Source organism: Styela clava, chromosome 1 (assembly GCF_964204865.1).
Source record: "Styela clava chromosome 1, kaStyClav1.hap1.2, whole genome shotgun sequence".
Classification (NCBI taxonomy): Eukaryota; Metazoa; Chordata; class Ascidiacea; order Stolidobranchia; family Styelidae; genus Styela; species Styela clava.
The window spans coordinates 20,054,106-20,176,001 of record NC_135250.1 but is presented as its reverse complement, the minus strand read 5'-3'; the positions used below and the strand labels follow the sequence as shown (position 1 = coordinate 20,176,001).

Sequence of the window (121,896 nt, the reverse complement as noted above, 5' to 3'; positions counted from 1 at the left end):
AATGCCCCTATTCTAACACTTCATCACAATATGTATATGTAACTTTGCCAGTGGGCTGTTGCTGAACAAACTGTGCAAGTGCATAATATATAGTCAACGAATTCTGTCAATCAAACGAAATCGTGACATTCAGATAAACTGAATAACCCCTAGATTTTAAATGATCAAAATCGAACGATTACAAAAATAAATAAAATTTTAAACAAAGTAATCAGATATCGGCCTTGACCGATGATGCTATCGAGGATTCTGTATTACTATAGATAGAGTATAGACAAAGTGGTTTAATGTGGCATGCGCTGAAGTTACGAGATTTTAACAAAAGTGTTTTCATGTTTATCCAGTTTGATAGGAAAGTCGGCGCGGCGCTCTAATCATATGGATAGGGATGTAAGTTTAAGAACTTTGAATCGAAGCGAATCAATATCAATTCGAATTCATTCGAAGCAATTTGATAAAAAGCAGCTTGATTGATTTAAAAAATAATAATAATTAAGATAACACGAGGCGATTGCACGATGCATAGGTGTTGTCTCATAATCGACCAAAAGCGTTTATTTTCCCCACGTTTACAGCGTTTCCAAGTCGTAACACTTCGTAATATTTCCTATGGATCACAGCTTCATAGGAACCAATATTTCGTTTATTTTTTTTACTATTCAAAAAGTTAAGAAGTTTTACCAATATATAATTTTATAAACTTTTTTTAAATTACATATGTAATGTCATTATAATAACAACATTATTTCTCACTAAAAACATAGGTCTGCGATGCTTCCCTTGTCATCATTTGCTTTCTTTCACGGCCAATCGGTTCTATCGCATATTCCAATGGCGTTTATCATTTGGATGAATTTTGAAGATGAATATTAGAAGAAACGATCCGGTATTGTTTGCGAACATAAATTCATGTAATAAGTAATTTTACCTGAGTGTATCTCTATGTAACAAAATACATATTCTCTACTACATTATGTAGTTGAAGTATCAATTCAATGTGCTCTTCAACTAACTTAATTAACTCTTTCTTCAAGTTCGTTATTGTTATTTTATCACAATTTGCGCTATAGTTCTTCCAAATTTAAATAAAATTAACGATAATGTGAGGTTATACTAAATAGAATCAGATTCGGAAATAAAATATTCGAAACTTACATCCCTACATATGGATTACTACGACCTCCCGTCCGGTTTTCAATTCATTCTGGGTATGGGAATAGTTAACCAGTTACTTGTTTCAGATACATGTACTTGGTGGTGGAGGAAGCCGTTGCCGAACACTGGTTACGTGAACCCCCTTGCGACAGTGGCAAGGGAGTCCAGCAATCCTCTCGCACACAATTAACCAAAACCGGAGAACTCAGGCTTGGTAATCAGGTGCGCCCAGTGCCAACCGCCGAGCCTAGGGAATAAAAAAAAGAATGGGTCAAATAAGTGGATGGAAATAAATACAGGACGCGAAATATATTCTGATTCTGAAAAAAGGTTTGTGTATATTTTTAGATAAGCGTTTGTCGATTATCCGTAAGTAACAACAAACAATTTCTGTTACAATAATCGTAGTATGGGAATATCGTCGCCAAATGTAACATCTTTAAATATAAATTTAGATACCGGTAACCATCTGAAATGCAGTTTTACGACAATGGGCTACAGGTTCAAAATGATGTACCGATTGGAACGTTTCATGTTTCCAATATCACAAAATATTGAACATTCTTTATATACCGCAGCGTTGCGCCTCGGTGACTTTGGAAAATCAACGATCAGCTGTTTAGAATGAATTCCCAGTAAGTTTCCACTTTTTGCTTGAGAAATAGAGGCTGATATTTATTCTTAGTTTTCCTTCGAATAACATTTTTGGAAAGTAGATGCCTATTGGACTGCTGTAATTTGCTACATGATTTTTCCTGCTATTTGCATTGACAAAGAATACCTTGTCATCATTGCACTGATATAACATCAATGTTAAATTGGGCGAATTTGCTTTAAACCAGTGGTTCTCAACCGCCGGTCCGAGCCAATCTTGCTGCCGGTCCGCTATATATATATTCCAATATAAATATATTATAAGCAAATTGCAAAATACAAAGTATTGACGGCATGTCCATTAATTTTGTGATTTAACGCCAAATTTCAAGATTTTGGCTTTTTGAAACACGTAATAATCCTTCTCAGTCGTAAACTCTTGATCATGCGGAAGTTAAAATTGTTATGATAGCAACAAAAACTACAACTTTTGATTGGATTTAGCATTTGGTGTGACTCACTAAATCAACTGATGGCTCTAAATCAGCATGATTGCAAACTGTGCGAATCCACTATTGTGCTAAGAGTTTCAAATCTGTCAAATCATGAGGTTTTTGTACTTGTTAAAATTGTTGACTTTTTCTGGGTTTTTTTCACCTGAAGTTCGCACATTCCGTAATTTGACAGTGGACCTATTTAACGAGGTTTGATAGTAAAATGGAGGCAAACAAACAGCAAAGTATTATCCAGTTCAAACAGCTTTACTACGTCTTGCAGAAACTCCATTAGAACTGCGTTTAACACGTCTAATATCAAAAACACTGCATCAGATTTCTCATTAAATTGGATTGGCTTATTTTGCACCATCTAATTTTGTAGCAATTGCATTCTTTTGATTATGTTTTGTGTTCATGACATGTTTGGTTAATTTTGAAGGTCAACCGGTCCGCAAAATTTGTTTTGGAATTTTACCGGTCCGCGAACTGAAAAATGATGAAAACCACTGGTTAGTTAAACTATCAAATTGGAAAATACTTTAAAGGGCATCACCCGTGTTTATTACATGTTTGTTTAGTTGGGAAAAAGGAGCATTTATGGCGACATTTGCCCGGGTTTAGTCAATGCAATACAACCTACTGCTTTTTCTTGTGTCGTTATGAAAAGGCAATGATAATCAATTGGCTTATCTGATTAAATTTAATGTAGATTGACTGAATATTTTGCCTAGTTCAGAAATAAATCATTGAATCCTGGGACACCCGGTAAGTAAAAGAATTGAGTTACATGTCACTGTTGGGAAAGCGAGTTAAATAGATATTTTTATTACTTATCAGCAACTGGACATCCAAGACTTATTTACGATTAGAGAGCTACGCTCAAATATATGGGCACGTCACAAGGTGTTGCTCTTTTTTTATCCTGACACACAAAAAACGAACTTCTGGAAGTTCACAGAAATTTTTGAAATAAGTAAAAGTAATAGCCTTCTGGCGAAAAAATCAATCTTTAACCCCTGGAAATTTCAAAGCAATTGGTCCAGTATTCGAAGAGAAACCCTATTTTATGGTGACGAAGAAGAATGATACCAACAAGAACAACAACATAATATTATAACGATTGTTATGTACACTGACTTGTCCAAAAACATCATAAGAAAAGCAGAACATACATCCAGTTCCAATTTGGGGTATATCCAACTGTAGCTTATTGGTATTTATCATTGGCGGTGTAGGTAGAATACCAAGATAGTATAGTTTAGTATAAAATACTTTAGTAATATGCCAAAAAACTGCGACAATGGTCTTTGCCATAAGATTTGGCTCCAAATGAATTCATTGACTGCAAGCATGACAATAAAAACTGTCACAACGAAATTTCACCTACCTTTTCGGACACTTTATTGGACATAACGATCGTTTTGGTAGTTTTGAACACGTAAGTGGACATAACGATCCTTTTGTTGTTATGTTGTTTTTGTTTTTTGTAATGTTGTGAGGAAATCGCTTTTCTCTTTGTTCACTGGACCAATTGCTTTGAAATTTTCAGTGGTTAAAAATGGAATTTTTTTTTTAGGACGCTATCATTACTTCTATTATTTGCTATGACGTCTTTGAAATTATGTGGCGCTAAGTGTCCATATATTTGAGCCTAGCTCTCTTATTGTTGTTGTTGTTGTTGTTGTTCCTATGCTTGTTCTTTGACACGTTATTAAAAAGTGGCTTTTCTCTTCGATTACTGGACCAATTGCTTTGGAATTTTTTTTTCCCAGATGGCTATTACTTATATTTTTTTTTTGAATTTTCTGGGAATCATACGAGATTTAATAATATTTCATCAAAAATTTCGGTTTACCGTACCGTCAGATCACAGTCTACAAATATATTTCCACCAAGCGGAACGTAGGTGGTCGGACACAAAATGGCGTCCGATGCCCGCAGAACGTTCAGTGACTTCACAGCAAACTAAAACAAATCTCACAGAGCTAACAGAAATATTTGAAAAAAATAAAAATAATAGCCTTCTTGAGGAAAATTTCATCTTTCACCACTAAAAATTTCGAAGCAATTGGTCCAGTAATCAAAGAAAAAAGCGATTTTTTAGATTTTTCACTAGGTGTCCAAAAAGTGTCTAAGAACAACAAGAACAACACAACAACAAAACAATCGTTATGTCCACTAAACGTGTCTGATAAGAAATTTTTATAGCTATATATATCGACTCCGGAATATGTTTTATAGAAATTACATAACACGCTAGAAATTAGGCAGCTTTACTTTTGCGAAATTGAGGAATAATTTATCATGACCTGGATTGGGCAAGTAGTGGACATAGCGATCGTTTCAATATTATGTTGTTCCTGTTCTTATTGTTGTTCTTAGTGTCCTTGTTCTTTGACACATTTTAAAGAAATAGATTTTCTCTTCGAATACTGGACCAATTGCTTTGAAATTTTCAGTGGTTGAAGATAAAATTTTTCTCCAGAGGGCTATTACTTTTTTTCGCTATGACGTCATCAAAATTATTCCCACTGGGTGGCGCTACGTGTCCATATATAGAGCATAGGTCTCTTGTTCACTATTGTTGTTGTTGCGCCAGTAAGTGGTCGAGAGATGGCTCTTATGTTTTAGGTTTTTAAAATTTAAGAACGATTCCGTGGTACTGGTCTTCGTAAGATCATCGAAACAAAATTGATATCTTAATACTCTCTAAATATTGCTAGAATAGGTGCACAACCTAACAACCTGGGAATAGTATGTTGTAAGGACAAAAAAGGGTCGAACTTGAGTGTTTTGCTATAAAAATAAAAATTATTTTTTGCTAATGTTCTCTAATTGCATTGTGGTTTGAACGTTTTTATGTTATAATTGGCTACTTATGTTGCATAAATCTATAAAAATGGGCTAATGTTAGAAAGGAGCGATTATAGCAGAAAACTAAATTCGACATTACAGCAGGTTATCATATACAACGATAACATGCTTTGTAGTTCCTATTATACCCCTCACTTTTTCTTTCTATAGCACTAAAGAAGATCGTTTTGTCACGTAAAATCGATGACTGAAATTTGCAAATTAGACTGTCCACCCGCTACAGGCCAATAGCTCATTGATGAAAACATGTACAATAAATTGGCAACACAACTGGAGGCGATTTTGATATATATTCAAGACAATACAAAACACAAAAAGACACGAAAAAACCTGAATATATTAAATAGTTAATTTTCAAATATTTAGGTTCTAATACAGATAGACAAACGAAGACACAGGAGAATTAATCAGACAAAATAGCGTGCAAGCATGAACACAAAGGGAAGAGAACATTCAAAGAAAAAAGGAACAATAAAGTCGCTCTTCTTTTTGACTACTTTTCTCCAACATTAAAGGAGCGTGAGACTCCAGCTGTCTCCCTGGGATTCAAGAGAATCTATTTTAAAACCACCTGGAATGAGACAAAATCAAAAATTAACAAATGATTTTTAGTTAATGATTGCATCAATGGCGACTTTCTTGAAACCAATAGAATGTTGTATATTGGCCGAAGTCTTGACCACCATCATTTCTACGTTTCAAGAACTTTTATCTGACCAACTATTCCTTTATTCATATATTACCAGTGAAAAGGGCATAGTCGTCTCATTGGTTTTTCCTACTCATGAAGTGATATATAAAAGCCCAATTTCACTCAGGTCTCGCATCCCTGTATTAAAAACAAACTTTAATGAGATTTAGTTACTTACACCATCTATCTATCCCAAGGTTGTCAAAGCGTTTCATTGAACCCTGAAAGGCAATAAACAGTTATGAATGAATTATATCTCAAATTTGAAAAAAAATCAGGGAAAAATAAAAACTAAACTGTTTTCGATATTTTTATTGATTTTATTTCACCACAAACGGAATCTGTAAGATTTGGCCCCGGAATATAACGTAATGGTATGACTATATTACATAAATATTTCTTCTGAACTTTGTAGTTTTATGAGTGTTATAAAAATATATACATTGAGGCCAGTAAAGCATAACTGGCATGCTGTTTGCAACCCAAGTTGTGGAGTTTTAGTGTAGATGTTTTAGTTTGCCTCGGTAAATTATTGATAAACATTATCGGAATCCAGAAATGAAGTTTTGTTGCTTTCATTGTATTTTTTATTTTATTGGATCACACCATTTTTTTCTAGTGTTAGTATAACAGGTGACTGTAAATCGCTTGGTGTGGTAAGTGCGGTTGTTGTCTGGCAATTTGATATTCACACTTCTAAATTTTTTTATTTTACCTTAAAATAGAGTATGATGGAAAGCATGAGCGCCTACAGAAGCTCTTGCTCCTCCGATGCAGCCAGTTCCAAAAGTGCTTGATGTTGAAGCAGAAGCGCCTGCAGAAGCTTTGACTCCTCCGTTGCAGCCAGTTCCAAAAGTGCTTGATGTTGAAGCCGAAGCACTTGCACAAGCGGTCGCACGGACACCAACTATTGGACATAAATATTATGTGAACATGTGAAATTGTTTTATTTTATCACAAATAAAAGGATATAAATAATCGAAGATAGAATGTGATAATTCTCACCCAAGTTAAAATAATGTAGACATGAACTGTGCAAAGTTACACCATATTATGGAAAACATCTTAAATCAACGTGAACCCATGTATCCATAACAAATTAAACCTTATCTTTCAATCAAATAAAAATATACATTACCACACGTATCGATGGTTCTAACTGGTAAGCATGGCGCTTCAATTTTTGTTGGTATGCATGGTTGCTCGACGGTGATGCATGGATCTTGAACTATCTTTGGTTCGCATGGTTGCTCGACGGTGATGCATGGATCTTCAACTATCTTTTGTTCGCATGGTTTCTCGAAGGTGTTGATGCATGGATCTTCAACTATCTTTGGTACGCATGGTTGCTCGAAGGTGGTGATGCATGGATCTTCAACTATCTTTGGTTCGCATGGTTGATCGAAGGTGGTGATGCATGGATCTTCAACTATCTTTGGTACGCACGGTTGCTGGATGGTGGTGATGCATGGATCTTCAACTGTCTTTGGTACGCATGGTTGCTCGAAGGTGGTGATGCATGGATCTTCAACTATCTTTGGTTCGCATGGTTGCTTGAAGGTGGTGATGCATGGATCTTCAACTATTTTTGGTTCGCATGGTTGCTCGAAAGTGGTGATGCATGGATCTTCAACTATCTTTGGTACGCACGGTTGCTTGATGGTGACGCATGGGTTAATGACTCTTCTCGTGACACATGGTCTTCTTTGGATGCAGGGATAACTGAGTATAAATATTAAAAAAAAAAATTTACTTCGCCTGTTCTTAACATTCATTCTGTAATTAGTATTGAAATAAATCAAAAATTTAAACATAGCTAGAATGAAACAAAAATTTGTTTATTATTACTTTATTGGCTTACCTGAAGGAGCGCCTCACTGAAAATATAATAAAAATAGATTTGTTTAGTAAATTAGGAATGAGTAAAAATACTAAAATATATATTGAAAACGTTTACTAACCACATGGCGTTCTTGTAATAGTTCTACACGGTTGTGGAATGATCGTCCTGCAAGGCGATATGGTTCTTCTCACGCACGGTGTTATGGTTCTTCTCACACAAGGTGATGTTATGGTTCTTCTAATGCACGGTGGTGTTGCGGTTCTTCTTACGCACGGTGTGCGTGTGATTGTTCTAGTAAAGCACGGCGAGGAAACACGTCGGCGCATAAAGCTTCGTCTGAAACAAGGTCGTGTAAAGGTGCATGGAGATTTTACCTCTACGGACGGTTTCTTCACTTCAACACACGGATCGTCGATGACAATGTTAGGCTTCTGCAATTCAGCGCATGGACCAAACGAAGTTTTTGCGACGGCTGATGCGGATACCGAGGTACCTGTGTTGCCACATCCCACTATATGGAAAGAAATAAGTATTGTGGCGTTAAACAATAATCTATAATACAATAATTATAAAGCAAACTCACAAAAAGTTCCAAAATTTAGTGGCAAGGCGGTAGCCGTACTCAAAATAGCAAGAAGGATCAAACAACGCATGTTGACGTTATAATTTTAGTTTCGATCCTGCTGGAGAGAAAATGGTTTTATATCGTCAATGAAAGCTGTATGGGATCTCAAGCTCACGCAAACTTGTTATATAGAATTTCGTAAAACCACGTATTGACTGTCAAGAGATGTAAATATTTTTAAGTGTATCATCACATGCAATTTCAGGTGTAATGAGTGTTTAATGTGAACAGGAAAGGTGATCAAGTTCAAGTACTCGATCTAACGCATCTCACTGAGTAAACAAATTCGTGTGCCAACTTACTTCAAATATGATTTTAAAATCGAGTGAAAGTCAATCAGCGCCGTCTGTCTTACATAGCGCACTTCACATTGACGCGTGGCTATCTCGCGAAGTTGATATTTATGCTTGTATTGTTTACTCTTCTCTTTCAGTTGCTGTTCTAAAATACTGATTTTACGGTTCAAATGCCCCTATTCTAACACTTGATCACAATATGTATATGTAACTTTGCCAGTGGACTGTTGCTGAACAAACTGTGCAAGTGCATAATATATAGTCAGCGAATTCTGTCAATCAAACGAAATCGTGACATTCAGATAAACTGAATAACCCCTAGATTTTGAATGATCAAAATCGAACGATTACAGAAATAAATAAAATTTTCAAACAAAGTAATCAGATATCGGCCTCGACCGATGATGCTATCGAGGATTCTGTATTACTATAGATAGAGTATAGACAAATTGGTTTAATGTGGCATGCGCTGTAAGTTACGAGATTTTAATAAAAGTGTTTTCATGTTTATCCAGTTTGATAGGAAAGTCGGCGCGGCGCTCTAATCATATGGATAGGGATGTAAGTTTAAGAATTTTGAATCGAAGCGAATCAATATCAATTCGAATTCATTCGAAGCAATTTGATAAAAAGCAGCTTGATTGATTTAAAAAGATAATAATAATTAAGATAACACGAGGCGATTGCACGATGCATAGGTGTTGTCTCATAATCGACCAAAAGCGTTTATTTTCCCCACGTTTACAGCGTTTGCAATTCGTAACACTCCGTAATATTTCCTATGGATCACAGCTTCATAGGAACCAATATTTCGTTTATTTTTTTTACTATTCAAAAATTTAAGAAGTTTTACCAATATATAATTTTATAAACTTTTTTTAAATTACATATGTAATGTCATTATAATAACAACATTATTTCTCACTAAAAACATAGGTCTGCGATGCTTCCCTTGTTAGGCTTCCCGCTGCTTGTCAGCAGGGAACCTATTGTATTCCTGTGTTTTATTATTATTATTTATTAATATTTATTATTTATTATTATTTATTTTTATTATTTTTGTTTCAAATTGGTCCTACAAACTTGAAATTCACCTCAAATGTGCAGAAGTTCTCAGCTAGCAATAAAAGTTTTCACGCTCCAGTGAGCAAAACGCGTATTCAGTTTTTTTGCGATTTCTCAAAATTGATACATGGTATTGGGTTGAAATTTATAACAATGATTAATGGACATGTTCCGGATACAATATGTCAAGGATACGCAAGAGTGACCTCGGCGATACGCTCCAGTGAGCAATATAGGATTTTACATTTTCATCTTTTTCTCGAGAACGACACTACTTAGAGACTTGAAATTTACATCACATGCAGACAATAATTTCCCCATCATAATTTGCAAATTTTATGCATGACTGACCACGCTTTCACGCTCCAGTGAGCAAAATGCGTTTTCAGTTTTTTTGCGATTTCTCAAAATTGATACATGCTATTGGGTTGGAATTCATAACAATGATTAATGGACATGTTCCGGATACGATATGTCAAGGATACGCATGAGTGACCTTGGCGATACGCTCCAGTGAGCAATATAGGATTTTACATTTTCATCTTCTTCTCAAGAACGACACTACTTAGAGACATGAAATTTACATCACATGCAGATAATAAGTCCCCCATCATAAATTGCAAATTTTATGCATGACTGACCACGCTTTCAAGCTCCAGTGAGCAAAACGCGTCTTCAGTTTTTTTTACGCGGGAAGCCTGTTAAAGCTGCACGTAGCTCTAGTTATCATTTGCTTTCTTTCACGGCCAATCGGTTCCATCGCATATTCCAATGGCGTTTATCATTTGGATGAATTTTGAAGGTGAATTTTAGAAGAAACGATCCGGTATTGTTTGCGAACATAAATTCATGTAATAAGTAATTTTACCTGAGTGTAACTCTATGTAACAAAATATATATTCTCTACTACATTATGTAGTTGAAGTATCAATTCAATGTGCTCTTCAACTAACTTAATTAACTCTTTCTTCAAGTTCGTTATTGTCATTTTATCACAATTTGCGCTATAGTTCTTCCAAATTTAAATAAAATTAACGATAATGTGAGGTTATACTAAATAGAATCAGATTCGGAAATAAAATATTCGAAACTTACATCCCTACATATGGATTACTACGACCTCCCGTCCGGTTTTCAATTCATTCTGGGTATGCGAATAGTTAACCAGTTACTTGTTTCAGATACATGTACTTGGTGGTGGAGGTAGCCGTTGCCGAACACTGGTTACGTGAACCCCCTTGCGACAGTGGGAAGGGAGTCCAGCAATCCTCTCGCACACAATTAACCAAAACCGGAGAACTCAGGCTTGGTAATCAGGTGCGCCCAGTGCCAACCGCCGAGCCTAGGGAATAAAAAAAAGAATGCGTCAAATAAGTGGATGGAAATAAATACAGGACGCGAAATATATTCTGATTCTGAAAAAAGTTTTGTGTATATTTTTAGATAAGCGTTTGTCGATTATCCGTAAGTAACAACAAACAATTTCTGTTACAATAATCGTAGTATGGGAATATCGTCGCCAAATGTAACATCCTTAAATGTAAATTTAGATACCGGTAACCATCTGAAATGCAGTTTTACGACAATGGGCTACAGGTTCAAAATGATGTACCGATGGGAACGTTTCATGTTTCCAATATCACAAAATATTGAACATTCTTTATATACCGCAGCGTTGCGCCTCGGTGACTTTGGAAAATCAATGATCAGCTGTTTAGAATGAATTCCCAGTAAGTTTCCACTTTTTGCTTGAGAAATAGAGGCTGATATTTATTCTTAGTTTTCCTTCGAATAACATTTTTGGAAAGTGGATGCCTATTGGACTGCTGTAATTTGCTACATGATCTTTCCTGCTATTTGCATTGACAAAGAATACCTTGTCATCATTGCACTGATATAACATCAATGTAAAATTGGGCGAATTTGCTTTAAACCAGTGGTTCTCAACCGCCGGTCCGAGCCAATCTTGCTGCCGGTCCGCTATATATATATTCCAATATAAATATATTATAAGCAAATTGCAAAATACAAAGTATTGACGGCATGTCCATTAATTTTGTGATTTAACGCCAAATTTCACGATTTTGGCTTTTTGAAACACGTAATAATCCTTCTCAGTCGTAAACTCTTGATCATGCGGAAGTTGAAATTGTCATGATAGCAACAAAAACTACAACTTTTGATTGGATTTAGCATTTGGTGTGACTCACTAAATCAACTGATGGCTCTAAATCAGCATGATTGCAAACTGTGCAAATCCACTATTGTGCTAAGAGTTTCAAATCTGTCAAATCATGAGGTTTTTGTACTTGTTAAAATTGTTGACTTTTTCTGTTTTTTTTTTCACCTGAAGTTCGCACATTCCGTAATTTGACAGTGGACCTATTCAACGAGGTTTGATAGTAAAATGGAGGCAAACAAACAGCAAAGTATTATCCAGTTCAAACAGCTTTACTACGTCTTGCAGAAACTCCATTAGAACTGCGTTTAACACGTCTAATATCAAAAACACTGCATCAGATTTCTCATTAAATTGGATTGGCTTATTTTGCACCATCTAATTTTGTAGCAATTGCATTCTTTTGATTATGTTTTGTGTTCATGACATGTTTGGTTAATTTTGAAGGTCAACCGGTCCACAAAATTTGTTTTGGAATTTTACCGGTCCGCGAACTGAAAAATGATGAAAACCACTGGTTAGTTAAACTATCAAATTGGAAAATACTTTAAAGGGAATCACCCGTGTTTATTACATGTTTGTTTAGTTGTGGAAAAGGAGCATTTATGGCGACATTTGCCCGGGTTTAGTCAATGCAATACAACCTACTGCTTTTTCTTGTGTCGTTATGAAAAGGCAATGATAATCAATTGGCTTATCTGATTAAATTTAATGTAGATTGACTGAATATTTTGCCTAGTTCAGAAATAAATCATTGAATCCTGGGACACCCGGTAAGTAAAAGAATTGAGTTACATGTCACTGTTGGGAAAGCGAGTTAAATAGATATTTTTATTACTTATCAGCAACTGGACATCCAAGACTTATTTACGATTAGAGAGCTACGCTCAAATATATGGGCACGTCACAAGGTGTTGCTCTTTTTTTATCCTGACACACAAAAAACGAACCTCTGGAAGTTCACAGAAATTTTTGAAATAAGTAAAAGTAATAGCCTTCTGGCGAAAAAATCAATCTTTAACCCCTGGAAATTTCAAAGCAATTGGTCCAGTATTCGAAGAGAAACCCGATTTTATGGTGACGAAGAAGAATGATACCAACAAGAACAACAACATAATATTATAACGATTGTTATGTACACTGACTTGTCCAAAAACATCATAAAGCAGAACATACATCCAGTTCCAATTTGGGGTATATCCAACTGTAGCTTATTGGTATTTATCATTGGCGGTGTAGGTAGAATACCAAGATAGTATAGTTTAGTATAAAATACTTTAGTAATATGCCAAAAAACTGCGACAATGGTCTTTGCCATAAGATTTGGCTCCAAATGAATTCATTGACTGCAAGCATGACAATAAAAACTGTCACAACGAAATTTCACCTACCTTTTCGGACACTTTATTGGACATAACGATCGTTTTGGTATTTTTGAACACGTAAGTGGACATAACGATCCTTTCGTTGTTATGTTGTTTTTGTTTTTTGTAATGTTGTGAGGAAATCGCTTTTCTCTTTGTCTACTGGACCAATTGCTTTGAAATTTTCAGTGGTTAAAAATGGAATTTTTTTTTTAGGAGGCTATTATTACTTCTATTATTTGCTATGACGTCTTTGAAATTATGTGGCGCTAAGTGTCCATATATTTGAGCCTAGCTCTCTTATTGTTGTTGTTGTTGTTGTTGTTCCTATGCTTGTTCTTTGACACGTTATTAAAAAGTGGCTTTTCTCTTCGATTACTGGACCAATTGCTTTGGAATTTTTTTTTCCCAGATGGCTATTACTTATATTTTTTTTTTAAATTTCTGGGAATCATACGAGATTTAATAATAATTCATCAAAAATTTCGGTTTACCGTACCGTCAGATCACAGTCTACAAATATATTTCCACCAAGCGGAACGTAGGTGGTCGGACACAAAATGGCGTCCGATGCCCGCAGAACGTTCAGTGACTTCATAGCAAACTAAAACAAATCTCACAGAGCTAACAGAAATATTTGAAAAAAATAAAAATAATAGCCTTCTTGAGGAAAATTTCATCTTTCACCACTAAAAATTTCGAAGCAATTGGTCCAGTAATCAAAGAAAAAAGCGATTTTTTAGATTTTTCACTAGGTGTCCAAAAAGTGTCTAAGAACAACAAGAACAACATAACAACAAAACAATCGTTATGTCCACTAAACGTGTCTGATAAGAAATATTTATAGCTATATATATCGACTCCGGAATATGTTTTATAGAAATTACATAACACGCTAGAAATTAGGCAGCTTTACTTTTGCGAAATTGAGGAATAATTTATCATGACCTGGATTGGGCAAGTAGTGGACATAGCGATCGTTTCAATATTATGTTGTTGTTGTTCTTATTGTTGTTCTTAGTGTCCTTGTTCTTTGACACGTTTTAAAGAAATAGATTTTCTCTTCGAATACTGGACCAATTGCTTTGAAATTTTCAGTGGTTGAAGATAAAATTTTTCTCCAGAGGGCTATTACTTTTTTTCGCTATGACGTCATCAAAATTATTCCCACTGGGTGGCGCTACGTGTCCATATATAGAGCATAGGTCTCTTGTTCACTATTGTTGTTGTTGCGCCAGTAAGTGGTCGAGAGATGGCTCTTATGTTTTAAGTTTTTAAAATTTAAGAACGATTCCGTGGTACTGGTCTTCGTAAGATCATCGAAACAAAATTGATATCTTAATACTCTCTAAATATTGCTAGAATAGGTGCACAACCTAACAACCTGGGAATAGTATGTTGTAAGGACAAAAAAGGGTCGAACTTGAGTGTTTTGCTATAAAAATAAAAATTATTTTTTGCTTATGTTCTCTAATTGCATTGTGGTTTGAACGTTTTTATGTTATAATTGGCTACTTATGTTGCATAAATCTATAAAAATGGGCTAATGTTAGAAAGGAGCGATTATAGCAGAAAACTAAATTCGACATTACAGCAGGTTATCATATACAACGATGACATGCTTTGTAGTTCCTATTATACCCCTCACTTTTTCTTTCTATAGCACTAAAGAAGATCGTTTTGTAACGTAAAAGCGATGACTGAAATTTGCAAATTAGACTGTCCACCCGCTACAGGCCAATAGCTCATTGATGAAAACATGTACAATAAATTGGCAACACAACTGGAGGCGATTTTGATATATATTCAAGACAATACAAAACACAAAAAGACACGAAAAAACCTGAATATATTAAATAGTTAATTTTCAAATATTTAGGTTCTAATACAGATAGACAAACGAAGACACAGGAGAATTAATCAGACAAAATAGCGTGCAAGCATGAACACAAAGGGAAGAGAACATTCAAAGAAAAAAGGAACAATAAAGTCGCTCTCCTTTTTGACTACTTTTCTCCAACATTAAAGGAGCGTGAGACTCCAGCTGTCTCCCTGGGATTCAAGAGAATCTATTTTAAAACCACCTGGAATGAGACAAAATCAAAAATTAACAAATGATTTTTAGTTAATGATTGCATCAATGGCGACTTTCTTGAAACCAATAGAATGTTGTATATTGGCCGAAGTCATGACCACCATCATTTCTACGTTTCAAGAACTTTTATCTGACCAACTATTCCTTTATTCATATTTACCAGTGAAAAGGGCATAGTCGTCTCATTGGTTTTTCCTACTCATGGAGTGATATATAAAATCCCAATTTCACTCAGGTCTCGCATCCATGTATTAAAAACAAACTTCAATGAGATTTAGTTACTTACACCATCTATCTATCCCAAGGTTGACACAGCGTTTCATTGAACCCTGAAAGGCAATAAACAGTTATGAATGAATTATATCTCCAATTTGAAAAAAAATCAGGGAAAAATAAACTAATCTGTTTTCGATATTTTTATTTTATTTTTATGTCACCCTTAATGGAATCTGTAAGATTTGGCCCCGGAATATAACGTGATGGTATGACTATATTACATAAATAATTCTTCTGAACTTTGTAGTTTTATGAGTGTTATATAAATATATACATTGAGGCCAGTAAAGCATAGTGGTACCTGGCATGCTGTTTGCAAACCAAGTTGTGGAGTTTAAGTGTAGAAGAAAGATGTTTTAGTTTGCCTCGGTAAATTATTGATAAACATTATCGGAATCCAGAAATGAAGTTTTGTTGCTTTCATTGTATTTTTTATTTTATTGGACCACACCATTTTTTTCTAGTGTTAGTATAATAGGTTACTGTAAATCGCTTGGTGTGGTAAGTGCGGTTGTTGTCTGGCAATTTGGTATTCACACTTCTAAATTTTTTTATTTTACCTTAAAATAGAGTATGATGGAAAGCAGAAGCGCCTGCAGAAGCTCTTGCTCCTCCGATGCAGCCAGTTCCAAAAGTGCTTGATGTTGAAGCAGAAGCGCCTGCAGAAGCTTTCACTCCTCCGTTGCAGCCAGTTCCAAAAGTGCTTGATGTTGAAGCCGAAGCACTTGCACAAGCGGTCGCACGGACACCAACTATTGGACATAAATATTATGTGAACATGTGAAATTGTTTTATTTTATCACAAATAAAAGGATATAAATAATAGAAGATAGAATGTGATAATTCTCGCCCAAGTTAAAATAATGTATACATGAACTGTGCGAAGTTACACCGTATTATGGAAAACATCCTAAATCAACGTCAAACCATGTATCCATAATAAATTAAACCTTATCTTTCAATCAAATAAAAATATACATTACCGCACGGATCGATGGTTCTAACTGGTAAGCATGGCGCTTCAATTTTTGTTGGTACGCATGGTTGCTCGACGGTGATGCATGGATCTTGAACTATCTTTGGTTGGCATGGTTGCTCGAAGGTGGTTATGCATGGATCTTCAACTATCTTTGGTTCGCATGGTTGCTCGAAGGTGGTGATGCATGGATCTTCAATTATCTTTTGTTTGCATGGTTGCTTGAAGGTGGTGATGCATGGATCTTCAACTATCTTTGGTACGCATGGATCTTCAACTATCTTTGGTACGCATGGTTGCTCGAAGGTGGTGATGCATGGATCTTCAACTATCTTTGGTACGCATGGTTGCTCGAAGGTGGTGATGCATGGATCTTCAACTGTCTTTGGTACGCATGGTTGCTCGAAGGTGGTGATGCATGGATCTTCAACTATCTTTGGTACGCACGGTTGCTTGATGGTGACGCATGGGTTAATGACTCTTCTCGTGACACATGGTCTTCTTTGGATGCAGGGATAACTGAGTATAAATATCAATAATTTTTTTTTACTTCGCCTGTTCTTAACATTCATTCTGTAATTAGTATTGAAATAAATCAAAAATATAAACATAGCTAGAATGAAACAAAAATTTGTTTTATTATTACTTTATTGGCTTACCTGAAGGAGCGTCTCACTGAAAATATAATAAAAATAGATTTGTTTAGTAAATTAGGAATGAGTATAAATACTAAAATATATATTGAAAACGTTTACTAACCACATGGCGTTCTTGTAATAGTTCTACACGGTTGTGGAATGATCGTCCTGCAAGGCGATATGGTTCTTCTCACGCAAGGTGTTATGGTTCTTCTCACACAAGGTGATGTTATGGTTCTTCTAACGCACGGTGGTGTTACGGTTCTTCTTACGCACGGTGTGCGTGTGATTGTTCTAGTAAAGCACGGCGAGGAAACACGTCGGCGCATAAAGCTTCGTCTGAAACAAGGTCTTGTAAAGGTGCATGGAGATTTTACCTCTACAGACGGTTTCTTCACTTCAACACACGGATCGATGACAATGTCAGGCTTCTGCAATTCAGCGCATGGACCAAACGATGTTTTTGCGACAGCTGATGCGGATACTGAGGTACCTGTGTCGCCACATCCCACTATATTGAAAGAAATAAGTATTGTGGCGTTTAACAATTATCTGTTATACAATATTTATAAAGCAAACTTACAGAAAGTTCCAAAATTCAGTGGCAATGCCGTAGCTGTACTCAAAATAGCAAGGAGGATCAAACAACGCATGTTGACGTTACAATATTAGCTTCGATCCTGTTGGAGAGAAAATAGATTGATATCGTCAATGAAAGCTGTATGGGATCTCAAGCTCACGCAAACTTGTTATATAGAATTTCGGAAAACCACGTATTGACTGTCAAGAGATGTAAATATTTTTGAGTGTATCATCACATGCAATTTCAGGTGTAATAAGTGTTTAATGTGAACAGGAAAGTTCAAGTACTCGATCTAACGCATCTCACTGAGTAAACAAAATCGTGTGCCAACTTACTTCAAATATGATTTTAGAATCGAGTGAAAGTCAATCAGCGCCGTCTGTCTTACATAGCGTACTTCACATTGACGCGTGGCGATCTCGCGAAGTTGATATTTTTGCTTGTATTGTTTACTCTTCTCTTTCAGTTGCTTATTGATGTTCTAAAATACTGATTTTCCGGTTCAAATGCCCCTATTCTAACACTTGATCACAATATGTATATGTAACTTTGCCAGTGGACTGTTGCTGAACAAACTGTGCAAGTGCATAATATATAGTCAACGAATTCTGTCAATCAAACGAAACCGTGACATTCAGATAAACTGAATAACCCCTAGATTTTAAATGATCAAAATCGAACGATTACGAAAATAAATACAAATCAATCAGATATCGGCCTTGACCGATGATGCTATCGAGGATTCTGTATTACTATAGATAGAGTATAGACAAAGTGTTTTAATGTGGCATGCGCTGTAAGTTACGAGATTTTAGCAAAAGTGTTTTCATGTTTATCCAGTTTGATAGGAAAGTCGGCGAGGCGCTCTAATCATATGGATAGGGATGTAAGTTTAAGAATTTTGAATCGAAGCGAATCAATATCAATTCGAATTGATTCGAAGCAATTTGATAAAAAGCAGCTTGATTGATTTAAAAAGATAATAATAATTAAGATAACACGAGGCGATTGCACGATGCATAGGTGTTGTCTCATAATCGACCAAAAGCGTTTATTTTCCCCACGTTTACAGCGTTTCCAAGTCGTAACACTCCGTAATATTTCATATGGACAGTGGAAAGGGAGTCCAGCAATCCTCTCGCACACAATTAACCAAAACCGAAAAACTCACGCTTGGTAATCAGGTACGCCCAGTGCAATGCGCCAACCGCCGAGCCTACGGAATAAAAGAAAGCTGCGAAAACTTTGGAAAATCAATGATTAGCTGTCTAGAATGAATTCCCAGTAAGTTTCCACTTTTTTCTTGAGAAATAGAGGCTGATATTTATTCTTAGTTTTCCTTCGAATAGCATTTTTGGAAAGTGGATGCCTATTGGACTGCTGTAATTTGCTACATGATTTTTCCTGCTATTTGCATTGACAATGAATACCTTGTCATCATAGCACTGATATAACATCAATGTAAAATTGGGCGAATTTGCTTTAAACCACTGGTTCTCAACCGCCGGTTCGCGCCAACCTTGCTGCCGGTCCGCTAAATATATTCCAATATAAATATACTATAAGCAAATTGCAAAATACAAAGTATTGGCGGCATGTCCATTAATTTTGTGATTTAACGCCAAAATTCACGAATTTGGCTTTTTGAAACACGTAATAATCCTTCTCAGTCGTAAACTCTTGATCATGCGGAAGTTGAAATTGCCATGATAGCAACAAAAACTACAACGTTTGGTTGGATTTAGCATTTGGTGTGACTCACTAAATCAACTGATGGCTCTAAATCAGCATGATTGCAAACTGTGCAAATCCACTATTGTGCTAAGAGTTTCAAATCTGTCAAATCATGAGGTTTTTGTACTTGTTAAAATTGTTGACTTTTTCTGGCTTTTTCTCACATGACAACCCCAGACGGTACCTGAGTGAGAAGTTCGCACATTCCGTAATTTGACAGTGGAACTATAGTTTAGCGAGGTTTGATAGTAAAATGAAAACAAACAAACAGCAAAGTATTATCCAGTTCAAACAGCTCTACTACGTCTTGCAGAAACTCCATTAGAACTGAGTTTAATACGTATAATATCGAAAACACTGCAGCTGATTTCTCATTAAATTGGATTGACTATTTTGCACCATCTACTTTTGTAGCAATTGCATTCTCTTGATTATGTTTTGTGTTCATGACATGTTTGGTTAATTTTGAAGGTCCGCCGGTCCGCAAAATTTGTTTTGGAATTTTACCGGTCCGCGAACTGAAAAAGGATGAAAACCACTGGTTAGTTGAACTATCAAATTGGAAAATACTTAAAGGGAATCACCCGTATTTATTACATGATTGTTTAGTTGTGGAAAAGGAGCATTTATGGCGACATTTGCCTGGGTTTAATCAATGCAATACAACCTACTGCCTTTTCTTATGTCGCTATGAAAAGGCAATGATTATCAATTGGCCTATCTGATTAAATTTAATGTAGATTCACTGAATATTTTGCCTAGTTCAGAAATAAATCATTGAATCCTGAGACACCCGGTAAGTAAAAGAATTGAGTTACATGCCACTGTTGGGCAAGCGAGTTAAATAGATATTTTTATTACTTATCAGCGACTGGACGTCCAAGACTTATTTACGACAAGAGAGCTACGCTCAAATATATGGGCACGTCACAAGGTGTCGCTCTTTTTTTATCCTGACACACAAAAAACGAACCTCTGGAAGTTCACAGAAATTTTTGAATTAAGTAAAAGTAATAGCCTTTTGGTGGGAAAATCAATCTTTATCCCCTGAAAATTTTAAAGCAATTGGTCCAGTATTCGAAGAGAACCCCGATTTTATGATGACGAAGAAGAGTAATACCAACAAGAACAACAACATAATATTTAAACGATCGTTATGTACACTGACTATTCCAATAAATAGATAGGGCGTTTAGATGCTATCAATAATACAACAGAGCTGCTCAAGTATATATATACGTCACAAGTTGTCGCTATTTTTTATTCTGACACCTAAAAAACGAATCTCTTGAAGTCCACAGAAATTTTTGAAATAAGTAAAAGTAATAGCCTTCTGGCGAAAAAATCAATCTTTAACTCCTGATAATTTCAAAGCAATTGGTCCAGTATTCGAAGAGAATCCCGATTTTATGGTGACGAAGAAGAATGATACCAACAAGAACAACAACATAATATTATAACGATCGTTATGAACACTGACTTGTCCAAAAACATCATAAGAAAAGCAAAACATACATCCAATTCCAATTTGGGGTATATCCAACTGTAGCTTATTGATATTTATCATTGGCGGTGTAGGTAGAATACCAAGATAGTATAGTTTAGTATAAAATACTTCAGTAAAATGCTAAAAAACTGCACAATGGTCTTTGCCATATATGACTTAGCTCCAAATGAATTCATTGACTGCAAGCATGACAATAAAAACTGTCACAACGAAATTTCACTTATCTATGATGTTTCTGTGGTAAAGTTTTTGGACACTTTATTGGACATAACGATCGTTTTGGTATTTTTGAACACGTAAGTGTTCAAAAAGTGTAAGTCGAATTAGTTGGTATTTCAATTAAAGTTGAAACAGAATCGCGAAAGAAACTGGAGAATCCGTGTACCTGTAACAGTGCGGCTTTCGGCTCTTTGTCGATATGGAAGCCCAAATAGTCTCTCAAATGCGAGGCTTGCAGTCACAGTTATAGTTGATGTCTTTTAATATGGGGACTTTTTTAAAATAGATGAACTGTGTCGTACTGGGTATCGGTACTAGTAAGTCAGTTACCGGTACCAAAGCCATGTAGTTAACGCAGTTTCCTTGTTCAGCTTCGTGCAGGATACCTGTACCGGTACCTTATTACTTTCGGTGAAGTGATGATATTATATTTCGTTTTATTTAAGGTATGCATATATTTGAACATGGCTCTCTTGTTTTCTCTGAAATGATATTTGTTCTCAATGCGTTAGTCGTCTGCTCACATCTGTTCCACACTAGTAATCTATAAGTGGATCTCTGTGTGTCACCAGCGACATTAATTTAAACTTTCGTTGTAGAAGTCACATAACACGCGGGAAATAAAGGAGCTTGAAGAATAGGACATGAATCTCGATTCTTGGATTAGAGTTTAGAAAGATGATTTTTACTTTTACTATCCAATGTGTATGCGACATACTGATTGTGGAATCCAACTGTAAATTTCTGCAAAGGAATTTTTTTGTTTCGAGTTTTTGAAGTTTAGTAACGAAACCGTGGAACTGGTCTTTGTAAGCTCACTAAAACAAACTTCCATCTTCATTTCCACAAATATTGTTGTCTAGAATAGGTACACAGCCTAACAAGCTTGGACCAATGTGTTCGTTCCAAGGACAATAAAGGTAATTAGGAGTATTTAGGTGGCTGACATCGAACTTGATTTATTTGATATATAAATACAAAATGGCCTTCTCGTGAAATTTGTTGTTTGGTTGCAATGTGGTTTTTATGTTACTATCAGCTACGTATAATGTTTAAATCAAAATGGGCTAATGACAGAAAGGAACACCAACAGCAAAATCAACTCGACATCTCACCGGGTCATGTTATATAACGGTGACATGCTTCGTAGTTCTTATTATCTCCTTCACTGCGTTTTTCTTTCTAAAGCAGAAAAATACCATTTTGTCGCGAAAAATCGATGTCTATAATTTTCAAGTTAGATTGTCTACCCGTTACAGGTCTCTGGCTAGATCATTTGTAAAAACGTGTACAATAAATTGGCAACAAAACTGGAGGCAATTTTGATATTTATTCAACGAGACAAAACACAAAAAGATACGCACAAACCTAAATACATTGAAAAAGTTGGTTTTCAAATATTTAGGTTTTAATACAGGCAGAGAAACGAAGACGCAAGAGAACTAATCAGACAAATTGGTGTGCAAGCATGCACACAAAGAGAAGAGAACATTCAAAGGAAAAAAGGAACAATAAAGTCGCTCTCCTTTCTGACTACTTTTCTCCAACATTAAGGGAGTGTTTAACTCCAGCTGTCTCCCTGGGATTCAACAGAATCTATCCTAGAACCACCTAGAAACAGAAAAAATCAAAAATTAACAAAAGATTTTTAATTAACGAGTGCATAAAACGGCAACTTTCTTAAGACCAATATGATGTTGTATATTTGGCGTCTCCAGAATCATGACCACCATCATATTTGAACGTTTCAAGAAATTTTATCTGGCCAACTATTTCTATACTCATCTATTGTCAGAAAAGTTTTTTTTTTCCACTCATGGGGTGAAATTTAAAACTCGAATTCTACCTGGGTCTTGCATCAAAAACACTGAGATTTAGTTACTTACACCATCTATCTATCCCGAGGTTGACACAGCGTTTCATTGAACCCTGAAAGACAATAAATCGTTATGATTGAATTCTATCTAAAATTGAAAAAAATCGTGAAATAATAAAACAAATTTGTCGTTTGGTATTTTTAATGGTCTGATTTTACCATTACTGGAATTCATAAAATTTGTTTATATTGAGTGTTATATAAACATATATACATTGTGGTTAGTACAGACATAGTGGTGCTTGGCATACTGTTTTGTTTTATTCGTGACAATAAAATACCCTGCGAACCAAGTTGTGGAATTCAAGCCTATAGGAATGATGATTTTTTTTGTAAAGTTTGCTTTGGTAAATTATTGATAAACATTATTGGAATCGAGAAATGGAGTTTTGTAACCTTCATTGTCTTTTTATTTTATCGGATCTCGTATGATTACATCATTAATGTGATAATGTGAAATCTTTTTATAGTTTAAGTGTAACAGTTGGGGCGGTAACAGTTAGGTGCGGTTGTTGTATGACAATTTGATATTCAAGTTTTTTCTAAAAAAATTTATTCTACCTCAAACTATACATCATTTGAAGTAGAAGCGCTTGCAGAAGCGCTTACTCCTCCGATGCAGTCAGTTTCAAAGGTGCTTGATGTTGAGGCCGAAGCACTTGCACAAGCGGTCGCACTGAAACCAACTATTGAACAAAAATATTTTTGTGTAATTATTTTATTTTATCACAAATAAAAAGATAGAAATAACAAGAGAGCTACGCACAAATATATGGACACGTCAGACCAGAGCGAATCAGTCCTTACCGGTACCTTTGACGCTACCGGTACCCTCAAAAAAGTTCTGAATTTCCAGTAGCAAGAATTTTGCAGAATCAAAACGTACAGCCAGTCATGGCACTGACTAAAATCCGTGTTCCCATGAATAAAAAATAATACAGCAAAATTTTAGACGAAATATCAAATTTCATAGAATTCACGCAAAATTTTGAAATAAATAGAAGTAATAGCCTTCTAGCGAAAAAATTAATCTTCAACCACTGAAAATTTCAAAGCAATTGGTCCAGTATTCGAAGAGAAAAGCGACTTTTTAAAAACGTGTCAAAGAACAACAACAACAACATAATATTGAAACGATCGTTATGTCCACTACGTGTCCAATAAAAGATAGATTAGATAATTCCTGCCCAAGTTGAAATAATGTATACATGAACTGTGCAAAGTTACACCATATTGTTGAAGACATCATAAATCAACGTCAAACCATGCATTCATAACAAATTTAACCTTATCTTTTAATCAAATAAAAATATACTATACCGCACGGATCGATGGTTCTAACTGGTAAGCATGGCGCTTCAATTTTTGTTGGTACGCATGGTTGCTCGACGGTGATGCATGGATCTTCAACTATCTTTGGTACGCACGGTTGCTTGATGGTGACGCATGGGTTAATGACTCTTCTCGTGACACATGGTCTTCTTTGGATGCAGGGATAACTGAGTATAAATTTTATTATTTTTTTTTTACTTCGCCTGTTCTGAACATTCATTCCGCAATTAATATTGTAAGAAATCAAAAATATAAACATAGCTAGAATGAAACTAAAATTGTTTTGTTGTTACTTTATTGGCTTACCTGAAGGAGCGTCTCACTGAAAATATAATAAAAAGAGATTTGTTTAGTAAATTAGGAATGAGTATGAATACTAAAATATATATTGAAAACGTTTACTAACCACATGGCGTTCTTGTAATAGTTCTACACGGTTGTGGCATGATCGTCCTGCATGGCGATATGGTTCTTCTCACGCACGGTGGTGTTATGGTTCTTCTCACGCACGGCGGTGTGGTTCTTCTTACGCACGGTGTACGTGTGATTGTTCTGGTAATGCACGGCGAGGAAACACATCGGCACGGAGAGCTTCGTCTGAAACAAGGTCGTCTAAAGGTACATGGAGATTGAACCCCCACGTACGGTTTCTTCACTTCAACACATGGATCGTCAATGACAATATCAGGCTTCTGCAAATCAGCGCATGGACCAAACGAAGTTTTTGCGACAGCTGATGCGGATATCGAGGTACCTGTGTCGCCACATCCCACTAGATTGAAAGAAATAAGTATTTTGGCGTTAAACAATAATCTATATTACAATAATTATAAAGCAAACTTACAGAAAGTTCCAAAATTCAGTGGCAAGGCCGTGGCCGTACTCAAAATAGCAAGGAGGATCAAACAACGCATGTTGACGTTACAATTTTAGCTTCGATCCTGCTGGAGAGAAAATAGATTTATATCGTCAATGAAAGCTGTATGGGATCTCAAGCTCACGCAAACTTGCTATATAGAATTTCAAAAAACCACGTATTGACTGTCAAGTGATGTAAATATTTTCAAGTGGATCATCACATGCAATTTTAAGTATAATAAGTGTCTAATGTGAATAGGAAAAGTGATCAAGTTCAAGTACTCGATCTAACCCATCTCACTGAGTAAACAAAGTGGTGTGCCAAACTTACTTCAAATATGATTTTAGAATCGAGTAAGCGCCGTCTGTCTCACATAGCGCACTTCAAATTGACGCGTGGCGATCTCGCGAAGTTGATATTCCGGCTTGTAATGTTTACTCTTCTCTTTCAGTTGTTTATTGATGTTCTAAAATACTGATTTTACGGTTCAGATGCCCCTATTCTAACACTTGATAACAATATCTATGTAACTTTGCCAGTGGAATGTTGCTGAACAAACTGTGCAAGTGCATAATATACAGTCAACGAATTCTGTCAATCAAACGAAATCGTGACATTCAGATAAACTGAATAACCCGAGATTTTAAATAATTAAAATGGAACGATTAGGAAAATAAATAAAATTTAAAATCGGATTCAATCAAAAAAAATTGTTTGCCGGTTGCTTAATTTTCAAAATAATTTTTACCAGACCTCACATTTTGTTTCAAGCTTGAGAATTGTGTTGCTTCGCCATGCATGCATGTTGGTCGGTTCGTTTATTTGTACTCGAATTTTGAACTAAGTCATCAGATAGCGGTCGTGACCCACGATGCTATCGAGGATTCTATATTACTATAGATAGACAAAGTGGTTTAATGCGGCATGCGCTGTATGATATTAGATTTTAATAAAAGGATTTTCATGTTTATCACGTCGGATGAGAAAGTCGGCGAGGCGCCTCAATCATATGGATTACTACGACCTCCCGTCCGATTTTCAATTCATGTCGGGTATTGGAATAGTTAACCAGTTACTTGTTTCAGATACATGTACTTAGTGGCGAAGGAAGCCGTCAGCGGTTACGTAAACCAACCTTACGACGGTGGGGAAGGAGTCCAGCAATCCTCTCGCACACAATTAACTAAAACCGGAGAACCCACGCATGGTAGTCAGGTGCGAGAAGTTCGTAACGCCTATCACGATGCGCCAACCTCCGAGACTACGAAATAAAAGTAAACTGTATCAAAAAAGTAGATGGAATCTAATAGAAGACTCGAGATATATTCTGATTTCAAACAATTTTTTGTATTTCTAGTTGAGCATTTGTCGATTATCCGTAAGTAACAACAAACAATATGTTTTGCAATAACCGTAATATGGGAATATTGTCAACAAATGTAACATCCTTTATTGCAAGTATAGATACCGGTACCCATCTGAAATACAGTTTTGCGACAGCGTGTTCCTACAGGTCAGAAGTTATGTACCGACTGGAACGTTTCATGTTTCCAATGTCACAAAACATTGAGCAATATTTATACACCGCTGCGTTGCGCCTCGGTGACTTTGGAGAATTAGGTTTAACTTGGTGAACAATCCACACGGTAGAACAGGTACGGCAGTTGGATAAGACTGTTTTGTCGACAGTTACCATCTTATCGGATAATATAACCATGGCAGGCAAAGAAAAACAGCATCAAATTGCAAAAATCAACGATCAGCTGTTTGGAATGAATTTCCAGTAAGTTTCAGTGTTTTTTTCGCTCGCTATTTAGCTTGGGAAGGCCGATATTTATTCCCAATCTCCATTTGAATGGCATTTTCGGAAGAGGCATGGTTATTGGGCTGCTTTGTAATTCGTAGACATTATTTTACCAGCTATTTGCATTGCGACGCATGGATAACATCAGTCCCAAATTAGTTATATTTCAGTAACTGTTAAAATGGAAAATACTTAACGGAATTACCCGTGTACATTACATTATTGGTTAGTTGTGAAAAGGATATAATCTACTGTTTTTTCATATGTCGTTATGAAAAAGGCGATGATAATCAATTGGCCTGACTGATTAGGTTTAATGTAGATTCACTGAATATATTGCCTATTTCAGAAATAAATCATTGAACCCTGGGACACCCGGTGAGTATAAGAATTGAGTTGGGCTTCATGCCACTGTTGGGCGAGCAAGTTGAATACTTATTTTTAGTGTTTATTAGCGACTGGGCGTCCAAGACTTATTTACTATAAATAGATAGGGTGTTTCGATGCTAGCAATAATAAGAAATCATAAGGAATGTAAAACATACATCGAGTTCCAATTTATAGTATATATATCGAACTATAGCGTATATTATCAATATTTATCATTGCGGTGTAGGTAGAATGCAAAAGTCACAAACATAAAAGACAATATATATATCTAATACTTGAATAATGCAAACCGTGATTCTACTATAGCAATACAATATTTTTATCCCAAATGCTTAATTTTAAGCGCATTTTTTCCTGAAAATAAACTATTTGATGTAGCGCTAAATATGATCTTCTGGTTCATTATCCTCCGGAAGAGTCAAATATTTTTCAGAGAATTTATATTTTGGCCATGATTTTTGTTGAATACATATTTTGCTGTGAAGGCGGTTAATATAGATAAGCACCATGTATAAATAAAAATTAATGTAAACTATTTCCATTGTCACCTTTTAGCGCCTGTAAATTCTAAAGACGGAAGTGCGTGCAATGTGTCGAGTCAATTAAATCTGAATGACACAAATGATATTAAAGTTAAAAGATTGGCTCTCTTACGAGGTAATTTCTATGATTTTTGTCAAATAAAATCACTTCCAGCATCACACAAAACGTCTGACTGTGCATTGGGATTCCTATTCATTTTAGGAAAAATCTAAAACATTCTTCTTCGAATTGAACAGCACAAGCTTACACGCTCCTCAGTCAATTCAAATTTGCTGAAGCCGCAAAACCATTGGAAGAGATTGTCTCAATGAAGATAACAGCAGGCCTTGATACCAGCTTATTATTTGTGGAATGTTACCTGCAACTAGGAAGAGAAAACAAGGCGAATAAAGCCATAGAAGACGTCAGAAATATTTTATTAACTCCACCATGTCCTGATGTTAGTGATGTCTTATGTTTAGCTGACGAATTAACGGAAATATCCTGCTTTATTCGGGCGCTAGTACTCTTGCGCATAGCAGGAACAATGTTCATTACAAACTCACAGTCAGGTAATGACGCGCTGGATGGGGTTAACAAGTGCATCAATAAAACTCACAATATCGTTGGCGGGATGATTGCGGCGGGAGATCGCCTTTTAGCCATAGCTATAGACTATGGAATCGAGTATATGAATGAAATGCTAGAATCTTTACGTTCGCTGCAAAACGTATATTCCGAGAAAAAAGCGTTGCTTATTGCTTTTTGTGTCAATAAAATCGGATTTAACTACGGACTTGCGAAAGACAATGGAAAAAGCGTCCGTGTGCGAAAAGGGGGCGCTGAAGAGTTTGAGCGTCATTTTGGATCCAATGCTACCAAATACAGAGTGTATGGCATGCTTCTACATAACATTGGGATCGGCAATAATAACATGGGAAAGTTCGTGGAAGCTCAGACTCACTACCTGAAAGCAATTGACGCGAAGAAAATGGCGCTCGATTACGACACAGAGAAGGAAAAAACTGACGATGTCGAGCTGTCGGAAAAATCTCTTGCTGATACTTTGCAGAGGTTTTCATAACAAATTGACAAAAAGCAGAAACTGACATCAGAAGCATTTTGTCAGTAAAATATTTCAAGACTCACCCAACAATAATTGCGTCTCCGTTTTAGGAAATCGAATTTAACAACAATATAAATAGGTGTAAACTGCCTGTCTGACAGAAATATAGGACTAGTGAATTGCATAATATTAGCCAGGGGTCTCTAACTCAAAACATGTCGCGGGCCACTTTTTGAAATTAATTGAACACGCGGGCCGCAAACCGAGAAATTAGGTACAAAAATGGGTATCTGAATGTATTGTGTTGAAATTCCACTTGGATCTTACAGCAAACGAGACATAAAACATATTCATTTACTCGTGCTGGATATTTGGTTTCGATGTTTGGCCTTATTTTGCGTCGGTTCGCTAGTCTTAAGACAGCATGCAAATGCTCATCCGTTAGTCGTGTGCGGAGGGCTGACTTGCTAACTTTAATAGTTGAAAAAACTGCTCGCAAATATAAGAACTGCCATCGCAGGTATGCAACATGAATGTGCAATTAGCTTCGTAAACTTTTCTCCAGGCACAATGGACTGACCGAAACTCGTTTATTTCGTCACAATGAACATGCGAAATGAAATTATTGTATTTATATTCGAATTATAACAATAGAATAAAACATGAACGTGGTTAAGTGGAATAACAGGGGAGAATTTTTGTCTCCCTTTTTACAATTTGTCGGACCGGACTCTTGATGTTAAATGACACGATAAAACTTACTAATAGTTGACATCATACTATTTTAGTTTTTTGTGGAAAAATCCCAACCATGACGCGGGCCGCAAAAAAATGCCTGGCGAGCCGCATGCGGCCCGCGGGACGCGTGTTGGAGCCCCTGATATAAGCTATGCAGAGGCGTAGGCTTATCTAGGGTATGGCAGACATGACTCGTGCCATGGGCATCGTTAGGATTGGGGTACAAAAACGAAGATGAGTTTTAATACTGAAATGTTCCAATAAATAATTTCAAATTGAAATAATAGCAACTCGTATTTTTACTGAAATGATAACTTACAAGTTTCTTAATTCAACAACTGTTATTGCCAGTGGCGCATTTTTAAACTTTACCACGGGAGATACGTCACTAAAGCTATGGTACTTATTCAGTGGCGTAGCAAGACTCTCGTGGGCCCCCCGCAAAAATATTTCGTGGAAATGACCCTAAAAACTCTCGGACATAAGCTAAAACAATGCTTTTTTTTTATTTCGTCAAAAAGCATAACATATCGCTATAAAAGGGCAATGGTAACCTAAAATTTGCCGTTTATTTTAGTTACTTTAATTTTTTTCATACTTTCTTCTTTTTCTGCCTTTTTTCTGCGTTTCTGTGCGCCACTGAGAGGTTTTACTTTCGACATCATTCTGACAGCCTTCGTAATTTTGCCGGTGCGATCAAACCACAAGACGCCGAAAATCGACGACTTCTTGGCATTGTTACGTAACAAAACGATTTGCGCAGAACTAACATCAGCGTTATAAGATGTGCATTACTTGTTTTGCACTGCAGCTTTTGGTTTGCGGCTTAAATTTCTAAATTCTAACCGCTTCGGCCCATTTGCGCCGAGGGCCCTCCCGCGACTGCGGGGGTGGATGCTACGCCACTGTACTTATTGAAACATCAGACTATTTGCTGGTAGGCAGATATATAAAATTTTATGCGACATTGATCGTTTTGAACTATGCCCGAACATATATTTGTTTATGTAACTATCTTTTAATATATATATATAATGTACATATGACTCTTATTGCATAGGAAAGAAACGTTTGCTTGCGAGGTTCAATACTCATGTGCTGTGGGGGTGATCGTATCATTATCTGATAGAATTCATAAAAAAGGGCGCATCTTGATTATTTGACGACGACATTGAAAAGTTGTGCTTATGCTTAACGCTAAGAGTTCGTGAGTTGCAGCTCCCAACCCCGTATTTTCATACCCGAGTGAGGATTGCGCGAACCGATTCATTGCATGTTGATATAATCAGCGAAACCGTTCTTGTTCTCGGCATCAGTCGACCTCAAAAATGAGTAACATGCACCACGGCTGACTGACAACTAGCATTATATTTGGCATTTCGAAAGTTTTGTATTATATTTATGTAAAACGTGTTATGCTAATCGCAGCTAATGTATGTATATCATGTAGTGACAAAAAAACATAATCTGGAATGAGGGAACCGGTTGCTAATGAGTTCGAACGGTTTATAGAATTTTGAATATTTTCACTGGATATATCACCTAATCAAGTGCGATGTTTAATGTCGATCATTTTTATTTCAATAATTTCAACGACCCCTTGCCTGAATCATCAAAATTCCGAAAACAAAGAGTGAGCCGTAGCAATACTTTTGAAACATATACCCTTAAGACAAGTGGTATATATATATATACGACAAAGTAATTACAAGCAAAAGTGGAATAAAAGGATGAGACGGATGAAGTGGAAGAACAGAGTATGTACTGTAAAGACAGAGGTCCAGCTGCTCAACTCACGCATTGAAATGGATTGCTAACTGAATGTGCATCGGACCAGGCAAGCACAATGAAAACCGATGCTGACTAAGATTACATATCGCTATCTCTTTCAGGATAAACGCGAAATTCCATTCAAAGTCTGCCCTTGTGAAACAATTCACAGAAATGATACTCGTGAGAGCAGCTATATATGAAAATCCTAACCCCGGTAGTTGAATAGTGCAAAAAGCCACAGCAAATATAGTTGCCAGAAAGTCGTGGAAAAAAGACGGCACACAAATAAAAGTCCGAATTGTAACCAAACATCTGCCCCATTCTATGTCATGTCAAAACTAGAACAATTTACCGAAAAGAATAGGAATTCATGACATCGATCAAGCGGCGTTCGAATTTTTCCTCGAACTATCTACATCTGATGGATGATGCGTTCGAAAATTACACACCATACGGCAATCCCAAACAAAGTTCGAAACGAGCGAGAATTGGGCATAAGCGAATACTAGAGTTCGCTTAATGGCACATAGTTAATCCGACAGGAAATGTACCGTAATCGGTAGATAATTCATCACCAAAATAAAAATTCACGTTATAAATAAAGAGTGTTAAATAAACTAATAAATCACATTTCCCGGAGAGCAGAAAAGCCAGAACTGTTTATTGAGTAGAGAGTTAGGATAGGATATCATATCCTCGAGAGTTTGCCAAATTGTTGTTGGTTTTCGCTTTTTCCATATATTACCGGACCAAACGACTTCATATTTTCTGTATCTAAAGATGTAAGAAGTCGTCGGGAGTCATCCCTTTAATTTTTTCTCTCCGAAAATCCCGGCCCTGTTCCCATTCCCAACACCTTTATCTTATTACGACACATGTATGCAATACAATATAGTAATATAATTATGTCTGTTGATATATCACAGTTTTATTTTTATAGTTTGACTATATATTGTTGACTTCATAAAGTCATATACTCAATAAAGGGAACTTTAACACATGAAAACAGTGTTCAAAAAAAGCAAAAATGAAGAAACTGCAATTTGTAAGAAAATGATTGCATGGAAAGACTACAGAACGAAAAAGGTGAAAATGACTATGAAAGGCAATTTACAAGGTATAAAGCGTGAATGACATTAATAAACTCTTAAAACACCGTTAGCATACTGGTTATTTGCAACAAAAATGTTGCTTCAATGGGAATCTGTTTGTCGAAACAATCCACAGCTCATATATAAGAAATCACTATTTGTCTTGCAAACATGAGCTCTAATACAATTATCATTAAGTATGAATCGAGGCTAAATATATTAATACGCATATCAGACAATAAACTTTTTTTTGTTACCAAATTGTGTTATAATAGGGCAGATCTCTTTGCAATGACTCCATATAATGGCATTTACGTGACCTTTGACCTGGTGATTTGACTTCATCAACTTAAAGTTGGAATTGACTCAAATCATACTTAACAAAATTGAATTCTTAAAAAAGCGTTAACAAGTCAGTCAATAGGTATTTTATGAGAAAATTCATCTTAAGTCTTGAATAGTGTATCTCAAAAGTATTTGTGAATGAAAGTGTGAAATGTAGCGTTTCACTGAAGACAAGAAAAAAATGTTTGTACAAAAATGTTGAATTTTTCACAGAAATATTTTATTCTTTCTTTAATCCTCCTTTGCAACCTTTTCCTTGTGGTTTCATAACATCTTCGGGCCAATCATATCTCGAAGGTAGAAGAGATTCATAATCTGTACTGTACATTTGTGATCTGATGAAATCATATTTATCCACTGGTTCTGGTTGATGACCTGCCATACCGTGGGCATATACATACTCGGCAATCTGCCAAAATATCACGTTAATTGAGTTGAAACTTAGAATCGTTTATTAAACAATTTCGCTGCTTTCAGATTCCCCGAGATCTGGGGCTTTTAGTCTCAACATTAATTTTTCCATTCACCAATATGCATATTTCATTCAAGATTGAAATTTCTCCCCCAAATTTCAAGAATATTTCCACTTTTATGAATACCTATTTAATGGCTCACTAAGTAAAAAGTCTTTAAAATAAAATAAAAATGCCGAAGTATGGATGTAGATTCTAATATTGATTGTTCTGGATTCAATGCAACAAAGCACACATTTATTGTCAATTTGTTTTCAGTCTTTTCTAGAATTTTACTCTCAACTTTATTTATGCTTATGTAAATCATGTAGTTATGCGAAGCTCTAGCTTTCACATTTCAACTGTCAGCAGGTGAAATTGATTCCTAATCAAGAACCCTAAATAATTCTTGGTCACAGACAAGTCCCACGTTTCTATGTCTCATTTAAGGTTGAAAACATAAGACTCAAACCTTAATCTGCAGTACAAGATACACGGGGCTGGATGGCACTTTATTCTTATATTATTTTAAGTTTCATTCAGTAAACCTACCTTAACTGCAATATTGATGGAGACATCTTGAATTCTCTTCAGATTGGGGTAAACTCGACCTTGCGATACCTCTTCAGGTGTCATTTCATTCGCTAATGTCTGCAAGAATAAATTAGAAATCTTCTTATTGCATTGAGTAACATTTTTTGGGTTTTTATCGAAATGTTAAGGTTGAGTCTTGTCTGGCAAGATAACTGACAAGATCCAAAGTAACCCTAATTTCTGAAATATTTCAGCCACCAAGTATATCACTAGGAGATGATAACAATGTTATGCATACTAGACGATAAAATAATTGATAAAATTATACAAATATAAACTGACTACAGAATCAGGATAGTAAACAAAACCTTAAGATTGAAAACCATACATAATTTAAAATAAAAGGCATTGTCAAAAGAAGTGGTGCACATGCATTAATACACCAAAAATATAAATATGAATCACACACACAGACCGTCAAAGCGATGGAATAAAATTGAAAAATGTGAGAACTTAGTATAAGTTACTCAGTAAACAGAAGGAAAACAAGAAAAAGGAATAAAAAAAAAATTGATAAGACTATCAATTCCTACACAGCTTGGAAAAATATTCAGCAATTCCTACCTTTGCTGCAATCAAGAAAATCTGATCAGGTATATGCCTCACTCCACATGATATTACACCAAGAGCAACACCTGGAATAATAAATTACAATAAGTACTCATAGCAAGCTAGAATAAAGAAGTATACCTTTATCCCAAAACCAAAAACAAGCATGACTATAAAAAACGAGTTGCCAATACGCCAGAATCATTTCTCAATATTCAAAATCGTTACATTTTATTGCAATTTAAGTCCAGAATTACTTTTCATCTTTAAGAATGATTTTGACAGTTCAAGCTATATATTTAATTAAATTAAACGAGAAAGAAAGTTTTTCAGGCAATCAATTTGTCGAAAAACAGTATAAAAGCATAGGTTCAAGAGGGAACTACATTTACAACATCTGTGCACCATCAAATTCACCTTCAAAACATTTACATTTATGTATTACTTGTCTTAATGATGAAAAAATAAGGACAATTCAGAAACCCTGTCAATATTAGATTTTCATTAGACACCTGGAAAAATGTAGACATTATTTCCCTGTCCTGGTGTGAAGGTCCTTCCATCTTCAAGTGTGACTTGGTCAAATGGACTTCCACTTGCAAATATGCATTGTCCCTGAGTGGATGAAAGTATTGAATAATATTAATAGAAGCAATACCTTTTTAGGTAAGAACACACACTGTGGATCGAAGCGGTGATGATAGCTATTTATGGATAGCTATATTTTTCTAGTTCACATCAAACATGTAAAACATTTGACAGAATCTAGTACTGGGATATTTCAAATAAATCCGTGCCGCATGAAACATAATTCCAAAACTTATAGCAAGGCAGCAAAATCCAGAATAAAAGCTGAAATCAGAGGAAATCTCGAATTCCCTTTTATCAACATAAAAGAGTACTAAAGGAAAGAATATCTTCCCTATAATAGTTCATTGAAAGCTGTGAAAACCTGAATTCAGAAAAATGGTTAATACAATAAAAGGTTTTTAGGCATCAGGAAGTGGGCTTATCTTTTTTCATTTTCTTGTAATTTTGGTAAAAACTTTGCAAATGAGACTAGTCTTTGCCTGTGCAGGCTAACAATCTAGCTACAACAAAGATTTTTGCGATTGGCTCTACTATTTCAGAATAGAAAGCCAAAAAGTTTCGTTGGAGCTGTCAGCTGGAGCCAACTCAACATTACAGATGGATCTTGTGCCTGAACTGCCACAAATTATCTCCAGGTCCTATTATTATATCTTATTATATCATATGTCTAATTTTCTAATACTACATACAATTTTTTTAAAAAGACAATTTGCTTAACACAAGGTTAAACACACTCACTCACTTACAAATACAGAAGATTGATCTCTGAGCAAAGTAACAAGACTACTAAGTGTCAAGAGCTACTGAGACTATAAATCCTCACATTACAGAATTGCAAGTTGGTAAACACCAATTATTTGAAACTTGAAGAAGATCATGGCAATATGATTAGACAAACAGCTATGAGGTACTGAATTCCACATACCGGTAACTGGAAGTCAGTGCACTGACACTGAAAGGGTGAAAACTGTGTTCTGAAAATTTACAAAACAGTCCGCTATAATATCCGTAAATCTATTTTGATTCAAGCAGTACCTTAGTATGTGTGTATGCTTCCTCTGCAGTACATTCAGCTTTATCAGTCGGATTACTTAATGCAAAAATGATCGGACGTTCATTGATTTCAGCCATACTTTCTAAAACATCTTTGGTAAATAGACGACCTGCTCCAGCAACACCTTTGGAATATTGAACATAAATATTGAAGTAAGTTTAAAAGGGTTCCAACTTCCAACACACCATTTTAATTAAATAAATAACTCTAGCAAAAATACAGATATTGAATATAAATATAGAGATCTGATATAGCATAAAAATATGAATATATTGTTCCATGACACAATAACTAAACCTTACATGTAACCTTCTAAAATTGTAAAATTATTTTAAAATATTAGGGAATATTTTTTACCGGAAATACCCCATTATCATTGTGAAATGTTCATCTTACTTCAAAAGATTTAGCATAATGTTAAAAACTTTTTTATGAGCATTTCCACACTGCCACTCTGAACAAGGCTCTATACAAGCCAGGGCTAGGAAGCTAGTTCAAAATCACAGTGGCTCTGGGTCTAGCCCTGTAGTCACTGTATATCCTAACTGTGGCTTCAGCCCCGCGGCTTTATCTTTTATGTAGGAGCTGAGCTCCAGCTCTGACTTCATACCCATTGAGGTTTTTGATACCAGCATCTTACTGGTTCAGCAGTGCCTACCAAATTTTATTACACAATGAGTTTGATGTTGGGTCCACAGATATATCTGAATGATACAAATTAGTTACACAGAAAACTCACACCCAAAGGTTGAAGCCTTTTCAGAGACTCGCTAGTCAGGCTTAATATTTCGATTAAATGGAAATTAAGTTAGTTTACCTATTATTGCATCTGGCTTTATTGTTTTTACAGCTTCATTAAAATCCTCAATATAATTGTGATCGTGAGCGTAGTTCGATTGCTCTGGACTTTCTAGTGGCTGAGGCTGATTTTTCACAAGTAGACCATCTGATGTATAACAGAAAAAATAGTGGTCTAATGACACATCCCTGCACTAGTCTTTTCAATAGATAATGGATGTTTCACCAGAGAACAACGTCCTTCTTTACTTCCATAACATTCTCTAATAATCAAGATGTCAATGGTGATGCAACAATTGAAATTTTATCAGTTGCTTAGACAGTTTTTTCAGACAAACATATTTTTAGGTATGGTAATTTTAGGCATGGTAATTGGTGGTAACATTAGCTCATTTTCGTGTTTTCCTTGTTTAAATCTAGTAGAGAATAATCAAGGTAAGAGGATTTCTGGACTTCTTGCCAACACAAGATAGTTTTCTTACTAACTATTCTTTCCCGGATGAATATGAAATCCTATCTTAATGCAAAATATAGGACTAATTACAAATTTTGCCTGAAAAATTTTCATATGAATAGCTGCTCCAGATCCATTAATTGAGTAGAAATTATACCTTTGTTGAAAAGAAATATATTTTTGTAAGTCTCATTTTTAGGTTTTCCACTTTCCCACATGTGCCGTGTTACCAAGTTTGCAATCCCGAGAGCTGCCTGTGAGGAAGAATGCAATGGTTGTTAAAATCTGCAGAAAAATCATAACGCTGATTTTGCTTGAATTCACATTAACACATGACAATATTTTGACTCATTTGTATCAATCATAGAAGCAAAACTACATGATTCGATGTCCATGTATCAAGAGGCCAAAGCTGCTTAGGAACTTAAAATGATTCTAAAACAGTTAATAAATATAAATACAGAGATGTCTGAAAAGCACGATTCCCTTTAAAAAGATCTCAAATCAGGTATGACTGTTCACAAGCATCATCAACAATGGTGACCTAATGGCTTAAACTTTAGATTCAACGATGATGATATAGCAGGTTAGAATAGAGTTCAAGGCCTATATAAGGATATAATATAACAGGCTACAGCTGAAAGTGTTGTATAATGCTAGTTGTGGTCTCTGGTGGATATATATTGAGACTGAGAGTCATGAAAATTGAATCAAAGTCATATACAGCAAACCCACCAACCAAATTGTCTATAAATAGAATACTTCACCTCCCCTGCACCAGCAAATAGAAATTTCATATCAGTCAATTTCTTGTTTACAATTTTTTCTGCTGTCAATAAGCCTCCCACTGCTACAGATGCTGTACCTGATACCAAAAAAAAATAGTGGTATCAGCATAGGCTTATTATGTAATAATGCCCTTCACATATTTCAGAATCAACTTAACTAAACATATTTAAGGGTAATGACCCAATACATCACAATATTTTACTTGAGGACCTTTTCAAAACATGATTCAAAATGTTTGTTAAAGAAATACATTCTGATGAAAAATGACAGAAATGTACTTTTAGTGTGCTGTGCAGCATAACTCTTAAATCCCAAGGTATGACCATTGTTGAATTACCGATAAAGCATACCTTGTATATCGTCATTAAAAGTGCAAAACTGATTCCTGTATTTCCGTAAAAATCTAAAAGCATTGTGATTTCCGAAATCTTCAAACTGTATGAGAACTTGCCTTCCAAAAGTATCAGAAACAGCCTAAATAAATATAGAATGATATTACTTCTCTAGCAGATTAAAATAAACAAAATTAGAGTAAAACAAATATTAAGATTTTAAATTGTTTTTCTCAACATTAATCGACTTATCCACAGGAAAATCTGTTCAGAAATTGCAATGACCATGTATAATTGACAAGATGATTTTTTAAAAATTTTCAATCTTCACAATTCAGAATTTGTTCGCACTTAATATTTGCTCTAAATACGGCTGTTGGTAAACTGTTTGCTTGACCCAAAAATGTTTGAAAATAAATTTAATTTTCAACGTTTGAATACACATTTTCATACATCATAGCTGTTTTCTTGACTGTACTGACACAAACTGCTTCAATTAGCTTTGTGTCAATCAATATATACCACAGCACAATTTTACGGTAGATTTCTAGACTATAATTCTTTCTAGTCTCAGACAGTGGTGGTTGGTATTTCATTAGTTACCTGTAACTTTGCCCAAAGATCAATTTCTGAGTGAGTATGTAAGTCTTTGCTCAGATCAAATATCCTTAAAAAGTGTATAATGATACAACCCATATTTTCCATATGATATGATACACCATATGCAATACAAAGTGGCAGTCATTTTTAATAATATGTTTATTTAGGTATTAATTCTACTATACCTCCATGAATTCATCAATTAACTCATCGTATTCGATACCAGTTACTCTTCTATGTGTTAAACCAATGTAAAATGGATCAGAAAGCAATTTCTGGAAAAATGTCATATTATTTATTGAAGCACAAGTTTTACTAGGTTAAATTAGCATAGCTTGAAACCAGTCAGTGAAGGAATTTCTCTGAATTTAATGTCAAAGTTCACACCTCAAGATGCAAGATGCTAAATTACATATTAAAAAACAGTACCTAATTAGGGTTAATATACTTTATGAAAATCTTTTTCCAAATATCAACGGAAAGTTTTTAAAATTAATCTAAAGTAATTTCGCCAGATTTGTTGCAACATGTGGTCAATGACATAAAGTCTCTGCACTTGCTTGTCATTTAGATAAAGAAAACGAAATAGTTGACAAAATCCTCACTGAATTTCCCTGCGTACCTCATTGTCAGTTCCAACATCAATACACACAGGTAGGCACTGGTGTGGGTGAATTCCACCACAAGCTGTATATAAAGCCAATTTTCCACATGGAATTCCCATCCCATAGCTTCCTAAATCACCAAGTCCTAAAATTCTTTGTCCATCTGTGACAACAACCGCACGCACATCTTTCGCTGGCCAATTTTGCAATATATCTGCTATGTAACCTCTGTCATGGATCGTTATGAACATTCCCCTGTAAAAAACGTAGTTTTCGAATATTGATTAAACAGACCTCCTGAAGTATGCGCACCAAGATGGCGCACAACCTGAACCCAGGTTGTGTACCAGGTTAGGGTTCAGGTTGTGCGACATCTTGGTGCACATACTTCAAGAGTACCAATTAAACTCTTTACCCGAGCTGATTTTCCAAAATCTATTTCTATTTGCCATTAGTGCATATCAACTCGAAGACACAAAAGCTTCTTTTTAGTACATTTGCATAACGGAAATTTCTTTAGTGCAAAAATCAGTGTGGTTAATATTACACAATTACCATATTTCTCTGTGTATAATACTCCCTTTCGTGACTAGATTGTGTCCTTATAATGAGACGAATAACACTATGATAGTTAAAATATACAACAAACATGGGAGATAGAGTGATATACCGGTGGTTAAAAAAAAGGAGACAAAACGTCTGGATAGTTTTGGCGATAAAAACACCCGCGATGTAATAGAGGAATGGAAATCCCGCTATGCCTATCATGAGTGGAGATTGAATATTTCTCTCATGATCCACTCGCTAAAACTCATGTGCGTATTATGCGCAGGGGAATACGATATATCCAAATTACCAACAAATGAATAGAAAAGATAGATAATTTGAGGTATATTCTAGCATGCACAAAATGCGTTTATTGTAAAACTAGGTTTTCCTATACAAATGTGATGATATTCAAATATAAGCAATAAAAATATAAAACCTGGGCCTTCTGAAAATATTTCCATACTGCATACATGCTAGTCCAACAGTGGGAGTATAAACAATTGGCATCACAAGTTCAATATCATCTTGTAACATTCGGAAAAATAATTTCTCGTTTCGTTCTTGTAAATCAGTGAGGAAAGAATATCTATAAAAAAAGAAGTTAGAAAGATTAAACTTGAAATAAATGAAATATAGATTAGGACTATATTTATGGGTCATTTCTTGACCGTCTCCAGGGGTTCTAAATTAGGGTTTGCAAAGCCTCCAAATTTAGACATTGCAGAATGCAGATGAATTTTCACGCATTTCTACTTTTAATAAGGATCATTAATTTAAGCATGTATTTGTCTATTACCGCAACTCAAATTGCAAAAAAATGTGTGTGACCCCCAAAACAAAATCCAGTTCATTTGAAACATATTCTAAATAAAACAATGTGTCCTAGACCAGTGTTTTTCAACCTTTTTCGAGCCATGGCACACTTTTTTCATTGAGAAAATCCTGCGGCACACCACCAGCTGAAAATGTGGAAAAAAGACCTAATATTCACAATATACGGTAAGTGTTATATTGTTAATATAAGCTTTTTTAACATTGAAGAAAAATGTTGAATTGGACATCTTGAATGGTAGTCAAATAAAAACAAAGACAAAAAGGCAAATCACCACCTGCTGCTGCCACCTTCTGGTATAGAACAGTATTACATGGTTACTCTGCCGGGCGCTACACCGCATAGACATACAAATTGGAGAATTTTCCACGGCACCCCTGACAATATTTTACGGCACATCGGTGTGCCGCGGCACCCCGGTTGAAAAACACTGTCCTAGACTATTGAAACTGTGGGTACAATCATACACAAACATAAGGTCAAGTGTTAAATAAATTTTCTTCCTTTTCCTAGAAGTAATTAAGAAATTTATGGGTTGTTTGTCGCTTTTTGGGTCACCTATTTGGAATATTCCACCTGTTAGTAGATATATTACTATTTAATTTAGTGTCAGGTTGCAGGGGGTTTGAGTTGATTGTTTTAGGACTTGTGGATATTTAACAGAAGAAATGGGTTACGAATCCATGGTTTTACCAAAACTGATGTAATAAAAATTGAAAGCATATTTCTGATTTCAAATTAGGACAACTCCTTCAGTGATTAACAGTTATAGGAATACGTAGACCTTCTTAAGAATGAAATAAATATTCTTAGAAAAATAACTGCTGAATACCAGGGAAACATGCGATTAGACAGCGGAAGGTTTAAATATCTGGGGTTTTAGATTCTGTCTGCTTAGGCTCTTTTAGGAGTTCGAAGTTTCAGTTTATCCTGCAGGACGAGTCATAAAATAGTTGCAATGAAAAGAAAGAAAAACGAGAATATCGGTTGGAAACTGAAGACTTATCGATCGATAGTTAGGGGATCCCCCAAAACAGAAACTGCAGTTTCGATTCATCCGCTCTTGTAACTTGCGCACTGCGCATCGCACACACACACTCGGCGGGTTTCAAAATTCTCTCGCTTTACAAAAATCTAGATCACTATATCAATAATTGATTGATAACTCGCTAATTATACGACATAATTCGCCCAAAATCAATAGGCTTCTGGTCCGAGATAAGATGAATGCACATGCAAAATCTGGAGCAGATTCAATCTCGCTTTCGTGAGATATCGCGTGCATCTAACAGACACACAGACAGACAAATACCTATCAATATACTTACCGATCTTAAGATCGATAAGTAACAATATAGACTATATAAGTTTGCAAGTTACCTTTCAAGATCAGTTTGTATTTGACTGTAAGCTTTCTTTATCCTGGATAATTGCCTATCTTGATCTAACACAATAGGAGGCAACAGTCCATGCATTCCAAGTATTTGTCTCTCTTCTAAAGTAAATCCAAGACCCTGAAGTACCAAAACATTTGTATTAATGGGTTTTATTATTGATCGTTGGCCAAGTGGAAGAACTAAAGCCTGAAAGCTATATGTTTACACTTCAAATCAGCACAATGCAAATTTAGATAAATAAATACTGAAATATCTGGATAAATTTTGTTCTATGCTTTATGTTTCAGATGTACGGACTTGCTGACTTAAGGGTAGAGGAAGCCGTAACCGAACATCGTTTGCTTGAACGACCTTATGACAATGACAGAATGAGGAGTCCAGCAATCCTCTCACATATATCGCTCACAGGATTCGAACCTGCGAACCCACCCAGAGCAATAAAAGGTGCGATATCAAACGTATTTATTCCTAATGTTGTGACACTTACAGGCTAAGCATGATGCGTCATCCATCACACAACATTTCATGATAATATGAATCGACAGATATGGTATCCTAGCTCAGAAAGTACAAGAAAAATCTGCTGAGTGTTTGCAACGATATCAGACTGTACAAATTTTCATGAAAATGTATTCTTACTAGAGACAAAATATTGGAAACCCCTTGGCCTTACCTTGTTTGTATGTGGATCAAGCAATAACTGTTTTCCGCCAAGCTCTCTTGTGTGAACTCCCTGTGCATAAGAATTGCAACATTTCGATGAAGAAGAAATGCATCTTGCATTGTGATTTTGGTTGAAAGATTTCAACACCTGTCTCCATTTTTGCCCAGTGCTAAGCAAATATCTGGCTGACATCATCGGTGTTTATTACTAAAGGAATATAACGTTAGACTATAGTAACAACCAATGAAGCTGGTCCTAAGACGCAAATTTCAAATAAGGGCAATTCCAGAATATCTCGTCAGCTAAGTTAAACAAAATGAACAGATCTATGTTTAGACGGTGATGACTGATGCGTAACAGACACCGGCGATCAGCTGATTGTGATGACAGAACCCACAAGGTGGCAAAACCTATGGGTATACGGTAAACCATACGAAAATTAAACTATATATGTATTATATAGTTCACTATGGTATTTGTAACTAAACTCGTATCCACTTGCCGTCTAATACATCCTCTGCCAATCACCAGCTAAGGCTAAAATTCTGGGAACATTTACGCTAAAATGAGTTCACCAATATGGAAATACTGGTGACCGTACATTTGAACCCGTATATCCGTGGGTTCAATCTATATGAGAGTGCTAAAATCCACGGGTTCAAATATCCGTAAAGTCCGTTTCCGTAGGTGCAATCAAAGTGACTATATTATAGTCACTTTGGGTGCAATAATATACAGGTGAAATTGTCGGGGATTCAAATGTAATGGAACCAGGAAATACTTTTTTCCAAAAACCGAAATGCAAACGCCACTTCCGTGAAGCAAGCAATCCATTCTCGGGACAAATTTTTGAAATACAACGTCTAACCATATTGCACTATTACATATTTATCCGGGGAGAGGAAAGTTGATGAAACAGCAACCCTATGACAAATCCCTCTTTCATCTGTTAGGTACCAGTCCATGTCAGGTATGGGAATAGTTAACCAGTTATTCGTTTTAGATATCTAACTCTCTCATAACGGCCGAATTTTTACTGCTTCACTACAAACTATCGGTCGAAATCCAAAAGAAAGCTTGTTATGCCATACAACAGAATTTCTTGTCCAATACCACAAATAACGTTCAGCAATCCAGACCTAAATTGTACCATCTACATCTCAATCTAGCACACATAACATTTGCGAAATATCATGCTTGACAAGATTGGATTAGGACTGGTCAGTGGTCAGCATGTACAAGATACCACACATAAGAAAATTGATCATGATATTTAATGGACATTATATAAAAATAAAATACAAATGAAGAATCAAAAAAAATCCAGAATTGAAATGTGAAATAAACATAAATCTCTGACATCAAAACTCATTTCTGATTTCTCCTATGCAAAGCATGAAATATGCTGAATTACTATTATTTTTTTTTCAATAACCGGCCACTCGATTACTGTGTATTTGTATACAAGACAGAAGAATATAAATAGAAAAATGATGAAATCTAGTGCAAATTGTATACAAAAACATGAATTATATTAAAAATATACAAAATTAGCACAGAGTGGGTGAATTAATACAGTGTGAAACTAGACTATATAATGTACTATGATAAAATGAGGCACAGGTTAATATGAATATACAGTGAACTAAATGATATAAATAAGCACAAGCAAGCTATGGCAAAGCATAAATTGCTTCGATAGACATAAACAATTCATCACTCAAGCATAGCTGAGTATGTCTTGAAGATATTCATAATAAATTTACAACTATGGTCTAAATATATATATATGTGTGAATAAAACGATAATTGTGCAATTTATAATTTTCTTGGTGCTACACGCATTGCTCACAGCTACAGGTAACAAAAAGAGAACATATGGTATAGTGCAAATTTGAATGAAAATAGTACATGAAGGATGTAAGTAGTGACACATATAACAAAAATAATACAAAAAATGATATGGAATGAAACAGACTTGGGACAAAAATAATGGAAACAAGATACAAATTCGGTCTTAGTTGTATTTACAATTTATAATAAAATATATAACTTCGCACGAAGTCTTCCATTAAAAAAATTTGCAAGTAGTTTGGCCCTTTCATCATTGTTTATCAATGTACCATGCTTAGTAAAAGTTTCTAACATGACTTAGTAAATCTGACACACCATCATCTTTTACAATTTGTATGTTTGCAGTGAGTGAAAAGGCTATAGACTGTAAAAAAGCAGCTGATATCATAATCATGAACACATCTTCATTATCTTGATTTTCTGAATCCTTCGTAATCCATAATCTGGCTGTTAGATCGCAATAACTGTAAAAATAATGAAACATATTTCAACATACAAATCATACAAAAAATATTTCATTCTGTAACTTTTAGCTTTTTTGAGGAATGAATAAGACTATTGTAATAGCATAGTAAGACAAGCACAACTGGGAAAAAGCAATCAATATAGTTCAGACTAAGTTCCATCAAAAAAACCATACAGACACACATTACTAGGAAGCCAAGTTTTTTGAAGTTGGAGTCCACTTCTTTGAAAAACCAAGACGGTAGTCATTTGCGACTGGACTTGAGTTTTCAGACAAGAGCAAAGATTGTTCAACCAATTCCTTGTAAATCATATAAAGTCACAGTGCAATTTATTACCCAGGTTAAGTCCCCTCTAACAACAGTAATAAAGGGGACTCGTATCACTGGATTTAATAAAATCAATCTATTCTGAATATTTTATAATAACTTGAAGTAAAATTGAATCAAGTTCAGGATGGGGTAAATACGTCACATTAGCCACCTCTGGTCAATTTCACTCATTATGTCAATTTTCAGAATTCCAAACTTATTTCACTGTCAAGTACCGGTGAAAATAGCCCCGACTTAAGACCTAAGTTTTTTCAATGCTAATGGTGACTGAATACAAATCATACTCACATCATTTTCTGCTCGTAGTTGTTTCACTCTTCCTTGCAAATGCCTGAGTAATTTGACAGTGCCTTTATCTCCTGTTGCTCCGTTAGCTGGTGCAACTTTAACAGGTGTGCTTGATATTGGAGGTATAAGTGAAGATGATGCATCATACTCACTGTGCATTGATCCTAGGTGACCGTGACTCTGTAAAAAGTTTCAATTTTTGTAAAATATAAGCCCCTCAGGGAAAACATTATTTGAGTATACTGTATGTCAGGGATTTTCCCAAAAATCAATTTATAAAACTTCAAAATTGTCAGAGTCGTTTCGACATCATAACTCTCTTCTTATATCGTTGATATGATCAGTGAATAAAAACTTACAAATGAAGGTTATAAAAAAGGAAGCTTCAATAAAACACCTATTCAATCTTAATGGGGCAATGCTTCAAAATAAACAATAGATTTGGTCCAAATCAAATACCCAAAATCTCATGTGATTGCATTGTCCCATCAACTTCCCAAACCCCAATGGATTGCATACAAAACTTGGACTGGTAAAAAAACAAGTTGCTTATGCTTAAACTATTTGGTCAACTAATATGATAAACCCCAGCAATAGAAAAACACTCACAGCCAGTGTTCACTATTAGCGCACTTTTTTGCGAAAATTGCGAAGCACTTTCGCAACTTTTTTTAGGGACTGCGAAATAGCACTTTTTTCCGATTTTGAAGAAAAATAGCACTTTTTTCCGATTTTGAATGGAATAAAAATTCAAAGTTAACAAATATTTTCGAGTATTAAGTTGACAAATAAGTAACATACTGGTACTTTTGTAACTCAATTCTGCATATCATAACGATATTTACCGGAATTCTAACCTATGAGATGCAGACATAGGAGATAAAGCTTTTGCATTACCGGCAAAATTCTTGTTTATAATATGATTATTATACAAGCACACGGATTCCGCTTCTCCCGCAAAAAACGCTCCCGGGGCGTTTCTTTGAACGAGAGTGGTCATGTGACTATCAATGATATCGATGAATTCACAAATGACTATAAAAAGTGTTAGTAACGTGTTTTAGTCACTTTGGATGAATTGTGACCAAACTGCACGATTTTCAAATCAGACGAAACTTTTAGCAGCATGTCACAGATTTGCAAAATCAACAAATTCACAAAATACCATTAAGTGCCATTTTATTGTTATCACAATGTTGAAAGGACGTGCCATTTTCCGGAATTTTGCGATATTTACACAACTATTTCTCATTGATATGCGAGGAGGGGTGGGCAAAATTCAATATTTTTTTAAATCGAATATTTTTAAGGAGTACCGAATAAACGTGGTGGAAACATTAAAAAATCGGCAACAAAGCCTTTTTACTGGTTAATTCCGTTGTAATCGCTAATTGTTCTTGTCACCGATCGTTTTGGCGGCGATATCCAGGTTTTGGGTACTCTATATTCCCGCCCTCTCTTTTTTACGAATATGAATTCTTGTGGGTCGGCGGACATCGAAGTTTTATATTTCGGGTTTACCCGTTCACATCGGCAACAGCTGTTGACGACATTGAGGACTCAAATTAACATTTGCGCTGGCTTTAATATTACCTATCAAGATTTGTAAATTTACCGTCCCAATTTTATGCGAATGGTAATATCATTGTCCATACCGTGATGCAGATATTTATTAAGACGATAATTAACTTTCTCATGTATTTCTATGGTGATAAACTTCGCAAATCTGAAATTGTGCCAATCCTGAATGTTGATTTGAAATAGTGATTGAATAATTCGGCTATAAAAGCATTTCTGCGTCGTCATAAGACGAGATGACGTTAATGAACAGCACTTCTTTTACAGGATATTTTACGTATGCGACTTAATGCTAAAAAGATTGGGCTCGAGTGCTTTTTTTTCGAGTGCTCGAGTGCCTAATAGAGGTCAGGCGCTAATTGTAACTAATTCCCTCAAGTTTCAACGTGTTTTCAACAAAACAATACCCAGGCGATAATTATAGCTAAAATGTTACCGAGCAATTCACAATTTTATTTATGGAATTTGCAAATTCACCAGTTTCTTGACGATTTTGATATTGTCACGCCCTAATTATTAGTGCAAAAAATACCCCCCTTCTTCCGCGGCGGTTTGACGGGTTCTTTGTTTCATTCTTCAGAAAGTTCTGACACGGGGGATATAGAATATTGAATCCGGAGGGTTGAATCCCTGTCCACTTACTGGTGATTTTCCGTTTTGAAATGCGTGAAACATTCTCTATTTTAAAGTAAAAGACGTTTCGCGGGCTAGAGTTCTCCCCGAAAATGATGTGCTCCAGACGTTAGTTAGACGATAGATAAAACATTAAATTAATAATTTTCTTGACGCTCCGTTTTCGAAAATACAAAGTTATATCGCAAAAAAATGCGTTATGATACATTTGGAATGAAACATTATTTACGGTGAATTCAGATCACATTTTACTCTCCATGACACCCGGTATCCGAAAATACAGTTGTATCTCGAAAAATGTGTTTTGTTACATTTAAAATAAAACATTTTGCGATTAATTTAGATCATATTTTGCTTTTCACGACACCCGTTTCCGAAAATACAAGGTTATATCGCGAAAATGTGGTTTGTTACATTTAAAATAAAACATTTTTGCGATTAATTTAGATCATATTTTACTTTTCAGGACACCCGTTTACGAAAATACAAGGTTATATCGCAAAATGTGTTTTGTTACATTTAAAATAAAACATTTTTGCAATTAATTTAGATCAAATTTTACCTTTCACGGCAACCCGTTTCCGAAAATACAAAGTTATATCACAAAAAATGCGTTTTGTTACATTTATTTTGCATTCCCAATAAAATACATATTTTCCCTAATTAAGGTCCTCGATGAATCTGTTCCTGTCGTTCAAGCTCGACACACGTTTGGACGAGTGTGGGGTGGTTTTTTGATCGACGATAAATTAAAAAGTTGCCACACGTTAATTGTATAACGATAATAACTGAAAATTAAGATTTTATAATAGAAGTGAATTTGTCTCAAGATGGTACTTTACGATTCCTGCCCACAGAAAATAAACACGCTGACAGGCTTGGTTATAATTGATATTCGTTTAATTTATTTTACACTATTAATAAACGCGCCACACCAATTGCGACCATATAAATTGCAGTCGCATCGGTATGGACTGTATGTTTTTGGCGCTCTCAAATTAATAATAATTTTCAACAAAACAATACCCCGACGGTCATTAAAGCTGAATTCGTTACCGAATAATTCGCAATTTTATTTACGGAATTTGCAATTTCAAGATCTCACTTGACGATTTTGATGATGTCATGCCCTAATTATTACTGCTTAAATGCCTCAAAATACAACAAATGTAATCATTTTCGACGATAACAGGCGCAACAATTCGTAAACGAGCCGTTATAACGAAATTCGCGATTGATTTTACCTCTCTCTTGTTTACAATTTTAACATCCCGCCGGCCATGTATGGTCGAATAAAATGTTCACATATTCGAAACATGACTTGGCCAAGGATGGAAGGGATCACTAAAGAGCTAATAGAAAGTACATACGCGAGGGTATGATATTAATATTGAGAATATTTGTGAGCATATCACAGGACGGAAATATTTTGCACCCGGCTGTTTGTTGGCAGAACAACGATACGCTAAAGTTAATTGATCGAATACAGGGAAGTATTTATTTATCATCTCACTTGCGAACATCGAGGTTTTGGCGGAATTGTACGATCATGTTGTCTTTCTTAAATAATAACTTTTTCAATAAATGTTCATTTTACTTTTGCGTCTTCATTATATGTCTGGTTTTCATTTATTTTAAATTCGAAATTGTCCGAAATACTCCCAACAGGTGTATAGGTACAATAATAATAGTACTCACCAAAGTACCAGGGAAGTTTAATACACACGATGTGTAAAGGGCGTCGTAACTCCCGTTTATTAATTATAAATTTTTTTACATTCTGCTCAAAAAACAACGGCAGTCATCTCACGTAACTCTCGCGACCAAATCTTTTTTGTTTTGTATGGCATCGTCTTGGCGACGAATTTATTGCCGACTGAATTTTAATTGTGTTTTAGGTTAGTTATTTCCTGTTTGTTGGTTTCTAAACTTTACAAACTTGGGTAGCAATTACTATTAATGTGAGATTTGTGCATATGAACGATTGAATATCGCGACTGGATGTCCGATATCTGAGAATGCGTAATTCTCTTTCAACATTAATTTTCAGGATATCAGCGTTCAAGTGGTCGAATAAAAATTATTTATCAAATGGATTGGTATTTCGAGACACTCTCAAAATTATTTGGGATCCATTATCATATCATTCGTTTATTTTTTATATTCATGTTTTTCTCAAGAATCACCCTCGTTATATTTAGTGTACCTTCGCAAAAGAAAACTCTTTGATGTCATCGTTCCTATTAGTGTAATTGAAATATATGGAAACCTCGCAAGTGGCGTTGTGATGCGAATATTTGATACTAGGTCAGCAGCATTACAAAGAGTGCTATTTATGAATGCTGAAAGTACATGACATTACTAAACATTTTGCCAATATATGATGTTTTCTGCCCGATTTAAACTAACTCGCACGCAAACCAAGGCATGTGGACATTTAAAAATTACTTGTCTTTGGGTAAGCTCTGAAATAGTATAATATAAATGTAAATGAGAAATTAGGTCACGCTAGCTCACGAAACGGGAGGATTTTCAAAGTGATCTTGTGTAATATTTCGGAGAAAAAAGTTTGAAAGGAAAGTAAGTCAACCTATCTCCTAAAACAGGGGAGTATCCTGCATAATATTTCGGAGGGAACGTAGGTTAACCTATCTTTTAAAACAGCCGGTGGCGACTTTCAAAGTGGTTCAAAATCACAAATTAATAATTATCAGATTAGGTTTAGGGATGAATCGAAAAGTTGAATTTCCAGCGCACCTAACCCTAATTAGTTGATTGCTATTTATATTTGGGGGGGGGGGGTTATTTTGCACCGGATTTGTACAAACGATCCACCCTGTAACTAATTTGGTTTCCAGCCGGCCTCGTGTCTGTTAGATGGAAGGAGTAACAAATGTGAAAGTCTTTGCTGTTTACGCGAGTAAGCAACTGACACCGTGATACATTGCATGAAAGTTTTGTCCGTGGCAGGTGTTAGAAGATGTCATTTCGTTGCCGATGAATTCGCTTGTTTTAATTAAACATGAATTCGCTTAAAGGGAACTCGGTAATGAAAAGGCTTCTCTTTAATTCATAATATTAACAGGAGGAGCGCTTTTTCGAGTATCTATGCCGTTTTAAATGGGTTATATGAAAGGCTAGGGCACCTAACTTGTTAAAATCGGCAAAAGCACTTTCGCACTTTTTTTTTGGACTGCGAAGCACTTTCGCACTCATAATTTGCACAGCATAAAATTCTACTGGAAGCTATGGCTAAGCTCTTTATAATTAAACAAGAGTATAAACGAGTGACCAATTGACTAATAAATTTGTTGAATATCTGAAAAATTTTGAAAACTTACAGATGCCAAACGAGCAAGATCTTCTTCCATTCTTTCAATTTGTCGTTTATGCTCCAGACGATGTCTTCCAAGTTTTCTGCAAAAATGAGAAATCATTATTTCACTGATTTCATAATGATTTATTTTGTCATTCACATGTTGAAAATCTTGGGTTCAGGCTCCAGTTATTACACTAAGTCATTTACCATCGACTCTTACTTCGGGCTGAGAAAAAGTTAACGGTGACTCCGGTTCCCTACAGGGTAAAAAAATTTTGAGTCCGGACTCTGGTCGAAAAAAATTGTCGTCTTAGACTCTCACTCCATATTATCAGAGAAAATCAAATTTTGAAAACAAAAACATTGGCATATGCAAGCCAGGTAGCCAAGTAGATCCTTGAAACTCTTGAAAACCACCTAGCTTTGTGGCCTTCAGCCCGACCAGCTAGCTCTTATGGTATACATTAGCAACTAGAAAATTCAGAACCTCACCTCCCTATGAATGTCTCTGGCTATGCCCCTAAAAAACTGTCAGTGGGCCTGATGACTTTGGAGTTTCCGTGGAAATTTTTGATTTTATTCTTATCATCGAAAGTATGATCCCCAATCGAAATTATTCAAAATTGATCAAAGTCAGTGCATGGAAACAACAAATACATTACATTGTAAAGATAAATTTCTAGTTGGAATAAATTTGTACCTTTCCAGTTGTACAGCCAATTCTTCCTCAAATTTCTGAGCAAGTTTTTGAGCTGTTGTATCTTTCCACATGCACATGTTACGTTGTATATCTCGGAGTTCGTTGTCTTTTTCCGATAGTTGTTTCCTAGAAATGTAACATTATTGACAAACCCAAAAATGTCATTATAAACGATATCTTGAATATATGCGTTCTCAGAAATATAAATACATTCAAAAATCTTTTGCCTTCACTAGAATCGCAAGTCACAGTTCCTTGAACAGTAGAGAACTTTAAAATATGAAAAACTGTAGAGAGGTGTTGTTTTGGGAAGGTTGTAATCTCATTGTCATGGAGAAAGGCATAGAAAATACCCAATTTGTCTACATAACTTTGTGTGCCCCAAGGAATGGTTATGATGTATGAGACAATTCCTGAACTCATCACCATGGTCATACATAATCCCCAGACAATTTTGGCTCAGTCAATTTTCAGTCATAAAAATCCAAACGAATTCAAACATTTTGCATTGCCAAATTTTATTTCGATAAATTTATAATTGTTTGTGTAAAATTCTCAAACCGAATATAACTAACTCATTTAAAATATATACGATATCATGATTATTTGAAAATGTATTTGAAAAAGTCAATTATTCGGTTTTCAAAGCCTCGTAAATCGCAAAAAATTCAACATAATTTATATAATATGTAAAAAAGAAAATCTTACGATAAAGCTCTTATATCTTCTGAATTATGTCCATTCAGTTTCGCAATCTGTTGTGATAGATGATTTGAACTTGATGTTGAGTTTCTCGATTGTCCGCTGTTCGTCGCAGCCATGTCTCGTTCTCGTTGTGCAATTTGTGCTGCCCGTCGATGCGTTTCTACTTCCGTAGTCAAGTCTCGTAAAGTGGCTCGAACATCGTCACTCAATGCTCTCAGCTGAGAAACAGCACCTTCAGCATTGGTTGGTCGGTTGCTGGAAAATATTGAACCACTCAAAGTAAGATTTGTTAATTTTCTTCAAAAATTTAAAACAATCAAAGCATTGTATATGATCATATTTTATCTGATGTATAGACAGTGGGGTGTTTGAGAGGTGTGGTCATTTTCCAAAAATTGAAACACGACTAGGTATCTCGAAAAGCTCATCGTTGTCAAATGGCAGACAATTAAATTAATTACTAATTTAGTTTTATGCTACAGAATAGAAAATGCAGGAAATCTTTGCTATCGCAAAATTTGAAATTAAATAGCTCTTTTCTAAAGAATAGAACCTTTTTTATCAGATAAAAAAGTTACCTTCTTGATAGATGAGAACCGGATCTTGATGCAAGTGATGAACTTCTGTTACGAGATTGACTCGGCGTTCTAATACCTCGAATCAAATCACCTATTTTCTGACATTCATCATAAACTTCCACAGTGAAACATCTCTCATTCCTTTCAGAATTTGAATTTGCTTCTTTACACTGAAATTCAAATCGAGATACGCTTGGTTTAGGTCGAAATTTCTATAAGAATTTGAAAAATGTATAGTTTCAATCCAGATAAGAATTTCAGTAATTAAATAGTTTGTAACTGAGAAATTCTTCTCTGCCCAACCCTAACCTGGTACATATACTACGGGAGTACCGGGATTATTTTATACTCTGGCATGGTACAAAGAATGCACAGTGTTTAGTACTTTTGAAATCGAAACGAATACATATGGACACACCTATTGTAGAATACGATAAATGAATCAAGATTTTGGCAAATCAAAATTGATAGGATGGTTTGAGCAAATGAAAAACGTGGCATTTTGCTCTGGTGCTAGCCCAAGTCAGTTAGGTAGAGTTGAACAGTTGGTTTTGGATGACGCAATGAATATTTTTTTTCATCTGTGACACTCACTTCGAACGAGCCAAACAAGCAGCTAATGATATGTAAAGAGATATTATTTCTAGGAAGACTGGAATATTTCCATATCCAATTTACACCCTGGGTGAGGTGTGGGGCATGGGGTTTGATCTTCGTTAAAATCTTATAATACAACAGAAAATAAATTTGAATCTTTATCACCTTCAACAATGCATCATTTTTTTCATGTTTTATTTTTCTCATTTCTTCTTCCAACTTATTATATTTTGATCTTTGTTTTTCAATCTCGGTTTGATTCATTTCTTCAAGTTCAGCTCTCAGCTGATCCATTTTCTGAAAACCAACCAAAAGAGCAATGTTCAAATATATGTACATGAAGTTCAGGTATCAAAAAGAAAAACCCAATGAATTGAAATAAAAATGCAAAATTGTGGAAATATTGGGCTCAGTAGGTCTCAGAATGAATTCTAAAAAAAAATTCTTTCAGCAACTTCTTCTTCTATCGGCAAGTACCAGAAAACTAGAATCAATTGATCCAGTAGATGAGGAGAAAGGCAATTTTTTTCACTACATAACCATAAGCATCTCAACAAGGGACCTTCATTAATTCTTAAAATTTTTTGAATTGCAGAGAGATTTATCAACACCATATAAATTTTGTTGGCTCCTACAAGTGTGTTAAATGAAGGGAAAAAACTAAATAAACACTGATCAAAATAAAATAAACCTTTTCAAGATAAATTGAGAACTGACTTCATAACAAAATTCAATTTGTAACGAGTCTCTTTGAACATCCTATATTATACCAAATTTTTCATTTCGCTTCTTATGCACAATAGCTATACGAATATGATGTAAACTTTCAAATTATGGGTTAAAATGGCGTATTTAAATTACCTTATTTTGGTCTCTCCGTTCGTGCTCTCTGGCTTGTGTTGCTGCATCTAATTTTTCCTGAAGTAATTTTCTCGTTTCAAGTCTTAATTCTTCAATTTCCTGAAGCAAAAATTTGTTTTAATTGATATAGATAAGAGAAAAATATTTTACCTTCAATCTCGAGCACTGCACCGAGTCTGCAGTGTGGACCAAACATGAATAATTTGATAATCCGAATACATTTCTGAATTATTTTTTTCAAATCTAGAATATCTAGTAAAATTGAAATGATCACAAATCATTGTATTTATGAAAACCTATTTCTAAATCACTAAATTATATGAAAGAAATACTTTATGGTCGTTTTCTAATTTTTCAGCACTTCAGTGAGACCAATATTTTGATCGACTCCGAAATCCCAATTCATTAAAAAATTTGAAATGTATTTTTTTATGGTGTATATATGCGTCTCTGACTCTGAAGCAAACTCCAGACAAACAGCCAATGCTAGAAAAGAAGCTACTGTGGTTTGAAACAGTGGTTCTTAAAGTTTTTAAGCCAGGTCCCATTTTTAGAATTAATCAAGTCTCGCGCCCCTGGATAACAATAAGCTACAAATAACACATAATAAGGCGAAAGTATGTTTTATTCCAAAAAAATGTTGAAAATATGTGGATGGAACATAAATAATGAAATAAATGAAATGTTTAAAAAACAAATTAAGGAGGGAAAGATCAAATCTATCGAAAAATTTTATTTTTACTTAGCTTCACGCTCAGTAAGGTATTTGAACCCGCAATTTTAACCCGCGATGCCATCATAGTTACATCACTTTATCCAACGGGTCATCACACACACTTAATTGTATTGATCGTTTTGTAAATATTTCCCTGTCGCCCGTTTCAACAAGTCACTGATCGAGTTCTAATAATGAAATACCAGTATTTACCACACTTACAGTTCGAAGTCTCGAAATTTGCTCCGTTGCAATTTTACATTTGTTTCTTGCCTCTTCGACCTCAGAATTCAAGTGAGTACGTTCTTTTTCGAAATCTGCTCGTCGTGAATCGTCTTCACGTTTATCTGCTATTTGTTTTTCTTGTTCCCATGACAACCGTTCTTTAGCAAGAACGCTTCGAACCTGAAAATGAGCAAACAATACAAAAATAATGTTTATTATTAGGGAAAAATAATATCACAACGATATGCAGAATTATGTTAGCGAGTTAGACTACGATTCCAAATTTATTCTGGAAGAGAGGAAAGGTGTTAAGTACGACTGCATATTTTTGAATACCTGATGATTTCAGAATCAACTCGAATATTTTTTGCAAATGGAATCTTGAATATTTAGATATTTAATTTTTTGCGATTTTTTATTGCAATGGGTCCTCCAGGCACATAAATTACTAAAAACATAGAATTCATCACTCAGACAGTTTGCTGAGCGTTCACATACAACGAGAAACATGTTTCAACAAAAAATCACTATGAAGAAAATAGTCATATTGTCAGAATTGCTTCGTAAAAATAGGGCTTTAATAAATAAATTAAGGATTCATCTTGACCTTTAGCAGACAATAAAAAACAAGATGGTGACAAAACCGAATAAAATAATTTACTATTCGATTCGGTTTGAATATCCAATTCAAAATGCCCAGCCCTACCGATAGGGAGGCTAAATCATATGCTGAAAAACTGCCTCTCATCAGGCCTGATAGAGCTTTTTATTTGATTCAATCGTCCAGCACACTTGCGAAATGAATATTCAAAGCATTTATTTTAAGAATTTATACACATTCAAAAAGCTTGCAGGGTGCTTACAGAAATTTTCTACAATAACATTGTGCTTCAATGGTCGAATCAGAAATTATTTTTCAAATACCTGTTCTTTGGCGTCCATTCTTAATTTTTCTCCCAATGCTCGTTTGGCGTCATCTTCATGATTTAATCTTCCTCTTAATTGTTCTATTTCCTTATCTTTATTCTGAAAAAAATATGATTGAATAGCCAGTCAATGATTGCTTTCTTGAACAAATGTGGTGCACCATATGATAAAGCCATGTTACAATATTGGCAATAAGAAGTCGATTCAAAACGATTTTAAATTCAGATTCTATGATATTTTTTCAATGAATCACTTGGAGTAAACTCACTCACACTCACTTAGAGGTAAAGAAGATTTATCTTTGGCAATGGAAAGCCAACTGAAAATTTATAGGTTTATGGCAATGCCTTACTGGTCCATACATGCTGATGGGCACAAGACAGTCCCCGAACTCATAATAGAACTAAAATAAGGAAAATCGGAAATAAATTATAGCCTAACCCTAACCTGGTACACACACCAAGCCACCCAAATGAGAGCTCACAGTCAATAGGGTATGGCTGAAAATATAAAACCATACTAATATACAATTAATTTTCCAAACCTCCAAGACAGATCTTAGTCTACAAATTTCTTCTTGATGTTCTGACTTATATTCTAAAACTGCTCTTGATTTCTCTTTTTCCAATTCTTCAAGGATCTGAGAATGAAATTAAAATCTTGAAGAAAAACATAAACACAAATTCGATAGTTATATTGAATTATAAATCATTCAATTTTAATTTTAGGTTAAATTGCTCGTCTTTGATATTTTCTTAAAATAGTCAATTTACGTTCCATCACTCATAGTTACGGAAATATCTTACTCTCTGTATCTCATGTTCTTTTTCCTGTTTTCCAGCAGCAATTGCATGTTCCTTAGAAATAAAAAAAATAATTTTTAAATTTCCTAGAAACCCTATGAAATGAGACCAAGTATTCTACAGAAATAAAAGATGGTGAGGCAATATTTTTTTAAACGAATGGCAAATTCCCAGGAAGTGAGGCAAAGAAAATATGAGAAATCATATACCGGTAAGTAAGAGCATTCAATGGGAATATTTCATTAACAATTAGCATCACTTTAAATAGAAATTTAAAAAAATAGTCACAGTAAATATAGAAAAAGATTTTCATTAAATCAAACTTTCTTGATCTGTCCTATTTTAACGATTTATCATCAGTTATTTTATTCAACACAATCAATAATGAAAAATAAAACTAGAATCTATGCATTATGGTCAAAAAGTTAAAACAAAATATATGTAATTTACTTTAAATCAATATAGTCATTGCAAATGATATCCGGAAAAGGTCTTTGCTCATTGAGAGAAAATCGTTTTGTGGCCCCTAGGTGAGCCGAGGGCCCAGTTTTGTAATGGCTGGCTCAAGTCAACTCGCTAATTCACAAGTTTCACGAGACATAGAACAAAAAGCTTTCAAATCATATTTGGTACAGAATATATTTGAAGAGTCATAAAATTTATAAGAAGCAAATAAACAGAGGTCATATTAACCTTATCTTTTTTTAATGCATTTGTATTTCTCTCAGTTTCAGAAATAAGTTTTTCTCGCAGTTCAATCTGTTCGGACATTTTTGACTCAAGTTCGGAAACTTTCTCTTGTAACTTTCGATTTTCTTCTCGAGACCTGAAACAAGCAATGTACTGGTAGAAAGCATGTTGTAGCATTTTTATGTCACAGTGCAGTGTGATATAATTCAACTCTAAGTATTTGAGTCTTGCATCAATCCGTATTTACTACCACACAATTCTACACTATGATGTTTATAATCTCAGTAGCTTTTGGCACCCTAGTAGTCGTCATAATTTTGCTCGTAGATCAATCTCCTACATTTCTGAGTAAGTTTGAGAGACCCAGACTTTTGCAATTTTTTTTACAAAAAAAACTGATGATCGGACGGAATTGTATAAAATTGAATTAATTACAAAATAAACAAAAGCAACTAATCTTTACCTGTTAGTCTCAGTTGCCAATGAAACAATTTCATTATTTTTCTGCTGCAATAATTTGTTTAATTCGTCAATTTTTTCAAATAAATTTCTTTTTTCTGCTTCAATTGCGTCTACACGATCAGCCTTAATGCAAAAATATTCAAGATTTGAATTTAAAAATGAAAGACGGGTAAAAATATACACAAGAGATGTTTAACTAGCTATTTCCACAGATCTTCAGATTCAATACCAAATCGTTAAAGATACAATGATATTTAATGGCATAAGAGGAATAAAATAAGCCATGAATTCAGGCTTTGGCTCTAAACAAAGCCCGGCATATGCAGCAACTGCTAGGTTAATAGCTACTATTTGAAAGAAATTACGGTTTGGCAATTTCCTATCCAATTTATTACACCCTTGGTAAGGTGGCATGAGATTTGAATCTCGTTAAATTAAGATAAATAATGATTTGATTGGTACGATTTTTATGGTTTTTATGAATTTCATTTCATGAAAAACTTTTTGGTCATTTTTTTCCAATTCTATACAATGGTTATTTGTGCATTTTGCTTAGAACAAGGCTTTGCATAAGCAGCCATTAATATCTAACGATATATAGGAAGATACTATTTTTGGAATGACCCGAATCTTTCCGTTTCAACATTGTCTACCTACCGTAATTTATTATACCCTGGGTGAGTTGATGGGATTATCTTTAACCACTCTGCCATTGCAATCGCTATCATACTGTGATTTAAATTGCTCAAAATTATATTCTTTTTAGTTTTCTAAATTATTCCTAATATCATGAGACATGAATACAAAATGTTTAATATGATCAATTTTGTACTTTACCTTATAAGGTGAATTTCTATCGACTGCCTCCGTTTTCTTCATTTCTTCAATAACAGATTGCAATCGAGATATTTCAGTATTTTTTTCAGATTCCATTATTTCAAAACTATGGTTCACATCTTCCATTTTCTGTAGAAAAACGGAAGAAATCAACAAACTTAGATCATCAATAAAAACATATCCAATTAGTGTTTTCAATCAAAATTCCAAGTCTTTCTCCAATGTATACTTTGACCAAATAAAAAAAAAATCCTAATTATGAAAATGAAGAAAATTCATTCAACACTTGAACTTCTATTTGCGCATGATTGTACCCAAAATGTTCAGCAATCTAGGCGCTTTGCAGTGGAACGAATATCATACATGGAAATCCATCATACCTCTTCCAGTTCTTCTACGCGTTCTCTTGTTAATTTCCTTTCCCTGAATAAATCTTCTTTAGCAGTATGTAATGCACGTTCAAGTTCTTGTCTTTCTGTGATCGAAGTTCTTGACGCTTCACCTCGTCGAAAACGAGCTCGTAAATCATCTCTTTCTTGCATGAGAGCAACAATCTAAAATGGCGTACATTTTATTTCATCTATGAATATTTAAAAAATCAAAATCTTTTTCACAAATTACAGTTCTTGTTTGAGCTCTTAAACCCTCAGAATAGTTATAATTTAAAATGGTAAAAAGGAAGCAAAAATGAGAATTAACTGTAGCTTCATCATACCTAAATATGTAAATCCTATCTTATCAACACAGTTACCCTACTGTTTGTATAGACTTCAACATGAGTTTCAACAAAAACTGTTTGCTTGCAAATTAAAAACATATCAACTAGGGATGTCCTTATCGTTTCCGTTTTCGTTTCGTTTTCGTTTAGAGCTGTATTCGAATGGTTTTTTCCAATTTCGGTTAATCGTAATTTAACATGTATAAAACTTGCGACGTCGCGCACGATCTTTTTCGGTATTTTTTTTTCAAAGTACGTTAGTAAGTGCTGAATCGTCCGCCGCGTGAACCATAGTGACCTCTGCTTTCTATCAAGCGTGACGAAACGGGCATGTCTGGGCATGTCCAGACTTGTGCGATTATTGCCGACAATCTGATGTTGACGGTGCAGGCAACCGGTACGGTATCTCTGTTATGGAAGTGATTAGTTTTCTATTGCGAGTTTATCATAACTGCATAACGCACGGTGGAAGTTTTAAAGGTAAAGATGGGTACGGTGTCGTTTGATTGAATAGCAGTGCAGCAGTACAGTACCGGTAGCCTAATGGAATCGGAGTTTATCTGTGCCAGTAGGCTACGGTACTAGTACAGTCATACGGCACTGTGCCGCACATCATGACCATTATTATGTGTACCAGTTTAGGGTTCAGGTTGTGAGCCATGCACATACTTCAGGAGCTCTAAAAAGGAACTGTGGTCCCTGGAGCTGTAGCCAAAGCCACTGTGATTAAGAATCAGCTTCCCAGTCCTGATTAGAAGCTTGTGATGGCAACAGTATGTTTTCTTTAATTCAGAGAAATAACTTTCTCAGAGAATGCTCCAGTGATTCGCATCAGTTTAGTTTGACAGACTATGTCACATGTTCATTTCACCCACTTATGTTGGGAAATAAAGTTACTGAAACACTTGTGAAGTTTTATTTTGGTTCTAGTAATTTAGTTTAAACGATATTCGAAATGTTTTTTCAGAAGCATTCTAGAATAGTTTAGTATTCGGATACGGACATCCCTAATATCAACTCACATCATCATATGACATTCCCAAATCTTCAGTTTCTTTCACTTTATCTTGCATTGTATTAAATTCTTTTGTTGTTGCATCCAAATCCTTTCTACATTGATCTTTCTTAAATTCTAAAACCATCAGTTCCGTTCTGAAAAAAAAAATAAAATAAAAACTCAAATGCGAAGTTATCGGATGGAATAAAATGTAAAAATGGATGTAAAATGGATAAAAATGTAACAAACAAAATTTGAGCAGGTGCTTGGGCACCTTCTAAACTCAGACAACGTTTTCATGGTATTGAGCGGTGTTTGTTAGATTTCAGTCACGCTTCCAAATTCAAGTATAAACAAACCGTCAGTGGTTATTATAGCACTAGACTTCCCCACAATGGCAATGGAGATTAAAATCCCGGGTTCAAATCCCAGGGTCATCACTTCACCCAGGGTGTCCTAAATTATAGGCAATGCCAAACAGAAAAATTTTGGTTCTTTCAAACTAAATTAGCTTATACCTAGCTGATTGTGCAAAGCCATGTTCAGAGCAAACATCGTAGAAATATGCTGTTTGAAGAAACGTCAACACTAAAGACTTGCAACTATGGATTCTATGCATTCTATAGATAAAAAATATTAGATATCGACAACACTCACCACGGCATCAACTTGGCCTATTTTGGGTAACCTATCTGATATAAACAACATACCTTGCATCATCAGCCTTTGCTTGATTTTCTCTCAATTTCTCCTCTAATTTTAATAAATTTATTCTATGACCTTCCATTGTTTTTTCCATTAATTTCAATTCTTGTTCACTTGTCTATAAATAAACATAGGAGATTGAACACCCATGTTATAAATATAATGCTCAAAAAGTAAATATTTGAAAAAAGGACAACTAAGTTTGGATATAAAATTTTCGTACCGCTCACACTATAGTAACATTCTACATTGCTCGCAAGAGCCCTGTTGTGAGGGAAAAGTGTATGAAAAGAGACCTGAAATATGATGAAACAGTAGCCTACATACCTTCTTTTTAGATTCAATTTCTTCAATTTGCGAATCCAATTCTTGTAATTTATTTAGAGCATTTGAAGTTATTTTTCTTCTGTCATTAGCAGAATCAATACTATCACTGCGATGGTAAGATTGCCTGAAATGAGATATGTAAAGTATAAGAAGAAATTACTATTGAACTGCATAAGGTTTTAAATTTATGTTAATAAAAGTGGGTAAAAAATTTCAGTTTCAAATGCCCCCCACCTCAACGAGGAGGTCGCACCTGCAGCGTTACCCAAGAGGGGAAGAAAATATAATATCTCTTTAATGATGTAGTATATCTGTGGATGTTCACACATATTATGAAAAGAGTCACAAATTCTTACGATGAATAAAACAGACCTTGATACTGGCTTAGATGAATCTCTTGTGACATCGTTTGTGTAATACTGGTTATGGGTATCATCTGCGTCTACCGTCCTTTCGCTTCTATTGGTAGGACCAACACTATGCGCTCTGCTATGTCTTGAACTTGCTTTAGAAGATGACGAAGGCCGATGATGGGATGAAGTGACTTCTGCTGACTGAAAAGAATTGAATGACATCATTTATAGATTATTTAACTAATCGAAGATATCAAACTTTCAAGATCTGTGGCCCCGTTACAAAGACCCTCAACGCTCGGTGACCCCAGCTCTTCAATGATAAATAAAAAATTTTTATTTTTAACAGATTCCCATTAGTTATTTTATTCGCTATAATAAAATACTAAAAATGAAATTTAAAGAACAAATACATTACAATTCAAAAATAAACCAAATCACAGATAATTTACCCCTAAAAAATTCATTCTTTACAAACAGTACCTCGTGATGGTTTTTGCTAATAACCCCCAGAAAGTTGTTCTGGAGCACCTCGGGGGGCCAAAGGCCTGTTTTTAGGGACCCTGAACTACATAGAAGTCAATGTTATCTCTGTGTATGTGTGGTGGATGAAAAAAAAGGTGATTTGTTATTCATGTGAGCCCATATACATGATGCAGGTCTTTTAAATAACACAATACAGATATAAACAAATTTTGACCGGCATGTCCAACAGAGAAGTTTTCACACATTCACTCTGAAGTATGCGCTGTACAAACTGCCACGGTCGTCGTCCAAGTCCTTTTTTTTTTATTAGACTTGAATCTTCCCAGTTCACCAGAGCTTACCCATTTCATTAAACTCTGGGTGAGTTCTTTACCTGCGATGCCGACATAGTTGAGTCTGATGTTCTAAAGTCTAGGCCAGGAGTGCAACTTTTTTTTTGTCGGCGGGTCATATAACCAACTTCAATCATCTAGCTTGGTCTCACAAAAAAATTAATTTTTCCATGTACACAACGAAATAAAAAATTCTAACAATAAACTGGGAAAACATCAAACTGTTGGCAAGGGCCACACATAATGACTTAGCAGTCCGGGTAGGAGCTCGCAGGCCGACTGTTGCACACCACTCGACTAAGCCATCTTGCCATGGTAATAATGTCTTGCAATTCTATTGTAATGTGAATGTATCAAAGCATGACAAAAAAATAAAAATAACTCACATGATGTCTTGAACCATTTGATTGTCTGGATGGAGTTCGACATCGACTTGGTAAAACACCATTTTGACTGATTACAGAATCGTTAGTGTGAATTGAATCGTTTGTCCTTGTAACTAAAAATATTAAGTATATTGGTAGGAAAAATGACTCAACATAGGAGTGAATAAATTCAAAAAGACAAGAGTTAGTTAGTTTTAAACTGTTTCAATCAATTATTTTACTCACCATGTTTACAATAAAATGTCAACAAACAATGGAAAAAGAATAAATGCAATATAGTCAAAGAAATAATTAAACGAATCAATGCTAATTCAATTAATATTATCTAGTAAAAGCCTTTGTTTGTGGCCCCCAGAGAACCGTGTCACCACCCCCCTAAGGGGGCAGAGGTACCAGTCTGAGCAACCCAAAGATTGAATATTTGTACCATAGTAAATGGACAAGTTATACGTCAGCTCAAACAGATAGTAAACAGAATTTTTGCTAAGTTGGACATCTGGGACTGGGAGTGTACCCAACACAAAAACATAACCCAAAACACCATGTTATTGTGTTGAGTCCAGTCGACATGTCGATAAAAAGTATTCTTAACACTTGGTATATTGCATTTTTTTTTTGAACATCTAACAATCCACGAATCATTACAGGATACTCAATAGTGTAATGAAAAGCATATTCTAACACTTAAACCAGCGTTTCCGAAACCAGCAGGAATTCCTTCCCTGGAATGAATTTTGTTGTTTTGGGAGGAAATAAAAAAATATTACTCCGTTATAGATGAAATTTTACAAATAATATTTAGTCGATTTCTTATGGTAAATTTGTAATACACGTAAATGGACACATTATAAACTAGGTATTTAAATTGAGAAAAGGTCAGAATCTGAGTCGTGCAGCACAAGCTAAGGATCCTTCGAAAATTGAATAAATAATATAACGAGAATATCGGTCAAGACCGAAGACTTATCGATCGAAAATTAGGGGATTCCCTAAAACAGCGCTCTTACTCCATAGTGACACCTTGTGTCCCATCACTAATTAATCAATAACTCGCTAATTATACGACATTATTCATCCAAAATCAATAGGCTTCTGGTCCGACGTATGATGAATGCACATGCAAAATCTTGAGCAGATTCAATCTCGCTTTCCTGAGATATCGCGTGCATCTAACAGACAGACATACAGACAAATTCCTATCAACATACTTACCGATTAAAATCGATAAGTAAAAAGGTAGAAATAAAGGGGTAAAAAATAGGCCAAGAGAGGAATGGACCAAAAAAGTTGGAAATCCAGACTTAGACACTTTTAAATTGCATTTTGATTTACGGTAAGCGACTACCTAATTGGCCAAATACATTCTAAGGAAATATTAATTTAAAAGCAATTTTCTACCTTGTAGTTCGGGATCTGACTTTCCTTCTAAGTAAGAAGCAGAAGAAGGTCTGTACGATGATTTAATTGGAGATCTGGTTGGTTTTGATGAAGTTGTGGAATCAGCACCATTTTCAATAACTTCATTTTCTGAAAAAAAGAAACTGCAGTTTTATTTCAACTTCAATGTTCTATTAATAGTGGTTATTAATAAACTTTCATAATCTATGTCCACCTTTCAACGACTCACGACTTAGTTAAAACAATCAGCTATTTTATTCAATATGTTTAATAACAGAAAACAGCAAACCCAGGTAAAAGAATATTAATGCATTACAGTCACAGGAGACAAATAACTCCTAATTCATCTAGCCGTCAAGCCACCAAGTGAAGACCATTGTCTGTTATGACAAATATTGACGTTTACTCCCGCCTTTCACTTCGAACAAGGCCAAATAAAAGCAGCTACTGATATCTAACAATATCTTGAAGAATTTACCCACAGCCACAGACTATCCAAGCTATAAAAGCGCATTTTCATTTATCTTGGTTGGTTTATTTGAATCGAGGATTATTGATAGTGAGCCTAAAACATCGAGTTAGCTCAAGAATAGAGCATAATGATGTTGACAAAAAGACGTACAAATTTGCATTTCACGGTAAATGCCGGGAAATAGCTTTTCAAAAACAAATGTTGATAATTTGGGAAGGGGAGTGGGCCCGCTGGTTACGCCTGAAAATTCAATATAGAGAATTCAATAGAATGTTGATGTAAATAAATACTTAAAATAATTCTAAATTTTGAGAATTTATTAAAGTGTCTTTTTGTAAAAGTACTGAACTATGCACAAATCCCAGCAGCCCTCAAAATACATGGTTAATATTTATTGAATATCTTTTCTACGCGACATCAGAAAAACTGAGATGTAAAATAAAGACTTATAGATGAAATGCATGGAAGGAAAATGCTATCAGCCTCATATGCCTCATATGCATATGCCAAGTGCAAATTTTACAAAGCATGAATAAGAGCAAATGTATTCCTTGATTTTATATCGAAACTTGAAAGATATACCGTAATGCCTAAAGACTAATCATAGTTGAGTACCAGTTGTCAATTTTGCACACATTTTATTCAGACAACAGGAAATAATTTGTATGGATAAGTGATTTTTCAATATTTATATGATAACTAAATCTAAAGTATGCAATCCCAATATATTAGTTTGATTTTCTTTACCTATGCTATATTCTATATATCTCAATAATCTCGAAAAATTCAGATGGTCAGTATTGAAAAAAATCAGTTTCAATTGTTTTCACTATGAAATGCAATTTCACAATCTGACAATATCTTTTTCTGAATTGAATTGATACAAAACCAAATCAACATACAATAAAAATAAGAAGTATATTAGCAAGGAAATTATTCGCTGCATGATTAAGTTACATCTTGTTTTGCCTGAAGAAGTTAGACTACAACCCAGGAAAAGCTAACAAATATACTTGCTAGGACATTGTGCTATTCTTCAATACACAATATCCTAGCACCCTCTATATAAGTCAATGATCAATTTTCCCTTAATTTAAAAATTCTACTTACTCAATGAGCTTTGCATACTGCTTCCACTACCAATTGAGTCAAAGAGAGGTCTCACATCGCAAAGCGACATTACTAACGATAATTCTATTAAATTCTGTTACCTTTCATCGTAAAGATACAAAAATTGCCTAAATCTATGGCTAATAAGTTCAACTTTACGTAAAAACGAAATGCTGCTAACACTGTCATGCCGTGCTTCTGAATAGGCGTCCTGTCCTTTGTATCTCCAATATATAAATAACAATAAACAGTAGTAATCAATACAATTACAAGAGTTCTTCTGTAACACAAAACCACCCTCAACAAAAATTCAATCGCCTCCGACGGCAAAAGTTGCATATTTATACAGATTAAAATATTCCGTGATATCACAGAATAGCCTCATTTAAAACTCGAGCCAAGCTCGTACAAATCATAAATTAAGTATTATCTATAAATCAAGCACGGCACAAACTTGGTAAATTTCTACACATATTACTTTCTCTCACCACTTGAGATGGAGAATATGAGTGGTCATAATATTTTCAAGTGGGCATTACTCGAGAGCTTGTTAATATCGCGGAAAATCTTTGAATCATAATAATCTTTAAAAATGCTTCTTAAGATTGGTGAGAAGACTTGATGACATTTTGAAAAATGGCGGGAAGATATTGTTAATGACGTATTATTAGTTTTCAGGTTTTGGAGCACCTACAGTATACTGCTTCTAAAACATTTTGCGGCATAAAAATGGCTGTTCCAAATTACAAAATCCACTTCTACCAAATTTGTAACAGTACATGGATTATAACTAAAAAAGAATACTGCTCTTGAAAATTCATTTATACAATGGCCAATATACAGTGGATTCATAAAACTCTATTATAATTTGAATTACGTTATAAATTTTGTCAGTTCTCTATATATATTGACTAGGTTTGCTTTATTTAATCAGTGTTTATTTCAGTTTTTTACTTCATTTGATCCACTTTTTATAGGCCAATTGCCCACCATTCGTTGAAGAAGCACATCAAAGATTTTTATACCTAATTTAATACAGGATTTCATTATGAACACCCTGTATATTAGAAAATGATTTTCATTGTTTGATCATTCAAATTATAATATGACATTGATACCCAAAATGCACAACACAAATTCTCATCCACCCTGTTTAAAACTTTACAAAATGAACCAAACACTGGCAAAACAAAAGTGCAGCAAGTTTAATATTAGGATAAACCTAAACAATATAATAATCAGTGTTAGCTTATTATTGATATAGTCCAGGGGTCACCAACGCGTTGCGCACGGGCACCAAGTCGCCCGCAGGTCTGTTCCAAACTAAGCTTAATAAAGGCTCTTTTAAGTAAGCTACATCAGATATATTTTGTCCTGCTATTTTAGTATAAATCACACTTACATGGGAACTAGAAATGGCACTATATTAATTATTGTAACCAGCAACCTTATTTTTATTTGACCTCAGTGATGTGACAGGTCAGTTAACACTCTTCCAATTATGTCATCACACTGAGATCACTTTCCACGAACCCGCGCTTTTTCTTGTCCGTTGGTTAGCGGAGCAGTAATAATACAATTATTGATTCCAAAGAAAAATCATTTTCACGGTGAATGGGAGGTGGATATATTTATACCACCATGAAACAGCCTGCGTGTGTCTCATTAGTGGGGCGATTTTAGCGACGGCAAAGCGGAGAGATATTTCACATCTTGTCACGTAATCTTCCGCGCTAACTACCCACTGGTCAGCACAGTACGGACAGAAAAAATCTCGCGATTCAAATCATACAGTAATCCTATTTTACGAGACCATCGTTTGTTTCAACCTATCCTTTCGAATCAACATTTTTGACATAAATTCAGGATAGGAGATTTACATATTTATCCCGGGGGAGAAGATAGCCGATAGGACGGCTTAACCATATGATAAACCACGGCTTCTCGCCGGTTACCATTTGATGTCGGGTATGGAATTAGCTAGTTATTTGTTTCCGGAAGCCTGGACTTGATGGCGAAGGAAGCCTTAACCGACCAGCGGTTTCGTGAACCATACTGCGGCGGCGAGGAGTCCAGCAATCCTTTTGCACATAACAATCCCCGCATGGGATTCTAACCTGCGAACCTAACGCTTAACACGATGGGCCATAGCGCCGCGACTCACTCCACCAGGAACAAACATGGAACACGCCTCACTGATGAAAATCTGCAAGACTCGCTCAGAGTTACAGTGTCAAGTTACACGTCGGAGTATAATACTCTGCAACATTCGATAGTACAACTGTTAAGTCCATTTTATCTTAAGACTTGTGCAGAGTGTTGAAAATCAATTTGAAAACACTCAGTTTTGAAATACAAGTGTAATTGATAGAAATTTATTTGCAACTTTGTGATAATCGTTTGATTTCCTGAAGAATCCTAAAGTTTATTAGTGTCTATACTTCACTAAATACCAGTAATTATGTCAATAATTGAAGCTTAATCGAGCAACTGATTTTTTTAGAAGTGTACATTGAACTGGTAGCCCGCAGCTTAATCTGTACCCAAAAAGTAGCCCTCTGCTTCGAAAAGGTTGGTGACCCCTGATATCGACTATCATATTGAAATGAAACTTGCGGAACCCCCAGTTGAAACCACTGGCCCAACTATTTGGTAGTTGGGCATGTTGGCCTGTTGTTGATGCATTAGACTTAATGATGATGACATCGCAAGTTAAAATCGCTGTTTCAAATCCCATGACCACCTCCATACCCAGGGTATAATAAATTGGGTAGGCAAAGCCGAAGCCAAAATGGATAAGTTTAAGTCCTTCTGAACTATACTAGCTCCTTAATAATAAAAGCTGTAAGTGTTGTGCATACCAACTTGTAGCCAAGATAATTTATAGATTAGAAGTTGAGGTCGGCCTTTTCAATGGAGAGGCTTTGACAAACTTGATACTTGGAACTAACAGTATCACTGTTCATTCCCCCATTGACGAAGAAGTTAAAACTGCCATAAGTGATTTAACCAGAGCCACAATGCTAAAGGTGATTTAAACTAAGAATCTGACATACGGTATGTTAACTCACGTTTTTCTTGATCTTTCAATTTGATATATCGATCCCTGAGTCGTTGTGATTTGATTGTTTCATTTTGCATTGGTTTATTCAAATCACCAGCTATAGAAGAATCTTAAAAAATATTCACAAACAAATACCAATTAAGAAAGATAAATAAAAGTACCAGAAACATATTTGGAAATTGAATATGCTTAAATAAGTGAAGTTTCTTTATATTTATGAGAAGTGAGATGAGTCAAACATTGTTATCACAAAAAAAATAAATGAGGTGGAAAATGAACAATTTGGCATATTGTAAGAAGAAGACTTTAAAACTGGCAAGTGCAAAATTTGGTTTGAATCCTAAAATACCCTTACTTTATTGTATATAACACACAATAAATGACACGATTGTCAGAAAGTAAAACCTTTATCAGTGAAGACTCCTAACCCATGTTGGGATATATAGAACACAATCAGCATTGGTAGAATGATGTAATTTGCGGATGTTTCGAATTTCTACACAAAAAAACTTCATCAGGGAATTCATTCGAAACGTCAGCAAATTACATTGTTATGCTAATACAAGTTGGGTGCTCCAGAAGTGTGTGTACCAATATGAAGGTAATTAATTTTGTTCACCAACTTTACATTTACATGAAGTTGTGAAAAAGGACGGAAGCCTATGGGCAGGGGGTGTATTCACTTGCCTAACACAGACAGTCCTCGTAATAGAACTAAAATAAGGAAAATCGAAATAAAACTATGGCCCAACCCTAACCTGATACACATACTGCGAGAGTACCACCAGTTGTGCTCCACATATCCCACCAGCCATGGTTTACAACGATTAGACCATCATCTTTTCTTTCCCCTGAGATAAGTATGGAAATGCTATCCTAACCTAGATATATATCATTCTGTTCTACCAAGTTTCTACAAACCTTTGTGCTTCCTCATACTGTCGAGGAAATGTTCTCTTACTGCATCAGTGTGGACGGAATCTAAATCACTTGCTATAGTTACACTGTCGAAGGATGTTACTGGCACACCAGCGAGATGACGTACCATCATTTGTTTGTACCTGAATTAAAATATCAATGCATGATCTTTTATGCAATGTGATTATATACATGTACCTTCCATTTCGGAATTGCCCACCCAATTTATTAGACCTTGGAAAAGGGCATTGGATATAATTTCGAGATTTCAACTTGCGATACCGAAGCCATCATAACTAAATTTAACGACTTGGTCACTCAATATTCTCAAAATACAAATTGAAATTTCTTTTTATCAATATGGTAGATTAGTAGTTGCTAAATAGCCTCGACTGCTAAGAAATCACAGCTCATAACCCCAGTAATACACCTCCATCCCAAGATACAATAAAAAACATGTAAGAGGAATCGGCAATATTTCAGTTCTAACCAAACACAATAGCATGGAGATGACTTGCTTAAAGGTATATGGTGTCTTTATCAATAGGCTCTATATTTGTCTTAAACGCTAAATATTGGGGGTCACAAAACAGATGCAAGAGCACACAAAGTATTATTAACCAAGTTTATTTTACATTTTTCTTCTAAATACAAACGAAACAAACAAAAAAAATGCGATTTGTGAATTATGAAAGATCATTGGTAATTATTTCAACTTGAGTAATTCTCGAAATATTATAAAAACCCCATAACTAAGTTAAAAATGGATTAAAATGCGGGTATATAGAATTATATCTCACCTATCTTCATATTCTTCTGTTTGTACTGTGCTTAGACTTGTTACTGAACTTGATCTTGGTAAGTCGGATCTACCACCTGAATCACAATAGTAAAATATGAAAATATATTATGTTGAGTGTTTCGTGACATTTTTCGTTAAAACATAGTACCAGAATGAAATATTTGAACTATCAAAATTAGATATACTATGGGCCTACAGAATAACTTTTTATTTCAAAAATATTTTCAAAACACTTCACTTAAAATATTTGATCTCGCATTCAGAAAATAAATTCGAGAAGGGAATACTTGAAAATCAATTTAAACATTACTTTTCCTTATTTCGCATTGTCAATCCAATTCCCACAAATATGTATTGATTTGTTTGCATATGACCAACTCTATTTACATTTTAGATTCAAAAACATTTCTTTAAAATTTGGATTAAATTATTCATGTTTTATAGCATTATTAGCATACACTGAATATATTTGATAGAATCAAACACAATGGCAGATTCAACTCTTTGGCTTGCGCAAATAAAATTTAAAAAAGAAGTAATAAAAAGACAGGTGGAATTTTAAAATTTAGAGAAGGTCAGACGTCTATTCTATTCCATGAGATAAATAAGATAAGTATAAATAATTTCTGATATACTAATGAGCTTATTAAATGAACATCGATGAATATTTTATTGATGAAATGATCTTTCCAATAACAAATAGAAACTAATGCTTGATTTGCTTACTACAAGAGAGTCCATATACTAAGATTAAATTACATAAATCCCCAATATTCTTGTTGTTCTATGACGTACATTTTTCATCACATACCTTATCAATTATTAAAAATAAAGCAATGAAATACGATAGTTCGAACCTTGACTAATAACCACAAAATGCTAGATAATCAACAAGATTTACAATATTAGCATAAGTTTAATATTACATATTGTGACGCTCAAAGAATTTAGCTCAATAAAATTACTAAACCTAGAAAAAGTTTTTCAAGATTTTAAGGTACCGGTAATCACGCTACTGTCTAATTTCTAAAAAATTTTTTTTAGTAAAACCATAATTTATAACAATAATTTCGAAGTGAAAATTTTTATGAACAATTTTTCACTTTTGCTTTAAAGTCAGTTTTCAATATATCTTAATCAGTTTAGTTTTATCTTAATCAGCGTTTATTTCATTTTTTTACATCATTTAATACACATTTATCGGCCCACCATTAGTTGCACGAAGCATAGGCCTATTGAAGTTATATCACATATTTTAATACATAAGTAATATTATACAGACATTATACCCAACGTTCTGGAATGGTAGTCAGAATTCTAGACATTAAAACCATTCAAACACTGACACACTAACTTCACAAACCCCACCTTCTTTATCGGCTCTAATTAACTATACAAATTGATTCATTAATTTTCGATCATTATCCTCAAAATGCTAGAAAAAGAACCAGCCATAAATAACACTTGTCATAACTTATTAATATATAAAGTGAACGTTTGCGTTAAATAATTCCCTCAAACCTACCGTTCCTACTTTCTAGATATCGACGTAAACGTTGAAGATCTTTTTCCTCTAGAGAAGGCATTGTAAATCAAAGTTTTAATTCAGCTCATCAAAATTAATTTTAAAGTCTACGATTTTAATAAAATGTCAGTCAATCAAACTGATTGCCCGTTTCTAAACTTTGTCTCACACGAATTTTTCAAATCATATATGAAAGAAATTATCAAACGCTGACGACAGAATTAAAAACTTTGATATGAAATGTTTCAAGAGAGTGCTTTTGACGGTTGACTGTTTTTAGAGATTTCAAGAGTTGTATAAACAAATAACATCGATCCACTTAAGCTTATGTCGACTTTCGAGTGTTTTAGATTGTTTTCTTAGAGCTACCATAATTGAGAGTTAAGACCAGACGCTCCAGACGTAAAGCGATGATGCGTATATTCTTATTGAGTTTATCAAAACATATAAAGTGAGGGAAATTCAAATCTGATAGTGTGATGGAATTATTGTTATTATAGACACCTTATCACAACACAGTGCGCAAGATGGTGGTAACGTCGACAATGGGTTGTCAAACATAGTCTAACTGCCACTTCATCGAATGTGGATTTGAACATATTTGAAATATCGATAACATTATGTAGAAATACAGAGTGACCAAGATAAACAGAATTCAGATCATTAAGGACATATTCTAGAAAAAACACAACTTTTGTGCAAAGTGTCCTTGATAACTGAAACTTGTTGGTATTATTACACATTTATTAATAGAATTAAGAAATTTACGAGTTCTGGTTTATTAAGTCATCCAGTATGTATGTATGTACTGTTTCATTCGGCGCTCCCGAAGTATGTGCACCAAGATGGCACACAACCTGAACAATAACTTGGTACACATACTTTGTTTAGGTTGTGTGCCATCTTGGTGCACGTACTTCTGGAGGTCCAAAATATCTCAGACATTAAGATCTATTTATCATCGTATGACAATAATAGTGTTTAGGAATAGTGAATGAGAAAATCATGTATATTTGTACGCTTAGCAATACTTTTTGTAAATGAAGGTGAAAAAGAATGCAATGATGCCAATAACTTATTTTTGATATGCATTTCGTATCTGAACAAGTCTCTGCACAGACAGTCATTAATGCAAGAACTGCTTCAATTTGGAAGGACTGCAAGTCTGGAATCTTTTCAGTTCGGCATTGCCTGCCCAATTTATGACACCCCGTGTGGTGGGCATGGGATTAAAACCTGTGATGTCATCATGCGGTCTAATGCTTTATTAATACTAGGAAACAAGGTATGCAAAGCAAAACTTTTGTCGAAATCAGAATGATTGTGACATATAACACTAAAAATGCGAGTAAATTTCCTTAGCTGATTCGTAAAAAGGCGTATTTGAACATACTTACCAACATACTTTTCCCCAATGAACTCGTTAAAATTACTACCATCTGATTTTGCAAGCAGTAATTCATCTGTAGTGATGCTTCTCAAGCTATCAGACCCCCAAGAATATCTTCTTTTTCGTACAGAAAGGACAGTGTTATCACCCTGAGATAAATACGTTCTTTTTTGACTCGCTGCAAGGGCAATTTTCATTCTTTCTCGCCTGGTCAGCTTTTTCTTCGACCTGGGAGATAGTGATGCAAAAGGGTCGGATTTTATACCGCTGTCATCTGCAGATTTATTGTCAGGTGGAAGTAGTTCAGGAAATCTTGTTTTTTGTCGTTTGAGCCAATTTGCTTCAAAATCAGAAGTTGGCAATGACTCCAAATCAGTGGAAGAAATGTGCAAAGTAAATTCAAGACTTGAGCGCTCGTCACTCGAACAGCGAACTAACGAATTCCTCAAAACATTCGGAACATCATTTGTGTCTAATGAATCACTTTCTTTATCACCTGTGAGCGTGTTGTCACTATGAATTGAAGAAATGTCATCTTCAACAAAATTATTTTCACCCATGCTTTCTGATTCAGTAGATGAAGGACATTTCTTCAAAAGCAGACTTTCTGTACTTGCAGGTGATAAGGTACCTCCATGTGCTTTTATTTCATCAAGTGATTGAGGTGCAGTGAGAAGCGTTTCTGTAGCGCAAGAAGAAGATGAGGCACTCACAAGAACCATTTCTTTATCTTTTGAATGAGATTGAATTAAATTTTCAGTACCACAAGAAGATGACGACACACTGGCTATATTATTATCTGGTACATTTGCCTTGTTGTGTTCCCTGAGCTTGTCAGAGCTATGTGAAGGCGATAATTCATTTTGAACACTTGCGTGAGTATTACTGCTGTGAGAACGCTCCTCGATTACCGCTTTCTCAGAGTGTGGTGACATACCAGCGATATCTTTTTCCGATTTTATTTCTGCAGCTTCATCGAGAAGATTATCAGTATTGCAAGACGAGGCTGAAGCACTAGCTACATTTTTCAAAGTAGAATTTTTGGAAGACAATTCTTGAGAATTTCCAGATATGGATTCATGTTCCAAAATATCTTCAGAAGGAGTCTGAATCGAAGATGATGACAATGTACCATATGAATATGCTTTTCTTCCAAATTCATTTGGCGATATTACTTGCGAAGATTTGGAAGAACAGGACTGATTATCTACCTCAGATTTTCGTTGTACAGATACATTATCATATTTCTTACTTGTATTGGAACTCTTTATTTTATCTTTAATTGGAGGCTCAGGTATAGTGCAACTTTTTTCATCACTGGATTGATCTTTTGTTGTGAATATCGATTGATCATTGTTGCTCTCTATTGTTATAGTTTCTGATCCAGATTCCTCATTTCTGTTATTATTCACAGATTCAATTTTCTCATCTGTAGATTGCAAGCTATCTGTAGCAATACTAGTGGATGTCTTCGAGTCATTTGTTCCCAAAGCAGCAAATTCTGGTACGCCATGATAGTCAGTTTTTGCATATGTATCAGAAATAGAAAGCTGATCTGAAACTTTTTCATTGTCAAATAAAACTTTATCTTCTTCGTTTTGACTGTAAGCGGATGGATTTTTACCTTTGGTTGATTTCTCATTCTTTAAAATGTCTCCAGAATGATCTGGGTTAGCTTTATTTGGCTTGGATTTTTTCTGATCATCAATTCTTGCATTGGATTTATTCTTGTGATCTGCTGATGACATTGTGACTGGAAAAGATTCTTCTGGTTTTTTTGGCGTTTTGTGCAATTCTTTAAGCATGTTTTTCATTCTCCATTCATATTCTTCCTGCTTTTCAGGAGTATTCAGCAGCGGATTGACATGAAATTCAGACTTTTCCACATCAGATTGTAAATAAGACTCTTCTCCAAAGTTTGGGTGGGAGTGATGGGCCCGCGTTGAAAAAGGCTGCACATCATCTTTATATTCAATTTTCTTCCATCGACGTTCATTTCTATCTTCAAATTTCCTCTTTGGTTGTTTTGGTGTAAAACCTGCATACTCTTTTGTATTGAGGTCCATAGGAGTGCTATGCCACCTAGTGGACAATGGTTTATAATGGTAATAATCAAATGTTCTATTCATAAATTTTTCTCTTCGGTTAGGAGAGTAGGAACTCTCGCGAGGAATGCTCGACATAGTGGAAATATGTGAATACGGATTTTCTTGCTTAGAAGGAGAATCATCCATTGATCTATAGAACCTGGATCTCAATGTATAAGGTGAATCCAAATCTCGTAAACTTAATTTCGAAGGTGTGTCCCAAGAACTCACGGTGTCTGTCAAAAACACAATCAAACAATTTGCTCGCGCTTGCTTGAGTTTTATTTCCAAATCATGCACTCTAAATGCAGCAAATAAGAAAATAATTGCATTGAAAGTGCTTCGTACAACACTTGCGAATTAAGCTGGCTTCTACTACATTGTATGTGCGGATTCATAGTAAAGATGCAAAAGAGTGCAGCTGTTGAAATTATATATCAGCAGTTGTTCTACAGCCTGTCAGTGACATCAGAATCTTCCATTCAGCATGCAATGCATATTGTTCAATAAGTAGAAGAAATAAAATCAAAAATTATAAATTGTGTGCTCATTGAATAAAAGTGGTGTGAAAGTAGCAATATAACAGCAAAACATCCAAGAAAGTATAAGATGCTACGTGAGTGTGAAGAGAAAAAGTCACCCACCCACGAAGATGGATAACCATTCTGTTGAATAGTATCGTTTCCTTCATCAAATCCTCTCAACATTGATAAAATCTCCAACATTACAAATTAGTGGAAAGAGTAAATTACTGTTCCAAATATGGTGGACGTGTCATCACAACACAATAGGATAACTATACGCATCACACAACTTTCCAATTGATTCAAAATAGCTGTGAGCTGTGGCTGTCTTATTCAGCTCCATGTAAAGCTCCTATTTGACTTTTCAAATCTCTTAACCTGACAATGTTCCTTTCAAAACTTACTCTAACTACTAGTACCCATAACTATAGGAAATTGTATCACAAATTACGTGTGGGTCTTCTATTGCATATCGAATGTGTTTTCCAATATCTATAATATAAAACATATCCTCCAAGTGAGCATAAAAGGAAATGAGATAATATCCTGTGCTTCATAAAACATTGAGTCATAGATAGAAACTTGCGAATTGCCCCAGAACAAAATTAAATAATTAAAATGCACATGTCTACCAGAACGTAGCTATTCTAATCACATTCAGTGCATTGTGTGATTGAAACAAGCACAATTAAGAAGCTATGTGAAATACATATACATTGAATACAGAACATTTACAGAATAATAATACTTAATAATCGATGAAGTGTGCCATTTGTGTATGATTGAAAACAAATAAATTATATCAGGAAAAACCATAATTAAAGTATTCATGCACATTGCTAAAATTAATAGCTCAAATAGACATGTGTAGTGTCATCATATTATATTTTTATTGTGAATTTACATATTTCATTCATATCGTATACAGAAGGACCCAAAAAAACAGAACCCAAGTCATTTGAAACATATTATAGAAAACAATAACTTTTGTGCAAAGCGTCAAGAATTACTTAAAATTTTGAATACAGTCATATACAAACAGAAATTCAAGTGTTAAATAAATTTTCTTGATTTCGAAAAAATAAAGGAATAAGGTTCGGTATTTTTTGGTCACCCTGTACCAAACCACCAACAATATTAACAAGATTGAGTATACATGTCTAATAAATTTAAAACATCTAGAATTTTTGTAACTAAATTATCAAAAAATACCATTCAAGCGTCTTCTGTCTCTTGAGCGTTCATAATCTCTTCCTTTTCTACTGTCTGACGTATTCCTAGCTGATAATGAAGCACTTTGGTTTCTGTCAGTTGAATGCTGTTCGAGTCTATCTAATGAAGACGCCAGAGGCTTTTGTGTAGGATTGTGAAACCCATCATTAGAAATACCAATGTCTGTGAATATAACACACAATACATTGTTGAATATCATTAAGACGGATTCAACACGCAATGAATTGAAAGACGGTATACAATAAAATATAATTTAAAAAAATATATATAAAAATGGCCTTATCAATCCCAACATGACGGTATATAGCGCATCCAAAGAAGTCTGTTGACATTTCAAGACAGTCTGTGGTTTATTTCAGATGGAATAAACTCAAAACTTATGTATCTACTTTGAGGTTTTAAAAATATAAATGCATAACCTATAGTAAATTACTGAAAATGCTCTGTACAGCCATAATCTGCCCTTGTTTTGAATTCAGAAAAATTGTTTCCTAGTCAATGTAGATTTAAAGAGTTCTAGTGCATCAGAGTTTGCATGTAACTCTTTCATCAGTAGGCCTATGTGATATTTCCTATTGTGAGAAGATACAACGGTCATGCTTTGAACAATCTGAAGCAGAAATTTACAATGGGGTACTACGATTCTACTAGTCTTCTGTCAGAACTGAAATAAGCAAAGCAATCTGATTCCACTTACTAACAGATTCAAGAATGTAAAATGTTTTTTCGATGCATCTCTTACACTAGAAAACTTATTAATTGCAGCAATACTAAATTCTAAAGTTGTAATAAATCTAAGAATCTAAACTATTATTTACGCAATTTAATATTTGTATTTGTAATTTTTACAACCAATATAAAAAGCCTCGCCCTGTGTATACATAACTACAAAAAAATATTGATTCAAAAATAACTTCAAAGAATTACAAGTATGTTGATCACCTGTACTTCGTTGACCGTATCGTGATGCAGAAGCACTTCTATATGTTGTTGTTCTCTTGTTGTTGTCAGATGCTTCATCTATAAAATATTTTAACCATTTGTGAAAGATGACAAAGTTTGATGTATGACTTATACAAGTTGACAAATTTAAGTTTTTTATGGGACAGGTTTATATGCCTTTCACTTGGAACAAGGCTCCACATCCACACAAACACTGATTTGTAAGGAGCTACTTCATTTTATAAGAAATGAAATCTTCCCGAGTCGTCATCATTAATCCCAATTTACACCCTGTGTGAGGTGGTTGGCATAGGATTCGAAGTTTGAACCAAAGATTTTTACCTGCGATGTCATTATGGTCAGATTTACCTCTTTAACCAATAGGTAACTGTTTTTCGGTTAAACCATAAAAAACCTGCTGCATCCAGCATGAATAGGAAAATAGCACATGTGGCTGAAAAAGTTTTCAATTTCAAGAATCAAAAAGAGTAATTGTCTAGTGCAGGGATTCTCAACCTTTTTTCCGTCAAGTATCCCCCGAGTCACGAAACAATCAACGCGAATCCCCGGTAATCAGACACCGAACAAAGTTGTGATATACTGATATATTGACTAACAATTTGTTGCAATACCAATTTTTTGACCATATGTAGGCTAACTAAATTAAATCGTCTTGTTGATATAATTGCCCTTTTCGTCTGCCTAACTAATGAATTCTTAAAATCACTCCCAAGTTTCAATAAGCATAATCACTTCTCCAATGCTCGCAGCATGCTGTCTTTGGAGATTTCACAGTTTGTAAGCAAAGCCTTGAATTTCACATTGTTGCATCACAATCACAACAACGCTAGATCAGGTAAAATCTGCATTTCAATTGGCGTCTAGTTTCAATGGGCACGCATTTTCCCATAGTATTAATTAATAAGGATATTTAAAATCAGCAACATATAAAAACTCGACTGTCATCCAAGTACCCCTGGTAATCTTCTTGTGAACCCATGGTCTAGTGCAATAAAGTCAATGCGAAATTCTTAATTCACCAACTCGCAGTTATGTTCAGTATATATTAAGAAAATTACTGACAAACTGTACTTGAAAAATGCACCCCCTGGAAACTAGACGAGAGTTTATGCTTTGCCACATGATTGAGCTGGCTTTCCTTTCGTCCCAAATAATTAAAATTAAAATTACCTTGTTTCCTTGGAACTGGTTCATTATCAATCTCCACTTTAACTTCGAATGCTGGTTTTTTCTGTTCAGCTGCAGCAAGATCATACATTACACGATTTCTCAAACTCCTTACAGAATCCGGGTCAACTCCCGGATCATCATTCACATCTTCAATACCAACACTAAAACATAATTATTTTTTTCCTATTTTATATAAAAATTTCAGCCTAAATTATATTGTATGACACCAGTAATCACGAGGGTTGCATGTTTTGAATAGGGTCTTTTTTTAAGTTATTCACCATTTGTCTTCCATTACGTCTTCGAAAATTTGCTGTTAACATGGCTGCACTCGATGGATGGTGTAATTTGAGTTTTAATCCGGAAAAAAAATATGATGTCATAATAGAAAAGTTAATGCTATAATTACTATGATGCAATAATGCTCTTCAAAGGTGAAATAGAGAGATCCACAGTCTAATGGTCCACCTTATTGGTAGATTTGTGTACATCCTAACCTTAAATCCTCGCAACACAAGATATGTGTGTGTCGAATTGATGACACTTTTATGATTTTAATTCACTTTATTGGTCTCTATTAAATAAAGTCTAGTATTTGGTTTGAAAGCCAAAGCAGGCTGTTTAATAAGACTTTGTCACAATAATGAAATAAAAAGCATAATATTTATGGACAATATGGTGTGTTCTGAGATTAATCGAAATGCCCCAATACTGCCACCTAGAGGTAAGATCGAAACAGACTTAAAAGATGACCATATCAAGGTATATAAACAGAGAAATCAAACCCAAAAAGCTACTGATTGCATATAAGAAGCATATAGCATACAATTTGTTAGGTTAGGTTTTATTTATCTGTCAATGTCTTGAGAAAAAAAGGGATGTTCCAACGTTCAATATTAAAATCGAAATGAGTAAAAGTAGCATATAACTGAAAAATTCAATCTTCTCACTTTGCCAACAGCACATCATGCAATTGTTCATCCATTGCATCCAACAGTCGATCTGCAGCATCCCTACACACTGCACCGCCATGGTCTTTTGTGGATTTTCCATTCGGGCTCATATCATATGAAATCCCATGCTTTGCAAGTATTGCTGCAGGTAAAAATAATGAAATTTAAAAATATGGTGATTTATTATATGTTGTGTTCGAAACAAGGATCTATGCATGCAGACATCGCAATATTTTTCGGCTAGATTTACAAAGATTTAACTTTTCTAGTTCAAAATAGTTCATATAATTTGTTATATTCTGGGTAAGGAGGACACCTAAGGAGAATAGTGGAATTGACCAAGGATTGAAGGTGACATGTCAAAAAGTCAGCATCCTCAAAGCATATGATGATAACTATAAAAAGTTTTGTTCCTGAAGCATTTCATTAAATAATATTAATTTCATAATCATCAATTTGGAAACTGCAACTATATAGTTGCATTGTAAATTGGAATGAATGTAGTAATTCAAAGCAATCCATTGAAGAGGCTCATGGCATGCTTATTAGAGCAGGCATTCCATTTCATTTCACATGTTCCTTTCCCCCCATGATGTTACGTAACCTAAAGAAGGTCAAATTTCAAAACGCTAAGCAAGCGCACTACACAATTTAAACAATTATATCGGAATTATCGAAGCCATTCATCTCATTATTATGTCTGGAAAGAATGTTTTTGTTCCATTGACAAAAGAATACTAGGATTCTTGTTGTATAATAGATATCAATCAATGGAAGATTAGCCTTATTAGGAAACACTATTTCATCATATCTTTACACATTTGCTATAAATCATGCTCGATTCCCTAACAGACCTGATAGTTTGAGTTCGTATAATAAAAAAATTGTCACAAATTTCTATAATAATTTGAACAAAATACTTTTAATAAATGTTTGGGAATATGAAGTCCTTATTATTAACTGAGAAATTTGTGTTTTAACAGAGAGAGTCCATATATGAAGCGATTATTCAAAACAAGTAAAGAAAGCATTTTTGTATTTTGTTATCTGAATTCATTAGAAGTTCAAGAGCTTTAATTTTCCTGATGGTCAGATTTTCAAGTTTCTAATAATGATAATTTTCAATATATTTGAATATTTGATTATTTTGGAAATCCGTAGCTATGCTATTTGTAATCAAATCAAGAAGTCATGCATTTCGAAGAACAATTAGTCATAATTCTCCAAGAACCATAAGTGAATGGCCAAAAACATGCCTATATTCGGCTACTAGAAGTAGAAAGAAGGCTAAAAGCAAACAATTTCTGGAATACAAAAGCTCAGTTTGGAAAGATTCACTATACATTCTGATTTAAACGGATGAAAAATAGTGTCAAAGAAAATCAAATAAAAAGGAAACCACTATCTGTAATCTAAACTCTGCCATAAATAAAGAATCTTGAATAGGCTTACTAATGATGGTACCCTATAAGAAAAAAATCATGGCATGCAACTTCTCAAAGAAAATGACTGAAAAAGAATATGATTCGGAAGGAAATCACTACATCAAAAAATCATATAAAGTATATTGTAATCAAAACTAGCAAAGAAGAAAATACATCAGCATGCTCATGTATCCAAAATATACAGATGCTAACCACTGAAGTTTGGGTGTTGCTCTTGACATTTCATTGAACTGTCTTTCAAACACCCTTGTAGAACGCTGCTATTTCTATATTGATAAAACCGATATCCATCAATAATTGTACAATGCCTTTCTTGAATTGGAGAATTTTCTTTTTCATTGTTTACATGATGGGATATATTTATCAGGTGTGTTACAGGGAGCAATATAGATTCAGCTGGTTGCAAAAGTAGAAAATCTGTATCATCAGATCGATGTCTACGTCTACGTTTTTTCCTTTTTTGAGATTGAATTGGCAAAGATGTTGACAACAAAGTGACAGTATCAAATGATGTTTCACTTCCACTTACATCAAAATATTCCATGTTGTAATGCTAAATATCTGAGATTGATTAGAAACTTTTAGGAAGAGAAGTCAATCAATAACAAAAAAGATAAAATAAATATATTGATGGGCAAAATCATACAATAATCTGGACTCACATACAAAGCTGGAATGCAGGGTGGCAAACGATATACTATTCTGAATACATTCCGAAACAATATTTTCGAACATGAAATATGAAAGTATATTATATTTAGCAGATAAATGATTGTAAATTTGGGAAAATATTTTTGAGTTTCTTTTTGCACAGTGTCAAAATGCTCAAAGTCAAAATGACAAACTTTTATTCAAATTTTTTTAAATTCCGCTTAAACTAGAGAATATAACTAATTTTAAATCATTCAAAATATTCAATTGGTTTGGAACATTCCTTAAAAGAAAAGGATGGGCTGGCTACCCAATCATCGTATTTTAAAAAATTACAATTTCATGAATAATTTCTTCTGCATTTTCAAAAACCATACATGTGACTAATTTAACATTAGGTTTACAAAAAGAAAAGAAAAATATAATATATGATGAATTTTACTCAATATAAATACAAACGAATAAATTTTGTAGGTTCGAAAAAGTCAGAAATACAAGATTTAAACTTTTGAAAAGCACACAAACACGCCTTTCATATTATATCTCCTTCACAGGGCATCAGTCAACATTACCTAAGATACAGCAAACATCATCAGCAAATACTTCGAATAATTTAACCGGCGTCGCAAATAAAATTTAAAATCGGTTCCTATTAAAACTAGAGTACATAGACACAATCTACTACCTGATAGTTACCACTGTCTATTTTTCAAACTGTGTACCTTTGATGACATTACTCATTGAAAAGCAATAAATCAACTGAAAGCGCAAAAATTCAACCGCTTTCAATTTGTGTACATAAGAGTAATCTTATTTGAAAAGATATGACCTATTAAGTTATTTTATGAAATGGAAATTTTAAAAAGCTTCGGGAACGCTGTAACAACAATTTTTGAAATATATTCAAAATACCTATTTTTATCAATGGCATATATCTGATCGAGTCTAAATTACAACTATCAGTAGAAAAAGAAGATAGTTCTATTCTGAATAGTTGACACTAGCTTATTGTGTACTTAAGCCCTAAGACAACTTCAGAATTTGGCATTGATACAAATTTATTACCCAATCATAAAATAATGTTTAGATTCAAAATATAACTTCAATAGGCTGAGCAATGATTACCTGTAGTAAAATAACAGAAGGGCAATTGTGTTTTTAATTTAATTGTTGCAAATTGTAACAATATTTTTTGTATGTTTAAAATGTAACATTTGTGATTGTAGTAGCCTATTGTATAACCTCTCGTTGATTTTATTCAATGTTTGCTCTGAAAAAGACTCCAGACAATCAATCATGACCAGAAAAAAGGACTATGTTTCCTTAGTTAGGGCTAAAACAAAGACTCTTTCATCTGAAATCAAGAGAGGATTACTCTCCTTAAACACTTTCCAATAACGATTAGTATTCAAAATAATAAAAAATGAGAAAGGTAACAAAAAGAAAAAAAAAGCAAAGCTGGCCATACATAAAAAAGAGAAATAAGAATATCAAACATATATTAGTAGTATTGTTAGCAATTACAAAATTTCATTATCATGTAGGCCTACATGAGCAAAAAATGTCAAAATATGACATCTATTTATTTCACTATAACAAGTAAGTAATACACAAGGTTCAGTAAAACTGAAAAATTTAAATCATCTTGATTGCCAACTGGTGACGTTTGTTCAAGAGCCAGAATATCTATAACAAACTTTCTCAAAGTACTACTTGAAAGTACTTCGGACTCTTCACTCCAAAAATTTTATTCCAGACAAATGATAAGTACCCTTAACTGAAAACTGATCTGTACATTTGAAATAGTCCAATAAGACGAAGATATTTTTTTCAATTCATTAAATATTCATCAGATACATTATCCATGTAATTTTTGGTGAATTTCAAATTAAGTGCAATCAGAAATGACAGTATAGTGAAGTGGCATTTAGTCTGCTTCAGTATGATTCAATGTCAGACAAATTTGGGAACAAACAAGGAAGAATAATCGCTTTTGATTGCACAATCAAATTCCCTCAAACTAATGTGAAAATAAAATGTAAAATTTATGTACCTGAATGCAGAAGATCTTCTGGATCATCAGAATTTGAATTTTTCTGTCCCTTTTCAGCCATTTATAATATCAATCTGGATTTGATTGAACCTTCATTTCATATTGCTAATAAAATACATTTTGGTCTTGCCAATGTCACAATTTATATTTTAATTTCAACTGGAATAAGCACATTCACCGGTATTCAACCAAAAAATTGAATTGGTGAACTGCACAACTGCAAACAAATAAATACTACACTCAGTCAGCCTTATTAATACCATACATACAATTTTAAAGTAAATTCTGTATCATAAATTTATGGAGGACTATAATCCAGCATTGTTCAAAGTTGTCAAAATTCAATTTATATTAGGGATTGGATCTGAAGCCTAAATATTTGATGCCACAATTATCCTATTTATGTTTTGTTTTCATATACTGAATCAGAACAAGAGGAGACTGATCTCCGAGCAAAGTTATGGATGATCCCTGAAGTAATACTTTAATATCATTATATACTCTCAATCTTCATCTTCATGAGACCATTATGGTAATCAGGACGTAGAGTCAAAAATGATTCATTAATTCCAGCTTCAAAATTTAAATGTCTCAAAAATCTGAGTTTCAAGTCTAAAAATGTGTTTATGTGATTTGGAATACCTGATATAATGCAAAAGTGACCAAAAATTGAATCACTTTATGAGATCATTAACCTCCTGACACATTACTGCATTACGCTTATTGTTTCATTATGAAATACAGAAATATGAGAACATTGAAATTGAAATATATTCCCCTACAGCACTCATAAACAGATATTCCATACAATTAGTGGTGTGATAGCCACTATAAATTATTTAGTTGTCACCACCTATTATCCCCTATTTTTACCAAGGTTTCAGTTTTGAAATAAGGGAGTTGATGGCAATTGATGGACTCATTTAGATAAAAACTTGGCGATAAAAAATTTTGAAGATATTTATTAGTAATAACTAATAAGTCTAATTACCATAATCAATAAAGTTGATCAAAAATAGGAATCTATCGAAAGTTTCTGTGCTTATGACTTATAAAGACAGGAGATCTATGGTAAATTAGGATTCTCTTTGAGTGATGGAATAACTTTAAAAAATCAGCAACTGATAATTTTTGTATGTTTTTTATTATAATATAATGCCTATGTCATTCTGTGGAAAACAGCGCTCACTTGATCACAAGCTCTACCAGTCTACTCCTTAAAGCATTCAGCCTTTATTTACTCCTTAAAGCATTCAGCCTTTATTTATGACCAAACTATGTCTTTATGTGCAATTCTTTCTAAACATTAACACCCTCTGTCAAATCACGCTTTGGACAGTCAGACAGTTGGAGTAGGCAAAAAACTAAAAAATGACTGTAGAGCAAACATTTTATGAGAAAATAGTAATTTCAATTAAACTACTGCAATACTGTTCGACTTATTCCGCCTTATTTGTTCAATCAACTGATCATGAGAAACTTCTAAACTAGAGATTACGATCAAAATAAGCCTCATAGCGGTATAATGTGCATAAAATGATGAATGACCAAATATCGGTGTTCAAATTTCACACAAAATTAACGCATTAGTATTGCCTATTTCCAGATTTCATATTTCTATAATTTCAGAATTTACAATGCTCCTATGCTCCTGCGTCACCAACACATAGCAATCTAAGTATTTTTGCGTCGTATCTCGTGAATTAAGGTTAAGTAAATATACGGTATACTACAATGTACATAAGAAGCCCATTCAAAACAAATTTAAAGAGAATTAAAAACGTAGAAATGGGCGTTCTTATGTATCAGCTGCGGTCGCCACGGACGCTACACTTCTGCACAACATGTGGTAGTGCAAAACATGACTCGACACGCTTTGTGATTTTACAGTTTCTAATTAAAATATCAAATTTCGTTGTCATGATTAGGCGTTCCTCTCCGTTTACTTTAGCGGCTGAATACATAAATAAACACATAGCAGCTGTACAGAATGTAGTACAAGTACATTGGTATCAGCATTCATAAAAGAACAAAATTCCACCCAGTGAGAACGGGGCCGCCCAACTTCTCCAGTTACAAGAACTGAAGATTTGTCCACGCCCACAAGCATATACACGAAAGAAATCATTTATACATGAAAGTGAATGATGAATACTGTATTTTTATGTCTCTTCTTGTATTTAGACCGTGAACATCAGTATATATCGGTAAACTACATTTTCGCAAAGTCTCCCTAGTTCACAAGTCAACAAACAAGAAATGTCAACAAAAAGTTTTATCTCGTCCGGAACTGTGCGTAAAGTGTGAAAATCTCATTGTTGTGCGATCATCTGAGCCGAGACGCTAAATACAACCTAAGGATGGAATACGCAAAACCAATTTCAACTGAAAAATAAGGAAATGAATAGTAATAATAAAAAGCGGTGTCATAATATATATATATATAAAACAGAAAAACCATAAATTTTGTGTTATGAAAGCAGCGACAGATTAAAAACTCTACTTTAGACGTGATTAAATTGCGAAATTTCGGAATTTTCGATCGGAAAATATACCGTAGTCACCTGAAGTTGATCAACCGGGTCGCACACGACTCCTTTCCGTATTGTGATGATGATATAAAATTAATCAATGTAAAATTTTATCGTTGACCTTTGGATTTTGCTATGACGATATCTTGAAAATATTCTTGAGCGGCTCAAATTTAACAAATTACAAGATGCGAATCAATTCTAATATATAATCGGGCAGTATACCATATATTTTGATGCACAATATAAACGATAAGACTTTCACTATTTTATTGTTGCTATCACCATCGCTGAAAAAAAAACGGCAATTTCAACGAATGGCATAATCGCCATTCTAACATTTTATGAGGATGATGATTTGCGATTGTACCAAATAATTACTAATTGCACTAAAAGTCTTCAAATATATATTAAAAAACGTGTTGAAATTCATCCATCTTATCAGCAACATCACGCACCACGTTTCATAAATTTGCAATGGATTTGTTTGTAACTTCATATTTTGTTGTAATGCTGGGGCGATGATAACTTAAAAAGTAGCCTACTGTAAGGGGACGACGGAACAAAAAAGCTTGAGAACCACTGCTCTAAACCAACAAAGTCACCAGCAAACGAAATTAAACCCATTATACTCAGTTCGACATATAGCCTACATATCGGACAAATTTGAAATTATCATATTACGAAAATATATATATATATAGTTTATTTAATTTCTCATTGACAACAGTATTTGGAGTAGTTTATTTGGACTCCATAATCACCATAACAGTCATTAAAATAATTGACACAAATAAATAAATACATTACAAACTTCAATTCCACTTATTTAAAAAAATAAAACTTGGCGTATATGTATTTGTTATAATTTATCAGCCTTCGCACTCGCATTTTAAGCTCATACTCAACGTGTTTAACGTATAAAATTTGAATCTACAAAACACATTTTCTATATATATATATAAATTGAGATCTCCAGTTTGCACCATAACATTTTGTGCTTTTTTACTTGATTCAGTTGTTTTCATGACTGTATTCTAGCCGTTGAAATAAAAAGTTTAGAGAATACATTCAATATTTATCTCGATTAATTAAAATAAGCAAAAGTAGGACCGATTCATAAAAAGGACCAAAATCTGACGCTTACAACTATAACCCTATTTCTCTCCGTTTTGATTTGTCAAAATTCATGAAAAAAATTTGTATAAATAGCCTAGCAGTTTATTTTAACAAACCAAATGCATGGAATGAAACCCAATTTGGTATTCGCAATGACTATTCAGTGATTAACTGATTACTCAACCGAACTCGCAAAAACAAAATTGAAATAAAAAATAATTGAAAACTTATCAAATGGCAAAGTCGTTTGAGTAGTATTCAAATAAAGCTTTCGCCACTGTAAACCCATAACATTTTGCTTGGTAAAATGTCTGAATATGATTTCGATGTTCACAAACAGTAGGCTACATTGATGATATTTGTTTGCTTGAATTTAAAGTTTATATCTATTCTATCGTCTTGGTATTATGATCATTTTCATTTTTTTGGTGTCGCCTTGTTATGTATTACGTAATGTTCTTTCGCGGTGGACGCAATCGCAAGTTGAACGCAATTAGATTGAATTTTAAAGACAGTTTTAATTCCCATAGTTATTATGGATTGAATATTACGCTACAAGAAAACGTCATTATAGGCTATTTTAACCAATGCGCAAACGCGGCGACCGCTCAAAAGGCATTGCATTGTTGATGCGATTTTCCTATCCCGACTTATTGGCAGGGTATATGCAAAAACCCATTTTTCAGGCTTAAAAACGGGCCTCGTCTTATTGACCGGCTAGACTTATTCGCCGGGAAATACGGTATATATATATATATATATATATATATATATATTGAAGTCTGTCCAGCAGCAACCAACTATTGAAATAGACTTTTTTGCAGACGATACTGCGCTCATTGATTCTGAAGAATTATAGCTTTCGATAAAACAATCGAGATGGTTAACCTTAGACTGAAAAGAAATTATCTTCGAACCATTCAAGAACTAAATTCGGGATTTTAGTTACAGGCAAATTTCGTGGCACTTCCATCTACAAATAGACAATGAAAAATAGAAACAACAAATTTATTAGGCATTTGAGTGTAGGGCAGGCTAACCGGTCTCTTTAACGGTGGGGCGCGCCCCGCAAGGGGGCAGGCGTATACACTTTTTGGATGGGTCGTGAAGCTAATTAAAAAGATTTGTTAGATTTAATCTTACCCGCCTTATTTTGAACATTTACATTTCTTAATTTGTCAGCCAAAAACAGCGCTTTCTGGTTCAAGTAGGGTGTACTGAAATATAATACAAGATCAGGTGCCACTATTGAAACCTATGACGAGCCCTCACCTAACCGAGAAAAGAGACCAGTGGAAACAAATAAATGGAAACAAAATAAAGGGAAAATCAGGCGCCTCCGTAGAAAAGCATATAGAAACTGGAAAGAAAAGAATGTGCCCAATCGTCAACCGGGGCCACCATGTAGATCTGCATTCTGTCGCAAAATCAAAACTCGCCAGTGTAACGTTGTAAATGAAGATCAAAGACTTGCTAGTTGTTATGTTCAATAAATTTTGGTCTATGACGACTTGGAATGAACGCAAAATATTTATAAATACTCTGGATGGGACACATGAGGTTGAACAACAAAGATCATCCAGTGTATCTGGGAGTAAATCTTCATATGTTTACAAACTAAAGCTTGCGAATGGTTCTGAGCTGCCAGTCTGCAAAGAAATGTTTGCTTCCACGTTTGGGATGCCTTGCAGAACTTTGGTATCTTGGATTAAACATAAAACCTCTTCTAACCAAACAGCTGTTGTTCAGGCAGGTCCGAAAAGTGGAAAGTGTGCAAAAGTAAGCGAAAGGGATAGAGAGTTTATAAAAGAGTGGCTCAGCACACTACCAACTGTAGACTCGCATTATTGCAGAAAATTGCCAAGTTACAAAAACAAAAAATTTTTGTATCTAGGCACCACAATATCTTCCCTCTACAGACATTACCAAAATGTTGCAGAGGAAGAAAACAGGAGGGTCGTTGGTGAAGCTTATTTCAACGAGATTTTCCACAGATATAAATACTCGGTTTTTATTCCCCGAAAGGATCAGTGTGATAAGTGTGTAGGTTACAAACATGGTAACATGAGTACAGTTGAGTATAGCTTGCATATAAAACTGAAGGATGATGATAGAAAAGAAAAGATGACCGACAAAGATTCTGCAAATGCAAATAAATCCGTTTAGACGATGGATCTACAGGCCGTGCTTTTATGTCCTAGAACGAGAGCTAGTACCCCATATTACAAAACTAAGCTACAGGTACACAATTTCACTTTATATGATATGAAACCAAAAGCAGATTACTGTTACGTCTGGAATGAAACTGAAGGCAATCTTTCTAGTGAAGTATTTGCTTACTTGCAGTTTGAGCATTTTAAGCGAATCATTTGTAATAACCCCGAGCTGGAGCATATCATAGTTTGGAGCGATGAATGTGGTTACCAAAATAGGTATAGCACGGTAGCTATAACATATTCTAGTCTGACAAGAACTTACAACATAGATAGAGCAAAAGTTTTTGGTGGCTGGACATACACAACTGGAATGTGACTCGATGCACAGCGTCATTGAATGAAAGATCGTAGGCGACATTTTTTCTGAAGGAGATTTAATCGTACTTATGGAATCCGCAAGAATCAATCCATAACCCTATCATGTTCGCCAAATGAAGCACATTGATTTCAAAAGAATGAATCAATTGTTCCTACAAAGCTTTAGACCCGGAAAAGAGTAGGAGATCCCAGAGTGCATGATTTGCGTGCCTTGAAGTACGAAAGTGATGGTAGTATTCGTTACGAGCTTTCGTTTGAGAAAGCAATTTGGAAAGCGCTACCACATCGTGTACAGAATGTTCAAAGTCAATGGGTGCCAATGTTTAGATCTCGTACTCCAGTTTGTGCAAGGAAATTTAATGATCTTCAAGAAATGAAATCAATTATGCCAATTGACTGTCATCATTTTTATGACAACCTTTCTCAAGAGTAGATTATACAAACTTAAATGAAGTATACTACTATAAATTCATGATTACAGTTGTTTGTTTATGTTGATGTTTCAGGTTCAAAAAAGTTATTAATGTTTGGATTCTATTATATTGTTTGAGTTGTGAAATTTTACATTCCTTGTATCAATTTAGTACAACACATCTGGCCTGTGGGCTGACATCTTTTCTAATGTTCATCAAAGCCGAATTATGATTAAGGAGGAATATCGAACTTTTGACTTGGCTTTCGTGTCATAAGTCACTCTATCATTATTTGCTGAATGGACTTTTACAAAGTTTGAGAACCACTGCCCTAGATGAAAACTTTCCTTGATTAGCCCCATATTGGTCACTTTCGAAATATTCTATAACCTACGTCGAATCCTCCTTATCGATACATTGGAATTTGTACGTAATAGCCTTGTATATTTTCATCTGAAATACCGGTTTGGCGTTATCAATTTGCGAGGAGCAATGACGAACAAGGCCATTCAATACATGCTATTTGTAGATTCTAAGAATGTTCAGAACTCATTAAACAAACAGTGTGGAGTGAAAGATATTTATCTCTCTGATATTTATCGCGAAATTCATGTATCGCTTCGAAAATTATTTATGACCTGAATTTTTCAAACTTATTTTCTATTCAGTCTCCGTTATCGGCTCCACAATTCGTACACATCTGGTTTTGACCACTGGCACTCGCCCAAGTAAAACAGCAAATATTGAGAAAAACTTCTGTATTACTGTTTCGGAACGCATTCATTTGGATGGCGAAGAAACTGAGACTAGCAATCGAGAAGCAGTTACGCGAAGCAGGGTTGTCCAACCTTTTTGCCCAAAGGGTCACATTTAATTTACGAATGATTGCGCGGGCCACTTGGCATGGTTGTTATGTTCTAGTTTTCACTACACCGGCTACAGATTAATGAAAAAACAAAAACAAAATTATAAAAACGACGAAAATACGAAGATACAGTTAAGTCAAGTTTTTATCACACATAGATATTTCAATGTCAAGTATGACGCCGCTTTTACCCAATGAAGGTTGTCAATGTTGGGGGCGATGGACGATGTTGCAATGCATAGCGAATTTTTCATATGACTGTCAGAAATTAGTGATCTCACGGGGGATTTAACATGGTTATCCGCGAAAAACTTGCTCGTACAAGTAGCCTAAGTACTGTCAAATATTGAGGTCATCAAAACTGCCTCTTCTAGCTTCACAGAAAAAGATTGAAATACATGACAGACGATAAAAATAAATTCAAACATCTCTCTCCAGCAATAACGCTCACAAAGGGACATAAATAAGCTTTCGATAGCAGGGTGGTGCTCCTCGCGTGTTTGAATTACGAAGAATATTTTTTTTATGTTAGACGACCCTGCTCTCGAGAAACGATTACAATTCTTAACCACTGAAAATTTCAAAGCAATAGTTCCAGTAGGGGAAAAAAGTTATTTTTTTATAACAATAGAAAAAAAAAGAATTCTGAGAACAACAACAAAAACATACTAACAAAACGATCTGAATGTCCGTTCACTGTCGTAGCAAGCAAAAATCTATTGCAATCTAAAGTTCAATTCGACCACATGCCTTCCTGTGAGCCTCGATTGCAAGTTGGATACAGTGAGCTCCGCTGAGCTAAATGCTCCTTCTGATGCAGCGAATATTGATGGGGCACAGAGGTACTTTTGGACGACAAATGCGATGTTTGGATTGTATTTTTTGTTTTGTTGCTACCATTGTAACATTTCTCCTTGGATCGCTGATATGCCTAAATTTCTGTCATTCAAATATTTTGACATCTCAACTGAAGCCTCCACCAATGTCATCATTCATGAGATTTTTAATATATGCTTCATTCTTTCTATTGAAGCGATATTTTTCTACTCCGGTCTGCCGGATTGCGATGTAAACATTTCCTATATACTTAAAAATGCAAAAGGCGTTTCACTTTTCGGCTCGGCGAGTGGCCCATCGTGCTAAGCGTTGGGAATACCACCACCGCATCTATGATTACCCTTCGCAGGTTTGAATCCCAGGCGAGGATGATCATGTGCGAGAGAATTGCTGGACTCCTCGCCGCCGTAGGGTGGTTCACGTAATCGCTGGTCGGTTACGGCTTCCTCTACCATCAAGTCCATGCTTCCGAAAACAAATAACTGACAAACTAATCCCATACCCGACATGGACTGGTAACCAGACGAGAGGCCGTGGTTCGCCATAAGATTTAGTTTTATCGGCCCCCCGAGATAAATATGTAAATCCTATCGTTTTCCCAATGCATCTTGCTTCAAGTAAATAGGAGTTATGAACGTATTAGGTAGGACACAAAAATATAGAAATGAAACGTGGCCATGTCCTTGACCCGCGCGAACGAATGAGTGGGAGAAGAGTGCAGAAATATAGTGAAGTTTGCGGCGTCGTAGCAACTCCACATAGCGGTTCATACATATATGTGCCACAAAATTTGTTTGCAATCCAAGTTTTAACTCTTAAGAATCGATTCTGCCATTCCAGTGATTACCAATGTTTTGCTTAATTTTGTTTTGATTTACACATGGTGATGATGATAGATAAATATTACTATAGTCTGCATCAGTACGACTAAGTACCGGTACAAATCTGATGGATTTGTAGATCACTTGGTGCCGGCAGCAAAAATATTTGAAACAAAAACGCATCAATTCCCTTTCAAATCCCAGAATTAGAGAAGTAACACTTTAACATGGTTGTTTTTTCATCTGATAACATTACAATTCACGAGCAAATAAAACAGCAAGATGTGATTGCAAAAAAAAAGTCGTACAGCAAGTTTTGCTGCTCACATTGAGGAACAGGACTTTCTGAAATTGTAATATATCGTAAACATGCACAAAGTCATGATTTTCAAAAGTGGTAGAATTTAAAAGATTCTTCGATTCAATTAAACTGGAATTTGTAACTTCAAGGTAAAAGATAGATATACAAGTTTCGAACATCAAACTTGTCAACCAGTCATATTGTCAATAGAAATGCAAATATTACATTAAGATTCATATATGGCATTATTTAATCAGAATTTAGATTATTAATTCAAATTTCTAAATTTAATTATACAGTGCTTAATCCAATACCAAACTGCACACCATCACATACTTTATCACCAGCGACAACTGAACTTGGCACACAAAAATTCAGTTCAATTCTCGCACCGCGCATAAAATTATAAACCAAACCAACACCATATGAGGTCCTGATATTTTCAGCTAAACAAGACAATTGATTTCGTATCATTTGATTGTTATCAAATGTTAGAACGTTTCCAGCATTAAAAAATCCATGGATTCTGAATCCATCCAACCAAGATCCTTTCCCAAAATTCCTCCAATAGAATGGAAGAGGCAAATATGCATGGAGGCCAGCTACCCAGTAGCAATTTCCACCCAAGAAATCGCCATCTACTTGTGGCCCCGCACGATTCATATCAAACCCTCGCAATGTCAATGGACCTCCAATAAAAAATCTATCTGGAATTTGAGTCTGTTCATTGTCAAATGGCACAATGAATCCCCCACGAAAACCTGCTGATAATGTTAGGCGACGAAATAATGTTTTGTGAAACTGCAATTCCATGTTTTCTTTTATGTATTTAGATCCAATGCCGACACCAGCAAGTTCTTCTGTCATTTTGATCATATACCCCTTTGAAGGAAGAATTTTGTCATCTGTTCTGTCCATTGTTACTGAATGTAATAAGGATGACTTAGCAGTGTGCCCAAAATTCTCTCTGATAGGAAAAGCTGTGGTATTATTTGAGCTTGCAAGATCTCTCCAATGAGCATGATATGCGAGTGTGTGAGTATTATTAAAAAGGGGAAATTGATATTCAAGCTGACCACCTCTGACTGTCAAAGATGTGGAATTCCATGGGCAATCCTGCCTGTCTTGTAGAATTGACATTCGAAATAGTGATCCATTTTTAAACGGTTTTGAAGCAGCAAAGCTAAAATCATGCGGAGAATAAAATCCATTTCCAGAAACGGATTCTGAACCTAACTTTCTTGAAAACGCTGCAGATAGCATTTCACCACGACCAAACACATTCGGAGACATTAGCCTTATAACCCACTGAGGTTGATCGTTATTCGACATTTCGGTTCTCGCTTCTCCAGTTAATGATCGTTTTTCTTTCACCCTAAAAAGGATTTGTATCCCATTCGGAACTTTATTACCTTTGTAATGTGAAGTCGTATCCATTATAATATCCACATGATCAAAAATTCCTAAATTTAACAATTTCTTCTTACAATCTAAAGCACTTTGATAGGCTGTGACAAATGTTGAGGATTGCATTACCTGCTCTAGTTCAGGCAATACAAAATCACTTTTAGTCTTTTTCAATCCAGATATTTGTACTTTCTGAACAACACATTTTTTGTCTTTAAACACAACCGTTTCTTCCTTTTTTGAAGCTGGAGAATCTTCAGTGACTTCTCTTATAGCAGAAGATTCCTTCGCCATTAGCACCATATTTATAGAGTAGTTTACTCTTTAGATATAATTATTTCACTTTATGAAAAACATGTACATGATTATTATTACCAGGCCATAATAATTCAAATACCGCCAAGAGTGAAAACAAAAATCTGGTGAATCCTTGGAGACATAAACAGAAAATATTTATCTCAAACAATGTAAATAATGAGATAAAAATCACAAAAACATGTTTTACAGAAAAAAAAACCAAGTCATGATTTTCAACACTAAATAAAAAAATCACGAAATCAGCACATAAACTAATAGTTGGTAATTATTATTCCTAGAGCAATATGCATATTTGTGGCAAATTTATACTAAAAAAAATGACTGAAATCATCAATAAACTCGTAGATTACTGTAAATAAGAATTCAACACAAAATATTTAAATAGGAGCTAATGTAGTTCTGTATAAAACATCCATCCAGAAATAATGATATAGTTAATTCCAATGAATCAGTATTCCTGTTGCTACTAGAATATGAGATAAGAAAATTTCATAGTTAGAGACACGTGGTCAAAAAGCACTAGAAACGTTGCCAAAATGTGGATTCGATTATGCATCTTTACAATATACGAACATTTGGCATTCAATCTGTTGTGTGCTTATTGACTTCTGAGGAGTTCAGATCAGAACTGTGCTCAAATAAGCGTGTGTCAACCCAATAACGCGTGAGTCGAGTGAATGGCTTCTGCAGACAGTGGCTCCAAGTTTTGGAATGCATATATATATTTATCGCCGCATCATATAAATTTGATATCCTGAACTAGTAATAAAATCTAGATACAAAGGTTCCCAAACTTCATTCAAGTCATGATATATATATTTTCCACATTACAGGTTATGACACGTTGGAAGAGAAGTTTAACTCCGTTAATATATTTATATCATCATTAATCATGGGAGCATGTTTTTGTGCACAAATGATTGTAATGAGTCTGAATGTCCATTGTCCAATATTGGAGTCATACTTCTTTCTCCGCAAGCCCCACAGGCAGCAACTGGTCTAAATCTTCTTTCTAATTTAGTACAAGTCACAGCGGTTAAACATAGCCCTTTCATTACATGCCAAGAGGAGCTTCGATTCTACTTTAATAGGATTAATATGAATGGCATTCATACCGTGCTTGCTGGTGATTCCATTTGACCTGAAAACTTTCTTTGATCTCTTTTAGACTTCTTGGGTTTATCAACTTTATTAGATGGATTTTGCAGTCTATATTCTTTGATAAGTTTTTTCTTATCACTATCCTTAAGAAAATATGGTCTTTTTCCTTGAGAAACTTTTCCCTTTTCTTCCTTCCTCCATTTTTGTATGACCAGTTTTTCCTCATTTCTTTTGAGTTTTTCACGTTCCTGATTATTCATACGATTTAAAAGTAATTTGATCTTCCGTTTTTCTTCTGATGTTTTTGCCCTGTTAAATTTTTTATCAAGAATTTTTTTCTCTTTTCCACGAACATCTGATAAAAATGAAAATCTAGCATCAAATACATCTTGATTGAATTTTGAACCACAAATTTCGTCAAATCGTGGATCCCTTGTTTCTTGATCACCTTTACGCCTTGAATATCGACCTACAGGTCTTTTTGATGATACTTCCTGTGGTCGATTTTTGTTTATTCTTGAAAAATTTTTACTGGTTGAGTTACTCCCACTTTGTTTGTTATCATCCTTAGAATTACCACTTTCCTTATTCTTATTTCTTGAAATAAATTTTTTATCAAAAACCTTGGATCCCAGTTTTTCTCTTAATTTCATCATTTCCTCCATTGACATATTTTGCCCATCGTTTTTATCAATAACTGTGTCTGTTTCACTCAAACTTTCATCTTCTGATGTTTCAGAGTGGCCCGAGTCATCCATTTTTCTTATATTTCTATTGCTGAAAGGAACCAAAGCTACTATTATGCCTACAAATTACTTATCATCAATCTGAATAATAAATAGTACAAAAAGTAGAAAACATTCGTTTAATTCTGTGATTGCAGTAGGTATGGTACCGTACCCGGTACCGTACCGGTATGCCTGTATGCGATAGTGTCACTTACCGGTATCACAATGGAGTTACAAATTAAAAAGATCATACCGGTAACACTGTAACACGTAAACTGTGCAAAGCGAGAGGAGGGCTCACCGTACACATTGTATGACAGCACCAACCGGATTTTCATTTGGATTCATGCTATTCACATTGTCCCATTTTTTTCATTTACTTTTTTAATGCCCTGATCTAATGGGCCTTTCTCCGACCGTTGACCGCCACCGCAATGCCAGCAAAATTCCAGCCAAATCTTGAAAAAGTTGTACCGAATGTCATATCGAAGTGTGGCCGTGATTTTATACGAAATAATTGACTATTTCGAATCTTTTCGGTCACAGGGGAAAAAATTCGAAAACACCATTGGATAGAAGACTACTAATAGAACTTATTCCAACAAAAAAATTGAAGTGACATCCCACGAGTTTTCGAACTTTTTGAGGTTCGAAAATGTTCAAATACACAAAAATTGAACTTTTTCATGAAATATCGAATTATTCCGAATCTTTCCGGTCTTGGGGGCAAAGATTTGAATATACCATTGAATAGAAGTCTAATATAGAAACATATTCCAACAAAAAAATTGTGGTAACATCCGAAGAGTTTCCGAACTTTTTGATGTTCGAAAATGTTCAAGTATGCGAAAATTGAACTTTTCCACAAAAAATCGAATTATTTCGAATCTTTCCGGTCTTGGGGGCAAAGATTTGAATATACCATTGGATAGAAGACTAATATAGAAACATATTCCAGCAAAAAAATTGTGGTGACATCTGACGAGTTTTCGAACTTTTTGAGGTTCGAAAATGTTCAATTACACAAAAATTGAACTTTTTCATGAAATATCGAATTATTCCGAATCTTTCCGGTCTTGTGGGCAAAGATTTGAATATACCATTGAATAGAAGACTAATATAGGAACATATTCCAACAAAAAAATTGTGGTGACATCCGACGAGTTTTCGAACTTTTTGAGGTTCGAAAATGTTCAATTACACAAAAATTGAACTTTGTCATGAAATATCGAATTATTTCGAATCTTTCCGGTCTTGGGGGCAAAGATTTGAATATACCATTGGATAGAAAACTAATATAGGAACATATTCCAACAAAAAAAATGTGGTGACATCTGACGAGTTTTCGAACTTTTTGAGGTTCGAAAATGTTCAATTACACAAAAATTGAACTTTTTCATGAAATATTGAATTATTCCGAATCTTTCCGGTTTTGGGGGCAAAGATTTGAATATACCATTGAATAGAAGACTAATATAGGAACATATTCCAACAAAAAAATACTTCTGACATCCGAAGAGTTTCCGAACTTTTTGAGGTTCGAAAATGTTCAAGTATGCGAAAATTGAACTTTTCCACAAAAAATCGAATTATTTCGAATCTTTCCGGTCTTGGGGGCAAAGATTTGAATATTCCATTGGATAGAAGACTAATATAGGAACATATCCCAACAAAAAAATTGTGGTGACATCTGACGAGTTTTCGAACTTTTTGAGGTTCGAAAATGTTCAATTACACAAAAATTGAACTTTTTCATGAAATATCGAATTATTCCGAATCTTTCCGGTCTTGTGGGCAAAGATTTGAATATACCATTGAATAGAAGACTAAAAAATTGTGGTGACATCCGACGAGTTTTCGAACTTTTTGAGGTTCGAAAATGTTCAATTACACAAAAATTGAACTTTGTCATGAAATATCGAATTATTTCGAATCTTTCCGGTCTTGGGGGCAAAGATTTGAATATACCATTGGATAGAAAACTAATATAGGAACATATTCCAACAAAAAAAATGTGGTGACATCTGACGAGTTTTCGAACTTTTTGAGGTTCGAAAATGTTCAATTACACAAAAATTGAACTTTTTCATGAAATATTGAATTATTCCGAATCTTTCCGGTTTTGGGGGCAAAGATTTGAATATACCATTGAATAGAAGACTAATATAGGAACATATTCCAACAAAAAAATACTTCTGACATCCGAAGAGTTTCCGAACTTTTTGAGGTTCGAAAATGTTCAAGTATGCGAAAATTTAACTTTTCCACAAAAAATCGAATTATTTCGAATCTTTCCGGTCTTGGGAGCAAAGATTTGAATATACCATTGGATAGGAGACTAATATAGGAACATATTCCAACAAAAAAATTGTGGTGACATCTGAAGAGTTTTCGAACTTTTTGAGGTTCGAAAATGTTCAATTACACAAAAATTGAACTTTTTCATGAAAAATCGAATTATTCCGAATCTTTCCGGTCTTGGGGGCAAAGATTTGAATATACCATTGGATAGAAGACTAATATAGGAACATATTCCAACAAAAAAATTGTGGTGACATCCGACGAGTTTTCGAACTTTTTGAGGTTCGAAAATGTTCAAGTATGCGAAAATTGAACTTTTCCACAAAAAATCGAATTATTTCGAATCTTTCAGGTCTTGGGGGCTATGATTTGAATTTACCATTAGATAGAGGACTAACATAAAAATATATTCCAACAAAAAAATTGTGGTGACATCTGACGAGTTTTCGAACTTTTTGAGGTTCGAAAATGTTCAATTACACAAAAAAAGTGCCCTAAAAAAGCATTCAATTAATCCTTATCATAATCGCGGATGGCTGACCGATAATGTTGCTTGCGCGTTCATACAGCAATTGACTCGCAGTTACAACGAACTACAAGAAAATAATATTTATGGTTCTTGTGATGCTTTGTTCACTAACCATATTTTATCTGGAAAAAAAAATAAAAAACTTCACTAATTTGAAACAGGAATTAACTACACCTTCCAATAACAAGATTCTCCGTGAGCATACATTTTATCCAATATTATATGAAAATCATTTTACTGTCCTGCATATGTGCTCGTCTTCCGGTTCTCTGACATTGATTGATTCGGCTGACGGTAATAATGACGAATTAAAAAGCAAAATAAATATTCACTTCATGCCCTTCCTAAAACAATTTGAAAATATAGAAGATGTCAGATTCGATCAATTGGTTATGCTCCCTCAGGTAGACCAAATGAGTTGTGGAGTATACATGTGTATGGCAGTCAATATGATCTGCTCTAATAAACAAAAGCTTTTCAGTGCTTCAAGTTTGCATTTTTCTTTAGAAGGCTTTCACTTTTGTCTCCGAATAATTCAATATTTGGTTGTCAAAATTATTATGTTTAAAGAAAATCACGCTTGTTTTTACTTTTATTGCTATCGTACCTCATTTAAAATTCAACTTTAGGTGAGGTGGTCTAAGACCTTCAGCGGAAGGTGACAGTTAATTGCCAGGACTCGAAATAGACAAATTTTCGTCTTGAAAAACCAACGTTTTCTGGTTCTCATGCGCAAAAATCCAAAACACAAGGATTGTAGTAAACTGCTTGTCTGCGGAATTCTGGTTTGGGTCAGAGAAAACGTTACAGAAATACATTTGTGCTGGTGTGCAGCAGCACTCTTGAATTGTATAGTATGGTATTTTTATTCCTGCTTAAGTCAGCATCCTTGCATCATATGCATATGAATCCACTAGCGCAAAGGCATTGAAAAAGAATAAGTAGTTAGCCTCGCGTAACCTCTACTTATAATTTCATGAAATAAATTAATTTTTGAATCACTAATAGATAACTTCAATTTTTTTCATCCGGGTCCGCAAAATTTGAAAATAGTCGGAAAAATTATCTCATCAAAATTTTCAATTATGAAAAATTTGCCAATAATTGAACCTCAAACGTTCAAAAACTTCAATGGTGTCACTACAATTTTTTTGTTGGAATAAGGTGTTTCATTAGTCAGTATCCAATGTATTTTCAAATTTTCACCTCCGAGACCGGAAAGATTCAAAATAAATCGATTTTTCGAGTGAAAAGTTCAGTTTTAGCGAAATTGACCACTTTCGAACCTCAAAAAGTGTAAAAACTCGTCGAATGTCACTACAATTTTTTTTTGTTGAAATAAATTCTTTTATTAGTCCTCTATCCAATGGTGTTTTCAAACTTTTGCCCCCAAGACCGGAAAGATTCGAAATAATTAGATTTTTCATGAAAAAGTTCAATTTTTGTGTATTTGAACATTTTCGAACCTCAAAAAGTTCTAAAACTCTTCGGATGTCACCACAATTTTTTCGTTGGAATATGTTTTTATGTTAGTCCTCTATCCAATGGTATATTCAAATCTTTGCCCCCGAGACCGGAAAGATTCGAAATAATTCGATTTTTTATGAAAAAAGTTTAATTTTTGTGTATTTGAACAGTTTCGAACCTCAAAAAGTTCGAAACCCCTAGGGTGTCACCACAATTTTTTTGTTGGAATATGTTCCTATGTTAGTCTTCTATCCAATGGTATATTCAAATCTTTGCCCCCGAGACCGGAAAGATTCGAAATAATTCGATATTTTGTGAAAAAGTTCAATTTTTTCATACTTGAACATTTTCGAACCTCAAAAAGTTCGAAAACTCGTCGGATGTCACCACAATTTTTTTGTTGGAATATGTTCTTATATTAGTCTTCTATCCAATGGTATATTCAAATCTTTGCCCCCGAGACCGGAAAGATTCGAAATAAATCGATATTTTGTGAAAAAGTTCAATTTTTTCATACTTGTACATTTTCGAACCTCAAAAAGTTCGAAAACTCGTCGGATGTCACCACAATTTTTTTGTTGGAATATGTTCCTATGTTAGTCTTCTATCCAATGGTATATTCAAATCTTTGCCTCCAAGACCGGAAAGATTCGAAATAATTCGATTTTTTATGAAAAAGTTCAATTTTTGTGTATTTGAACAGTTTCGAACCTCAAAAAGTTCGAAACCCCTAGGGTATCACCACAATTTTTTTGTTGGAATATGTTCCTATGTTAGTCTTCTATCCAATGGTATATTCAAATCTTTGCCCCCGAGACCGGAAAGATTCGAAATAATTCGATATTTTGTGAAAAAGTTCAATTTTTTCATACTTGTACATTTTCGAACCTCAAAAAGTTCGAAAACTCGTCGGATGTCACCACATTTTTTTTGTTGGAATATGTTCCTACATTAGTCTTCTATCCAATGGTATATTCAAATCTTTGCCCCCGAGACCGGAAAATTTCGAAATAATTCGATTTTTTATGAGAAAGTTCAATTTTTGTGTATTTGAACAGTTTCGAACGTCAAAAAGTTCGAAAACTCGTCAGGTGTCACCACAATTTTTTTGTTGGAATATGTTCCTATGTTAGTCTTCTATCCAATGGTATATTCAAATCTTTGCCCCCGAGACCGGAAAGATTCGAAATAATTCGATTTTTTATGAAAACGTTCAATTTTTGTGTATTTGAACAGTTTCGAACCTCAAAAAGTTCGAAAACTCGTCGGGTGTCACCACAATTTTTTTGTTGGAATCTGTTCCTATGTTAGTCTTCTATCCAATGGTATATTCAAATCATTGCCCCCAAGACCGGAAAGATTCGAAATAATTCGATATTTTGTGAAAAAGTTCAATTTTTTCATACTTGAACATTTTCGAACCTCAAAAAGTTCGAAAACTCGTAGGATGTCACCACAATTTTTTCGTTGGAATATGTTCCTATATTAGTCTTCTATCCAATGGTATATTCAAATCTTTGCCCCCAAAACCGGAAAGATTCGAAATAATTCGATATATTGTGAAAAAGTTCAATTTTTTCATACTTGAACATTTTCGAACCTCAAAAAGTTCGAAAACTCGTCGGATGTCACCACAATTTTTTTGTTGGAATATGTTTCTATATTAGTCTTCTATCCAATGGTATATTCAAATCTTTGCCCCCGAGACCGGAAAGATTCGAAATAATTCGATATTTTGTGAAAAAGTTCAATTTTCTCATACTTGAACATTTTCGAACCTCAAAAAGTTCGAAAACTCGTAGGATGTCACCACAATTTTTTTGTTGGAATATGTTCCTATATTAGTCTTCTATCCAATGGTATATTCAAATCTTTGCCCCCAAAACCGGAAAGATTCGAAATAATTCGATATATTGTGAAAAAGTTCAATTTTTTCATACTTGAACATTTTCGAACCTCAAAAAGTTCGAAAACTCGTCGGATGTCACCACAATTTTTTTGTTGGAATATGTTCCTATATTAGTCTTCTATCCAATGGTATATTCAAATCTTTGCCCCCGAAACCGGAAAATTTCGAAATAATTCGATTTTTTATGAAAAAGTTCAATTTTTGTGTATTTGAACAGTTTCGAACCTCAAAAAGTTCGAAAACTCGTCGGGTGTCACCACAATTTTTTTGTTGGAATATGTTCCTATGTTAGTCTTCTATCCAATGGTATATTCAAATCTTTGCCCCCGAGACCGGAAAGATTCGAAATAATTCGATTTTTTATGAAAAAGTTCAATTTTTGTGTATTTGAACAGTTTCGAACCTCAAAAAGTTCGAAAACTCGTCGGGTGTCACCAGAATTTTTTTTGTTGGAATATGTTCCTATTTTAGTCTTCTATCCAATGGTATATTCAAATCTTTGCCCCCGAGACCGGAAAGATTCGAAATAATTCGATATTTTGTGAAAAGTTCAATTTTTTCATACTTGAACATTTTCGAACCTCGAAAAGTTCGAAAACTCGTCGGATGTCACCACAATTTTTTTTTTGGAATATGTTCCTATATTAGTCTTCTATCCAATGGTATATTCAAATCTTTGCACCCAAGACCGGAAAGATTCGAAATAATTCGATATTTTGTGAAAAAGTTCAATTTTTTCATACTTGAACATTTTCGAAACTCAAAAAGTTCGAAAACTCGTCGGATGTCACCACAATTTTTTTGTTGGAATAGGTTCCTATTTTAGTCTTCTATCCAATGGTATATTCAAATCTTTGCCCCCAAGACCGGAAAGATTCGAAATAATTCGATATTTTGTGAAAAAGTTCAATTTTTTCATACTTGAACATTTTCGAACCTCAAAAAGTTCGAAAACTCGTCGGATGTCACCACAATTTTTTTGTTGGAATATGTTCCTATATTAGTCTTCTATCCAATGGTTTATTCAAATCTTTGCCATCAAGACCGGAAAGATTCGAAATAATTCGATTTTTTATGAAAAAGTTCAATTTTTGTGTATTTGAACAGTTTCGAACCTCAAAAAGTTCGAAAACTCGTCGGGTGTCACCACAATTTTTTTGTTGGAATCTGTTCCTATGTTAGTCTTCTATCCAATGGTATATTCAAATCATTGCCCCCAAGACCGGAAAGATTCGAAATAATTCGATATTTTGTGAAAAAGTTCAATTTTCTCATACTTGAACATTTTCGAACCTCAAAAAGTTCGAAAACTCGTAGGATGTCACCACAATTTTTTTGTTGGAATATGTTCCTATATTAGTCTTCTATCCAATGGTATATTCAAATCTTTGCCCCCAAAACCGGAAAGATTCGAAATAATTCGATATATTGTGAAAAAGTTCAATTTTCTCATACTTGAACATTTTCGAACCTCAAAAAGTTCGAAAACTCGTAGGATGTCACCACAATTTTTTTGTTGGAATATGTTCCTATATTAGTCTTCTATCCAATGGTATATTCAAATCTTTGCCCCCAAAACCGGAAAGATTCGAAATAATTCGATATATTGTGAAAAAGTTCAATTTTTTCATACTTGAACATTTTCGAACCTCAAAAAGTTCGAAAACTCGTCGGATGTCACCACAATTTTTTTGTTGGAATATGTTCCTATATTAGTCTTCTATCCAATGGTATATTCAAATCTTTGCCCCCAAGACCGGAAAGATTCGAAATAATTCGATATTTTGTGAAAAAGTTAAATTTTTTCATACTTGAACAATTTCGTCAAAAACTCGTGGGATGTCACCACAATTTTTTTGTTGGAATATGTTGCTATGTTAGTCTTCTATCCAATGGTATATTCAAATCTTTGCCCCCGAGACCGGAAAGATTCGAAATAATTCGATTTTTTATGAAAAAGTTCAATTTTTGTGTATTTGAACAGTTTCGAACCTCAAAAAGTTCGAAAACTCTTTGGATGTCACCACAATTTTTTTGTTGAAATATGTTTTTATGTTAGTCCTCTATCCAATGGTAAATTCAAATCTTTGCCCCCGAAACCGGAAAGATTCGAAATAATTCGATATTTTGTGAAAAAGTTCAATTTTTTCATACTTGAACATTTTCGAACCTCAAAAAGTTCGAAAACTCGGGGATGTCACCACAATTTTTTTGTTGGAATATGTTCCCATATTAGTCTACTATCCAATGGTATATTCAAATCTTTGCCCCCGAGACCGGAAAGATTCGAAATAATTCGATATTTTGTGAAAAAGTAAAATTTTTTTATACTTGAACATTTTCGAACCTCAAAAAGTTCAAAATCTCGTTAGATGTCACCACAATTTTTTTGTTGGAATATATTTTTATGTTATTCCTCTATCCAATGGTAAATTCAAATCTTTGCCCCCAAGACCGGAAAGATTCGAAATAATTCGATTTTTTATGATAAAGTTCAATTTTTGTGTATTTGAACAGTTTCGAACCTCAAAAAATTCGAAAACTCGTGGGATGTCACCACAATTTTTTTGTTGGAATATGTTCTTATGTTAGTCCCCTATCCAATGGTATATTCAAATCTTTGCCCTCGAGACCGGAAAGATTTAAAATAATTCGATTTTTTATGAAAAAATTCAATTTTCGCATACTTGAAAGATTTTCGAACCTCAAAAAGTTCGAAAATCACTCAAATTTTTTTGTCGGAATATGTTCTTATGTTAATCCTCTACCCAATGGTATATTCAAATCTTTTCCTCCGAGGTCGGAAAGATTTGAAATAATTCTATTTTTATTGAAAAAATTCAATTTTCACATAACTGAACTTTTTTTTCAAATATTGAATATTTCCATATCATGTCATTATAATAAGTTGCAGTAATATTCCCAAATCAACATCTGAATATAAATCCTCCGATAGCGTGATGTCCCAAAGTATTAGTTTTCGTAGAAAGTCAGAAAGTACATTTTGTTAGACCAGGAAACACTTTAATATGAAATTCGGGAATATGAGTTTGATATTTGGCTGGTATTTGGCTGGCATGACAGTGGTCCGTTGACCCCTGAAAGATTCGGGTCTAGTAGTCTATAGTTTAGTACCACAAGTGGGCGTAGCATAACAAATTTTTCATATGTTATTCCTCACCCCCACCTGACTATGCCACCCAAAAATTCCGTCACTACGACGTCACCATCACACCATAGAGATTGCCAAAGTATAATTAATAATAAATTGAGTTACAAGAACTGCCCGAGTTTGAATCGTGTCCATTTTTTTTTTTTTTGTATAATCGTATTATTTCTATTTTATTTTTTGGTGGGTGGGCACGTACTTGTACGTTTTTTAACTTTATTTTAAGTTATGCTCGCCTTCCAGGTATCTCTGTATTTGTTGTTTGTTTACTTTTTTGTATTGTTCTGTATTTGTTGTCTGTTTACTTTTTTGTATTGTTCCGTTTTAGTCAGAGAGCCGAAATAAAATGATTGATTGATTGAATTACGATCGCCCGAAATGGCATCTGCGCCGCCGATAACGAACTTGCTAAAGCCGGCGATGTCTTTCCTATCGAGATCGTTGTGACGAAACAACGAGAGAAATTGTTTGCTCGATTTCGGGTGATCGTCTGCGCGTTTTGGACGACCATGGGCATATTTCGGTGGGCCTTATTACGCCACTGTGTCGTCGAAATGACGAAATTTTACGGTGACGTAGTCGGGTGGGAGTTAGGATCGACATATGCAAAAATTGTTTAGCCAGGTCAACCAGAAGTACATGTGGTACTAAACTATACCAGACCCAAAGACTCTTCCTGTACGGTAGCGGTACCGTACTTCATCATTGCAAAAATTTCAACGCTGATCTTGAGAATGTTTTGGAGAGTTTGCGCTCACATGTTCAAAACTATTATTTTCATTCATAACAGTAAACTACGTGCCGCTTTATAGGTACTGATAGGTACCGTAGCTAATTTTAGGTACCAGTACCATATTTGCTCGTTTTGTAGCCCGGGCCCATATTTTTTTAAGCAAACTCACTAATAATCGGGCCCTAATTCAAACCGGCCCGTATTCAAGCACGGGCGCTTTTTATTTTTAAAGTAAAGTTATACACAAATATATATATATATATATATATATATATATATATATATATATAGATAAGATCGATCGTTACGATAATTAATATATTGTCATTTCCAGTTCTCAAGTATGATGAATAACGAAAATTTTGACTTAATCTACGCACCGCAAGTACAAATCCGCAAAGGAAGAAAAGTTTTGCGACGCCCTATCAATATTGAAACGACGCACTTGGGCGTCGCGACGCCCAGTTTGAGAACCACGGTGTTACGTAATCAATGCTATCTGTTATGCTATACTGGTATGTTAGTCGTTGGTTATGCTATACCATTGTTCTCTACCACTGAAAAATCAGCTTTTACATCGGGCGGGTATTCAAGCATCGGCCCTTATTTATTTTTATGTTCTGTTCACACGGGCGGCTATTCAAACGGGCCCTTAATCAAGATCGGGCAAAACGAGCATATACGGTATATATAAGCTTTGATTTTAGGCTTGTCTACCGCAGCATTTGCGGTAGCAGTTTTTAGAGATCACAGTATTTAGAGATCACATGAATTTTGAACAATTCATGGCAAAATGCATTTGTTAAAATTTTTATATACAGACTGTTTGGTAACAAATAAAATCCAATCCTGCCATGAATTTTTATTTTTAAATTATAATCCATCAATATGGTGGGCGAATTCCCAAATTTAAATAACGATAAAAATAGAATACGGTAGGGTTCGGTATTCTGGATTCGATTTAAGTATTTTAGAATAGTAAATTATTCTGTAGCCCATCCCTACTTACAGACTTACGGTATAGGGGTAAAATTAGTGAACAACAGTATTCCCTGAGTTCCGAATTTCGCATACCAACAGCATTCAGTTCACGCCACTTTCAGAGTATTTAATACTTGACAATGTTATGGCTGACCACTCTCTTTGTTTTGAACACTATTAACCTTGATTGGAAAGCTTTTCTGTATTAAATCCAAAAATCCTATCTCTTTTTAATGTAGCCTACTGCTAGTGCTACTCTGTAGGTACTAGTGAAATGAACTTCACTTCAGTGGTGGGATTCAATTTTTTTGTCAGCCGGTTCCATCACACAAATGTCATATTTTTCAGGCGGTTCTGTTACAAAAAGTCATGCAATGCTAACCGGTTCGCTGATCTCATAAAATTTCGTGAGACGGTTCTATAGAACCGGTGCGAACCGGCTGAATCCCACTACTGCTTCACTTCACTTCTTTGTCACTAAAGAACAATGCAAAATAACATTTGTTAAAATAATCCAAATATATCTAAATGAATGCTAAAATATTCCAGAAAATAATCTAACATCTAAATGGGTATTTCTTACATCTAAATCATACGAAAATAATCTAAATCTAGATTAAAATAATCCAAGTTGGCAACACTGATCTGTGCAAGCGAAAGGAATGCCTGACTCCGAGCGGCGGCATAAATTTCAATTGTTACCTTATTGCTGATTCGTAAATGTACGGGAATAAACAAGAAAATCAATGCTAGGGTAAATATCCATATCTTCTCATTAACCCTCTCAGGGCCCCTTCTAGCTTCTAGCAGTGGGAAAAATCTGATATTTAGTGAAAGCCATACTTTTAGGTCATATCTGGTGATTTTTAAATATTTTCGACACTCCGACTCTCTGGGGGGATTTACCGGATGTTCCACTAGTGCAACTTTGCCCATAAAAGACTGATTCTAATATATCACCTATATGTTGTTCAATCTGCAATACTTTGTAACATGACCAGTATGTATACCAGGATGGTTGAAAATATTATTGGGATTGTCAAACTTGTTTGATTGCCCAATTCGTTCATGTTTTTTTTTATATTGTTATAATGCAATTATAAATGCGATAATTTCATTTCGCATGTTCATTGTGATTAAATAAACGAGTTTCGGCCAGTCCATTGTGCCCGAAGAAAGGTTTGCAAAGCTAATTGCACATTCACTTTGCATACCTGCGATATTTGGCAGTTTTTATATTTGCGAGCAGTTTTTTTCGACTATGAAAGTTAGCAAGTCAGCCCTCCGCACACGACTAACGGACGAGCATTTGCATGTTGTCTTAGGACTAGCACACCAACGCAAAATAAGGCCAAACATCGATACCAAATAACCAGCACAAGTGAATGAATATGTTTCATGTCTCGTTTGCTGTAAGATTCAAGTGTAATTTCAACACAATACATTCGGATACCCATTTTGGTACCTAACTTCTTAGTTTAAGGTCCGCGTGATCAATAAATTTCAAAAAGTGGCCGCGACATTGAGTTGGAGACCCCTGATATGGATCATGTTTTTGCACTCTAGGTAGTTTCTCAAGTCAAAATATTTAGAAAATGCATGTGAGCTGTCCCTTGACACTTTCGTTTACCTATTTCTTTAAAATTATTTTGAAACTGAATTTCCATATATATCGAAATGCAGGAATATAGAGAATCTAGCTTTTATATCAAAATCATTTTGCATTCACTTGCTGTTATGCATCTTATCGGAGAAAGAATTTTTAGTGTGAAAGTCGTTTTGATCACGCTACGCTGCGAAAAATCAGAAACCGTTGGCAATTTGTGTGTTTATTCACAGTTTTACGATTTCGATATTTTTTGGTTCGTAGGCTATGTCTTCTCTTTTTACTTCAAACTTTCGTTTGAATTTTTCGACCGGCCCTGCCCCCCCTCTGGAAGACGCCATAAAAACACGACCAGCGGTAGTTTTCTGCAGCATTTGTGTTCAGGGGTCAATCCCATTTTGTGTATACAATTTTTGTTTTGCATAGCAATTAGTATAGACTGGATTATGAGTGGATTGTAATAACTTTATGGTGTTATTAAAAATTCGGAGCAGAGAAAAACTGTCCTCCCCCGAACGTTGAATTAGCTTTTCTGTTTATCTAGGATTCTAGGTGAACTGCGCCGCACTCGGACTTTCAAAACACGACTAAGTTTTAACTCAAGATTCGTTTTTAGATAGCTCTGTTCATATAAATTCCAACAGTTAAAATGGTCTAAATTTTCAGGCTCAAAATTTTAGCTACATAAATATATTTCTGAAAATTACGTGTTTTATCAAGATCAGCGTTATCATGTTCATAATTGTAAGTCTCAATTGCCTCTTTATCTGAAAGTGTGGCATTACAAATACGCGCTAATTCAACGCAATTTCTGCACAAATTCTACTCTTCGGCCCATTTGCAATTGTTCTGCTAGATCGCTGGAAATACAAATAGAAAATCTGAACTAATCTGAAACACTTCTCTATCATTCTAACCACGTATTCATGGCTAATATAACTCAATTTCATTTGATTATGAATCTGAATCATATCACTTGTGTATACATTGTATCACGCCTCCTAATCTTCTGTTTACAACAAAATTATTGGAAGCCAAATTTTTTCCTACTCGGCAAATTTCCATATACTGCATCGTAATAAACCTGATTGTACCTTATATATATGACATGGGAAACTCATAAACTACGTTATCTGCTCAATAAACCAACCTAATCAGCAAAACTAAACGGACGAATCTTAGCGAATTTAACAACCGAAATCCACTTCTGATGGAGGATGATGCACCTATGCAACACTAATTTTGAACCACCCCCTCATGAAAACACACCGAGGTTGCAATCAGTTTATAAAGTTTCTGTATACACTATTCTTTTGTCCCGTGCACATATATGACGAATTCGGTGTATATTAATTGGTATATTTGCTTAGAATATGACCATGGTTCACCAGTCTGACAATCACCGGAGACCGCATCTTGCAAAAGACGCTTGCAGCGTCAACAAGCGGTGGCAATGCAAAATAGCAGTTGCATCGAACCAACAAAGTACCACAGCAGTACGTTGAGTGGAAAAAGCATTCTGCGGCAGAAAATGTGGGTGATGGCTAGTTTATAATATGTTGTTGCATACGTGTTACGCATTCCTGGGGAGGGTTTTAAACAATCGTAGCGATTATAACATTCGTTGAAAGAGCTGGATTTTTCAGCTCATCATCCACGACCGGGAATGACTTCAAAAATGTCATGCTCAATAATTGCTATTTAGCCTACGTAAACGATCGACTATTCATAATGCTTTTATCCGAACAATCATGCGGGATACAATTCTTTTGCCGTAAATAGAAACTTGATTAAATATATGTGTATATATATATATATATATATATATATATACATCTATTTGCTGCATTGAGGTCACATGCTATTTTCAGTAAGAAATGGTATGACAAAATTTCACGCAAATAATACAGTTTGTTTAAAATATAGTCGAGTTGCTGCCCAATCGTCGTCGCCCAATTCCGAGGAATCACTTTTTTAGCCTAGTTGTGGAAATGAGGAACATTATTGGATATGGTCGACACCACAAGAATAGATATAGTCCGTGGCTATTTAATCATTGTCCTTCATTAAAAACGTTCACAGCTACCGCTAAATGACTTGCTTGTAAGATAAATTAAACACCGGCTACAATTTGTATCCTGAAATGGCCGAGAACAGTGGGATTGCATGTTTTATGGCGTGTCTTAGGACTGGCGCCTAGCCCAATTTACAGCATGATATGTTGTTGTTTTTTTGGCGTCACGGTTGATCGCTCGCTGCATTACATTGTCTCGATCCGCCCCGCTCGTGCTGATTGCCTGTATTTTCAATTCTCGATGCCCTCACACAAAAGTATAAAGAGTAATTGTGTATATACTGTATATATATATATATATATATACATATTGTGTATCTGCCTAGGCCAACGTGTAACCTGAAAATAGATTCAATAGCGATATTTGAAAGTTATTCATAGTGGATTCTAGATAAGAGATGACAAAACTTTCATAATTTCCTAAATTGGATTGTCTAAGATGTGACATATTGCTGAAATTTACGAAATCGTGAGACTCGTAGTGATAACATTATCCCAAACTATTTCTTTGCTTACGATATCTCAGAGCCTTTGTACTACATTATGACATGTCTCGCATCGCATCATCTCGTACTTGAATCGATAACTAAAACCAACTTCTCATTGCTCCTGATAGAGCAGACACAGACTATGTATGACTAATAAGTCTCGTCTGAAGTTTGCACATTTTATCAGAGTGAAATATAACATAACAGTGTCCCAAGTCCCAGATAAGTTTCCAGTGAATTATTGAAATACAATACGATAGCGGAAATTTTTTCCTGTTAATCCTCCGATTCTGGTCAAAAGATAACCGGGTTAGAAAAGAGAAAATCATGATATATATTTGTAGCCACAATTTAGCAAAAATAACTACATGAAATATACCTAGGCCTAGAAACTGTCAACAAAAACCAGAGTTTTTTTGCTCGAATTCCATATCCAACATTATGTGGCGATAGTTGAGGGTAATGTTAAAAATCACAAAAAGTTTCAGATTTTTTGCTCGATGGATTCATATAGGAAATAAGGCTCAAACTATTTGGGCGACAGCGAAATGCCGCCCGAATATTCCCGTCCCCGAAATAGAGCGAAAATAACTCCGTGTTGTCGACCGAATATGTCATTATAACATATTGAAGTGGTACCTTGCTCCCTGACTCAGTTGAACCCCTCAGAATGCGTTTGTTTACCAAACCTCAGTTCAATTACACATCGCTGAATAATGAAACGAACAGCAAACAAAACGGTTACATAAGAGATTTTAGTTGATTTGAATTGCACGTAGTTTGTGGATGAATTTTAAAGAGATTTTTACCTAGAATGCATTTGAAAAAAAATGTTGCCACCATTCTTGTTATTTTTTGTTGCGGACTTGGGCTTACACAGACCATATGCAAAAACAATGACAAAGATACTTGTAAATGTGATTTAGTTAACGGGTCCGGAGTTATTGATATCACGTTTGGAAATAGAAATCGGACGGCGTTGTAAGTATGACTTTATTTTTTACTTAGCCTAATTGTATTATTGTATTATGATACGCTATTTGTCTACAAGAGCTTTTTATCTACAGAGCCTTCGATACACTTCTGACAACATTAAAGTTGGTGTGTAAAAAGTCCAGTGACCTTTTACAAAGGAGGCTATTCGAATCCATTACCACTCCTAACCGACTGCACCACGCTTTGTTATTTTTGGTTCTTTCTACGCACTTTTTGAATCTTGTTTGCTGGCTATATTATCAAAAAAACTGTATTACATACAAAGTGTACGGATGTAATAAAGCAGGAGCATTTTACAAATATTTACCTTTAGATACCACAGACCAAATCCACACGGAGGTCCTTATGTCTACGAGTATAATCCTTGTTTCGAATTCACGTCTATCGAGGGTTCAGTATCTGGACTTGCGGTAAGGCGATATGTTAAGTTTAAATAATCTTCTTTTTGTTATACGGATGTTAATTTTGTTATCTGATGAGAAAAATCGTTTTCAGAAATAGCCATTTTGGCGATAGTAACATAAGTGGCTTGTAAAAATTGTACCGGATATTTTTAAACTTCTATACGATATTGCGCAGACGCTTCAGTATCGGGAGTTACATTTGCTCATTATACGTGCCTCAATAATTTATTATTATATTTCAGACCATTATGTATAGCGAATATCTGCATAATTATTATGATCTTGGTAAACAAAAAAACAGTACTTGGAAACTTGACAAAAATGGATCTCTGGTTGTGTTTTATACGTCGAACCAGTATGTAAGCATTTTGTAAGTATAGTTTCAGTTCTACCCAATATATGCGGTGTTGAAGAGAACTTGGCCGGATCAAAAAAATATATTTCATTAGTGTCTTGTTGATAAAATGTCAATATTGAAAACATATTCAATTAGCTATAAATCCAGATGTAAATAGATAGTCTCTCGTAAATCAAAGTAATATCTATGAGATTTGTATGTTGGTTATAAAAAGTAAGATTATAATCTTGCATACGCGTAAGACCGCGAGGTCCCAAATATCGCAAAGTGGAAATTGTTTTTTGAAATATCGATTTGTGTAATTCGTCCGTAAAAAATGGCCTCACACCTCCAACATATTGCGACTCGGATCCGTGAAGTCAATTCCAGTATATTGCTTATCAAATCTTTAATATCTTTTATTTATCTATGTCTTTGTAATTTTATCAATACAAAAAAGTATCAATGATAAGATCATATTTAGTAAATAAATATATTTTTATATCAAGAACATCCACGGTGAAGATTGTGTGTGATCCACACGCCCGCATTAACAACATCACAGCACTGGGTTTTGATTCAACAATTGCCAATCACGTGAGTAGAAAATTTGGTGCGGAATTTCATAAATTTACATAAAAAGACATAATATAAATAAATCATGTATTTCAATTTACAGAACTTCATACTTTCTGGGCCTGCATTATGCCCGAAAAAAGAATACGGAGTGATGGGCGTAGGATACTTTTCAGTAGTTGGGTAAATTTTATTTTACATCCATAGTGGTCAAAATAGGCCGAAGAAACTTTGAAGAAGGAATCTATGTTATGTTTTGTCGTTATTAAAATGTTCTTATATTTATTTTTATCTTCAGAGCAATTGTTTTATTATCCATTTTCATGGTTGTTCGTCTCTCACGAAACAACGCAAATACAGATGAAAGCAGCATTGATTTTGCATCAGATGGTAATACTTGGTTCTCCTCTCTGTGAGAAGGGGATATCCGAAACATGTCATCAAATTCATTCTATTACGTGCACTTTCATAACATTATACCATAAAAGTTCGGGTTTTGAATATTCTAATTCCCTCAATCTCACAATGTACGTTCTATAATGAATCAACTGCTTGAGTCGTGACCAACAGTCATTTAATATTAGGCTTGCTTACTTTAGCTATGCATTAGTATTTTCATCTTATTAAATATTTTTTGATTGAAGCATATATATTTTGTTTTAAAATAATTATTTTTATGTAAGTCCGGAATTATGTAATATGCAGTTCATTCCATGTCGAACAATATGCAGAAGTATGAATTTATTGGTGACAGTAGAGACTTCACCAACGCATATATATATATATACATCTATTCGCTACATTGCGGTCACATACTATTTTTTTGCTGCAGTTGGGCTACTCGTTTTCTGTGGAATATAGTGAGCTACTCACAGTGTTATTTTTAGCGGTTTTTAATAAAAATGGTATACCACAAAATTTTATGCAAGTAATACAGTTTGTTCAAAATATAGTCGAGTTGGTGCCCAATCGTCGTCGCCCAACTCCGAGGGACTACTTTTTTTATCCTATTTTCGGGAATGAGGAACATCATTGGATATGGTCGACATCGCACAAGGAATATATATAGAAAGAGAGACTGGCTATTTAATCATTGTTCATCATTAAAAACGTTCGCGCTTCCCCTAAATGCTTTGCCTGTAAGGTAAATTAAACACAGGTTACAATTTGTACCCTAAAAGAGCCGAGATCAGTAGTTTTAGAATGTTTAGGGCGTGTTTTAATAAATGTCCCCGAATTACCAAGAAAACGTAATTGAGCGTGGCTTTGCAAAGGTTTTCTTATCACAGAAGGCACATGGCCACTGCCCATCTCATTGAGTATATTGAAATCACTCGAGTGTGACTAGATTGACGCATCCGAGACCCAAAAACCCGATTTGCAAAAAAAAAACATCTTCCTTTCGCCTGATCGCCTTGCCAAATTTAGCACGGATTAGTTTCCTGTAAAATGTTCGTTTGTTCCCGAAACCCTACTTTCGTATCAAGTTTCTTGACGCGCAACGATGGCTGACTCCGACTGCGCTTTCGAACTAAAGTCCTGTGGGTTGCCTAATCCTAAATGAGTTTCACGTCTAACAGACAATATTAGACCATGCATATGAAATATGAGACTATTCATTTAGGTATTTTTATACTCGTAACAGATGACACACATTAAAAAAATAACAAAATGGCAGTATACATACTGAAAATTATTTATTAGTATTGCAGTGTATCTGAATTGTTCAGAACTAAAATCTCATCGTCTACGAAATTATATTTTGCGAAGTAATTGCAATTTAAAAAATAGAATGGGCTATTTTATTGAGGTCAAAGTGTAACCTGAAAGAAATCTAATAGCCATACTTTGAGAGTTGTTCATAGCGGGAGTTTTGAATACCACATGACAAAATTTCGATAATTTCATAAATTGGATTATCTGTTACATGACTTATTGCTGAAAGTTACGAAGTCGTGAGTTAAACTTTAAACACATATAAATCAGCGAATTTTCAGTCAAACTTAAAAAAAAATTTTGCGTCAGTCGATGTTGGAATTTTGTATTCATATCTTAGGGGAGTCAGGAGTGGTTTTAATTAACTATTTGACCTTTGACCCCAAAATGAAAAATTTGTTCTATTGCATTTGGATTGCAATTTTTAGTATATTCGGATAGATTTCATCATAAGAAAGCTAAAAATGTTATTATCGATAAAATTCGAAAAAATTATATTTTAAATTTATTTTTTTTATCGTGTTTTGGCCATAACTTTTGATATATTTAATGAAAACCAATGATGTTAATACCAATCAATGGTATTTCAGCGACGCATACAACAATACTTGATGAGATTGAATTCTTAGAAAAGGAATTGAGAATTTTGAAGTTCGCAAATAAATGGGGTTAAAAAACTAATTATCGCATATCGAAGTTACTATAGGGTTTCATCGATTATCTCAATTTTGTGCGTTCGATGTCGTTTTTGTTGTTGTATTCAAATATATTTGACTATAATAAGAGTATATACACGTGCTTTACATTACTTTTAGGCAAAAAAACTAGAAAATATCGATTCATGATGGTGAGGGTCTCGAAATCGCCATAATTATTAAGTTGTCTTGCGATAATTTATTGTATTAGCAGTTGAAAGTATTTATATGAGCAAGATAAAACTACACGTAGTATTTTGGTACTTCCCACCATTAAATCGAGCCAACACCCGAATAATTAATCGTTCTTTAAAATAAAATATATTCTTTCAAATATAGTTACCATTTCTAGTAAACTTTTACCATTACCAGAAACTTCCCAATAAATGCAATATTTCGTGTTCTGATGACCGTAAGTTGCATAATTATATAATTAAAAGTGGAAAACGAAATAACTCAGGAGCGACTCAGATTTGCCGTACATAAACGTGTCCTAATTCCTACGTTGCCACAAGTCTCAGCAACAAGTTGTACCCCGTTCGTTTAATTACGAATGCTGTCGCTAAAGGAATAACATGAGCTTTTAAGTATGCCACAGTTCCAGTTCGTTAAAATAGATTTCAGAGCTAATTAGATCTTTTTAATCTGAATTTTAACTGTGCGTTCAATTTTCGATTTCAGGCAATATATTTATCTGAGTGGGATGTGTCGAAATTAGATCACAGTGTATACGCCCTTATAAGTGATTTGCTTATTTGATAGTCGGGAATTAGTTACGCCAGTTAATGTAATTAATATTATGTATTTACAACAATGTGAAAAATCTTAGTAAAAGTACACAGTAATTAACAATAAATATCACCATGACCGATATATATCACGCACCAAACTTTTTCTAGTATTTCGTTGTAAGCGATTCAAATTTTTACAAAATGAATAAAAATAATCTATATTCATTTGCCAAAATGGGCATGGGTTTCAGAATCTAGTTTCATTTTAAGATAAAGGAAAATCAATATGTAGATCAAAAATTCGATTGGTGAGGTGATTAAAAAGAATTAAAAACCAATTGAAAGATGCATTATCAGAAACTTAAAAAAGAGGGGCGATATTACATAATAGAAAATTTGAGTATCTTCAAGAGAGAATGTGAGAGTAAATCTATTTCGCATTTACTTTTAGTTTCACACAAATCGCTTATTCACTTCTTCATAAAGCATTAAAAAGATTAGGTACATAAATATTGAGTTCAAGAAATAGATACAGATGTTGAAAAAAGACATTTCTTGTCGATCACCAACATATTTTACCAGGCTCGCACCGATTTCGATTGTAGTTTTGTTGACATTCTCAAAATCAACACTCACTTGGAGGCCAGCTCACAATGTTTTATATTCATGAATGGTAATAGATAAACTTTTAGAGTGCAAAATAATTCTGGCTGATAAATAACTTTCCAATCATACCAACGGCCTGTGGATATTCGGCCATCTTGTCTTTTTTCCCATATTTGCTGAATATACTTTTTTCAGATTAACCATATGATTTTTCTGGCAATATTTACTAGTCTTATCCTAACCGTTATTCTTCATTCTCCAAATACCATCTTTCCTTCCACATGTTTTTGAAAGACTCCGAATTATCTTATACGAGTATACTGTAAAAGGAAGCACATATTTCTTCAATCATATATTGAACCTCTTAACGCCTTTCATTTATTAAACCCTCAAAATGGAAGCTAGGCACTTTGTTTTGTGTTTTTTTTTTTTAATGTTCCCAGGTTAGCTAGCAGAATTTCCCGTTCCATGATCTTCAAAAAGACTTACACGTTCAATGATCTCCTGTCGGCATCGTAATTCACCACATCTGCGATTAGGAAAACAAAAATTTAATTTATTTCGCAAGATAATATAAAATACATCTTTACAAAAAATTATTTGACTAAGTTAAAAATACATGACTGGGCCACGCTAACGTTATTTGATCTAAAACTCATCTTGAGCAAAAAATGATTTTGGTGATTTGGTTTGGGGAAATATAAAAAAGGTACCGGTATAAATGTTTGGCGCTCCAGAAGTATGTGAACCAAGATGGCGGACAGCGGTACGTAGTATGTGTACCAGGTTAGGGTTAGGCCATAATTGTATTCTAATTTTCCTTAGTTCTATTACAAGGTCGGGGACTAGCCAAGTGAGTCCCGTAGTATTTGTTCCTGAAATTATGGCCTAACCCTAACGTTGTACACATACAATAATGTTCCGCCATCTTGGTTCACATACTTCTGGAGTACTGAATGTTTTATATTCATGTATCGATATAGATAGGAACCAGTTTATGGGACGACGTCGCCTCTTTTTTGTTAGCTTTCAAGCAAAATATAAATAAATTCGGCAATATAAAGCATGTTGTTAAGAATATGGAATACCGTATTTCCCGGCGAATAAGTATACCCGGTAAATATGACGTGGCCCGTTTTTAAGCCGGAAAAAATGGGTTCTTGCATAACCTGCGAATAAGTCGGGGTGGTAGAATCGCGTCAACATCGGAATCTCAAATTACCATGCAATGCCTTTTGAGCAGTCGTCGCGTTTGCGCATTGGTTAAAATAATGCGACACCAAAAAAAATGAAAATTACCATACTCGCCTAATAAGACGACCCCCCCCCTCAAAAAAAAAAATCAAGCCAAAAATTTGGGTCTAGAAAAGCGACTTATTCGCCGGGAAATACGGTATGTTACTGAATCAAAAATTGTTATCAGATGTAATATTAGGTAATTTTCTGATTGAGCAATGCTAGAATGTACAGAATTGATTGGTTTGAAAAACCTAATCTTTAAGGCTCAAAACAAAAATTAATCAGGTGTCTATGAAACTAATGGATATTTGACATTATAATAGTTGTTCAATAAATTATAGTCACATTCAAGTAACGAATTGAACTTTGGCAACTTCATTCACTTCAAGTTGTGGCAAACAGTGATATTATATCCAGTCGTTGAAATAAAACTATTACTATGCAACTTACTAAATATTAGTTGGCA

The 121,896-nt window shown here is 34.6% G+C and overlaps 8 protein-coding genes across 10 annotated transcripts; 2 read left to right on the top strand and 6 right to left on the bottom strand.

Annotated features, from left to right (window-relative positions):
- Positions 1–5,391: 5,391 nt before the first annotated feature.
- LOC144421778 (uncharacterized) lies at positions 5,392–8,390 on the bottom strand. The gene is made up of 7 exons (XM_078111374.1): positions 8,238–8,390; positions 7,773–8,165; positions 7,673–7,688; positions 6,950–7,533; positions 6,527–6,718; positions 5,990–6,032; positions 5,392–5,691 (listed from the first exon to the last, which is right to left on the bottom strand). Exons 1-5 carry the CDS (start codon positions 8,305–8,307, stop codon positions 6,528–6,530), a joined length of 1,254 nt encoding a protein of 417 aa, XP_077967500.1. The 5' UTR covers positions 8,308–8,390; the 3' UTR covers positions 5,392–5,691; positions 5,990–6,032; position 6,527.
- Positions 8,391–14,967: 6,577 nt separating this feature from the next.
- On the bottom strand, positions 14,968–25,424 carry LOC120325370 (uncharacterized). The gene is made up of 12 exons (XM_078112138.1): positions 25,264–25,424; positions 24,826–25,191; positions 24,726–24,741; positions 24,408–24,586; positions 23,656–23,773; positions 23,247–23,251; positions 17,290–17,679; positions 17,190–17,205; positions 16,538–17,049; positions 16,115–16,306; positions 15,565–15,607; positions 14,968–15,267 (listed from the first exon to the last, which is right to left on the bottom strand). Exons 1-10 carry the CDS (start codon positions 25,331–25,333, stop codon positions 16,116–16,118), a joined length of 1,863 nt encoding a protein of 620 aa, XP_077968264.1. The 5' UTR covers positions 25,334–25,424; the 3' UTR covers positions 14,968–15,267; positions 15,565–15,607; position 16,115.
- Positions 25,425–25,565: 141 nt separating this feature from the next.
- On the top strand, positions 25,566–30,838 carry LOC120325369 (uncharacterized). Its single transcript, XM_039391472.2, has 4 exons — positions 25,566–27,061; positions 27,432–27,460; positions 28,028–28,129; positions 28,252–30,838. Exons 1-4 carry the CDS (start codon positions 26,994–26,996, stop codon positions 29,076–29,078), a joined length of 1,026 nt encoding a protein of 341 aa, XP_039247406.2. The 5' UTR covers positions 25,566–26,993; the 3' UTR covers positions 29,079–30,838.
- A 1,613-nt stretch (positions 30,839–32,451) lies between these two features.
- On the bottom strand, positions 32,452–43,745 carry LOC120347709 (NAD-dependent malic enzyme, mitochondrial-like). The gene is made up of 14 exons (XM_039417781.2): positions 43,277–43,745; positions 42,587–42,720; positions 40,811–40,960; positions 39,843–40,080; positions 39,406–39,495; positions 38,639–38,762; positions 38,267–38,364; positions 37,657–37,753; positions 37,065–37,193; positions 36,229–36,371; positions 35,115–35,217; positions 34,618–34,688; positions 34,012–34,110; positions 32,452–33,416 (listed from the first exon to the last, which is right to left on the bottom strand). The coding sequence occupies exons 1-14, from the start codon at positions 43,460–43,462 to the stop codon at positions 33,228–33,230; spliced, it is 1,851 nt and encodes a 616-aa protein (XP_039273715.2). The 5' UTR covers positions 43,463–43,745; the 3' UTR covers positions 32,452–33,227.
- Positions 43,746–44,529: 784 nt separating this feature from the next.
- LOC120337216 (uncharacterized) lies at positions 44,530–86,133 on the bottom strand. 3 transcript variants are annotated; one of them, XM_078111370.1, is made up of 32 exons: positions 85,899–86,133; positions 83,387–83,755; positions 81,747–81,891; positions 80,797–80,957; positions 79,606–79,683; positions 78,643–78,825; positions 74,827–77,142; positions 71,903–71,978; positions 71,106–71,245; positions 70,192–70,293; positions 65,539–65,667; positions 64,141–64,253; positions 62,956–63,137; positions 62,584–62,707; positions 62,262–62,374; positions 61,577–61,706; positions 60,217–60,390; positions 59,837–59,965; positions 59,001–59,122; positions 58,541–58,673; positions 57,851–57,901; positions 57,589–57,684; positions 57,042–57,143; positions 56,115–56,297; positions 55,178–55,276; positions 54,482–54,613; positions 53,720–53,889; positions 53,145–53,396; positions 52,437–52,562; positions 51,759–51,834; positions 46,207–46,386; positions 44,530–45,585 (listed from the first exon to the last, which is right to left on the bottom strand). In XM_078111370.1, exons 2-32 carry the CDS (start codon positions 83,736–83,738, stop codon positions 45,529–45,531), a joined length of 6,426 nt encoding a protein of 2,141 aa, XP_077967496.1. In that variant the 5' UTR covers positions 83,739–83,755; positions 85,899–86,133; the 3' UTR covers positions 44,530–45,528. The 3 variants fall into 3 exon arrangements, with proteins under 3 accessions (XP_077967496.1, XP_077967498.1, XP_077967499.1); XM_078111372.1 differs by lacking the exon at positions 83,387–83,755; XM_078111373.1 differs by lacking the exon at positions 74,827–77,142 and having other exon boundaries at positions 85,899–86,132.
- Positions 86,134–95,239: 9,106 nt separating this feature from the next.
- Positions 95,240–97,032, bottom strand: LOC120343124 (sorting and assembly machinery component 50 homolog A-like). The gene has a single exon (XM_039412243.2). The coding sequence runs from the start codon at positions 97,027–97,029 to the stop codon at positions 95,611–95,613; it is 1,419 nt and encodes a 472-aa protein (XP_039268177.2). The 5' UTR covers positions 97,030–97,032; the 3' UTR covers positions 95,240–95,610.
- A 1,120-nt stretch (positions 97,033–98,152) lies between these two features.
- Positions 98,153–99,005, bottom strand: LOC120343135 (ribosomal RNA processing protein 36 homolog). The gene has a single exon (XM_039412254.2). It carries the CDS (start codon positions 98,901–98,903, stop codon positions 98,154–98,156), a length of 750 nt encoding a protein of 249 aa, XP_039268188.2. The 5' UTR covers positions 98,904–99,005; the 3' UTR covers position 98,153.
- A 14,236-nt stretch (positions 99,006–113,241) lies between these two features.
- On the top strand, positions 113,242–117,342 carry LOC120348579 (uncharacterized). Its single transcript, XM_039418738.2, has 6 exons — positions 113,242–115,111; positions 115,440–115,536; positions 115,773–115,900; positions 116,377–116,464; positions 116,547–116,626; positions 116,742–117,342. Exons 1-6 carry the CDS (start codon positions 114,945–114,947, stop codon positions 116,857–116,859), a joined length of 678 nt encoding a protein of 225 aa, XP_039274672.2. The 5' UTR covers positions 113,242–114,944; the 3' UTR covers positions 116,860–117,342.
- Positions 117,343–121,896: the final 4,554 nt, after the last annotated feature.

What these genes read in the sequence shown, in the direction of transcription:
- LOC144421778 (XM_078111374.1), bottom strand. Translation starts at nt 8,307, where the DNA reads ATGCGTTGTTTGATCCTTCTTGCTATTTTGAGTACGGCTACCGCCTTG. An exon ending in ACTAAATTTTGGAACTTTTT is followed by an intron (nt 8,166 to 8,237) that starts GTGAGTTTGCTT and finishes CTTTCCATATAG; the next exon opens with TGGGATGTGGCAACACAGGT. An exon ending in TAGAACCATCGATACGTGTG is followed by an intron (nt 6,719 to 6,949) that starts GTAATGTATATT and finishes TATGTCCAATAG; the next exon opens with TTGGTGTCCGTGCGACCGCT.
- LOC120325370 (XM_078112138.1), bottom strand. Translation starts at nt 25,333, where the DNA reads ATGCGTTGTTTGATCCTCCTTGCTATTTTGAGTACGGCCACGGCCTTG. An exon ending in ACTGAATTTTGGAACTTTCT is followed by an intron (nt 25,192 to 25,263) that starts GTAAGTTTGCTT and finishes CTTTCAATCTAG; the next exon opens with TGGGATGTGGCGACACAGGT. An exon ending in TAGAACCATCGATCCGTGCG is followed by an intron (nt 23,774 to 24,407) that starts GTATAGTATATT and finishes TTTGTTCAATAG; the next exon opens with TTGGTTTCAGTGCGACCGCT.
- LOC120325369 (XM_039391472.2), top strand. Translation starts at nt 26,994, where the DNA reads ATGGCAGGCAAAGAAAAACAGCATCAAATTGCAAAAATCAACGATCAG. An exon ending in CTGTTTGGAATGAATTTCCA is followed by an intron (nt 27,062 to 27,431) that starts GTAAGTTTCAGT and finishes TGCCTATTTCAG; the next exon opens with AAATAAATCATTGAACCCTG. An exon ending in AAGATTGGCTCTCTTACGAG is followed by an intron (nt 28,130 to 28,251) that starts GTAATTTCTATG and finishes CGAATTGAACAG; the next exon opens with CACAAGCTTACACGCTCCTC.
- LOC120347709 (XM_039417781.2), bottom strand. Translation starts at nt 43,462, where the DNA reads ATGATGTCAGCCAGATATTTGCTTAGCACTGGGCAAAAATGGAGACAG. An exon ending in AAGCATACACACATACTAAG is followed by an intron (nt 35,218 to 36,228) that starts GTACTGCTTGAA and finishes TCATCCACTCAG; the next exon opens with GGACAATGCATATTTGCAAG. An exon ending in TTTTCTTGATTGCAGCAAAG is followed by an intron (nt 34,111 to 34,617) that starts GTAGGAATTGCT and finishes TTATTCTTGCAG; the next exon opens with ACATTAGCGAATGAAATGAC.
- LOC120337216 (XM_078111370.1), bottom strand. Translation starts at nt 83,738, where the DNA reads ATGGAATATTTTGATGTAAGTGGAAGTGAAACATCATTTGATACTGTC. An exon ending in GTCAGATCCCGAACTACAAG is followed by an intron (nt 64,254 to 65,538) that starts GTAGAAAATTGC and finishes TAATATTTTTAG; the next exon opens with TTACAAGGACAAACGATTCA. An exon ending in TGGGAATGTCATATGATGAT is followed by an intron (nt 60,391 to 61,576) that starts GTGAGTTGATAT and finishes ACGCCATTTTAG; the next exon opens with ATTGTTGCTCTCATGCAAGA.
- LOC120343124 (XM_039412243.2), bottom strand. Translation starts at nt 97,029, where the DNA reads ATGGTGCTAATGGCGAAGGAATCTTCTGCTATAAGAGAAGTCACTGAA.
- LOC120343135 (XM_039412254.2), bottom strand. Translation starts at nt 98,903, where the DNA reads ATGGATGACTCGGGCCACTCTGAAACATCAGAAGATGAAAGTTTGAGT.
- LOC120348579 (XM_039418738.2), top strand. Translation starts at nt 114,945, where the DNA reads ATGCATTTGAAAAAAAATGTTGCCACCATTCTTGTTATTTTTTGTTGC. An exon ending in AATAGAAATCGGACGGCGTT is followed by an intron (nt 115,112 to 115,439) that starts GTAAGTATGACT and finishes ATTTACCTTTAG; the next exon opens with ATACCACAGACCAAATCCAC. An exon ending in ATTCAACAATTGCCAATCAC is followed by an intron (nt 116,465 to 116,546) that starts GTGAGTAGAAAA and finishes TTCAATTTACAG; the next exon opens with AACTTCATACTTTCTGGGCC.